This window comes from Cololabis saira, chromosome 18 (genome assembly GCF_033807715.1).
Source record: "Cololabis saira isolate AMF1-May2022 chromosome 18, fColSai1.1, whole genome shotgun sequence".
Lineage (NCBI taxonomy): Eukaryota > Metazoa > Chordata > Actinopteri > Beloniformes > Belonidae > Cololabis > Cololabis saira.
In genome coordinates this window covers 29,835,559-29,979,425 of record NC_084604.1, presented here as the reverse complement: position 1 = coordinate 29,979,425, position 143,867 = coordinate 29,835,559, and the positions used below count along the sequence as shown (strand labels likewise).

The 143,867-nt window shown below is 39.4% G+C and overlaps 7 protein-coding genes across 9 annotated transcripts; 1 reads left to right on the top strand and 6 right to left on the bottom strand.

The window, feature by feature from the left end:
* The first annotated feature begins 41,096 nt into the window (after positions 1-41,096).
* Positions 41,097-43,888, top strand: ccn2a (cellular communication network factor 2a). The gene is made up of 5 exons (XM_061747060.1): positions 41,097-41,358; positions 41,520-41,736; positions 41,856-42,107; positions 42,218-42,429; positions 42,543-43,888. The coding sequence occupies exons 1-5, from the start codon at positions 41,296-41,298 to the stop codon at positions 42,837-42,839; spliced, it is 1,041 nt and encodes a 346-aa protein (XP_061603044.1). The 5' UTR covers positions 41,097-41,295; the 3' UTR covers positions 42,840-43,888.
* Positions 43,889-47,279: 3,391 nt separating this feature from the next.
* Positions 47,280-54,213, bottom strand: chga (chromogranin A). Its single transcript, XM_061746751.1, has 8 exons — positions 53,983-54,213; positions 53,667-53,716; positions 52,639-52,732; positions 51,127-51,195; positions 50,928-51,014; positions 50,270-50,539; positions 49,162-49,589; positions 47,280-47,995 (listed from the first exon to the last, which is right to left on the bottom strand). Exons 1-8 carry the CDS (start codon positions 54,026-54,028, stop codon positions 47,912-47,914), a joined length of 1,128 nt encoding a protein of 375 aa, XP_061602735.1. The 5' UTR covers positions 54,029-54,213; the 3' UTR covers positions 47,280-47,911.
* Positions 54,214-59,901: 5,688 nt separating this feature from the next.
* Positions 59,902-70,691, bottom strand: si:dkey-177p2.18 (phospholipase B1, membrane-associated). 2 transcript variants are annotated; one of them, XM_061747051.1, is made up of 16 exons: positions 70,601-70,691; positions 70,229-70,293; positions 69,330-69,420; positions 69,170-69,228; positions 68,900-68,967; positions 68,713-68,756; positions 68,501-68,621; positions 68,289-68,340; positions 68,135-68,215; positions 67,979-68,044; positions 67,757-67,848; positions 67,559-67,640; positions 64,530-64,631; positions 64,197-64,292; positions 63,785-63,856; positions 59,902-60,590 (listed from the first exon to the last, which is right to left on the bottom strand). In XM_061747051.1, exons 1-16 carry the CDS (start codon positions 70,656-70,658, stop codon positions 60,453-60,455), a joined length of 1,287 nt encoding a protein of 428 aa, XP_061603035.1. In that variant the 5' UTR covers positions 70,659-70,691; the 3' UTR covers positions 59,902-60,452. The 2 variants fall into 2 exon arrangements, 1 of the variants encoding a protein (XP_061603035.1); XR_009784500.1 differs by lacking the exon at positions 59,902-60,590 and having other exon boundaries at positions 64,555-64,631.
* Positions 70,692-70,896: 205 nt separating this feature from the next.
* Positions 70,897-87,916, bottom strand: sel1l (SEL1L adaptor subunit of SYVN1 ubiquitin ligase). 2 transcript variants are annotated; one of them, XM_061746604.1, is made up of 21 exons: positions 87,428-87,916; positions 87,241-87,278; positions 83,859-84,045; positions 83,012-83,179; positions 82,700-82,805; positions 82,267-82,429; positions 82,099-82,152; positions 81,903-81,962; positions 81,732-81,813; positions 81,488-81,642; positions 80,997-81,053; positions 80,835-80,903; positions 80,395-80,472; positions 80,193-80,255; positions 79,959-80,046; positions 79,603-79,751; positions 76,128-76,293; positions 75,937-76,011; positions 75,125-75,297; positions 74,120-74,248; positions 70,897-73,119 (listed from the first exon to the last, which is right to left on the bottom strand). In XM_061746604.1, exons 1-21 carry the CDS (start codon positions 87,537-87,539, stop codon positions 72,817-72,819), a joined length of 2,475 nt encoding a protein of 824 aa, XP_061602588.1. In that variant the 5' UTR covers positions 87,540-87,916; the 3' UTR covers positions 70,897-72,816. The 2 variants fall into 2 exon arrangements, with proteins under 2 accessions (XP_061602588.1, XP_061602587.1); XM_061746603.1 differs by having other exon boundaries at positions 70,898-73,119; positions 75,937-76,014.
* Positions 87,917-89,220: 1,304 nt separating this feature from the next.
* On the bottom strand, positions 89,221-111,217 carry arhgap18 (Rho GTPase activating protein 18). Its single transcript, XM_061747088.1, has 18 exons — positions 110,918-111,217; positions 100,136-100,418; positions 98,709-98,835; positions 97,887-97,972; positions 97,608-97,760; positions 95,755-95,818; positions 95,160-95,278; positions 94,360-94,431; positions 94,178-94,271; positions 93,923-94,014; positions 93,644-93,721; positions 93,363-93,522; positions 93,183-93,265; positions 92,883-93,089; positions 92,596-92,730; positions 90,941-91,062; positions 90,762-90,817; positions 89,221-90,593 (listed from the first exon to the last, which is right to left on the bottom strand). Exons 1-18 carry the CDS (start codon positions 111,037-111,039, stop codon positions 90,502-90,504), a joined length of 2,145 nt encoding a protein of 714 aa, XP_061603072.1. The 5' UTR covers positions 111,040-111,217; the 3' UTR covers positions 89,221-90,501.
* Positions 111,218-123,908: 12,691 nt separating this feature from the next.
* Positions 123,909-129,856, bottom strand: fkbp6 (FKBP prolyl isomerase 6). The gene is made up of 8 exons (XM_061746992.1): positions 129,782-129,856; positions 126,138-126,255; positions 125,957-126,046; positions 125,661-125,863; positions 124,787-124,906; positions 124,481-124,678; positions 124,155-124,264; positions 123,909-123,978 (listed from the first exon to the last, which is right to left on the bottom strand). Exons 1-8 carry the CDS (start codon positions 129,854-129,856, stop codon positions 123,909-123,911), a joined length of 984 nt encoding a protein of 327 aa, XP_061602976.1.
* A 1,753-nt stretch (positions 129,857-131,609) lies between these two features.
* Positions 131,610-138,312, bottom strand: tmem244 (transmembrane protein 244). The gene is made up of 6 exons (XM_061747116.1): positions 138,180-138,312; positions 134,743-134,828; positions 134,551-134,627; positions 132,626-132,751; positions 132,354-132,398; positions 131,610-132,137 (listed from the first exon to the last, which is right to left on the bottom strand). Exons 1-6 carry the CDS (start codon positions 138,270-138,272, stop codon positions 132,040-132,042), a joined length of 525 nt encoding a protein of 174 aa, XP_061603100.1. The 5' UTR covers positions 138,273-138,312; the 3' UTR covers positions 131,610-132,039.
* Positions 138,313-143,867: the final 5,555 nt, after the last annotated feature.

Below are 143,867 nucleotides of genomic sequence, written 5' to 3'. Positions count from 1 at the left end.
CTCCCGGTGGGACATGCCTGGAACACCTCCCTAGGGAGGCGTCCAGGAGGATCCGGTACAGATGCCCAAGCCACCTCAGCTGACTCCTCTCAATGTGGAGGAGTAGCGGCTCGACTCCGAGCTCCTCCCGGGTGACTGAACTCCTCACCCTATCTCTAAGGGAGCGTCCAGCAACCCTGCGGAGGAAACTCATCTCGGCCGCTTGCATCCGCGATCTTGTCCTTTTGGTCACTACCCAAAGTTCATGGCCATAGGTGAGGGTAGGGGCGTAGATTGACCGGTAAATCGAGAGCTTCGCCTTTCGACTCAGCTCCTTCACCACGACGTTCGGTACATCGACCGCATAACTGCGGACGCTGCACCGATCCGTCTGTCAATCTCACGCTCCATCGTTCCCTCACTCGTGAACAAGACCCCGAGATACTTGAACTCCTCCACCTGAGGCAGGACTCCACCCACCCGGAGAAGTCACGCCACCCTTTCCCGGTGGAGAACCATGGCCTCGGTTTTGGAGGTGCTGATTCTCATCCCTGCCGCGACGCACTCGACCTCAAACCGCCTCAGCACATGCTGAAGGTCCCGGTCCAATGAAGCCAACAGGACAACATCATCTGCAAAAAGCAGTAATGAAATCCTGTGGTTCCCAAACCGGATCCCCTGGGCCCCTGGCTACGCCTAGAAATCCTGTCCATGAACAGGACCGGTGACAAAGGACAGCCCTGCCGGAGTCCAACATGCACCGGGAACAAGTCTGATCTACTGCCGGCAATGCGAACCAGACTCCTGCTCCGATCATACAGAGACCGGACAGCCCTTAGCAGAGGGCATTCACCAGATCCAAAAAGAGGGGTAACTAGTCTAAAAATTACAGCTGCTAATGTATGCTAATATTTACCTAAAAGCTACAATGTTAATTGTTGTACAACTGTATCACTGTGTACTTTTATGTTCGCGGTTGTGAAAACTGTATATTCCTACGAGGTTATGGAACGCTTCCACTTGGGGTTGACACATTACCTTTATCCGGTTATACTGCCCTCATATGGTCTGGAGTGGTATGATTACTTAGTGTACCTTTAATAAAAGTTATTTCAATAAGATGATGCTACTTTATCAGTGTCTTGGTAACCTAACTTGGACAAACATGTGCACAAGGATGGTGAATGCAGCACAGTTAAAGTCTGCTTGTGTCATTAATGACACCTGTAGAGCCAGTAGTTTCCTATAATAAAAAAATGTCTCTTTATACTACATATATGTATTAAAGGTATAACATTATAGCTCAGGGTGTGTTCCATTATAAACAGTACAATCCTTGCTTCAATCTTTGGTTTTCCTCAGTATCTTGTCATTTGTAATCCTTTTATTTTATTTAAATGATGACTTTAAACTTATTTGCCTCCTTAGTATGAGCTAACTTTAAATGGAGATTCCTGAATGCTGTCCAACTCGAAGACATCTCTGAGTTATTGAATTTGGAGGTGGAGCGGACAGTGCAGGGATTTATTCATTGGCAACAAAGGAAAAGGAGGCTGGGATCTGTCAAACTCCCTATCAAACTTTGTTTTACATCTTGTTTCAACAGCTGAAATACCATCCCGGTTTGCTCAGCTCTAATCATTCTACTATATATGCAGGAGACGTTAAGACAGGAGAATGCAACCAAAGCAAAAAAAGAAAAAAAGCGCTGGAAGACAAACTAACAGACGTCATAACCTGTTAAGCTGCCTCGACGGTAGAGGAAGGAACAGAAGAAAGCAGGGAGGTAATTGAGGAATGGATGTGTGTCTCCTAGGTGGCCATGTTGTTGTGTTGGAAGGATGTGGGCACTGGTCAGACCACACGCACATACACAACTTCACATAAACACAGTAGTAGAAGCAAGGCCATGCCAAACTGCAGTTTTTGTTTTTGTTATGCAGCGGTGAGACTTAGCTCCATGGTGAACGACCGGACGGAGGAATCAGAGTCTGGATCCGTACGCTTGTAGGTATTTGATTCTTGGTGTGTATAATGGTGGGTAATAAATTGAGGATGAATGTCTTGGTTGGACAGGAGGAATTTGGCTCCTGGTGATGAGTTCCTGTTGAACCACAGTTAGAGATTCCAGATGAAGCAGGAGAAACATACCAGGAGAGTATCCTGTGCAGTCCTCCATCTAAACTGTATGGCTTTAGACAGTAAGCGACACAAAATTGCATCATTTTCTATTTATCGTCTTTCCAGACTTCTCTAGCTACTGTATATGCATGCAAAACCAGATTATCTAAATTTGTTATTCAGACACTTTAATTTATAGAACATTAAAAGGACTTTAAACTTCCCAATGCAGTTGATGCACCAGGGGAGTCCTTTGTGAGCAGGAATGCACACCTATGATTTACAGATCCTTATTAAGAGGCCTGAGTGAATTATTCCTTTAATTTACTGCCTTGAACGGTGTTTGACGTCAGAGGTGGACAAAGCGGTCAGTACAAGAGGTGTGAAGAGTGTATGCGTGAGCATGTTTGAGAAAGCAGGCGGGGCTGTCAGGGCCAAAGGTTAAGAGGGGCTGGTGGGTGGAGCGCTGCTGGCGGTCGGTGGTCAGCAAACACAGCTTACCGTCTTAAACACACCAGTCATGTGAATAGCAACAGTGAGAGGTTAAGTGTTTGAGGGGGAGAGGGAAGGCGAGGGAAAGTAGATGGAGACCTTGAAGGAGGGAAGCCCTTGGTTTAGTCAGTGTTATGAAATGTTCATCATTTTTCCCACATTGTGGAAGTTCTCAGACTGTTAGTTTCCACTTTTGCTTAAGACATTTCCCCTCAGTTGTTACGATGCCTTTCTGACTGATTTTAAAAAAGCTGGTTTGAGACAAAAAAAAGGAGTGACATTAAGTAATTTTTTAAACAGTTTTTTGTAAATGTAATGAATAATTTCTGAAGAGAAATTATAAACCAGAAGATAAAAGAAAACTATAAAATGAGACCATGAGACCATGAGACCATGTACACACACACACACACACACACACACATACATACATACATACATATATATATATATATATATATATATATATATATATATATATATATATATATATATATATATATATATATATATATATATAAATAATTAATTACAGTGTTAATTACAGATTAATTACAGCGACAAAAAGAAACCTATATTTACAGTATGTTTAAAATCAGCTTTACTAAAGAAAAACACCGGAATACTAAACTCTATGACTTTATTTCTGTATGATCACAAATGATATGCAGTCAGATAATTACGTAGAAGTCATAAATACTTTGCTTTGTATTTATAGTGTGGAGTTCAGGTCCTGAATCGCTCTGTCCTGCTGTTTTAGATGTCGCCCTGCTCCAGGACAAACGTCTACATCACACATGACAGAGCGTCATGAGGACCTGGACTGAAGAAGGCTGATGTAAACTGTTAAATTACCTCAATATCAAACTTTGGAAATGTTTTACATCACTGTTAAAAAAAAGGATTATTTTCAGAAATGTTGTATTTTTCTCTAAATAAATTTACACTCAGGATTAATGCTGCAGCATCTGTAGCAGCAGACACTTATTTTAAGCCCAACTTCAAAGGTAATAATGTTATAATAATTTATGACATACTGCTGGTGCTAGAAGGGTAACCATAGTGGATCAATGGAATCATTTTATTAATTTATTTATCTGATTTTCAGATTCCCTTCCTGACACAATCCTGCCCAATTATCCAACTGGCTTGTGACCGGGCCAGAAGCTGATGTGGCGTCATTTTTACCCGCTACGCCGTGGCCAAACAAATATTTTAAGACATACTAATGTGTTAAACATGCCGAAAGTGTTTATGTGGATTGCTTTTTTTCTTTCTTTCTTTTTTTTATATATAAATTGGGTTAGAGAATATGACTTTTGTTAATATGAAAATAGAGAAAATTTAGGACAATCACGACAAATGAATAACTCTGGCGACTCTAATAATAATAGAAATATAACTTGTACTACTCATAATGAAGGCAACCCGTTTCTGTCCCTGGACAAAGAACTTGTGGTTATCAAGTGCTGGCCGTGTAAATACAAGGGGTGTTATTATATGTTTCTAATAGTTGGGGTTCTGGGTAGTTCAGGGGCCGGATTATTGAGCCCTGCCGGACCCCAATAGACCCGGCCCTGCCAGATTGTTGACACATGTCTCCATTATCAGGAACGGCCTTCAGGAACGTTTGTGGGGCAAAAAACATCTCTGAGATGTTCTCAGATCGGCCCAGAGGAACTACTCGGTGGGGGGTCTCTGCTGATTAAATATTCTACTGGCAGGAAACGACATATTAAGCCTTCTCACATGAACCTAAACCACATGAACAAAACTCATTTGAACCATTTGGACTAAAGGCATGTTGCGTGCTTTTGCTTTGAACAATTATCTGCTGAAATTCTTCTCTTTGCCGTTCAGCCCTCTGGAAATCATCTTCGAGTTCAGTTATTTTAATTCAAATTGCTGCTGCCATGGTGTATGCTGAAAAAGCAAACAAAAACAGAGGAAACATATTTTTCCATTCCATTAAAGTTGTTTTATCTTCTCTTTCTTCTTTTACTGCATTCTTGTTTTTCATCCAACATGGTAAGAGCCGGCTGATGCAGCACTGGGTGCAGGAGATGGAGCAGGTGTCAGATCCATGCTACCCTGGATGGGAATGGGATTTGTAGAGAAGCTTCTCCAAAAATTGTGTTGCACAAATTGTAACATTACCAGTCCACTCTTCCTCTGCCACTCCTGCTGTTGTGGTTGGTGGCGCACAGAAGTTCTTTCTATGGCTCTTCAATCTGTTAATGACCTAAGTTCTGTTTCTCACAAAGCCACAGTCTGTCATTTTTAGGGCTGAGGATCGATTCAAATGTCAAGAATCGATTTGATTCCGATTCTTAAGATTCAGAATCGATTATCAAGATTTGATTCGATCTGATTCGATTCGATTCCGATATTGATTTGGGTTAGTGTTATTAAAACTGTTTTTTGAGCTGTTGCATGAATTATATGACTGTAGTTATGCAAAATATTACTACTAGTATTATATTGAGATTAAACAGCAAGTATTGGCAGCTAATGATGCTGTAAGGTACGACAGAGTATTAGGGCCAAACTAAGACAAAAAAATTGGAAATTACGAGAATAAAGTCATAATATAATGAGAATAAAGTCGTAAAATTACGAGAATAAAGTCGTAATGTTGCGAGAATAAAGTCGTAATAGAATAAAGTCGTAATATTATGAGAATAAAGTCGTAATATTACGAGAATAAAGTCGTAATATTACGAGAATAAAGTCGTAACATTACGAGAATAAAGTCGTAATGTTGCGAGAATAAAGTCGTAATATTATGAGAATATAATGTGTATATGTGTTAAAATGAGGAATATTGAGCATCTTGTGAAGTTATATTTATATATTTATAATATATTACGACTTTTTTCTCGTAATATTATGACTTTATTCTCGTAATTTTACGACTTTATTCTCGTAATATTATGACTTTATTCTCGTAATTTTACGACTTTATTCTCGTAATATTATGACTTTATTCTCGTAATTTTACGACTTTATTCTCATTACATTATGACTTTATTCTCGTAATTTCCTTTTTTTGTTTTTTTTTGTTTGGCCCTAATACTCCGTCGTAGTAAGGACCAATGTAACCCCAAGACAGTATATAAAGTAATGAAATATAGACAATTTATGCAATTATAACCTAACTGTAGCAAGGTGGATGCTACGGGGGCCCGCCCGAAGGATGGAGAGACACGGAGTTTCGTGTAGAACCCTTCTTTATTTAAGTTTAAACCGCCACACACGTGCAGAAGCACCTTCACCCAGCTTCTCAGCCCCTTGCTGCTGGGCAGCCGTGCCTTATGAAGGCTGGCAGAGTGGAGAGGCTGATTGGGCCCACCTGTGCCCTAATCAGCCTGAGTGGCTGCAGCTCCTCCACCCTGCCACACACCCCCAACGCCAACCTCGAGCCGGGGTCCGTCCGGCCGAGCCTACTCCCCCCCCCCCCGCCCCCTCGGAGCGGGAGAGGAACCCTCCGGGCTTCCTGGTCGGGTGGTTGCCCCCGGCGTCGGCCTGAGCCGCAGAACGGTCGGGGTGGTCGCCCCCGGCGTCGGCCCGCCCGCCGTGGAGGATGCGCTCGGGGCCGGGCCCATGGTGGCCTCGGGCCACCCGGTGCGCGCACGACTGCCTCCTTCACCTCCGCGACGCAGCCCTGCGCGGGCTGCTGGTCCGCCTCCAGGACCGCCTCTTCCCCCACACTCTGCTCTGGCCGCAGGTCCGGCCCCGTCTCCGTGGGACCCGCCGTCGCTGGCGGCTGCGCCTCCGAAGCCGCCTTCCCCGCCTTCCCCGCCAACTCCGCCTCCGCCTCCGTCCCGGGAGCTGTCGCCTGGCGGCCTGCAGCCACTGCCTCACGGCCGGTCGGCTGCAGCGCCACCAGCGCTGCCGCGGCGAACCTCAGACGGGGTGCAGGGATGGGTCGCTCCGCGGGTCCCGCCGCCTCGGGAGCCGTCGCTTGGCGGCCCGCAGCTTCTGCCTCCCGGCCTCTCAGCTGCGGCGCCGCCAGCTCCTCCCGCGTTGCTGCGGCGGCCCTCAGACGGGGTGCAGGGGTGGGTCGCCCCGCGGCCACCAGGGCTTCTATGGCGGCCAGCTGCCGCTCACCCTGGTCCCGGAAGGCGGCCGCCATGCCCGCCATGGCCCGGGCGAGCGTGTCCAGGGCCCGCTCCGTGCCTCTCTCGTCCATTCTTCGGGCCCCACGTTGGGCGCCAGTGTAGCAAGGTGGATGCTACGGGGGCCCGCCCGAAGGATGGAGAGACACAGAGTTTCGTGTAGAACCCTTCTTTATTTAAGTTTAAACCGCCACACACGTGCAGAAGCACCTTCACCCAGCTTCTCAGCCCCTTGCTGCTGGGCAGCCGTGCCTTATGAAGGCTGGCAGAGTGGAGAGGCTGATTGGGCCCACCTGTGCCCTAATCAGCCTGAGTGGCTGCAGCTCCTCCACCCTGCCACACTAACACTTTAATGTTTTCATACCTTTAAACATATTTAAAGGCAAAAACATGGCACCAGTTATTCTCGTGTCCAACAAAACATTCCTTTTTTGGGGATAAACAAAAAAATAACTTTTTTAAAAGTTGTAATGTAATGATGAAAAAAAAAAAATACATAAATAAATAAAAGGAAAAAAAAATTCTATCTTTAGACATATGAATCGATTTTTAGGAATTAATATGAGAATCGATTTAGAATTGGGAAATCGATTTTTTCAACACAGGCCTAGTCATTTTAGTAGCCAATTGTATATTGGGGTTCCCGTAACATGCCAGTTTATGGCATCCGTGGCTCTGAGGATGAAGAGCTCCTCGTCTTGTTATCAGTAAATCCCACTCATGTCCCACCAGCCATGTCAACCTCTTTGCATCAGAGCAGATTGGTCGCAGTTTCTCCGTGGCTTGAAAAGGCACAACTAGCTAAAGAGGACGGGGATAGACTGAATTTACATCCGCCCCTCATGTTTCTGTTCGAGCCGATTCAGTCTGAAACCCAGCGGCACAAATCTGTCACCACATCAAACATTTGCTCCTTAGATCTCAGTATAGACTTTTGCTTTTTAGTTTAATTTATCTGGGGAATATTTGCCAAGAACACATGCTGTCGTTCATCAACACCCTACTTCACACAGACAAACACACAGGTCATCACTCATTCATGCCTGGCATCTGCCCAGCGCGACCACAGCCTTCTACTGTTGGCTCAGTGGGCAGCTCCACCAGAGCAGTTTGCATGTTCAAAAAAAAAAAAAAAAATTTGCTCAAGGGCATCTCTATGGTATTAGCTGACGGAGAGGGGGGGGCAAGTCACATTTACTTCCCTGAGCTACATTTTTCTTGGCAAATCTGGGTCTTAATCTTCTCATCGGCCCACTTGTCTAAACTTAAGGCCGGCACATATTCGAACTTGACCCCTCTTGTAATGACAGACATTAAGAAATAAAAACTGTAGTCAGTCAAATGATTTTTGGAAAGCTTTGGCAAAATATCATCAAGTACTTTTATTTGCAATATGCTGGATCCCCTATCGTTTTTACTGAAACATTAGTGATGGAATCAACAATGTTATTAAATGCATAATTTGTGACTTGAGTAACTGCACAAGATGGGATGACTGGGTTTCACAAAACAGCATGAAATGACTATAGTGTTGTTATTATTAACGGAATGCAATTTGTTGAATTAACATACCAGTACAGAATAACATCTGAAGTTAATGGGAAGCTTTATTGTGATGGGCAAAACATTTAGAGTGAGGTTGGATAATGAACGTCCACAAATGGAGGGGAAAAGGGATAAGTCCAAGAGACGACAGTTTGCGTCCAGTGTGGAAATATTTGTAGACAAGTTGCATTTCTTGAAGGCCATTAATTTGATTGATTTAGGATAAGTTCATGAAAAAATTGTAGTTCGAACAGCCTAACATAAGTAGAAAAAAATGAAAACATTAGCTAAACTCTGAATGAGGTCCATGTAAAATGTTTGAACTGGACGCAAAGATGATGGTGTTGTTCCTTGTCACCGGAGTAACCGAGAAGACCGAGGAGTACAGATAAATAAGTAGACTGTATAAAGAGAGCTGGACAAAGCCCCTGTGATGTCATCTGCAGGCTTCTGAAAAGTGGCTTTGAAGCCCAACTGTGAAAGCTCTGCCATCATTGCCCTGAAGGCAAACCCAAGAATGGGCTAGGTCATTTTTAACTTCAGATCTGGTGCGAGATAGCTAATAATAGATCTGAAGTTATATAGTGCCAAACTAAATGTCCATCTGTGTTCATCTGCAATCAGGACACAAAAGATGCTTCTTTTCTGTCAAAAAATGGTTTCACATAGACAGCTGCTATTGTAAAACTATAAATAACACAGATTGTCCAAGTCAGCAACAGTAACTAATGGGTGGTACTTTTATATAGGTCAGTTAATAGAAAAACAAGCCATATTAACTTAACAGCAAGAATGTTCTGTTAGGGCTTTATTAACAGCCAGAGGTGTCAAAAGTATTCACATTCATTACTCAGGTAGAAGTATAGATACTAGAGTTTAAAAATACTCCTGTACAAGTTGAAGTATCAACTCAAGTTTTTTACTTGAAAAGTACTGGTTTCAAAACAACTTAAAGTATAAAAGTAAAAGTAATGTAAGGGGGAAAAAGCCATTAAGGACAAAGGCCATTGAAAATGAATGCATCTAAGTATAATGCAAATATATTAAAGAACCATATATGTGTACTTTTGAGCATTAACATGTGTTTCAGAGAGCAGAAGATATGATGACTAGTTGCCTATAAGTATTGTAATGGTGCAAAAAGTCAAACTTCAGAGGCATGTTATCATTTATCCTAACCTTTATTGGAATGTACATCCAAGTTTAGTTGCAGGAATCTGAGAGCAACGGATGTAAGAACAAAACTGGACAAGAACATCTGAAACAACCACAACCAAATTCACTGTATCCGGATGGAACAATTTAACTGGATAGTTTTTTTTTAAAGGCTGCAATGAAATAGAGTAACGACGCTGTTTTTAAATTGTAAGGAGTAAAAAAGTACAGATAATTGCATGAAAATGTAAGGAGTAAAAGTAAAAAGTCGTCTGAAAAATAATTACTCCAGTGAAGTATAGATAACCAAAATTTCTACTTAAGTAAGGTAACGAAGTATTTGTACTTCGTTACTTGACACCTCTGTTAACAGCACACAATTCATGTTCCCCAAAACTTTTAATCATACTATAATTTAATCTACCAGGCTATGAATATGCTTACGTTTGCTGTAAAGTTGGAGATTTTATTTTATGGGTCAGTCGAAATAGACTCCCCTTTAGAGCCAGCCCCCCATTCAAGGAACTGGACTTTTCAAACTTCACAGTTGGCACCAAATTTAAAAACCAGAGGCTGCGCCTTGAATTACGGTTCGCAGTCATTTTTGACATATTTCAGTAATATCGGGATAACACTGGCACTCAGTAAGTTGTTGTAACAGTCTGGATCAAACCTTGAACTAGGCTGACACAGACATCCGTAAAAACCACTCTGGCCATTCCCCAAACAGGTGACAGCAATCAGTCTACAGTATGTAATTTCATTCTGTAGATCGGAGTGATAGTAGTTTTTCCTTCAGACTGGAAATTATAAGAGTATATTATGCAATTATTACAAAATTGAGTGGCAGATACATGGATGGTAACGGTGACCAGCGGAACAACAAGGTGTGCCCCTTTTTCATGAGAGTTTACCCTTCATGTGGCAACGTGTTGCTCTGCTCAGACCAGTCTGAACTGCCCCTCACTAGGACACGACCGCTTCAGCATCAAATGATATTTTTAATCAAGTGGTCAAAAGCTATTGCACAAACATTCTAAAGTAGCTTAGGTCAACAGCGTCCTAGAGCCTGTTCAGTTAGCTGGAATGCTCCTGTATGCTGCAAACAGGCCTCTCTTTGTGTTGCAGGCCAGCAGCCTCACGCCACACCGCACTGCTCTGGAATCCTGTTTGTTTTCTTTCAAATTTCTCAACCTAGTTCACTCCAATGTAGAAGCGCAGTGTACTGTGTGTGTATGTGCTCACTGTGTTTCAAGGTGTGCGTCAAGTGTGCATCTGTGTTTGTATCAGCGCAGCAACAGTATGGCTCATTGAGCGTGTGCTCATTTTAAGCCGATGCCAAAGTTCACAAGCTTTAAAGTGGAACATACAGGAGGGTGAAAATATCATAAACCTTGATACTGTGTACAGCCATCCCCCACTGTATGTTCTTAATGTGAAGAGTAACAGATAGATGCCTATTGGACTAAAACCTTGTGTTTTGTGGCCAAAGGTCTTGGTTTTTAATTTGCATTTTAGCCTTTGAAGGTTTTTTTTGTTGTTTTATTTTTCCAGCAAATAAAATTGCGATGGTTAATCTTAAGTGTGTGAAAGAAATTGATTGCGTTGAAGACAAAAAAAATGAACAAATTAAATCCTTTCCATGCTTGTATTTCTGTATTCCAGCACGTTTATTTCCAGTCAATCCACTTATCTAACTATTAATCTGCAATGATCCACAGTAGTATTCTCGTTAACCCTCTATGTTGACTAAATGAATGCTTAAGTCGTCCCCTTTCCTTCTCTGATAGCCTGCCTAGACCTGGTATTATCAGGCACCCTTTGGGATCTGATCAATAAAAAGAACATCAATAGATCAGATGGTTTTTTGTGGGAGTTTTTTCTGCAAAATCCCACGTACTTTTCTCACCCTAAACGGCATTACTGTTAAAATATGGAATCTCTTAAACATGAAGAATCTTTTAGATATGTCTTTTTTTATTTATATCTATTTATTAAAAACATATTTCAACATGCTCAGTTATTTAATAGATGGAAAGAGGCGCAAGGAATATATTTTCAAAAAATGAGGGAAGGATCTTGCATAGTCAGCACAGCTCTGTTGAGTGTGGCGTTTACATGTTCCCCCCCCAAGTGCCTTAGTGGTATTTACTCCAGCTTCTTCCCACGGTTCAAAAACATGCATGTTGCGTGAATTTGTGATCATAAGCTGTTAGTGTGAGCTTGCACAGCTATTTCTGTCTGTGATGGACTGTTGACCTGCCAAGGGTACACTCTGTCCATTTCCAAATGACAGAGTGTACCTGTCATGTAAAATATACAAAATATACGAATCAGCATGTCAAAACGCACCAATATTGGTCCAATGAAGACAAGAGCATAAAGCAGCAGAAAAGAATTACACCTTGTTCCCACTTCTTCTCCATCAATCTGTAAGAAACGCAGAACGGGCCCTTTGGTGTTTAACCACAGGAAGTGCAGTTCTTAACAATTGGGCGGTTCAATGCTAATTAGGATTGCCACCCCTCCCTTGAAATACGGAATTGTTACGTAATTGGGAATTAAAAGTTGTGTTCCGTATTGAACCAAACGGACATACATTATGCTCTTATTTATTAATGTCATAATATACAGGTGAAGGTCGGAAAATGTAAATATATTGCAAAACTTTATTCATAGTAAATTCAAATTAAGGTGAAACAAATGTATTATTTCCCACTACATACAAAGTGAGATATTTCAAGCCTTTATTTGTTATAGTTTTGGTGATTATGGCTCACAGTTTATGAAATAAAATAAAAATAAAAAATCCAAATAAAAAATCTCAAAGAATTAGAATATTTTATGAAATCAATGAACAATTCAATCATCAAAATTATAACAAATAAAGGTTTAACATATATTGCTTTGCATGTAATGAGACTATGTAATATATTAGTTTCACCTTTTCAGTTGGAGTATTGAAACAAATTAACTTTTACACTATATACACCATATATTACCATACTTTTACACAAACATAGCATAGGAGGCTATTTCAGTTGCTAGTATGGTTGGCCGTCTGTACAGTCATGCAAGTTCAATGTTATTGAAGCACTTTAAACTTGAAATCAAAGCATTTTGGTTTTTTCGCATAAAATATATATATTTCTATGCAGTTTAGAAGTTTTGGGGATGTCCCTTTTTTTGGCGTCTGTGCTGCTGAAATCGGGCCGTCCCTTATTTCTATTTCTGAAAGGTGGCAACCCTAATGCTAATGCTAATGATACTAACTATAAACTACTCTAATAACAGCATACACTCAAAGCCTATATCATTTCTCTACATAGTCAAACTAGTTGGTTTTTCAAAAGCCTGCTAGTTATCTGCGCTGTGCTAGCCGACACTGTAGAACAGTGTAGATGTTCTCTCTGAAACCGATAGCATGAAGGTCAGGAAAAGACCAGAAGGAGGACTTTTGTAACTACGTCAGAGCCTACCGAGGTTCCCATCGGAGTGAAAGGACTTCCAGATGTGCTATGAGTTCACAAAAGCGAGTGGAAATGAGGCGTTAGGCCTTTCAGGCAAATCATTAAGCTCCCTGCCATTTGTTAACTATAAATATAAACAAAAAGACAAGGAACTGAACTTTTTTATTGATTTTAGTATGGATCTGATTTCTTTATGTCATAGTGATGCTGTGCTTTATTCTTTTTACATTTTTTAAGGTCAGAATGATGCTAAAATGTCCTTGAATAATTGGATCCTTGTGTATAATAATCTTTCAGTCCTGGGATCAATAAAGTACATCTTTATCTTAATACATCTTGTGACTTTGGATTCTGTTTCTTTTTTTCCTTCCTTTTCTTCTGAAATTGGAAGACCAGAAAAACATCCTTGTGAGCATCCTGCTGCCCGTGTGCAGTTAGGGCAGTGGTTCCCAAACTTTTTCTGGTGGGCCCCTCTGTGGTTTATAGGAACATTTTTGCGGCTTTTGGCAGTTAGGTTTAACTGGACACAGCTTTGATTTGATAGCTGTAGAATGAGTTTTGTTTAAGATAGCTATTTTATTTTCATCCTGCTCGCTGAGTAAATACGTTGATTGCAGGTGTCTTTACTGTGTGTATTTAACATTAGCAGAACAGACTGCGTTGCTCTGAGCTTAACTAGCTTATGTATTATCTGCATCACTTACCACTTTCTTGATGCTTTTTTTTGCTCCTCCTGCTTTTTTCTTTCGTTTCTCATTGCCAGATGGATAGCTTCTCTTCATTTTGATAGAACAGCTCTCATCCAGTTTGTTTACATAAGACGCAGTAAGAGAGAGGTAGAGGCGGGGCCCCTTTTCGGGCGTTCTCCGCGGCTGAAGACTGTCGTTGCAAATTATCCTCATTTTGACTGCTTTGTTGCAAAGTTGGTCGGCCCTCGGGGGCCGGCTCGGGGCCCCAAGCATTTGCCTAGTACGCCTGTTGGCAAGCAGCGCCTCTGATTATGCTAGCAGTGTCCAAGCATTCATTTTTCATTCATTCATACCAAAACCCCCTGCAATGGCTTTACGCCCACTCTAAGGGGCACACCCCCCACTTTGGGAACCACTGAGTTAAGATCAGTAGGCTGTCCTTTAACGTGACGGGACATATGAGTTCACACACTCAAAATGTAGTCACAAGCATCCTTGGGTGGGGTGGGTGCTTACACCCGTATTTACAGTGGTCCTACCTGCTATCCAGTTTCTAACCAGGGCTCAAGTCCACTTCCTTCTCCATGCTAGTTTGTATTGATGGCTGACCAAACCACAGGAATTCATTATCCTCAAAATTTTACTAAATATTGTGAGCCAAGCAGGCGCTTCCTGACAATGAAACCATAGCAAACAAGTAGCCTGTTATTTCTTGGTCTGATGACCACTGTTGTCTGAGTTATATGAACTGTAACCTCGTTAATCAGGAAGCCCATAATTATCTTGGTCAACTTGGATATGCTCGCAAAAATGTTTCCTGATTATTTTTCATTCTTCCTGTATGGGAACAAAAACATGAATGTATTTCATCAAAATTTAAAACAAAGTTTGATCTCAATCTAAGCAACAAGGAAATTCACCTGGGATTACGACCTTCCCCGATCACTTTGGACTGCGGTACCACCAGAAGGTCAATAGTCTTTTACACCTTTACATCCAGACAATTTAAAGGTGACGGTTCGATTACCGTATTTTCCGCTCTTAAAATCCTTAATTTCTCAAAAATAGTCAGTGCGCCCTATAATTAGATACACCTTATGTATGAATTGTTGTTGTGCTCACTGACCTCAAATCAATTTTTTTTTTTTTTTTAAATATTTTTATTTTTATTTATTTTTTTCCCATTATATCACCCAGTGCTCTTACCTACTGTAAGTGACAGTCCTGGGCATTGCCGTCTCTACCAACCCCGGGAGGTCCTGCACTGAGCTCAGGTCTCCTCCTAAACCTGAGGAGTGAGCAGGCCGCTTCTTTTCACCAGACAGGGTGGGGTTTTTATGTGGTACACTGCACTCAAAAATCTGTCAAAATGTTTTAGTGCAACTTTGGTAAGTGACGAAGTCGCTCCACTTAATTGATTGTCGGGCCATTCAGCTGACACAGGGACGTTGTATTAAAGTCAGTCCTTGGTTGGATACGTGTTGCAATGTCAGACAACGTTAGATAACTAATTATGTAGCTGGCAAGCAACCATTATCCAACATCTAGTCAATGTTAACTTACTATAATTAGACGTCAAGCCAACTATAGGTCTTTTTTTTTTTTAAAGATTTTTTTGGGCTCTAGCGGCCCTTTATTCAAGTTGCAGACAGGAAGGGGGTAGAGAGAGAGAACGGGGATGACATGCAGGATTTGAACCTGTGACCACTGCAGGAGGACTGTAGCCTCAGTATATGAGCCGCTTGCTTAACCCACTGCGCCACTGAGCGGCCCAACTATGGGTTTTTAGCGCAAACCCAATTTTCAAATCTATATCATAATCCAATTAAAATCAAATGTTGGAATACAACATTTTTTCCAACCTCACACTAACTTCAGTTGTCCACTATCGCTGGCAACGACGAACCAATCAGAGAACAGGATGTTGTACGTTGTTTACCTCCTCCACTTTTTATTTGTCGATTTGTGGAAGACATTTAAGATATTTAAAATATCTATTTTTCTGTATTAGTTACAACTGAACGATATTTTGTGAAAAAGTTGAATAAAGTTTGAATTACCAGTCAGTTTTGTTTCACTTTCTATATGTGTTATCATGCGCCTTATAACCCGGAGCACCTACAGTATGTATGAACATAGACCCGTTCATTGATTTTGCACCTTATAATGCGGTCCACCTAATGGGCCTCAAAAGTAACCTTTAGTATGAAAAAGGTTGATAAATTAAAACAAAATTATGGATATGTTTACATATGACAATATCTATCACAAAATGAGATAATTATATGCTTAATATGGACATCTCGTACAGAAAGTCAAAGAAACAAAGAAAATCAACACTGCCAAGAAGAATCAGATTTCAAGTGCATTTTCTTTTTCTTAGGACCAGATAAACCTTTTGGAATTTCCCTTTCTGGTCAAAATTATTTTTTTTAAGGTGTAAAGGTGCAGTTTATTAACAATGCATTTTGATTGCATCTGAATCGGATTGCAGCTTCTTTATATAATTTTTGTGATATAAGCAGAAAAGCTTCAGAATTGTTGTAGAAGTGGCACAGGGCATCTCACTGCATCATCTCATTGATTTAAACCACAGATAATAAGACATCCCCCCACCTAAAAATATATGACACTTTATTACATCACTGATGATTTTTATAATAAAAATCAACACAAGAGAGAACAAATCATGAAATCAGTTGAAATAATTTGGGGAAAGCTATTTGATTTTAGAGAAATATCTTATTTTTACCTGACCGGGACCTGAACAAAAACAATGTGACAAACCTCTATGACGTGAGGCATAGCTTTTATGATGAGTTAGCTTGAAGCCTGGTTGTCAGGCCTGCCATACCAGCAGGAGCTGACCTAAACCTTAATCTGAAAATGAGCAAAACGGTGGAACAGACTCATGGGAACCAAGTTCCAGGTCACTGACTCAGACTTATCTGACTAAACTCACATTTTCAGCTTGACTAAATTCACGCCAAGCCAACTATCCATCCATCCATCCGTTTTCCGCCGCTTGTTAGTTGGCCATGATGTCAACTAATGTTTCCTTAAATTAATTCTGACCGAAACATCTGAAAAGGGAATTGCAAGATCTGAAGCTATGCCGGTAGGCTCCTAATCAAGCTCCACTGGTACCCTTGACTAGCCAACGCTCAGTTGACAGATCTCGGCTCAGGGGCAAAGTCAGTAATCTGAAAGGGCCCACGCCAACCAGGGTGGCTCAGGGTGGCTCAGCTTGAGGAAACGGCCGTCCGATGGCTGCCAGAGCAAACAGTCGAAGAGCTAGGAGCTATCCTCTGGTAAATATGTTTATTTTCTCTGTAAATTTGGATATTTTATCATGGGGGTCAATGGAGATTGACTTGCTTTTGGAACCTTAACCCTACTGGTCATTCAAGGAACTGCATGTATATCAACTTTGCAGTAAGCGGGATGTAGCCCCTTGTTCCTTCCTGAATGTGACCTGCACAGTTGCACAGTCAGTTTATCTTTGAAACATAAAGAGACAGAGTGAAATTACATCAAGATAATCATTTGGTGAAATCCAGAGGCTAAACACACAAAGTTAGACCAATGAGCTGTCCAGGAACATTCACACTGGAAGGGTAGTTTCTTTGTCTGCAATTCAAAGAGCTAAGTCATGTTGGTGATTCATGATATTTACAAAGATGAAGATGAGATTTCAGAATATTTTGGAGATCTTTATAAGATGTTGTTGATTATGCTGTTATGTCACTTTGCATGGCTGAACATTCATCTTTCGCCTGCCATTAAAAAATTTCACACTTTGATGTGTTTGACTCTGGTTCAAACCCTAAACTACTCAGTTTCCAGTAACGCGAGGAAATGCCTTTCCTGGGCTGTCCCAGTAAATGCCACTTATAGACGGCTCCTTCTAATACTGCAGGGTAAGCTGCTTTGAAAAGCACCTCTAAAACTCTTCAGGGCGGTGTGCACTGAATGTCCCACACCTGCACAAACACATCGAGCCAGGAGAGCGGCCCGTCGCCCTGCCAGGCACGTTAAACCACATGTCCAACAGGCAAGGAGAATAACATATCTGGGAACAGTTACCATGAGAAGCAAAGGTAACACAGAATACGGTTTACCACAAAAGGTTGAGCTCAAAAGGCACGGTAGAGGTACGATGTCTAGTGTATACATGCTTAATGAAAATCACTTGTCCAAGTTAAGTACAGACAAAGTATCCCCGGTACAGAAGATTTAATATGCGTGACATACAACAGAGATCTTTGGTAAAATGAAAAAGAAACAAAAAGCCGGATGGGTGGAGGACAAAAAGAGAAGGGGAAAAATGTTAAAACTGAAATCAGATTGGGTGAGAAAAACCACTTGGAAACTTCATGGACAATTAAATTAAAAAAAAAAAAAAGAAAAGTGTTTGGACCAGTGCACATGAGAAACACGCTCTTGAGAGAGGCTATGGACTGACCCACTACGACAAGAACACCTACCTGTCAAATTTGCCCCGTAAAGACTCTTCTCACCAGGACAAGGCTTCACATTCACACGGCATTGCATGTAACCTTGTGGTTACATAACTGTCTCACTGTTCAGTCATTGTACTGGAAGTGAGACCTCACAAGGGGCCAATGCTTCAAATCGGGATACCTCAGTTTTCCGCCAGTAGGCCTTTGAGTACTCCCTTAATTATAGGAAATGTCTCCGATAAGTGTTTAGACTCAGATGAGTTAGATAATCCTAGTATCAGCCTCTCAACGGGGTAAAAGACAGCTGCTCAATGATGCTAATCTAAGCTGCACCTCCTATCCAGATCCTTTTGTAGTGGTCAGATAGAGACTGAACCGCCTAACACGCCATATTATCTTTAGAATAAGAATGATTACACTCAGGTCTTTATTCACAGCTCAGAAATCAAGCTCACTGAAAGTGCAAAGTCGCTACAGTGACAGCTAGCCATCTAACAGCTGCCTGTTTGGCTCCTGAGGGCTTTACCGATCAGCGGTCTTCATGGACCCATCAGTACCAACCCAGACTTGGTTATGGCAGTCCTTCAGTACAATTAAAAGTGTAAAGAGCTGTATTAACTTAAAATAAAAGTGGTAATGCTCGCATAGCACTTGATTCCCAGGTCATATGTGACTAGTGTTGCCACCCGTCCCGTAAAATACAGAATTGTCCTTTATTTGAGAAAAAAATGTTGCGTCCCGTATTGAACTAATACGGGACGCGATTTGTCATGTCCCCATACACACGTCTGTCACACACACATCAACACTAAATTTAACAATAATGAACAAAATAAAACACAGGAAACATTAAGGCCAGCAAAATCTTTGTGGTGGGACAACAGGACCTGCTGCGTCTGTGCACATATCTTTCTATGTTATTTTATATAACCAATACGGACATATATTATGCTCTTATTTATTAATGTCATAATATACAGGTGAAGGTCGGAAAATTTTAATATATTGCAAAATGTCATTCGTAGCAAATTTAACTAAAGGGGAAACAAATATATTATTTCCCCACTACATTCAAAGTGAGATATTTCAAGCCTTTATTTATTATGATTTTGGTGGTTATGGCTCACAGTTTATGAAAACCCCAAATAAAAAATAAATTGGGGAATATTTTATGAAATCAATAAACAATTCCATCATCAAAATTATAACAAATAAAGATTTAACATATCTTGCTTTGCATTTAATAAGACTACGTAATATTTTAGTTTCACCTTTTAAGTTGAATTATTGAAATACATTAACTTTTACACCATATTCTAGTTGAATTATTGAAATAAATTAACTTTTACACCATATTCTAGTTGAATTATTGAAATAAATTAACTTTTACACCATATTCTAGTTGAATTATTGAAATAAATTAACTTTTACACCATATTCTAGTTGAATTATGGAAATAAGTTAACTTTTACACCATATTTTAGTTGAATTATTGAAATAAATTAACTTTTACACCATATTCTAGTTGAATTATTGAAATAAATTAACTTTTACACCATATTCTTAGGCTATATTATACATCTGGGCTGATGTGGACATACGTAGCATAGGAGGCTATTTCAGTTGCTATATGGTTGGCTGTCTGTACAGTCATGCAAGTTCAATGCTATTAAAGCACTTTAAACTTTAAATCAAAGCATTTAGTTTTTTCATATAAAATAAACACATTTCTATGCAGTTTACAAGTTTTGGGGCTTTTTTTTTGGCTCCTGCACTGCTGAAATCAGGGCGTCCCTTATTTCTATTTCTGAAAGGTGGCAACCCTATATGTGACATTAATGCTAAATACTAAGTCACTAAAGTGACGACAGCTAGCAGTCAACACTGTTAACACTGTAGACTGCAATGCAGCTGTCACTCAAAAATAATGCTGCTAATTATGTATAAATGTGTGGCTTTATGTACATTTACAGGATTAGTAACATTCAAATTTAGGTCCCTCCCACCATACCATTCTATTTTATGTGATATCTAGACGGAAATCTGTTATCTCAGCTCTAAAGTTGTCTAAATGTTAAGGCAGGTGTCAAAGTAGTAACCGTGCGAGTGTGTGAGCGTTTCCCAGCAGACTGAGTTGTAATGAGATGTTACTCATTTCACCTGCATTGGTTTTTACAGAATAAAAACACAAAACAGATGTATTCTCATTTGAATTTTACAGCAGCAATATATTTAAAAAATATTTAGCCAGAAGTATGTTAAACATTCTTGCCTCTGTTAACAAATGTAAAAGTTGCCCCACTTTTTGCTAAATCCAATGCCTGAATTTCCTTTGTCTCATGTTTCGATTCATAATGCAGGAAATGTTTTCAGTGTATTTTCAGCAGGAGTCAGGTCTGGACTGCGGGTAAGCCATTTTCACACCTGTGTCGTTTTACCGCTTATCCATGCTGTTGTAACATATGCAGACTGTGGTTTGGCAATGGTGAAAGAAGCAGGTCCTTCCATCGACGGTAGCACATGTTGCCCCAAAGTAGACACCTCCAGGGCTGACAAATAAAACCAAAGTGTCAAAAGCTGCCATGGAGCCTGATTCCAAAAAGTCAATACCCAAAGAGCTTCATGATGGAATATGCAATATGCAGAAATAAATGTGCAATCTCAGATTGGAAGTAACCAAGATAAGGCAGAAGTGTTTCTGGATGGTGCTTTGTTGTTGTTTTGTTTCTAATTGCATCATTAGCCCAGTCTCTCAGCAGACCAACAGATACTTATATCTCCATGATGAAATAATGCCACATGTTATGACTGAAAATAGTAAGATGACAGTGATAGTGGCGATGTGTCAATAGGAAAGAATGTAAACCCCAATCCTTCATGTGTTTCTACCCCAACAAGGTGTTTTTAACTCATGACCCTAAACTGAGAGAGTAGAAGAGTGATTGTGAGTGGACAGTTGCCTCCTCCAAATCTCCTCCTCCGTGGATGTGAACATAATCCCACGGTTACACGTCGAGTCATCGTCGATCATTGTACAGCCAGGCTGCAACCTTTTTGCCGGGGTCATTTTTGGTTTGGCACTCTCTGGAGTCTATTTCAACGCTCATCAAGAGGAAAGCAAGACAGTTCACGCTGGACAGGTTGTCAGTTCATCACAGGGAACAAATATTAAAAAATTGGTCCTTTGTTTGATGAAATGGACTCAAGATGAGTGTAGCTGCCTGAATTTGGCCACATATCGATCCAATGTGGCTCAGTTCTCCATTTTCATCGGCCCTGTGGTTCACGTTTGGGCCTGAAAATACCTGCTGCATCCCCTGTCAAAACTTGTTTATGAAATTTGAGCCACAACACATGCCAGAACCTAAGTTTGGCCCAGTTTATGAATTTTGGAATGTGTCTGGCCCACATACCACTTACCACTTAGTCAGCATTTATATGTGGACCCTATTTGTCTGCAGGTTCCATGGTGGACCATGTTTTCCCATATAGAATGATTTCACTGAAACCATATAGGACCCACATAATATATATATATATATAGGACTGTCTCAGAAAATTAGAATATTGTGATGGAGTTCTTTATTTTCTGTAATACAATTAAAAAAACAAAAATGTCATACATTCTGGATTCATTACAAATCAACTGAAATATTGCAAGCCTTTTATTATTTTAATATTGCTGATTATGGCTTACAGTTTAAGATTAAGATTCCCAGAATATTCAAATTTTTTGAGATAGGATTTTTGAGTTTTCTTAAGCTGTGAGCCATGATCAGCAATATTAAAATAATAAAAGGCTTGCAATATTTCAGTTTATTTGTAATGAATCCAGAATGTATGACATTTTTGTTTCAAATCACAATATTCTAATTTTCTGAGACAGTCCTGTATCTGTATATGTATATATATATATATATATATATATATATATATATATATATATATATATATATATATATATATATATATATATATATATATATATATATTTACAGGCTTTCCATTTGGACTCAGACTTCTTTATTGACATTTGACCCATTTAAAGGATAAACGAAAGGCAGATTCTTAGGTCTTGGTGTAGCTTGTAAAAATTAAAGTGGAAAAAATAGTCATAATTACTCAAATAAAATAACATAATAAAATATTAAAGTAAAGTAAAATAAGTAATAAACAAACAGACACCACCAAAACGCTTTATATCTATTCATCTATTATACGTGTGTGTGTGTGTGTGTGTGTGTGTGTGTGTGTGTGTGTGTGTGTGTGTGTGTGTGTGTGTGTGTGTGTGTGTGTGTGTGTGTATATATACGTGCAGGGCACAGGTCCAGCAGCAGCAATATTTTAAAGTGTACAGTGACATTAGAATGGATGTTTGCAGGCTTCAGTTCAAAGTGCAATGATGGATGTGGAGCTGTTCAACAGTCTGCTAGCATCCGGGTAGAGGCTGTTTTTCAGTCTGGGGCCTATAATGCTGAAACCATAAGTGATACATGCCTTTCTTCATCCCAAGGCCAAGGCCACTCTGTACCCAAGTAGCCCACTTTTAATCGCCATAACTGAGCCGCAAGTAGCTCAGGTTAGGCCCGAATGTGTCTACTGTCTGGGACTGTTACCAAATTGTTGAACCATTTTCCTTCACAGTCTTTTAAATAGGGTTATTTGCAAAATTCCAGTTTTCAATTTACATCCATGCAACATTTTCCAGACATTTTTGGAGACAAAGTTGCATTTTTGAGCCCTGGGAGTTCCGTCTTCGTAATTTGGCTGCTCACCATCCCTTTTGCATCGATGCCCTGATTCATTTGCAGAAGGAGTGGAAACATGTTTCTTGCTGTCTGGACTTGAGGTAGGAGAAGCATGTGAAACTTGTGCTGTCTGCTGCCGTTCTGACAGCGAGCTGAATGATAGCTCCCACCTGCGTCATCACTTCCTCCTCACTTCGCTGAGGAATTCCGCTTCCACGGTTCCAGCCGTGGAATAAACCATGTTGTTGTGAAGAGGAAGAGGATGGTGGGAGAGTAATATTTTCCGTTCCGTACGCAGCGGATTGGCATGCTGCGAGGCAAAGAGCGCTCAGTCAGCTTAAGGCACAGATGGATTTTTTTCCTTGTTTACTATATCTGGGTTGTCATACTGTCCTTTTTGTTTCGTGCACTAACGTGGCAGCTGAACTTCTCTCCTACTTTTTTTTTTAGCCTGTGGGAAAACTTAACCTGCGGAAAAGCTTAATTCAGCGACCTTCCCATTATATAGATAAGGGGTGGGTTTGGCTCAGGAGTTATTCAGATGTGGTTTGATCTTTGATCTCCAGTCCACATATGGAGATAATGGGGAATCCCCCTTTACCTATGTGGTAGAGAAAAACCCTGTATGACAATTAGACTAAGAAGATATGTGGGAATTGTGGGAATGCGGTTTGTAGGAATCAACAACAGTGCTATATAAATAATGCATTTGCCATTCACAATAACAAAGGATCCGATAGCAGCAGACTGACACACGGACAGACAGACTTGGGGCGAGGGTGTAGGCTGCAGCCTGACCTTGCAGCTCGCAGACAGATGAGGAGAGGCCTTTCGTTCCAGAGGTACAGACAGACAGGGAGGGGTCCTGTTAGCGACTCTGTAGAAAACTGCATATCTGGAAACAATTAGCTCAGATGGGAAGCCTCGCCAAAGCATTTTCTATAAGGCACAGCACAATTCTTTCAAGAGTGCACTGGGAAAAGGTTTGCTGCCCTTTTGTTTACCAAAACCACAAGTCGCACAGGGGTGATTTTAATCAGTACAACATCATTTCTCACAGCTAGTGTTTTTTTTTTATAATCCTTAATTTCATTAAGCATACATTTCTGTTCATGCTGACAGTTTATTCAAAGGGAGAGACCTTGCAAAGCAATATTTTCACAGCCGTTTATGAAATACAAGCAGTCCTTGATCTTTCACCTTTTGTCCACTCACTGTAGTCATCTGAAAACTGTGTTCCCTTCTGCAGGGCACAGCAGTAACAAGTCTATCTATTGTTGACTTTCCTTTACTCCAGACACGGAACAGATGCTGTGTTTTTTTCATTAATGCCAGAAGGTCTGACCAGGTTTCCCTGGAAAAGCCTAAAGCGCAGCAGCAAAGAGGGACTTATCGCACAGTTCCCTAAAAAAAAAAAAAAAATTCTGGCTTGAACCTCGTTCTTTCAGTCTGAGGATTTTTTTTTCTTTGTGCTGGTGCCAGAATAGGAAGCTAAATGTGTGCGCGCTGATTTTATATCTTGGCCGCACTCAAAATACCTTGAAGTTTAAAGTTTATGAAGTCGAGTCATTAGTTATACAATTGCTCAAGTCACAAAGTGTTGGTGCTTTTTTTTTTGTATTACATAATTGCACTAATTGTGTGCACAGGAACAAGACAAATTGTGCATAGGCATGGATCTGTAATTTGACACACTCCCATTGAGCACAACCTCAACGTTGCAACATCATTTTAAAGCGCAGTCGGCTGATTTCACACGTGAAGGTCAGTTTTCCTGGAGACGGCCATCCAGGCTCAACTCATTAGTCAGTACTGTTCACCCCGTGTTTATTATGTCTCCTTCAGCTCTGGAGAAGCTTTGTTAAGTCTTACAGAATAATCCCAGTGATGATGTCAGGGTTTTCTCAGCTACAGTTCTGTAACAGAAAGCTTGACATGGCTGCTGACCAAGCGGGGAGGGTCTAATGAAAATATATGAACTGCTCTTTGGGGAATGTAGCATTCAGCATTGTTTGTGGTTGACCAAGGAAGTTGATGAGAAATCACTTTTTAACATTTTTTAAGCTCTCGCTTATGCCACATGATTAACAACAGAGTTCCCATGGAAATGGTAATTATTTACTACTATATGAGGACTCTTGGAGGGTGTATTGTCTGGCAAGAGAGTCGATTTCTACACCAAAGTTAAATATGCTCTGCCTAGGGCTGCGTGCAAAGTCTCCGCCAAATTTCAAGAACTTTGGCACACATGTATTCGTATAATTTCTCCAACAAATAGACAAACACACACAAACAGAGGCAGGGAGGACAGCCTGTCTGTGAATTTTTAAAGGGGACCTATTATAGTATTTAATGTCTATTTTAAACAGGCCTTGAATGTCTTAAAAATAAGCTTTTGATTGTTTTTTCTATATAAATTAGAAATTCAGCCTCTGGGCCATGTCTTTATTTTTACCGTTTCTAACCTCCTTTTCTATTAGGGATTCTGAGGGGAGGGGAGGTTATGATAATGAGGCTCTGTGCTGATTGGCTGCCTGAATGACGTGAAGCAGGGGAGGGAACAAAGCCTCGCTCTGGGGAGAAGAGCAGCGGCTCCGTACACTATTAAACCGTGTCCCATGCGATGCTAGCGAGCGTCAGCGACAAAACCAATTCCATTGCTTTATTTTCTATTGGACTGTTCTAACTGGCCGCGAGTTTAACGGTTTCAGTGTGGACAGAGAGCGTCCGATGTCACACAGCTCTACGCGATAGTCGGACGCTCGCATTCAGTTACACCGTGTAAACGGATCTTAAAGTCTAAATTACAGTTCTGCGTTAAATCAACGCGTACCCTACGCCGTAGGCTCTGCGTCGGTGTAACGCGGAACCATAAATCAGCCTTTAGTTACCTGAAAAGGGGACCGGGTCACATCGTCTTCACACTAATTCACACAGGAAGATTTAATTGAATTCTAAACAGGTACACCACAGTTCTTTACTCCGATTCCTCATCATTTCATTTCTTATGTTACAAGACAAATGAATCATGTTATTGTAAATAAATCACAACACTGAATGTTCACAAATGGCAACTTTATTGTTAAAAAAAAACAAAAAAAACATTTGTACACATTATATACACCATATACACTACTTATATACACCATACACTGTTTATATACACCAAGTTGTATATAAATAACATTTATGCACTATTGCTGGCTCAAGGAAGGACCGTGCATCTTCTGAAGGTGTCGTTGAACAGCTTCAGGTGCATTGCTTGGAAGATCTGAAACCATAAACAGAAAAAAATGTATTACTAATAGAGCTCCGGTGTTACCTAAAGAGTGAGTGGCTCCCTTAGGGAACACTGGAGCCACCGGAGCTGCTCGTCGGAGCTCCGGTGTTACCCGTAGACAAATATAAATAACATAAAAAATTAACGTCACTTACTGATGACTCATGTGTAGTTGCTGGGTCCGTACTGTTGGTACTGATCCTTTTATGAGGGTAAGTGTCGATGCAAAACCAAATTTTTACTGTCCCTCGTTGTTGAAACAGCCCGAGGTAAAGTGGTTAGCACACACGATACCCCGCTTCGAAACAATGGCGGAGTTCTTGTTCTGGCGGAGTTAGTTGTGGGCGTGGTTTCAGCAGCGGAGGCGACCTGTGGAAATCACTCCTGTCGTGACTCACGACGGGAGCAGATTCTGAACGGCTCGTAAAAGTCACATGACACTGGAAGGATCATCCGGGCGGCTGTACAGACGCTGCAGAATTTGGTTGATTTCCTCCTTCTCTGAGTTGGCAAGGGGAGGGGAGACCACTTTATAAATGTTAAAGCAAGAGAAAACCTGTTTTTCATAATAGGTCCCCTTTAATTTAGTCCTGAATTTGACGGAAAGCCAAGGGAAATTAAGATGTGAGAAATATGATACCTCCACTGCTAATCTTCATCAGAACTCTTGCTGCAGCATCTTGGATAAGATGAAGGCTCCTAAGAGTCATTATAGGACATCTTACAAATAAGTATTTGCAATAGTTCAATCTCTAAGTGACAAATGAATGGACGAGTCGTTTTGTATCACTCTCGGATAGAAATTGTCTCGAGCTTATAATATTGAAAAGGTGAGGGAAAGCAGTATTAGAAGCATATTTTGTGTGTGATTTACAGTAAAGGCCAAATCCTGGTGGAGAATAGCTCCTCTCACTAGTACCAGAGTTAATAAGTGATCAGAAAGTCTATTGGTCAGGTCCAAAAACAACAACTTCAGTCTTATTTGAGTTTAGTAGCAGGACATCAGCAGCCATCCCGGTCTTGATGGCGGGTAAACAGCTTTAAAAAACATGTGTTTCTGAAAGGCATCTAATGGGGAATAATCGGAAACAAGTCAACAACAAGTTGCAGGTGAACTCACTTAACAGTAAACCAAAAGCGGTTTATATAAATCTGCAGGAGAGCGCAGCTCTTAGCCAGTAAAACTGATACGAGTTTGGCATCTCAGACACATTCAGTGCGATTAAAAAACTTAAATGAAAGCCTGTAAAGGCCAAACGTAAGAAAAATACTCTGATGAATGTCAACGTAGCATCTTGATCTGGATCTCTGTACATCGTGGAGTGAAACACCTGCATGAGAAACAGAAACCCGCATAGCAAAATGTTGTTTTTTTCTTCTTCTTTTTATTTCCTCTCTGCTCAAATGAACATTTACCTTGGCAGGCAATGAGACAAAACAGCAATGTGTGATTAAAGCCAATGTTTTTATTCCAGGCTTTTACAGGAAGCTAATTAGCTGAGGTATGCAGTCGTGTGCCAAGCTAATAGGGGGGGAAACTGCCATTCCAGCAAAGGAGCGATGGCCTCAAAAAGCTGCAAGAGTATGTATGTACATTCACAGCCGCCTCTGAACGAGCCTCAAGATGGTTAATTCAAACTATTAAGAACATGGACTGAAACGCTGGAAAAGTTAAGGTGTGATCCAAGCACACTCAACTGCTATTCTGGTTGTTTTCCATCTCTTTTTCTGTCTTTTGTCTCTCTGTGTTCTTTCGCGTGTCTTCGTCGGCTCTCGTGTAAAGAAAGTACGGAGGATTTACCAAACAAGAACTAAAAAGAGAGAGAATAAGAACCCCTCTGATTCCTAACTAATGTGGGTTCAGAAGCCATAATGCAAAACACTCTGGCTGAACACACTTAATTCCAACTGTCAAGCATGATAATAGGGTGATAGGTGATTTGAGTTATTTATTTATTTTTGGCAAGACCTGGGCACTCTGCAGTTATTAAGCTGATCATGAACCACTCTTCATACCCAAGTATTCAGTCATCTGTTTGACAGCTAAAGCTTGGACAAAAGTAGGAAACAGGACAAACACAAAACACAAAAAGAAATCTTGCAATGATCCAATCAAAGTCACCCTCAACCTGACTGAAATGCACGAGCAGGACGTTAAGCAAGCTGTGCAAAATCAAATCCCTCCACAGCTCAGTGACCTGAACACAACCGTGACAGTGACTGATAACGTCACACAGAAGGTAATTACTTGAAGCTCTATCTGCAAAATGTGCTTCTACAAAGGAAATGAATCATGGGATGTACTTCAGTCTTTACACCTTACTTTTGGCTTGGTTGTTGTTCAATAAATAATGACACAGTGTACGTGTCATGTGCTGTTTTTCATCTGAATTTATCTACTTTCACCTAACTGTCGGTTTTCCTGAGACTTATGTCTCTTCTGCATTTTCCTTTGGTTGTTTTGTGTTTCTTTTTGTGAGACATATAATATACAGTATAATTTAGAGATTAGACTTGGGCCCCCCCAAGAAATCTTATACCTCAAGGTCTGGAGTATTATTCTGTCTGCTGCAAATTCATCAGTAAAAAGAAAAGAAAAAACAAGGCAAGGCAAACCTCAATGGGCATTTTAGCAAAATTTCAGTAGCATAAAAACAAAAACAAAATAAAAAAACTAAGCATGCTGGAAGAGATGTCAGAGTTTGTGTGATTTCCTTTGAATTCTCAGTCAGTCACTTTTTCAGCTGCAGCTCACAGGCTTCTCAAGTTGACCATTAACTGTCGAAGTGGATCTTTGAGCCAGTTGTCCTACTTTAGCGTAGACTGAAAACCCAGATGGACAAGGAAACAGCTAGCCTGGCAGTCTTGATGTTAGGAGGGAAAAAAGTTCCTTTTGAAGACTTTAAAGGTGGAGGGAGCATGATGACTATGACATGAAAGGAGCTTTTAAAGAAAAAAAAAAGGCCTTGGTAACGATGGAACGTAATTTAATGTAAAACTGGGAATCCCAACTTATCGCATGTGGACACCTTGTCGGTTTGCAATGCCCAGAGTAGCCCTGAGGTGTGATAAAGTTGACCAGAAATATATATCTGTGTCTGAAATGGAAATGATTGAACTGTTGTCAACAACAGCTCATAAAATTGTGGAAAATTTTGTCGCAGTAGACTGAAGGGCATGATGCTGAACACAGTCTCCTTGGTGGAAGTCCTCAAATAAGAGGTTTTTTTTTTAAATCACAGGTTGTTCGGTTTTGTAAAGATATTCAATAGTCTAATTCAGGGGTCGGCAACCCAAAATGTTGAAAGAGCCATATTGGACCAAAAACACAAAAAACGAATATGTCTGGAGCCGCAAAAAATGAAAAGTCTTGTATAAACCTTAGAATGAAGACAAATGGTGAAAGGAAAAATGTCGAAAAAAAAGTCAATATGTGGAGAAAAAAGTCAAAATTTAGAGAAAAAAGTCAAAATGTTGAGATTAATGTTGAAGTACAATCTCGAGAAAAAAGTTCAAATGTTGAGAAAAAAGTCGAAATGTTGAGAAAAAAGTCGAAATGTCGAGAAAAAAGCCGAAATGTCGAGATTAAAAAGGAAAGGAAAAAGGAAGAAAAAAAGAGGCAAAAAAGGAAAGAAAGAAGAAAAAAAGAAAAAAAAACAAGAAAAGAAAGGAAAAAAGTAAAAAAAGATAAAAAAGAGAAAAAAAGAGAAAATAAAGACAAAGAAAGAGAAAAAAAGGAAGAAAAAAAGAAGAAAAAAGGGAAAAAAAGGAAAAAAAGAAGAAAAAGCAAAAAAAACAAGAAAAGAAAGAAAAAAAGGAAAAAAAAGAGAAAAAAAAGAGAAAAGAAAGAGAAAGAAAGAGAAAAAAAGGAAGAAAAAAAGAAGAAAAAAAAGAAGAAAAAGGGGAAAAAAAGGAAAAAAAGGTGAAACATTTTTGAAAAAGCTCCAGGAGCCACTAGGGCGGCGCTAAAGAGCCGCATGCGGCTCTAGAGCCGCGGGTTGCCGACCCCTGGTCTAATTGGTTTAAAAAATAAACTACTTCTTTAGTTATCTGTGTGGCCCTGACCTTTTCTATAATTAAAAGCCATCATCTGTGAAGTTCAAGTCTCTGAATATTCACAAACTAAACATTGGATTTGACTTGTGTTGGTGGCTTTGGGAGGATTTACAGCTTCCTCTGTGGGTGGGATTATTGAATCCCTTCTAGGTTTCCGTCTAACCATCATAGTTCACCGTGAGGTCCAGAGGATGGAAGTGAAGACCGAGTACACTTGGTCATGTTGTCCAAAATTAGAAACTCCTCTCCAGCTGAGAGGTCACCGAAACACAACAGCGGCTCTCCTGGACTCACATGTAGCCGTGTTTAGGTAAAGACCACCTGACTTCCATAACCACATGTGTGGGATTAAACCTACAGCTGACACAAGTTTCTGTTGTTTGTTGAAAGAGTCACAGCACCAAATTCTCATCGGTGTGTCTAGTCTAAACAGTTTCCAGCACACAGGATTTAAACAAGCAGTTTCCACTCACTTTCTCGGCTTTTGACAATTCGGTCACCCACCCTCTCGTTATATCCGCACAGATGTTCCCAGGCATTTAGTCCGTATATAGTTTCCACCTGTGAGCTTCTTTTACAACCAGCCAAAAATGCTTTGTCCAAAGGTGATGAAATTTACATCCCTCCGACTTCCCCCATGAGAAAATCTGACTAGGAAATGTAAACCCCCTTCCAGCACTTCCCCACTTACTTCAAAGTATAAGGCCGTGTGAAAATGTTTAGGTTTACATATCACGAATGAATTACCAGATTACCAGATCTTGAAATTGGGTAAAGACCAGAGCCGTCTGGGAGATTTGCGAGGCTCTGTGCGAAATGGCTGGGGGGTCCATCGAAATTTTTGGGTTTTTCGGGTCGGATCGGGTGTCTATATGCGCAATTTTAACTCTCCAATTAGCAAAATACTGGATACCTTCCCCTGCCTCATCATCATCTCGGCTTGCCTCGACGCGGGGCCCCGCGGCTGCTTGAGACCCGGTCGGATCGGTGATTTTTGTAACAAATTTATCAAACAAGCCTTTCAGAGAGGCATTAAACTCTTCCATTTTCTTTAGTTTTTTTCTTTTTTCATCCCCTGATGGAAATTTCCTGAATCTGTCTCGTTCTCTCGACATTGTGTGACAGTTTGTTCCACACTCCACCTGTCTGGATCAGAGCAGCTCGTGTCTGCGCTTGGTCTGATCAGTTGTATCGAACAACAGACACGCGCATCATTGCACATATATTTATTGATATGCACAGACTAGTACACATTTAGGTCTGTAATGGAACGTGACTGTTGATATTTATAAGGGAAAAAATGAAAAAAAAAAACGAAAAAGAAAATTGAAAAGAAATTTTTTTTTGAAAAAAAAAAAAAAAAAACGTCCCATAGCACGAGGCCCCCTGGGGCGCGAGGCCCCGTGCGGTCGCACGGTTCGCACACCCCTTGCGGCGGCCCTGGTAAAGACAACTACATAAAACACAATACATCAGCACAAACACCTCATACCAGCAGCAAAGCATGAGGGTGGAGGGGTGATGGTTTGGGCTCAGCCATCTTGAAGTCATTGAGTTGAGCCTGAAATCTGAAGAAAAATTGGCTGAAATTGGTGTCGGAACTGGACGGTGATCCCAAGCGGCCCAGCAAATCCATAACAGCTGAAGAAGGGAAGAATCAAAGTGTTGCAAAGGCCCAGTTATAATCCAGGCGTCAACCACACTGAAACGTTGTCGTGGTAACTAAGTAGAGCCGTGCATAGTCAAACATCCACAAAACTCAATGAACTGAAGAATGCTGTACAGCAGAGTGGGCCAAAAGTCCTCCACAATGATGTGAAAGACTGATAACAGAAAACAAAAAAGGTTTAGTCTCTCTATTAAATGTTTCAAGCCAACAAATCGTGGTTGTGCTTATATTTTTCAGAAACGGTTTCTGCATTTTGGCTAATAATTAACCTATTTTTGCTTTTATTACAACCAATACACTAAACCTTAGACCTTCATAAACCCTTTTGACAGGGGGAGTAGTCTCTTTTTCACATGAGTTGTTTTGTACCTCAGTCCAATACCCCAAGTAATCTTAAACCCAACTATTTTGTGCAGGCTGCGCTTGAAAAAGATCGGGTCTCATACATGTTTCCAGGCTGAACATTTTCCACCACTGTGGGCTTTAAATAGACACACTTTCCATCTTGACAGTTCATCTGCCCACCAACGCCATTGTTAAATCTCAACAGATCACCCCAGGCTCCAAATCCATTATTAGTTTCCACTGCTTGTCTCTTCATAGATGGGGCCTATGAAAGTTTCCATCAGCTTCCAATCCTTTCATCTGTCAGTAACTGGCCCGTCCCTCGTTCATTGTTAAATGTCCACAGATCATCGTCCAAAACGTTTTAAAAAAATTTTCCCCCCACAAGTGCTTTTGCAGACTCCCTCCAAACTGTAAAAAAAAAAGAAGAAAAAAAAGCAGCAGCTCGCTTTCCCAGTATGTCTTTATTATCCTGTTTTTGCTTTGCTGCTCAAACACAAATATTGCAGAAATGTCGGGAACTAATTTTACCATCTTGGCACAGCTCTTCTCTCGCTCCGTGCTCTCAAAGAGCAGCTTTTGCAGAGACGATACACAAATAAATGCAAAAAGAGTTAACAAAGTTCTCTGCTGTTTGCAGCTACGTTGTTTTCAACTTTTCCTCTCTTACTGTCTCCCAGCAGGCATCCAAATAGTTCAAAGGAGCTGAAGTATGCAGGCAGGAAAATCATTTTGAGATCTTGGTTTCATGTTCAGTTTGCACAGTGGTATATAGATGGTTTGTTTGAAGCCTAAAGCCAGGGAACATTCTTCCAATAGCCTGCCAGCTACCGCTAATGGAATTCAGTTTAATTCATCTGAATGTAGGCAACACAGGCTTCAAATGTGGAGCCAGCTTTGGGGAAAACACATTAGCTTTGCGTGTCTGTGTCATGTACTTTGTATATATAACCTATATATGCCTTTACGTTCATATATGTACAGAACTGGATAGGTGAGATTTTTGCAGAACTGCTGAAGTAGACCTTATTAGTTTTTAACTTGGTACATTTAAACTTGCCAAAGTATGCACTTTGCAAGGCTTGGGAAAATTCCCCAACTAAACCTCACTCTCATTTATCAAATTGCATGAAATAGATATTACATAAATGCTAATTAAAGGCAGTGTACCGCAGAGAAGCTGAAAATGTTCATGGAGAAATGTTGTAGTTGTATCCGACCCACTGTGGAACAAAAACACAACCTCAGAACTCAATGTTCGGTGCGGCTTTTTCATTTCCCCGTTTGTCCTACCGCTACGCTCTGAACGGTCCGGGAAGGTATGACTGCAGCTCTGCTGAATGCAGGCAGTGTGTGGAAACCATGGAAACAGTGACAAGATGCCCTGCATGGATACAGAGGACTGTTCTATAACGTCAGCATAAAGTATGACATCATCATCAACGGAGTGATGAGACGCACACACACACGCAAGCAAGCACACAACAACAACAAGTGTTTGAGAAAACTGAGAGTCATTTCCACTCTCTGAGTCTGATGGAGAGACTGAATGAGGAGAGTGTTACCAGAACCTGACGTGGGCATACGAAAATGTAACCACCTCAGACACAGTCTGTCTTCTTCTAAAGTTGGAAAACTCCCGGCGGACACGCTTCTGTGGGCTTGTGATGTCATACAAAAACTATGAAAGGAGCAAAGTGATGCAGCTATAACCAGCAGGTAGTAACTCGTGTAAATCAGGATCGAGAGGGCCGGCAGGTCCTGACCTGCAAATACAGTTTAAGTCACATGACCACAGATGTCATTATGACCCTACAAGCTTAATTAGAATATCAGTCTTTGTTAAAGCAGCACTATGTAACTTTTCCACCTTAATATAATATTTCCAGAGTCATTGTGATGGTACATCAACTTCCAACAGGTTTAATGAACCTCTGTCATGGTCTGAGGGGTCTGTATCACCTTCACTGGCACTATGTAACTTTGAGGAGCATGGTAGGAACCCTGCCATACTAAAAAACTACACATTTTTACGGCTTTGACTGCTTTACGGCATACGTCACTTCCCCCTCCTTTCCGATTCGTAGTCGAGACCAAAGCTGGGCGCAGAGCTCAGCAGAAGCTGGTATAATGGCTGAAGCAGCGGAAAAAACGAAGAAAATAAAAGTTTTATCGGAGGAGGCGAAAAAAGAAAGCGGGAGAGTAACAAGCTAAATGCCCGGACAAAAATAAGCATTGGCTCGGCGTTCACTCGCTGGCGTGGTTTTGGTAATTCTAAAATGACTGACAATATGAACAACAGACACATAGAATAATAATAGTGATCATAAAATTGTGTAATTCGCAATGAGGAAGCTTTATAAAATAATAATCCAATTGAATAGAATTACAGTACTAGAGAAAAGAATGCAATGCTAAGAAAATGTATAGAACATTTCTAGTTTTTCTAGTAAAATTGAGCAGGGCTGATCTGCAAAATATAAGGAATGGGCATTCAGTTATTCACAGGTTATAAAGTATTTTCTTATTTTGTCAGTAAGTATGTTGGACTAGCGTTTGAGTTTGTAGTTTGGGGCGCATTATCTGGCTGAAACAGGACAGGGGGGCGGGGGTGACTTCACTAATAAAACCAAGTTGAACTTAGTGATTTTCAACATCGTCATATTATATTGTTTAGCCAAAAATAGATACATTACCTCTTCGCTATCCATCCTGCAAAAACAGAAAAGTGGTTTTGAAAGTCCGTCCCGTCTTCTCTCATTCAATATCAAAACAAATGCAGCGACGGGGACAGGAGTTTTCCGGCAGTACGTGCTGGTGCTCATGGGAAATGTAGTGTTCTCTCTGGTAAAGCACTACCGCTTTTGTGCAAAGGAGCCGCCAAACTCAACAAAAACTGAAAGTTACATTGTGCTGCTTTAAAGAGTAAAATAATTCAAACAGTTAAGCAGATCACTAACTTTAACTGTCAGCTACTGTGACTTATATTCTGTCAAGACAAAATTTGGCTCGACCGATTAATGGTGTGACAGTTTCTGACTGGGCAATACCATGACTCGGTTCACTTTGATAAGGCGTATATATATACCGTATTATAGGCGTATTATAATACCACTTTATCTAATACTTGGTATTTGCGTACTTGGTACTGTATTTGTGTTCTTGGTATTTGAAACTGCAGTTGCCTCTTTCTGCTACTGACTCTCAAACATTCAAAAGACTTTCAAAAGAGAAAAAAACATAATTTCTATACCATGTTTTTTTGAATGGCTTTAAGCGTTTGTTTTAAATTCTCTGACATTTAATGACATTTCACAAGTGCACAAGAAAACAGGTTTTGAAAAACGACTATGAACTTTCTCGTGATATGTTGCCAACCTTGTGGGGAGAAGTGCTTATGCTATGTAGAGTGGCTTTAAATTCAGACCTCCTGCTGTTATCATCACTACTTTGGTTTGGTCTCATCAGTCCTGCCAATACTCTCCTAAAACAAATGCATTGTTTTGTGAGCCCTATATATTAGACAAAGTTGGCAACCCAACGGGAAACATCTTGTATGTATCATGTAGTGGCTACTTGCCATAGATCAGATAGCAAAACAAAGTTAAACAACAACACTGGAGGACTAAACTGGAAAGCTGTTTCCAAATAAGATCATTTCTATTTAATAAAGGAGTTCATCTGTAACTAATTCAAATAAAGTCTATTGTCTCTGTCCCATTTGGTGGAAGTACTAGATAGGGCTAACTTTGTTATGGTTTTATTTGTGTTTTCATTAACTGAAGATTTCAGCCCCATCTGCTTGAACACGCACACTAATGATCAACCACTTTTTTGAAGCAGATGTAATCAAATGCTACTAAAGAAGTAAAGCCTTTAGCACATTACTGTAATAGCTGCCATTTTCTAGTTTTTAACTTCTGACTGTAACGAAAACTGCATGAACTGAGAACAATGGACAACACATTTGCCCATGTGTTAAATGTAGTTTGCAGTATGAAAAGGTCAGACAGTTAGCTCCCACATGTGTTTAATACCACCGATGCCAACAAGTACAATGCTGAGCAGACTCCGCTGACATTGTTACACCACCACCACCGCTCCATTACTGACTTCACCCAGCAGCAAGTCTCTTAGACAAATATCTCTGTCTATACTTAGCCTTGATATATCCGAGCCTACCACACACAGAGCCATATATTTCCTTTGGCCGCCACAGCCATCCCATCCACACATCCAGATCTGCAAAACAGTGAGTATGCAGCCAGCCCGCTGATATTCAGCACAGGAAACCATGACTGTCACGGGGAGAGCTTAGTCATTCGGTCTGAAAGTCGAACAGCCAGTCCTCAGAACAACACTATCAAGAGTCACGTTATCAGAATAAGTCATCTTTAGTCTATGTCAGGGATATTCAACTAGATTTGGCCGGGGGCCACATCTGCAAAAGGACTCGATGGAGAGGGCCGCACAATTTGAAAATGTGGGGGTTTTCAAAATGTATTTTGCACTCAAAGACGAAGACTTATGTAAATATAATACATTTGTATTATACATTTGAATATATCTAGTTTACATATGAATTATGTATTAATTGTCTCCAGATTTAGTAATTGTGAATGTTAAATAAAATATTCAGATAAAGAAATATTATTTTGAATGCAAGTTCATTTTGAAACCATGCATTGTGCAAACTTAATGAAATTGATATTGACCTACTTTTAATAAAACACGCCATAATGACAAAGCACCACTTTCCACCAAGATTTCCTTATTTGAATATTATATTAAGCATTCAGCACAACCATTTTAGTCCATAGTAGCCAGTTATAAAAATATTATTAAAAAAAAAAAGAAAAAAAAGATTTTTTTTTTTTTTTTTTCCAACAAACACCCCCTTTTTTTAAATATGACTAGGGGCCACATAAAAGCTCCTGGCGGGGCGCATGTGGCCCGCGGGCCGCCAATTGAATATCCCTGGTCTATGTTATCAGTCAGATGCAGAAGTATCAATAATCTACTACAATTATTCCACAAGTCTTGAAAAGTATCAAAATGTACAACGGCACTGAACACAACAAAACCAAAAATGTAACTTTTTGGCTCTCTGTTGTCTTGTTTAATTAGGTTTTGTGTTTTTGTCTTTTAAGTACTGTGTAGGTCACCTTAAGGCTGCTAAAAACAAAAACAGAAAAACCCCCTGAAACAATAGGATTTCACTTTATCCTCAGATGACGTTCACTAAAAACCTCCCGGAGATTTCCTGTGATAAAAAAAAAAAAAAAGGAATCGACTTAACAAACAAGCCTGACAAAAACTAGTGTGGATTACTCTGCATGCGAGATAACAATGCCGGCGTTGTCTGAGCAGGCTTTTGCAGTGTGGCGGGAGCACGTTCTTCCATCAAGCTGTTTCCGTTAGATATACTGGAGCTCAGTTTTGGGTCCTGAGGCTGTAGTGACGGGCAAGCGTGCACGGTTTTCTCTCGTCAGTCTTGAGAGACCCAGGACTCCACACAAACCGCACTTTCACTCACAACGGTGGTCAGGTGGTCAAGCAGGAGTTCCTACAGTTCTGGGCCAGAAAAGAGAAAGAACATATCCTTATTAGGAAAAGAGCAGACGCCCTTATATGGGGACACTTCCTATGTAGTAACAGCCCAGTCTGTTGGCTTCTCACTCACATTCCTTCAGCTCCAGGTTGCTCTGGGAGTCTTTCATTTCCGATTTGCTGGCAGGAGAAGGAGCAGGGCCGCCTTTCATAAGCCTATCCTGGTGTGTGATCCCCCCACCCCCCAATTTTTTTTGTGCATATACTATATATACATACACGAGCCTCCGTCTAGCCTCTTTCCTGCAAGCTCATTTTGAGCTTAATGTAGTAAAAATAAGTCTGGCCAGCAACACGGCACACCTGGCCTTTCAAGTCCATCACAGACTAAACCTCATTAGGCAGGTGAGAAGTTAAAAAGCGTGCAGTCAGTGTTTGTTCTCATCCTATCTTCCCTGCATGCTTTCACGGGGCCGCGCTGTTCTTTCTCTGAAGTCGACTCAGGTTTTTGAACCATCATTTATCCTGACCAAGTCTTAAGAAAGTCAAGATGTTCTGTTAGAACAGAAGAAGAAAAAAAAAACTCTCCAGTTCTGCTTTCAGAAGATTCCTGTTATTAATGTTGCTGATTATACAAGTAAGACAAGCAGACCCATGTTCAAAAAAAAGAGAAAGGCAAGTATTCGTTTGGAAAATCAGCCTGTCTTCAGTTTATAAACTCAGCACAATAAGTTGGACAGGTACGCTGGAAAATACTTGCCCTTGCAGCTTGGCTGAGGTTCTAAGTCATTTTTAGCAATTCATGAAACTCTCCATCACAATTCTCATGTTTTATCCAACATATCAATAACAGAAATACACAGTTTCCCATAAACTTGGAATAATTATGATTTCAGGAACATTCCTCTTATCATGCACAACCATTTCATGAGAGAAGGTTATGAAATATTTTTTCATTCCCATTTAATTATTCAAATTCTACATAAACAAAATGTTCTATTAAACAATCTTTTTTTGGGGGGGATTTTTGTTGGCATTCTTTACAAAAATAATATTTTTCAAGCATAATATTGTTTGTACTTGCGAGAGAACACTCTCCATTTCGTTGTCATGTGGGGAGAGTTTAACCGGAAGGCTGCCGGCAGCCCTGTTGTGTGCTGAAGTGACCCTGGGCAAGTTACTGGACCTCATGTCCACCTCATTACCTTAATCACTCTAACTGCCGGCCCCGAGCACAGATATCTGGGGAGGGTTGTGTCAGCAAAGGCATCCAATGTTAAAATAAATACATGAAATCGCATGTGCTCAATCAATATGTGGAAAATGATGATGTGTGGTGATAGTATTCATAATGGATATGAAACATTATAGATACTATCATTGTGCAGTATATCAATACATCAGGCATAAAGGAGCATTTTCCAACAGAACAGGTTAAGTTTCGCTGATTATGTTTGGTGTTTAAAATCCAAAGTCTAATCTTTTACATGCCATCCACTGCTTTTACTTTGAGGAAACAACACTGTCACTTTCTTTGTGGCCGCTGACATGTAAAACATGTTAATCAGTAACCTGTTCGGATCTTTCAGTGCAAAAACCCCGATCAGAATTAAATGATCCCGCCTCTCCAATGTTTAGATCTTTAACACAAAGTGTTATAGATACTTCCATAACCCAATTTGTGGAAGAGACGGGGTCCGAGTTGAGTGGATCTTCCGACTCCACTGCTCAAAAGTGGCTGCTATGAGGAGAACTGTTGAGTCTTGGTTGAAAATGGAGCGTTTGTAATCTATTCTTGGGGTATTTTGACCAAACCCTGTCACAGACATGTCATCAAGACCTCTAGAAACTGTAGCCCCTTTCACACAGCCAGTTCGAGGCGGGAACGTTGCGCCTTTAAGCCGCCTCGCTGTTCTGTGTGAAAGTCACGGAGGCGGAATGGGGGGGCCAAGTGGCCCCACCAATAAGCCGGCAGCGGAGGTAGTCACAGAGCCGAAACGGGGTCTGTGTGAATGACACAGCCGGCATGCCGGCATGCCACTAGACGCTGACGCTGTCGTCACGCCTCTGATTGCGGAACGCCGGCATGCTGTGTGAATTTACAGACGGGAGCGGCGTTATGCCGGCGTTGTATGGTTCTGTGTGAACCAACATAGGCGGCGTATTGGCAGGACTTCTTTACACCAATATTGCGGAATCTCTGTGTGAAAGGGGCTTGTGTTAACCTGTGAACACTGACGTAATATCTATGCCTCTTTCAATAGGCACTGTGGAGGATTTGGAGACATCTAGTGGTGAAGTTGTAGATTGCAACGAACTGAATCATGCCTTCCCCTTCAATCCAAGCATGTCAGAGAATTAAACACAATAATTCACTCCATGGATACCATATCAAAACAAAGACCGTGATGGAAGAAGACCATTTTGCATACATCTCTTGTTTGTTGTTGTTGTTGTGGTCCAACAATTATCCTGTACTAATGCAAACACAGGGCTTCTTTTTTTTTGCCCAATAGACAACGTTTAATTTTGCACATTGGAGCTATAAGTAAATAGTCGAATGCATCAAGACTAAATAATGTGTACAACACAAGCATTCAGGCTAAAAACAGGCTTTACTTATGTTAAAGACATCATAATGTGTTTAAATGAAGAAAACTCAAGAGCACAAAAATGCAACTGCAGCTTCCCAGACGTGATCACACGAGAACACAAGACAAAGTTACAAGACGGTAGCTGCCAAGTCTCCGTACTGGAATGAGCACCTTGATAGATAACCAGCTCAAGTTAATGACTCAAATGATTTCCTTTCCCCCACCGCCCTCTGTTAATTTACCAAAGTACATACTGTCTGTGTGCCTTTGAAGCCAAGGTTTGTGGAATGCTGTTGCGGACTTAAAGTCTTAACCACCTGTTACACATCAATCCGTTTATTTTATGATCGTACACTCATGCATTTTAATGAGCTACCGCTTGTTTTTTCACCGTTCCCTCTTTCATGTAAAGTTATTTGTGGATTCATTCTTGAACTATTCTGTCTTTTCCCTTTTCTTCCCCTTCTCTTTTTTTTTTTTTTTTTTCAAATTTAATATTTATAGGTACTGACTGTCTGTTTGTGAAGTCAGTGTTCAGGAATTCCCAGTGTGGGGTCCCATGCCTCTAACCAGACTTAACCTCCCATTCCAGATGAAAGCCGCTCTGAGAGAGATGGTGTTGTTTGGCTGAGCAGCAGAGCCTTGCCTTCAGACAGCAGGAATGTGGGATGTCTGGAGTGGGGGTCAGGAAGCGAGGAAAGAATGCCAAGTATGTCCATGTTTGTCCAGGGCTGGCTCTCCATTCAGCACCCAGTGACGTGCCGCGAGGGCCAGCGAGTATAAATGGAGCCCGACTCAGCAGTCAGAACTCAGATCAACTCCTCTACCGAAGCTAAACTCTAGCTTTCCACCGAGAAGGAAAAGAGCGACTGTGACTGGAGCAGCTGATTGAAACTCTAAGATAAACAAGACAAGAGATCAACTTGATCGGAAGAGTTTCTCAAGCTCAGACTACAAGAAGACTTCCTCCACAAAGATTTTTGGAAGATTTTTTTTCATTTTTTACTAAAACTCAGAAAAGATGTCTGCTGGACTGAAGAATGTTTTCTTGCTGCCTTTGCTGTGCATCGTGTTCTCCAACATGGTAAGAAATACTTTTTTGACTTATGCTGTAGGCAAACCTTAATTCTACCAGCAGCTTGTTTAAGCTTTTACAACATAATCTCTAAATCTGAACAGCCTTGTCTTGTTGAGGTGTGAGTAGTGCTCCATCGGTCTTACCTGAGCATGTGTCTCTGTTCTCAGGCTGCGAGTCAGGAGTGCAGTGGCAAGTGTTCGTGCCCGGCCACCCCTCCTCAGTGCCTCCCTGGGGTGAGCCTCGTGCTGGACGGCTGCGACTGCTGCAGGGTGTGTGCCAAGCAGATGGGGGAGCTCTGCACGGAGAAAGATGTGTGCGACCCACACAAAGGCCTCTACTGTGACTTCGGAGCCCCATACAACAGACGCATAGGAGTGTGCACAGGTGAGCTTCGTGACACGTCCTCAGCTGTTGCTGTAAATCACAAATACAGGCCTTCAAAGTTTTTTTTCTTTAATGAATGAGCCATATGTTGACCATGTCTTGTCATCTGTGCCCCACAGCTCGAGAGGGAGCCACCTGTGTGTTTGCCGGCCAGGTGTACAAAAGCGGAGAGACGTTCCAGAGCAGCTGCAAGTACCAGTGCACCTGTCTGGATGGAGCTGTGGGCTGTGTCCCGCTTTGCTCCATGGACATCAGGCTGCCCAGCCCCGACTGCCCCATGCCAAGACGCGTTAAAGTGCCCGGGAAGTGCTGCGAGGAGTGGGTGTGTGATTCCCTCCACAAGAACTCCTTCGTGGGGTCTGCTTTGGCTGGTAAGCAAGTCTCCTTTGTCAGCAAATAGTTTCTTTCTTGATCTTTATGCGGAAATGACACCTAATCAGGATTGTGCCTCTAATCCGATGTTTTCTCCGGTGTTTTGCAGCATACAGAGAGGAGGAGACTTATGGCCCTGATCCTAATATGATGAGGGAAAACTGCCTGGTTCAGACTACTGAGTGGAGTGCCTGTTCTAAGACCTGTGGCCTTGGAATTTCTACCAGAGTCACCAACGACAACCGTGAATGCCGACTGGAAAAACAGACCCGGCTGTGCATGGTGAGACCATGTGAGTCACAGCTGGAGCAGAGCATTAAGGTGAGTTTCTTTTCCAAACAGCATTGCTCATAACCTGCAGAGATACAATATCAGCACATGATTACCAAAGAATCCCAACTAAAGTGTATTTTTCCTTCATTGTCTTCCTCCAGAAAGGGAAAAAGTGCATTCGCACTCCTAGAGTGTCCAAACCGATGAAGTTTGAGATCTCCGGCTGCACCACCACCAAATCCTACAGGCCAAAGTTCTGCGGCGTCTGCCTGGACGGCCGCTGCTGCACCCCCCACAGGACCACCACCCTGCCCATGGAGTTCAAATGCCCCGACGGGCAGGTCATGAAGAAGCACATGATGTTCATCAAGTCCTGCGCCTGCCACCACAACTGCCCCGGGGAGAACGACATCTTCGAGTCCATGTATTACAAGAAGATGCTGGGGGACATGGCGTGAAGCCACCCGAAGAGCAACCAGGGCTTATGACTTGAAAACTAACAGAACTCCATCTCAATTTGCAGCTCAGTATATATGTTTTTTAATGTTTTATTTTTGTGATTTAAAAAAAAAAAATTGTTAAAGTAGCCCAGACACTTGTCGTAGTGTCTGTGAGTTGTGTACGGCTGGTGCATGTCAGCCAAATAGACTCAGACAGAGGGTTGCCTAGCAGCCCCGAGAGATTCCTGCACTATAACTTCTTTTTTTTTTTTTTCTGACAAACCTACCGTCAGGTTTCTGCCCATTTCTTGTTGTACAAACCCATCCATTTTTACTGTATGCATTTTTGTACCATATCCAAATGTTGACATCCTCTCTAATTGAGGCAACTAATTAGTCCTCCCCTCCCCACCCTGAGTCCAAGACCAGACCTGTAAACTATTAGCAGCTGTAAAGGGAGCGTGCAGACCACAGCAAGCCAGTGTTTTACTGTCCAAACAGGTCTGAATGTGTTCTTGTGTGTGTGTGTGTGTATGTGTGTGTGTGTGTGTGTGTGAGAGAGAGAGAGTGCAGGCCTGAATGCCAGCCTTGTCTGTGTGTACACTGTTCACTCTGCTTCCAGAGCGGAGGAAAGGTCAGAGTTTCCGCCCAACACGAGGATGAGAAAGCAAGCAGCAAGCTGAGTTCAGGGTTAGAAAACGGAGCACAGTGGGCTTTGTCATGGCACTGAGAAAAGAAGAAAAACCATGTGCTGACTGTAACCGATTCAGGTCAGAAAGAAATCAAGCGTCTTTTGGAACTAAAAACGTCTATTTTGTAGAGAAAAGAAAAATGAAGAACAGACTGGAAGAATTTTAATTCTCATTCCTATTTTAATGTTGATATGTAAATTGTGTATATATTTGTACAGCTTAAGTTAATTTAAAAAGCCAAATTTGTTCTATGCTTTAAAATGTACCAATAGTGCTTTTTTGTTCTTTTTTTTTTACTATTCTATTGAGAAGTGTGACAAAATGTTACATGTTTCACTTTGTAGCTGGAAATAAAATCTTATATTTTTATACAAATCAAGTGGATTCTTCAGTTTTGTTTCATGCACACAATAAGTTACAGATTTAGAGCCACACTTATATTAAAGACTACTCTACTAGTTTTACATGTATTGATTATTCTACATGAGTAAAAGAGCTCAGATGTTAGATACATGCATTATTTGATCATGTTTAACTCTTGACATCTCAGCGACTGTAAGTAATAATCAACCATGGACAAATAAATAAATCACTCTTCCATAGGAAATCAGCCATATGTTGTCACTAATCTCTGCAGCTGGAGAGAAAAAGTGTTCAAAACAGGTCCTTCATAAAGTACACATCCTTTTATTCAAGCTACTTGAAATACACTAAGAATGCATAATCCATCCTCCTCATCAATCTGTTTTATGACCATGTTTTATAACCAACACATGAGTAATACACAGTAAAAAACTGCTTCACAAGAGGATGTTCAGTATGACATTTGTGCTCAGGCTTTGTGGGACATAATTGACTCCAAGATATGAGGAAAACTGTGAACTTCTAACCAGCACACAGCTGATTTACTAAGTGGCTTGTGGCCTTGCTGTAGATTGACATGGGTGGCTACTGTTTTAGAAGATTCTTGTTGTTTTTTTTTATTTTAAAATAAGAGATTATTGAAAAAACGTCATCTTAGTTACAAAGAACAAAAAGTTCTAAAAGGACTGTGATACTCGGTGGTACTTAAAAAAAAAAACACGATTAAGATGCTCAAATGTCGCCATCTAGTGGTTCTTCAATTTCATCGACATGAATATTTTACTGCAGTATTAATTCCCTTTTTGCCTGGCTTGCACATCATATCACTTTTCCTCTTTGATACAAAGAATGGGTCTGTTTCGTTGGGATTTGACTGTGATTTCCACGGTACCAACGGAGCAGAAAAGGAAGAAAATGTCTCTGGATGCTGTTGGATCTCATTCAAGGTATTCAAGCAATCAAACAAAAAAAAGCCCCATATGACATCCCTCCGATTTTGAAGCCTCATTGTTCCTTTCACTGCATGATGCTATGTTTCAAATGGACAGAACCAGCAGACCCGGAAGCAGGCTGGAACCTTATTTCAGTTACCTGCATTCTCTCCTAGTTGTCTTACCTTATGCCAACCTATAATCAGTACTCGAGTTGTAAAATATCATATGGGGACAGATAATTTGTGCTGATTACAAATAATATAATATATTACAAATAATAGCACTGACCAAAACACCTGCAGAAATACTGCAGGCATGACATAGCAGCAGTTAAATGCAGCCTTCTGTAAGCTTTAAATATCCACTGGGCTTACATCAAATACATCAAAACACAACAATAAAAAACAGTTTTCTGAACTTATCAATATGACTGTGTCCTTCACAGGATAAGTAAAATGGATCACTGCAAAAACTCAAAATCTTAACAAGAATATTTGTCTTATTTCTAGAGAAAATGTCTCATTTTAATAAAAAAATCTCATTACACTTAAAACAAGACTCATCACTGGAAAAAACAACAATTTTCACCTGTTTCAAGTATATTTTCACTTACAATAAGTAGAAAAATCTGCATGTGGAACAAGATTTTTTTGCTTGTAATAAGAAGATAAATCTTGTCCCACTGGCAGATTTTCCTACTTATTTCAAGTGAAAATTTACTTGAAACAGGTGAAAATGGTCAAATAAGTCATTTTTCTGGTGTTATTTTTCTGGTGATGACTCTAAATGTTGAAATAGCAGTAAAACCACATTCATTGATGAAATGACATAAGGGATGGAAAGGGGGGATGGCAGTTTTACAGGGGGGATGATTTGGACCGTTTTTATTTCAGGGGGGATGCCATCCCCCCTCATCCCCCCTCAACTCCAGTACTGCCTTTAATGCTAATGAATTATTACTTTACAATAATTCTGATTTAAATCTGTCCAAACATCTTCCTTTCAAATCTTGCTACCAGCATAGCTCTGTGGGTCGAGTCGCTGTCCCCCCCCAGTGAACCTCCACTAGATCTCATTTCAGCTCTGGCAGCTCTTGTTTCCGATGTTGCTGACTAGATGACACATTAATTGAGATGCAAGGCTACTGAAATGATCTGGGGTGAAACGTGGCTGCTGCAAGACGTAGAAGCCAATGAGGTAGAGACAGTCCTGCTGGTTCCTCTGGTCATATCTGAACAGCAGGCAAAGGGGAGTGAAGTCAGCTGTTTCAGGCTGCTTTGTTAAGTGGTCTGGTACAATTAACATAATAAGCCATAATTTATTTAGGATACAGGTGACTATTATCTGTTAGGTCTTTATTCACAGCTTAGAAGTCAAATCCCAACAGTGCTGAGTAGGTAAAGTGGTGACAGACGGCCATTGGCTACGACAACCTGAACAACTACTGTTAATATTTAAACTTGTTCACGACTATGATTTCATTTGATGTGGCGCATTACGTTGTCATGAATTTTAAAAGTATCTATTGTATTTTTTTTAACAAGGCTGTAAATATGTTTTTCCTGTTGTAAAGTTGGACATTTTAAGATGAGTCAGCAGAGATGGACTTGCTTTCAAAGCCACCTAGCGGTAATTTACAGAACTGTAACTACAGTAAACCCTCTTTTTTCTTTTTCTTCAGGTACTTCATGCTAAATGTTTAAAATAACGGAAGGGGTAGAAATACAGCCTTACAAGCACATCTTATTTATAGTTGTAATGGCTTGTTGAAGTTTTCCATTAGTCCATCCATCAATCTATCCATCCTTTATCTTTGATTTTGCTCAATAACTCTTTCAAATGTAATGCTGCTCTCAAATTTGTATGATTAATGTGCAATGCAAATACCTTGTAAAGCATTTTAAACAGCATTTTTATCTGCACTTGAATTTTCCTGGATATTAGATATGTAAATACAGACTTCTTTCAAATCAGGCTGAACTTTTGCTCCACAGGTTCTGCTCTGCGCACATTGCACAAGAGCAGAAGCTCTGAGCACACCTGAGCAGCACAAGAACTGCCAAAACTACACCTCGTGATTTAAATCTATGTGGGCCCTTTTCTCCTAAGACCTACCACTAGAGTTTTAATGCAGATGCTGAAGCGGAGGACTGAAATGTGTTTTGGAGCTGAAGAGATCATGTCATCAGTATGACACACATACTGATGATTCATACTGTTCGCTTCCACACCCACGAAGAAACAAGTGCAGACTGTATCTACACTTGCAAGTGTTTTATTTTTTTGGTTGTTGTTGTGACACACCTTTTTCACATTATAATACATGTATATACCCTATTAAAATACTTTATTTTACCTGATTACAATGAAAGAAAACATGTAAACGGATCCTGTTAAAGGGTCCAAGTTGAATTTTGACAAGCATGAACTTGATTTTTAAAGACATTAAAAAGAATTTGCCAAAAGAGTTTTTTCCAGATTCAACATGTTTATTTTATTACATAAATTCGGTACAGTTTTAGATTACAATCGAGTCAATTATCTTCTAAAAATGGTCACTTATTGCCTTTTCTTTGATTAGTCTTCTTATAGATTGGATTTTTACGTGTAGGAGGATTCCAGAAAGAACTTTGTACATGTATACATGCCGTTACTGTACAACTTCAACTTTTCACACTAATCAATGTTCCGTGTTAAACGAATCTGAAAAGCAAACAGGTTACATGTGCAAAAACAAAGAGATGATTGTCAGAGAACAAATATTTTTCCTAAGTCATTCACCTGTGAGTTTGCAGTGTTCTGTGCACATGTGAATGCACAGCAACTTGTGTATTTACATTACTCATGTTAGTATGTTCATCTAACTGCAATCTACTGTATGCTACTCTATGTGAAGGACAGAATGTCACTAGAGAGGCTGCAGCAGTGTGACCACCTCCGAGAAAAATAGCAAGGGATTCAAAAAAACTAAGAAAAACAACAACCTTGTCACACATTCACACAATCTATTTGTGGAGACTGGGCATCTGGTGAAGCAGAGAAGGGACGAGGAGGCAAGAAGACTGACGTGTCAAACTTGTGTCGGCGAATCTTTTCTCTCTCAGCCTCGCCGCAGCTCGTGGAGTTTCTGGGCGACATTTTCCAGCTCCGACTCAATGGCCGCGAGGCTTTCAATCTCAGGCTCCTGCAAGTATCATGAAAGGACAGCTTTTGAGGATAAAGACACCAGCAGCACAAGCAATTCTACGTCGCTCACATTAGGGCTGGGCCTAATGAGATTTTAATATATATCGATATATTTTCAAACGCGATATGGTACGAGACAATATCGTCTATATCGATTTAAACATTTTTATTTTTAATTATTTTTTTATGATTTTGATATAGCTTATTTTGTGACAAATTGACTTGAATGTTTTATTTGAGATTTGCACAAATGTTTTGTTATTTGAACAACTTTCAACCTCAGTGGAAAAGTCTGCCTGTTACTGTCTACATTGTATTAATTGCCCAGTGTATTTTAATTTAATTGTTATGCAGAGGGGGGTTATTTGTTTTATTTTATTCAAGAAGCATTTTTATTTTATATATGCAGGCAGTTTATTTTTATTTCATTTGTTTTATACATTTTGATATTGTGCAGATCTCTGTTAATAAAGGAACCTGTGTGACATTTGGCGCGAGGCTTTGTATTAAAACTGACTGTTTTTTTAAGGGTTTGCCTCAGAAAAAAATGAAGCTAACAGAGATGCTATGCTATAATGCTTTGGGGGAAACCCCAATTATGGCACAGAAAAAATATCGATATATATCGAGTATCGCCATTCAGCTAGAAAATATCAAGATATGACTTTTGGTCCATATCGCCCAGCCCTAGCTCACGTGCTGATAACGAGCCTTTGCAAGAGCTCCTAACCCTATACGACAAATGCTTGCAAACTGGACGTAAATCCTTAACGTTCAACCATTTTTCTATTTTAGCTCCCTTTTCCTGTTTTGCAGTAAGGTAGGAAGCAACAGGGGTCTCTTTACACAGGATAGAAAGCAAACTTAAGGTCAGTCTGTTTTAGCACCTCTGAAACTCACAGAATAGATATAATATAAGAAAAGCTACCTGCTTCCACACAGTAGCATAAAGATTCTGTGGTAAACTAGTTCATGCAATTAGTCTTGCTTTGAACAATCCTTAAAAACATCTATAATGACACCAAACAATAATTTATTATCATTAGATGAATTACAAAAATTGTTCTGGAGCACAAAACTGTGAAAGATGTAAATACATCCCTTCAAAGTTATGGGCTGCTTTTAAAAATGATAACAAATGTTAAGAAAGAGTGAAAGGCACACCTCTGACTTTCTGCTGGCACTCCCTTCTTCCTCCATCCCCCTCGTCACTTCTGGTGACCTACGAGCAATCATCTGCAGCTCCTTCTCCTCAGGACTCCTCTGAGGGTCTCTTTTCTTCTTTTCCTCCTCATCTTCCTCCAAGAGCTCTTTCGAATGATGAGGCACCTCCTTCTGGCCGCTGTGCAGCTGCGACGCATCTTCGACCATTTTCTTCTTCACCTGCAGAGGCTTGGCCCTCTTGGTCCAGCGCTTTATGGTCCCACCGCTCCCTCTTTTCGCCCCGTCCTTCTCCTCTACCGCTTTTTCGCTGCTGTGTTCTTGTGAGAAAAGAGTTGACCTTTTATCCTTTTCCTCTTTGTCTTCTTCCTCAAACTTTCTCCCTTTTGGTCTGCCTCTGGAAGCGTCTCTCTTTTCGTCCGAACCATCACCTGGAAAATTAAAAAGTAAAGAATGAGGTCAGACCGGGGGAAGACAAACACTCTCCACCATCAGCAAGATTACACTTCTTGTAATGAACTATTTTATGCCAGCTGGCAGAACGTGGTCCCAGCAGCGCTAGCTGATCTTTATGGGAGATAACAGCATAAGAGGAGCAATAAGTAACTTGGCTGAGGCTACTTTTTGCAGAAAACACGTATGTCAGTGTTCTCAGGAGATAGGTGCTAAATCTTGACTGCAGCCTTGTCCTAAGAAGGATTTCCAGCGGTAACCATGTGCAACAGCTCGTTTAAATTCGAAGACACAGTAATACTAAATCAATTCTGGTGGTGGGCTGTCAGTATGCCAGCCATTCACTTCCCCTGTGGGGGGATGAAATTCATCATGTAGATGAAAGTACTTCCATCAATCAGCCATTTGTGTGGTGGCAGCCAGTTCCATTTACAATGCAGTTTTTATGCACTCTCCTCATCTAAAGATTAAGCCATCCGCTTTTAGTTAATGTAATATCTTTTAATGCTGCGTTGTGCTTTATTTCTTGGCTGAAAATACATTTGACTTGCTGGAGAGGTCTAAATCTGAGCATGCATGTTTCCTGTCACCTCCGGTTTTTTGTCATTTGGATATCGAGCTGATACATTTCAAACGAAAGACAAAAATATCTGCTTGCCTTTCTTATCTTTGGTCTCGTTCTCCCGCTCCGACTTCTCCTCCGAGCTTCCTCGTTTCTCATTGTATTCCTCTCTTTCTGCCTCCCCCTCGCTTTTTTCCACTTGGCCCCGGCTCTTGTACTTTCCCCTCTTCACTTGCACGTCTTCTGCTCTGCTGTCACCTGCGCTCTCATCATCCTCTTCTCTTCCATCTGCTTTTCCTGTCCTCTTCCTCTGGGAAAGGATGGATCTTTCACCGGGGCCTCCCAAAGCATCCAACATGGATCGATCTGAAATCAGAGAGGGGCTGGAATTTAATTTACTCCAAGAAATCAATTTTTCAGTGACATTAAAAGTCGGTGCTTATACAAGAGCCATATCATTCACTGCACAGGTCATTTTTGTTTGTAAAGCTCAGATTTCTTAGCTGCTCATTGGTTGGTTCACACTTTTCAGTTTTTCTCTTTAAAATTGAAATGAATGGACTGTCTGATTTACAGGAAGACTAGCAGTGACTGAAAAAGCCAGGGGTCCTGTCGTGTGGAAGAGGCACACAAGTGTCCTCATTCTGTCCACCAAAAAAACATCAGCAGCCTTTAAAATTCACCTCAGCACTTCCTTTACTGGTAACATTGCACCATTTCTTCCTGATGAATTCAAGCAATCAAAGATACTCACCAGCGACATCCGCTGCAGTGTGAAGAACCTGTGTTGCCGGGGTTGGTGCATCGGCATCTCTCTGCAGCTGAGCTCCTTCTCGACCACCTTTGATTAAAAATAAGTTGCTAAAGCTTTCGGCTTGCTCCGTTTTCTTCATCTATAATCATGCAGGTTCAGCACACGAGCAAACATAAGCTCTGAGTAATCTGTGACTCACCTTGGAGTGCGATCTCCTGCAGCTCCTTCAGAAAGTTATGATGACGAAGGATGGTAACGAGCCTGTCATCTGCACGGGGATACATGGTAAAATGCAAGATGAAAAACAGATAAAGCAATCCTGCGCACGGTTAAACACAGGTGTGCCTTTTCCCCTTTGTATTTAAAGGACTCTGCAATTTCCTTTTTGTGAATTCATCAGAGTTAATTGCCCTGAAATGTGCCGCTTTCGGAGAAAGAATGCAATTAATCATTTGGCTCATAGAGGTTCCCCCAAGTGAATTAAAGCAGCAGTGAGCACTGGACTTTCTGCTGACCTACAAACGGCATTTCTTCCTGTAGGCAGCAGTAAAAGACAGCTACTGTACTCTACTCTGCTTTGGTCCCGTTCTGTAATCTTTCTTTGCATGTTCCTCTCGACTCCCTCTCTCTTTTCTTTCCAACCATCTGGTGGTGTAATGTTTCTGTTTCTAACAGCTCCTACACAGAAACAAACTCTCACAGTACAGCCCTGATTGATTTTTTTATTCTTTTTAAAGCAAGGACAGCATCAAGGTAAAACAATGGCCGTGTAACTGAATAGTCTTTGCTAAGTGCTGGTGACACTCCTGCATATATCACCTTGCACCAGGTCTAATGCAGCCATCAGTGTGCCAATCCATTATCCTTATGATGTCCGCATTGTCCACTCCGGATCAAACGAGAGCCGGCAGAGCTTCTCTTTTAGAAATGTGGGATGGATTCCAGTTTCTATTTGAGTCTGACTACAATGACACCAGTTCTAACAAAATCAAGCATTCAACATTAGAGTGCTTTGTTCAAAGCACTCTGAGCATGGATTAAATTGTCATAACATTTTCATTTTGTAGACAACATGATACAAAAATTAAATGAATTTTTAATAAAAAGCCTCTAATTAATTAGATGATTTTTTTTTTATCGAGTCCCACCACAAATTTTATTGAATGTCAAGGCACTAATGTGGGAAGATGCTTAATGTGTTATAAAAAGAAATCCAACAATTATCCCTTGAAGTAACACTTCCAGTGAAATATATGATGTTTGGTATTGGGTGCCTCTTCTAAAGTGGCTCATGCTGAACGTACCAGCAACATTTCAAACTATTAAACGATAACAAAATTGGTTTGAATTTTTGAAAGTCACTTTTTCCACATTTACAACAATATTTGTTGACTAAGAAGTATATTAAATAGTTCAATCAAAATGTCAAATAGCTTTTCTCTTTTCTTTTGTGTGCATTTTCTTGTTGAGTTTTCAGCATCTGGCTCAAAAATGGGTTTTGTAATTCTGCGTTAGCTACATGTCGCTGTAATAATAAACATTAAGTTACTGTGAATCAGATGTTTCATAACATGTGTCATTATGACCATATCTCTATTCCATTAACACAATACCAAACAGGTCTACCATATGTTATACTTCACATCTCATAATCACCATGATGGCACTTTTTTAAAATCAATGGACCTTGCAAGTCCTGTCTGCAAGTTACCTGTCTTCAAAGTGACCAAACACTCCTGAGTGACAGGCACATGGTGTGGTCTCGAAAGCACATCAGCCAAGGCCTCCACAATGCATTTCATCACCTGGGCACACAGAAAATGGAAAGCAAATCTTAACAGGACTGACTGAATTTTTCCATGAATGCCCCCTAAATGATGAAAAAAAAAAGATTAAATAATCGAATTATTTTAATATTAAAGTCAAATGTAATAAAATTAGAATATGATATGCGGACACAGACATTTGCCCAAAAACCAGATCAGTTGGTTTCAGTTCTTTCACAGCCAGCCACATCTTTAATAGATGTTGTGATATCTGCTTGCCATACCTCTGAATTAAGCATGTATCTGTCTTGAATGCATCATAGATATCTCTCCTTTTGATTCTTGCTTCACTATTCTGAAAAATAGTCTACCCCTCTCTGTCTTTATATGCAAAATGGACCCCACTATACCAAATACTGGAGGTAAAGGTTATCCATGTCCTCTCAAGATGGAATTAATTGTTATTAAGCCAGTTAAATTCCTATGTTAAGTCTTACCTTTACTGGAAATAATGTGCAATATCACTCTCTGCAACGTGCAATTATGTAAATATCCATCTGTTATTTTTGTATATACTAGTATTTCTTATTATTTATTTTTCTTATTATTATTATTATTATTATTATTATTATTATTGTACATACCAGTTAACTATCTATAGTGTGTTATTATTACTGTATTTGTTATTACTATTTCTATTAATGCCTCTTGTTTTTTGCACTATTCCCCTTTGCTGCTGTGAACTGCAAATGTCCACTCTGTGGGACTATTAAAGGATTATCTTATCTTATCTTATCTCATCTTTATGATGAGTGTAAAAAAAATGCGTTTTGTTAGAAAATTGAATTTGCCAAGTTTAGAAAACGTCCATCAGATGTAGATTTTAGAAGACTCACATCCAATAAAATCAGATTTGCATTAAGGAGGCTACACCACTGTTTTTGCCGAACAAACAAGAAAAAACTAATCTTACCTCTACGTCCTCATTCTCCAGCTGACTTGAAGTCATTGGCAATGACAGAACTGCAAAAGAAGCAGAAAGGGAAGAAAAAACACGACTCTTCATTTGTTCTGGTGTTTTATAATCCCCCCCAGCTGTGTTACTAGAAACAGTGTTAGTAGCGGGTATAAACGAGCCGAAGGTGCAGGTGAATTCACTCCGCGTTTCAACTACAGATGCGCCTGGCGCTGTCCTTGGTCCTGAACCTTCGCAGTCACATCTAATGCAGATCTCTCTCAGCGCGCAGTCAACCCCTTAAACTTGGACAAGGTTTTTGGCGTTTTCTTACCGCAGTTGGACAAAACAGTCAGAACGAAAAGTCCTCTGGCGATCATGTTGGAAACCAAGCGTATTAAGCTCTCCAGGAATAAAACAAAAATAGCTAAGCTTATATCAGAAGGTTGGATTTCTTCACTAATGGTGGTTTACGCACGCATTCTGAACAAAACTTAGCCGCCTTTCGGTATTTCTGGAGAGCTGTATTTTCTGCAGCATCTGTGAGATGGCAGCCTCGCTCCTCCCGGTCTCTCCACGGAGATCTCACTGCAACAGCGGGCTTTATATAGGCGAGGCGGGGGGAGGAAATGACATCATCCTGGGACAAATCGTTACTGATGTACCTGCTCGCACCCCGACGGGTGTCCGGGCGTGTACAGGTGCGCACTAACTCAGGTGAGCAAATATACTTTTTTTGGTTTGTTTTTTTATTCATATTTTATGTCTGTTGGGGTTTTAGTATATGCATATACACAGTACTCGAGTTGAGGGGGGATGAGGGGGGATGGCATTCCCCCTGAAATAAAAACAGTCCAAATCATCCCCCCTGTAAAACTGCCATCCCCCCTTTCCATCCCTTATGTCATTTCATCAATGAATGTGGTTTTACTGCTATTTCAACATTTAGAGTCATCACCAGAAAAATGTGACAATTTTCACCTGTTTCAGGTAAATTTTCACTTGAAATAAGTAGGAAAATCTGCCAGTGGAACAAGATTTATCTTCTCATTACAAGCAAAAAAATCTTGTTCCACTGGCTGATTTTTCTAGTTATTTCAAGTGAAAATCTACTTGAAACAGGTGAAAATTGTTGTTTTTTCCAGTGATGAGTCTTGTTTTAAGTGTAATGAGATTTATTTTACTAAAATGAGACATTTTAACTAGAAATAAGACAAATATTCTTGTTAAGATTTTGAGTTTTTTGCAGTGATCCATTTTACTTATCCTGTGAAGGCCAGAGTCATATTGATATGTTCAGAAAACAGTTTTTTATTGTTGTGTTTTGATGTATTTGATGTAAGCCCAGTGGATATTTAAAGCTTACAGAAGGCTGCATTTAACTGCTGCTATGTCATTCCTGCAGTATTTCTGCAGCTGTTTTGGTCAGTGCTATTATTTGTAATATATTATATTATTTGTTATCAGCACAAATTATCTGTCCCTACATGATAACATCCACCATCCCCCCTGATTTTTTTTTTACAACTCGAGTACTGCATATACACACGACTTCTAAAAGACTTCCAAAGCTCCAATGTTCAGCAACATGGCTTAAGAAGCATAAAGATACATGTTAAACCAGAAACAGCAGCACAAACGTTACCCATAGAACAAACCATTGAAACAGTTAAACAATTAAGGCAACTACAAATGCATGGAGTGCTGCTGGGTGTAAAAAAGAGTATACTTCTGGTGCTCTTCGGCATGGGGATCCAAAAGATACAAAAACAAGAAAAAGCCGAGGCACTCAAGAAGTTAGAAAAATTAAAAGGCCTTTATTAAATCATGGCTTAGAAAAAGTTAAAATGCCTAGAAAAAGTTAAAATGCAGTTAATACAATTGTTTAAACAGAGCTTTTTAAAAAGGTGGCACATTAAAATAAATTATATTTTCAATTTACATTTTACATTTTGGACTTTAAATCAAATTAGACCATGAACCAACGATAAGAACCTTCTTTGAGTAAAATTAATTATATCTGATCTGCAAAGGAGTGGATCAAATAAGAAGTGGAGGAATATAGGAAGGACAAGTGAGAGCCTGCATTTGAATTTCAGAGAAATGTTGTGGGAGGATGTAAACAGACATATTACCTGCAAGTTAAGCATGAAATTTCATGCAAAATGCCTTGACTAAGTAATTTATGTTCACTTCAGATGCAAGCGAAGTTCTGTGAACAAAGATGGGGATTCTTGTCTGTGAATAAGCCCATAGACTGCATCTTTGTCTCCTTCATGCCGTGCCCTCATGTTGGACAAAGCTGAATCATTATACTATCCTGTATTTACTGATCATATCTGATGTCTGCCCGAGTGTGTTGCTAGGCGACAACTATTAAAAAGTCATCTTGTCATTGTCATACCCTTGTCATTCTGATCATGTGCATCAGTTGCCTGATAAATAACAATAAATAAAGCATTATTAGTGATAATACTGGTACAAGCCTTTGACTGTGAATGAAATGAAAACTAGATATAATAACGGTTGAAAAATCATATGGATCAGCAGAAATTACCATATTTTAATAGGCCTTATTGATGCTTTGCTTCAGGATAGTTTATGTTAGGACCATGTTCAGATGTTATGAGTCCAAATCCTTCAAGTATATCATGACATACATTAAGGATTTGTCATATATTACGTGCCAGTCTATGATAATAAATTGCCACCTTTTTCTAACCCTAAAAAGATAAATAATGCTACTTCACACTGATTAATGTGCCACAAAATGGCATGGGTAGCAGCTGTGAAAAAAGGTTGTATTTGTTCACTCGTGCTCTCTGGGAGCCGACCAGAACTTTGAGGAAACTGACAAAATATTTGCCTTCATTCATATTCATGTTTCTTGATAAGCTCTTCTGACATTTGTAAACCTCTAAATTTTTTATGCGATCCGTAGTACAGCAGCAGCAGCACGAGGTCACGCTTTTCTCTCAATTTGTTAGTTTTAACTTGACACGATTGATTGGCCCAAAATTTGTTAGTTTTTCTTTTTCATGTCATGATCAAAATGATGGATTGCTTTACATTTGTTATCAAATTGCTGCCCAGTATGAAATATACCGATCTTTGTGAGGATTCGTTTTCATTATCATTACTAAACTCATGCTAAATTTACAGAATTTAATGAACCATTACTATTACATAAATGTCTCTTTGTTTGCATAAGGTGAAATGTTCAGGCTATTGTACCTTCACAAGCGCTGACTCGCAGGTGTACCATGAGGCAATTCTTTCTTTTGTTCACAACACATTCATTAAAATAAATAACAAAGTGGTTTCCCAAGGTGGGGGTTGGATTGTTTGCTGCTCCGTGTTCCGCCCTGCATCATCCATAGAGATCCCAATGATCCATTTATGCTTTCAGAAAGGGAATAAAGACCTGTCTGCGTCAGAGACGGATCCATATTGTCCTGCTCGAACTGGCAATGGCATTATTCAAACATGAAGAGGATCTTCTTTGAATTCACTAATATGACTGTAAAATCTCACAGCAACAAGGACTCATTGAAATTCATCCCACTGAAACGTCCAAGAGTGATAGAAGAACATTTTACATAAAGGGGACTGTCCCATTGAAAGTCAGTTTCCCTAATGTATGATGGTATAGTGTAAGACATGCTAACCATGGAGGAATAGCATGCCATTCTCTTCTTTACGATTCCGCTTTGCCACACTGAGTGCATAATATAGGCTTTTGTTATACATTTTAGAGGTTAATGTACAATTTCTGAGGTAAACCATGTAACCTGAGATGAGCTTATAGTTTCTACCTGCCTTTGTAGTTAAACAAAGTAAATATTCTCTGCACTGTGTCCTCCATTTAACCACAAGCACAGGGACATCTACTGTATACAAGGCTATAAAAGGTGATATAATGTGAGTTCAGATGACTAGGACTTAAACATTCAATATATATAAGCATTTACAGTATTTAGACTGATTGCTTTCATAGTGAATATCATAATGCAAGTTCTGGAGGACAGAAGTGAAATTGGGCCAGCAGCAGCCTGGAGATCTGAGGAAAAGACGCGCGACTAAATCACATCCTACTTGAAAAGTCAGAGCCGTCGGGGGAGATCTATGCCGGATAAAAAGAAGTAATTTGCATATTTAAGTATTTTCTCTGACCTGATTAAGGCTCTCGACCACGACCTGTCTGTGTGACTGCACATGAAAACTTTGTTTTGAGGTACATGAGAAGATGCTGCTGATCAGACATCCACAGTTTAAACATCCACAGTTTAAGAGACATCAACTTAGCTTATGAGCAAGGTCCATCCATTCATCCATTATCTATACCCGCCTTATCCTTTGCAGGGTCACAGGGGTCTGCTGGAGCCGACGCCCGTCGACAGGGGGGGACAAACGGGTCTGTTGTCCCGGGCCCAGGGTAGGGGGGGGGGCCCAAAACTGAATTTTTTTTTATTTTTTATTTTTTTATTCTCATTAAAAGGAGCATGAGGCTCCTTTTAAGAAATGAGACTCTCTAGCGCCACCCTTCGCCACGACGGCCATCGGGGGTACTGCAGCCAACAGCGAAGCCGGCAGAACGGGGAGAACGCGCATGCAGCGTCATGTGATGTCACATCCGCCGCCCAGCGCAGGAAATTCGGAGTCCGAATTGCAGCACATTTTGCAGCACACAGCCTCTTTAAGGCAACGGAGAGAAACACTAGAGGGCTCATTCTTTTTGGTTTGGAACGCTTCATCTGACATTATTACTAGAAAACTTAAAACGTATACGAATGTTTTTCATAAATCCTGCCTCAATCCTGCCTCATGCTCCTTTAAATTATGGAACCATTTTTCAAAATGTTTCTAAATATGCCTATTTGTGGAAAAAATATGTAGTATTTGAGCTACCTAAAAGCTTATTTGTTTTCTTCCTAATTGTCCTTGTGGTCAAGAACCCCCAACACAAAAATGGTTTGGCCGCTGATCAAAATTTGATGTTATCATTTGAAGTGAGAAAAAATAAATTTTGTGTCCTGAAGATGCCCTGGGTTCCCAAAACACAGCTTTAGTTTTAGTAAGCCGCGCACCTGCTGTTTATCATAGCAAATGCCTGTTTTTCTGTGAGAAAAGGCCTGGTTCGCACGGGATTTTGGGTCCCGTGGGAGCCGAAACTTGTTTTGAGAGCTTGCGGACAGGATAGGTCCTTCCCCCCCCCTCCGCAAGGTGCTGAGGGAAAGGTATAAAAGACAGGGAACCCGGAAGTCTAGTCAGAGTCGGCCGTGGGGTCTTGCAAAACGCCCGGCGCAGGGTTTTTCCTTGGCTTATTCAAAACCGGACTGCCGGGCTCTCCAGTCTGTGTCGAGGTAAGAAGGCCTTTCACCTGTGTGTGATGATTGCAACTGTGATGATTGCTGCTGTTTTGCGGGGGATAGCTTGTCGCGTCATCCTAGCAAACGAGTGATATTGTGTGTACTGCCGAGTTGTGGGGGGTAATTCGACACATATCCTAGCAAACGGGTAGTTTTGTGGATGTCTTCTATGTAATGCTTGCTTCTTGCTAATAAATGTATTCATATTTCATAGCAAAGAAGAGGTGTGTGTGTGTGATTCATTTTGGTACAGCCGACCACTCCTAGAACCTAGATTTCTCCCAAAACATCATTTAATTCAACCATTAGAATGGTCAAAATGTCCGGTCAGCACAAGTCCGGTGCTCAGAAAAGAAGAGAAAAGAGAAAAAGAGAAGAAGAAAATAGAGGCCTCAGAGATTCTCTACACAAATATTTTAAAAAGGGGGTGACGGTGAAGCTGGAATTAATAAAGTCAGCGTAGAACAAGGTAAGAAACAGCACAGCCAACGTTTACCAACCTTGTAACTTAACCTAACTGGCTAGCTCTAATGTTAACGTCCATTAGCTTGTATAAAAATCTGAAGAGCAGAGGGAGAGGAGAGGAAGAGGGAGAAGGAGAGATCTGGGCACAGGGGGGCCCATCTTAGATTATTTTGTCGGGGCCCCAGCAAGACTGTCATCTGGCCTGCTGGAGCCTATCCCAGCTATTTTCAGGCGAGAGGCAGGAGTTCACCCTGGACAGATCGCCAGTCCATCACAGGGCCACATATACAGACAAACAACCAGACATACTCACACTCACAACTACGGGCAATTCAGAATCACCAATTAACCTAACATGCATGTTTTTGGACTGTGGGAGGAAACAGGAGTACCCGGAGGAAACCCACAGCAAGGTCCAAATAGTTTATTGTTTTATGTATGAATGTATAAATGTCACATTAACAGTTCAGAATTATTACTTTATGTTCCACTAAAACAACATCTGAAATGTCTGTAAAGCAATAAAATATCATTTAAGCTGCTCCAGGCTGTAAAAATACAAATACAGTATACTAGTCCCTGGATCCCATGTTGTAAGAGTGAGAGAAAAAAAAAAAAAAAAAGTCATGACAAGAATGTATTCTAATTAATACACCATGTTCGAGAAGGGGTGATTCATTAAACCTAATGTAATACTTTCTGCTAAAGATAAACGATCATCTTATCACCAACAACAACTAAAATTCTCCATCACCTCCATCTCCAAGAACTGCTGATAATCTAATATTTAGATTGCAGTTCTTTGTGATATCATTTAAAGGAGTCTACATCTTAAAACTGCAGGTGTTTATGGCTGAAAGAGTAGCTTAACCGTGGCCATTTATCAACTGTTTCAGGTAAAAACCAGTTAATCCAACATTGTAAAAAAAAAAAAGAAAAAAAAAAAAGAAACTGAAAACAAAAACAAAAACTAAATAAATCCAGAATATGCTAAATTCATATGGAAGAAGGTCAACAGGAAGAAGACAGCCAGTGATGGAGCTTCGGAGTGACGGGGAAGATGGCCTGACTTGGCTGCAAGCGGGCGGGTGAAGATGTACGGATGTTCCTGCAGATGTGACACAGAATGTTAACTGTCATACAGGATAATAATTGATGTCAAATTTCAATTCACATGAGATGTACAATACTGCAGAACATTTTCCAAAGCATAACACTGTGGTTTCCTCTCTTACTGACAGTTTGGAGCCTGTTTCAGTGTAAGAAATAAGCATGAAAACAGAAATACTGCACCTATCTTACACAATCAAAATATCTCTCAGACATCTCAGAAAGATTAAGGTGAGACATGCTAGTGCAGGGATCGGCAAACCAAAAGAGCCATATTTGACCAAAAACACAAAAAACTAATATGTCTGGAGCCGCAAAAAATGAAAAGTCTTGTATCAGCCTTAGAATGTAGGCAACACATGCTGCATGTTTCTATATTAGTTAGAACTGGGGGAAGATTTTTTTTTTCATTATACACTTCGAGAAAAAAGTCGAAATGTCGAGAAAAAAGTCGAAATGTCGAGAAAAAAGTTGAAATTTCGAGAAAAAAGTCGAAATGTCGAGATTAATGTTGAAGTACAATCTTGAGAAAAAAGTCGAAATGTCGAGAAAAAAGTCGAAATGTCGAGATTAATGTTGAAGTACAATCTTGAGAAAAAAGTCGAAATGTCAAGAAAAAGTCGAAATGTTGAGAAAAAAGTCGAAATGTCGAGATTAATGTTGAAGTACAATCTTGAGAAAAAAGTCGAAATGTCGAGAAAAAAGTCAAAATGTCGAGAAAAGTCAAAATGTCGAGAAAAAAGTCGAAATGTCGAGATTAATGTTGAAGTACAATCTTGAGAAAAAAGTCGAAATGTCGAAAAAAAGTCAAAATGTCGAGAAAAGTCAAAATGTCGAGAAAAAAGTCGAAATGTCAAGAAAAAAGTCAAAATGTCGAGAAAAGTCAAAATGTCGAGAAAAAAGTCGAAATGTCGAGATTAATGTTGAAGTACAATCTTGAGAAAAAAGTCGAAATGTCAAGAAAAAAGTCGAAATGTCGAGAAAAAAGTCAAAATGTCGAGATTAATGTTGAAGTACAACCTTGAGAAACAAGTCGAAATGTCGAGAAAAAAGTCGAAATGTCGAGAAAAAAGTCAAAATGTCGAGAAAAAAGTCAAAATGACGAGAAAAAAGTCGAAATGTCGAGAAAAAAAGAAAAATGAAGGAAAAAAAAGAAAAAAAGAGAAAAAAAGGTAAAAAAAAGAAAGAAAAAAAAGAAGAAAGGAAAAAAAAGGTCAAACATTTTAGAAAAAGCTCCAGGAGCCACTAGGGCGGCGCTAAAGAGCTGCATACGGCTCTAGAGCCGCGGGTCGCTGATCCCTGTGCTAGTGTCTCCGTTGCACCCTATGAAGGACCTGACAAAATGCACATGTCCAAGTACAGAATATTTTTACACGTCTATTGCAAATATAACTTACATAAATTTAAGGCAAGTTCATCTTTTGAGTACAATTCATACCCACAGGCAGTTCTAAAAGCTGTAATTCAGCTTCACGGAGTCACAAGTCAGTGCCTCTTTGAGCCGGTCCCAAGCCTGGATAAATACAGAGGGTTGTGGCAGGAAGGCAATCTGACGGGGTGAAGAGTGTCAGAGTGATGAGTCTGAAGCTAGAAATGGAATGTGTGCTGTTCAGTCTTTTTAGTGGGTATCCTCCACAGGTGGGGAGTGAGTTCATAAAGAAGGAGGAAATCTTGAGTGAGGTTGATGAATTGATGGAGAGTTTCCCCAGAGATACAAGAGTGGTGATTGGTGCAGAAGTCAGTGGACATGAGGTGATGAGGACATGATGGGCAGGTTTGGTATCCGAGATAGGAATGAAGAAGGATGGATGGTGATAAACTTTGCAGAAAGGATGGAAATGGGAAGTAAGGATTTTAAGTATTTAGTATTTAGAACAATGGAGAGGGTGGAAAAGAGGTGAAAGAGTTTGTGCAAGCAGGTCAAACAGGTGGAGAAAAGTGTCAAGGGTAATGGGTGATATAACAGCATCAGCAATAATGAAAGGAAAGGTGTACAAGATGGCGGTGAGACGCACAACGGTGTATTGTTAAGAGACTGTGGCAGTGAAGATAGGAAGCAGAGTTGGAGTTGGAGCAGAGTTAAACTGTTGAGGTTCTCTTTGGGAGTGATGAAGATGGACAGGATCAGGAATGAGTACAACAGAGGGACAGTGTATGTTGGAGGTTTTGGAGAGAAGGTCTGACTGAGATGGTTTGGACATGTACCAAGGAGGGAGAGATAATGTATCGGTAGAAGGACGATTAAGTGAAAACTGCCAAGATCAGAGAGGAAATGTATGGATGTAGTGAAAGAGGACATGAGTTTGTTGGTGTGAGAGAAGGGGATGCAGAGGATAGGGTTAGATGGAGACGGATGATTCGCTGTTGCAACCCCTAAAGGGAACAGCTAAAAGGAAAAGGAAAAGGAGAAGAAGGCCGTTCTAAGGGCTTTACAAAAAATGCAAAGTTTAGAAAGGAAACGCAAATTAGATATCCCTTAGTTGCAGATTTTCATTTTGCCACTAAATCTCTTCAACTTAATTTTGAAACAGCTGTGGAAGATCATCCTGGCCATCCATGCACATTCACTTTGCAAAACTTTTCTCTGCTGAAATCTGCTGCAAGAGAACGCACCAAACTAATCACAGTTGATCGGAGGCGGGCTTTATGCTTTATGTCTTATACATGTGCTCAATCTGCTTTTGTCACATAAATAATTTCCCTAATGAGTTGGATGTCTGTCCAATGAAGTCGAGAGACATTTACTGTTGGCACTGCCTCCTGGAAATCAAAGTGAATCTAGAAGAACCAGACTAATTCTTGGTATCCAATTGGAAAATAATGCCAATGGCTGACAAGATGGTAGCAGATACTTTTCTCTCATAATTTTGTTCCCAGTATTTTTTTTTTAGAGCACTTCAAGCTTCTACCAATATCAGTCAGAACTTTAGTAATTTCTATAAACCCAACAAGGAAAAAAAACTATTGAATTAAGCATAACTGATCAGTTTCTCAACCAGAGAAATTAATTCTTAGAGGTCGAAAAAGAACATTAAATTAAAAGCTGTTATTCACTTATGAGGAAAAAGCATCAGAAAACATCTGTCTTAAAGCACCTACTTTATTTAATTCACATCCTGAAACATTAAGAGACATTAAGAGACCACAATCAGCTCTGGTAGAACAACACAACAGTGCAACAGTGAGACTTACTATCGGTGGACAGACGAGGCTGATGGGATCAGAGAAACTGCTCACAACCATCTTTCCCCCCTCAGGTTGAAACTTTGAGCAAGGCACAGAGAAACATAAGTCAGTTTGTTGCATCATTCAGTGTTTTCACCGATATTTGAGAGAATATTTACTGTAGCTTTGATACACTGTGTTTGGGTTTGAAAAAACTGTCTACTTCTAAAACCGTGCATGAATAAAATATGCAGCACTTTAACTCATACTTCTACAGTATGCCTACACTCTGCAAATAATTATACAATCTCTTTCATTCTTTTGTGAGCATTAAAGTTAAATTCCCTTTCTATCCACAGTAAGCTCTTCTGAGCGGCTTGTTGACCTGTAATCTACTGGACTGTTAAGTCCAACCCAGTACGTGTAAATCAGCGTTCACCATGTTGTTCCACAGTCCCTTGGCCAGCTCCTCGTGTCCCTTTATGGTGAAGTGGAAGCAGTCGTGAGTGAAGAAAGTCATATCGATCTTCCCGTTCTGCTCAGAGGAACAAAACGAGCACGTTGTGGGTTACACTGATGGAGCGGGTTGTTGGTGACACGTGACTTCTCTGCCTCTCATCCTCAGCGGAGCCAAAGGCTACAGCTGTCACGCTGGGGATGCTAATGACTCAATTCTCACTGTGCAAACTTTGACACTGACTCATCTCATCAAAGCAGACACTCGTACTGCACTGACACAACAGTGCTTGACCTTTTAAGTGAAATGAATTACCGGGAGGCGGGGAGGGTCTGCGTACTTCAAGAAGGGCTGGAGAACGACGGCGAAGTTTTTCTTGAAGAAGCGATCGCTGTACAGCAGCTCCTCAAGCCTTTTCTGCACATGGAAGTTACATTTAAATAAGTTAAACTCATATCATTTTCCTAATTTGGACTAAGAGCAGATACAGAGAGAGCCCTGACCATGAAACAGACTTGTGATATTGTGGATTCATGCTCCCAGTGTTATTTTGTGTGAAAGGTGCTACTCACAATTATTGTGCATAATTCCGAAAGCTGTTTAAAGGGGACCTATTATGAAAAACACGTTTTTTCTTGCTTTAACATATATAAAGTGGGCTCCCCTCAGCCTGCCAACTCAGAGAAGGAGGAAAGCAACCAAATTCTGCAGTGTCTGATGAGCCGTCCAGTGTGATGTGGATCTACGAGCCAATAAGATTCTGCTCCTTTTCGTTACGTAACAAAATGCGATTTACATCGGTTGGCCTCCGATGCATGAAACCACGCACAACAAACTCTGCCAGCTGGAGCTTCTGACATTTTTTCATAGCGGTGTATCACGTCATTCAGGCAGCCAATCAGCACAGAGCCTCATTATCATAGCCCCGCCCACTCAGAATCCCTCATAGATAATGAGGTTAGAGAATGGGAAGATAAAGACATGGCTCAGAGGCTAAATTTCTAATTTATTTTGCAAAAACAATCAAAAGCTTGTTTTTAAGACATTCAAGGCCTGTTTAAAGGAGCCGTCTGTAAGAAATGTCCAAAACTGGTACTGCAGTCACTTTCAAAATATTGTTGAGCGGCGTGTACCCTCCCCCTCCTCCCCCCGACCAGAGGTTGCCAGGTAGGCTGCAGAATGCAGCAGGAACGTAGGCTGCCATGGCTGCGATAATTAGAGCCGAGCTGGCAACCCGGATGCCGAAACAATACTGACTTGGTGATTGGGAGATAGGTGGAGGGTGGAGCTTCAGAAACAATACTGACTTGGTGATTGGGAGATAGGTGGAGGGTGGAGCTTCAGAAACAATACTGACTTGGTGATTGGGAGATAGGTGGAGGGTGGAGCTTCAGAAACAATACTGACTTGGTGATTGGGAGATAGGTGGAGGGTGGAGCTTCAGGCCAAAACAAAAAATGACAACATAAACATCAGTTGAGGGCTGCAACTCCTCTTTTTAAACGGGAATATCCTGGCTTGAGTGTTGTTGTCAGTGACATAAGTATTTGAAATGAACATGATTTTTAAATGTCTGTTGACATATCGTGGTCATTTTATGATTCGTTTTATTATTGCTCTTACATACAGCTCCTTTAAAATAGGTATTAGATGCCATAATAGCCCTTTAAGATAAATGCATTTTTTGCCCTGATTTTGTCAAGGTGCAAAATTGAAAATGAAGACAATTATTTACCCCTTGCTTAATCACTGGTTGTAAAACCTCTATAGATCTTCTAAAAGGTTCCTCTTAATCTAGAGTCTGCTTGCCCCTGTCCACAGGTCATTTCAGCCACCCTTCATTTCAGCGAGTTCACATTTTAATTATATCAAAGTCCCTTCTGCAATGGCAAATTAAAGTTCTTTCTTAAAGTTGTCAGCTGGGGTTTGATCAGGTTTCATCATCTTTGTAACACTGAAATAAATGTTTTTTTGATTAAAGCATTTCAAATTGAGTGGGCTCAGGCATGTGGTTATAGGAAGCCCCCTGGATGCCTCCATGGGGGGTTGTTGAGGGCACATCCAACCGGAGGGAGGCCCTGGGGTACAACCCATGCTGGGCTGATTATATCTCACATGCTATGGCATGGAATATTCATTGGATATTCATTGTTTATGTAATAATTGCTCGGGGGTCATGTTCTGGGTCTCTGGAAAGCGCCTAGAGACAACATTTGTTGTATTAGACGCTATACAAATAAAATGGAATTGAATAGGGAAAATTTAATTGGAATATTAAAGGAGCATGAGGCTCCTTTTAAGAAATGAGACTCTCTAGCGCCACCCTTAACCACGACGGCCGTCGGGGGTACTGCAGCCAACAGCGAAGCCGGCACGGGAGAACGGGGAGAACGCACATGCAGCGTCATGTGACGTCACATCCGCAGGACAGCGCGGGAAATTCGGCCCCAGCACTGCAGCACATTTTGCAGCACACAGCCTGTTCAAGGCAACGGAGAGATACATTAGAGGGCTCATTCTTTTTGGTTTGGAACGCTTCATCTGACATTATTACTAGAAAACTTAAAACGTTTATGAATTTTTTTCATAAATCTTGCCTCAATCCTGCCTCAAGCTCCTTTAAAGATGTGCAGTGGAAAACAGGGTTGTTGCAGCCTTTGTGATATAATTTTAGCTTTCTAACTTTGTTGTTATTGTACTTAAAAAGATGAACATTTGATGTGAATTTTGTGTAATTTGTGAAATGGATAGACTGATGGAGATCTTTGTTTTTGCTCCAAAGACACACCCAATTTCTATTTAATATAGGAAGATCAGTGTAAGAAGTAGAATAATCAAGAGGTGTCACAAAATACATATGGGAAATACGTATTTTTAACACATGTTTTTAGCTAATAGATAGATGAACGTCATGCAAATGAATTCATTTGTCATCATTACATGTAATTAATAGGATATCTTTAAAATGATGCATTCGTCTGCTGTCATCTATTATGCTCTCCACGGTGACTTATAACAGCTGCCGAGTCGCACTCAGATTTGTATCCCAACGCCCAACCTCCAAATGCCTTTATTTTAAGGAATTACTTCAAATTTATCAAAATGATGTTCATAATTGTGGCCAATGTGAATCTTATGTTTGTATTCTTTATTTCTCTTCATGAATAGCATAGCCATAGTCTACACTATAAATAACTTGGAATCCAACTTGGAATCCAAAGTTGGCAATAATTGACCAGAACTTAGTTTAGAGTGAGTAAATCTTATTGTGTAACAGATATGAATGGAATAATGTAAAGAGCTAAACACAAGACTTTTATAAAGTGAAAGAAAATCTCTGGCACCTGAAACTCCAGGTTGACCTCCACCAGCTCCAGCAGTTCAGGCGATTTGGCAACTGGTTCTATCAGGCACGAGCAGAAAGACCTACAACAGACAAACCAGCACATTTGAATACCCTCTCTGCATACGTAACACCCTGCACACTGAACATAGTAAAAAACAGTAACATTAAAGGATCATTGTGAGTAAGACAGGCTCACCGCTGGAGGAGGCACCCCGGGGTGGGCTTTTGCACCTCCCTCAAAGTGTGCATGGGGAGGATCTGAACCACGTTAACGATCATACGGGGCACCTAAAGCACAGCACAGACACCCCACACAGAGGTGAAATCCATCATCATGCTGAACCTTCACCATCTGCAAAACAACTCATCCACATACAGAATGTCTCAGTTTTTCTTTAAAAAAAAAAAAAAGTTTTACCTCGTTCATTAGCATTTCCAGAGAGACGGTAATATAGTGAATGAAGTTATCCACTGAAAAAAGACCCTATGAGAAACACAGAGATTCAACTCAAAGCCAGAAGAGTGAAAGGTTTTATTAAACTAAACTGATAATCCACAGATGAAGAAAATGCACCTTATCTTTGCAGTAATCGCAGATATCATTCATGCCCATGAGAATAGTCAAAAGCTTCCAGTCCTCTTCAAAGTTCAGACCCTAAATCAAAAGAAAACACAGGGTTCAACGAATCGGCAAAAAAATACAGCCAGAAATTGAACCACTGCTTTACCTCATAAGTTCTCAGTGTATCAATCAAATGTCTCGTCTGGCTGGGGAGGTTGCTAGGAAACAAAAAAGAGCATCTTTCAAAAATATCAGTTGTGAATAAAACAAAGTACTATTTTATTTAAAACAGACAAACAAAAAAAACATTAGCTCAAAGCCAAACAAAACTTGTAAAGCATCATTTCATAACACTCAAGTTATCTCTCGAGGTCTTACAACGTGTTGTGTCCTGTCACGGCCAGATTGAAGCCGGTTTCACTGATATGACCCTGCATGCCATGAACCGTCTTTCCAGGAGCAGCACCAAGAAGATTGGGATTGAATAGCTTGATGATATCTAAAACATGCAATGGGGGGAAAAAAAGAGTAAAGATAATGCACTGGATTTTGTATGGAGTGATAACATTAAGAAATAGTTGACATCTTACTTGCCAAAGTTATGACATCTTGAAATGTCCCATAGCCTCCAATACTTCAAGTGGGGAAGCAAAATAACATCAAAACCAAAAAAATACTCATTTTGTATTATCATAAAAAAAAATCAATCTTCAAGCATCTGATGAACAACGGAAATATTATATGCTGTTGAAGGTTTTTAATGACAAGTTCTCGCACCTCCAAGACACGTGGCGAAATTCTATGGGGATCCCAAGCACAGTGGTGGCATTAGCCCCTATAGCTGTCTGAAAATAAAGCACATACCATTTGATTATTTTAAGTGACTTAAAAACATTACTGATATTCATATTCAAACATAAAAGTATTCAAACATGTCAATATGTCAATAATTAAAAAAAAAAAAGCACAAATAATGTGATATCTCTAGGCAAATTCACCAGTTTTGCATTGCAGCAAATAAAAAATACATCAAAAACAAACACCTACTGTCAGAGAGTCCCCCAAGGCAGCGATGACTTTGATATCTGCCGCCTTCACAAATTCAACTAAACAAAATTGGGTTAAATGAGACAGAGAAAAGAAATCTGTTTAATCCAGTTTATCTCCAGTTTTAATTTTGAGGTGGTTGTGTGTGACCCAGACAGACCTGAAGAGGGGATGGAGGGAGAGGGGCTCATGTCTGGGCAATGGAAAACAGGATGTTTGAAGCTCACAGGCCGAGTTTTCTCTGGAAACTCCTTAACAAACAAGAGGCAAGCCACGCTGTCATAACACAAACCATTCAAATCCTCTTTTGCTTTCCAAATCTTTGCCTTACAGGAGTGACAGGAGTCTATGATGTGTTCGCCGTGCTTGTTGTGCACATGCTCCACATTGTTAGACCGTGTTTTACCTGCATTTCATTCTTAAAATCGAGCCAACTGTTGACCATTCAAATTGTATTTTCAAGAAATATGCCAATCAAATCCAGTTTAAACAATAAAGTAGTCAGATACCGTATTTTCTGGACTATAAGCCGCTACTTTTTTCATAGGTTTTCAACCATGCAGCTTATACAAAGGTGCAGCTATTCTGTGGATTTTTCTTCCACCGCTAGGGGGCGCTTTAACCGGAATTAGAATAAAAACTAAGACAAAATAAATGCAAAAGAATGCACTACTTCTTCTTTAGCAGATAGAAGTAGGTAGAAGCAGATTTCAAACAGATAAATAAATACCAGTTATTTTCTCTTGGTTCTGTCCCGTTTTAATCAGCAAAGTTGCTGCCGTGTTAAAAGACACTGTTATGAAAGGATCTATTTAGGTACAAACATGTACATCATTTACAGTTTAAAATCCTTCTGCACATGTAGTAAATATCTAATCTAACAATATAAATATCTGCGACTTGCACATCTTTTTTTTTTTAAATAGAGCGGATGCGGCTTATATACAGGTGCGGCTTATAGTCCAGAAAATACGGTAATTAAAATGTCATTAAAATCTTCTCTTTGGTAGGACAATAATTGACTTTTATTGTCTAATAATAAAACCAGATGTAAAATACCTTATTGAGGGCCTCCTGGCTGTAGTGTCGTATCCCCTGCTCATACTTCCACCACCAGTCTTCACCTTTAACGGAAAGATTTTCTCAGTGTCCTACTGCGACTAGAAGGCCTCACAAACCACATTAAAACCTTGACCTCTAATAATATTACACCGATTTCAATCCAGTACACAGAAGTCTTTTAATCAAGCTTTCCTCTTATCCTATACTAAACACATCATTCTTTATAAATGCTAATACTGCTCATCAACTCATACTGTAGCAAAATGAAAGATACTTTAAAAGAGGCCCAGTTTCAGAGTCTATTGCAACAGCAAAAATGTGCTCACTACCCCACGTGTGATCCGCCCTCCTGCTTGTTCCAGCACTTACCTTTGACAGAGCAGGACGGGAGCACACATGTTGCCACGGCGATCCAAAGCCACTCCATAGTAGTGCGTATGGATCAGTCAATAGGTCACCCCTACAGACCGCACAATGCCATGCTTAGTTTTTTACAGCCCTGTCACTTTGTTTCAACCCCCCATTTAAAACGGGAGTGACGACCTGCAGGACCAATGGGAGCCATCCTTAACGTCAGTGCGTATACCATAATATTATTCTTTATCAGTTTTAAAAGTTAAGTGACCTGCGATCATCTATTCTATTGATAGTCTGCGCTCGATTTTAAATCCTCTGAATTTCAAGCTTTATTTCCAATCAATGTTTGACACAAACATCAAAGGATTTAAAACAACAGTTAAATATCCATATTTATTTATTTATTCCTTATAAATCTGTATTTGTGATGCAAAAAAAATGCAGTTTTGTCAACCCTGACCAGTGTTTCATCTTCGATGAACTGAGTTTGAATGCAGGAACTGGTCCAACTATTTATTCTTTTTCCTGCGGTTTTTCAGTTCATACACTTCATGCGGGTGTACGGCGGTTACATTCTCAACTTTCACAACAAGCACAAAGTGTGGTACCGAACAAATGGATTTTAGAAAATAAATGAACTACTTGTGGAAACAAGTTGAAATTCTTTTACAAGGTCAACGCTGGATGGCTGTATCATGGCTTCACTTTCTTTTATCTATTTTTTAAACCCTGCTATATTATCCATCTGAGCTGGAAAGTGTGGGCAGACCTCAAATTCAGACTTTAGGTGAGGAGGTGTAAACTTTCACAGCAGCTGAAATTGTGTGCGCTCTCCAAAGACGCACCAACACACCCAACTCAGTCCTTTTAAGACTGCTCAAATTTAACCTCCAGGTAAAGCTAGGGTAAGTAATTTCCAGGTGATATAAATTAATATTTAATTCAAAACATCAACCCCCCCCGAACACAAACACTTCCCTGGCTATAGTAATTATTATGCTTTGTGGGTAGGCTGCCCTCACTTTATTTTGAAGTTTAAGAACTATAGCTCTGTGTGAAGACTTATTTATGCCACGTAGGTCGGGCAGCTAGCAGATAATGAGGAGGAATTCACTGTTAAACAGTGTTCTGAGTTATAAATCACAAATTGCTTAACCTACCCTTGAAATGGATGGGTTTAGGGGTGACTCCACCCTTCCTGATGGGAGAAGTGTAAAATCAAGAATGTTCAAGGGTGTCACTGTATCCTTTATGCAGATTAATGCTCAATAGCTCTTTATAATTTGAGTTTTTGAAAGTCTTCATTCTGTTTAATTTGCTTCTATTTGAATTTTCCAAAACAGCATTTTGATTTTTGACCAACTTGAAACTTCTGTTAGGGACCATAAGCATCAACACACTGCTTATAATTAAACTGCTCTATTTAAATTAAACCTCCCAACACACTTGACGTTCCTCTTCCGAGGTCAGCAAATGGCTTTAGTGTGTTAGAGCTGTTACTGAATGAATTTCACTAGGGCAAAAGTAGTGACCTGGCAACATATCGGCTAAAAACTAAAATTAAATAAATGAAAAATTGCTGAGCAAAAAATGACATTTAGAATGAAGTCACTCAGTTGAAAATGTGCCTAAACTGCAAATGATAAGAGAAAACATGCAAAAATCATGACCGTCTTTGCCAACAAGGTGATCACTAAATAATAAAGTTACTTTAAGTCTCGCCTTTTTTTCCTCCCTCTAAATATTTCAGAAAATTAGGACTAAAGCAGGTTAACTTTGTAATTATCCAGAAAACACAAAAAGGTGGAAGAAACAAACAAATATACAAATCAAATTACATCCTTCTTCTCAGTTGAGTCTAAAACGCCTTTTATCTGGCAACCGCAAGACTATATTCATGGAGACAGTAGGTGCGCGTCGGGCAGAGTCCCAAGTCACAGACGAACCAGTTCCACGTCTGTCGTTTCCTTTGAACACTCCTGTTGTTCAGTGTCTTTAAATCAACCACGCTGTGTTGGTTTCCCCTTATTTTAAAATGGAGAAAAGGACTTGTGAGACTGCACAGTTCAGCTGACGAGTATTTTTAACACGTGGAAGAGAACAGCAAGAGTGTGTCAAGTCTTTAAAGTAGCAGGTTTTCAGCTAAATGAGCATCAGCTGCATCGCACTGTGGGCCTGGCAGAGCTTCCCGTCTGTCGTTTACTGCTCTCCCTCCCTCTGGTTTGCCCTCACTGCTGCTCGTCCTCTTCCTCCTCCTCCTCATCGTCGTCTTCGTCCTCGTGAGCTGGGCCCTGGGCAGGTGTCTCTTCCTGAGCCGGGGGTTCGGCCTGGGCTTGAGGCTCCTCCTGAGCTGGTCTGGGAGGGGGTGCAGGGGCAGGGGCAGGTGGGCGAGGCGGTACTATGATCTGGTGTTGGCGCTGTCGGTAGGCGATGACCGTTCCCAGCAGCAGGGCGATGACGGTCATGAGGTAGAGGTCCCACTCCGGCCCCAGCAGCTGGTCCAAGTCCACCTGAGTAACAATCTCTTTCAACTGACAGAAGAAGAGGATGAAAGATAAAAACAAAATATTATTAACACATCTTTTTTTCATAAAAAGTAGCTTTGAAGTCTACATTAAGTTAATACTTAAAATCTAAACCAGGGGTGTCAAATACGCGGCCCGAGAGAGATTTTCATGCGGCCCGCGAGAAGTTTCCAACACAAAAAAACGAAATGTTAATTTACTAAAAAGGAAGGCATAAATAATTGCCATGAATCGCAGCAAATCCGATAATATATTTCTTCTACAAATCCATCGTTATTCCACAAAGAGAGCAGTTTGACATTTTTTTAGTTTTCTAGAATGCATTTGCCGATTTTATTTCTTTTTAGACGGTTGTTTATTTTATTGAGTGACTACTATTATATATTTTCGCAGGAAAAATATCACTGCTAAAAAAGATGATAGAAGATATTTATTCTGAGAATTTCAGTTTTGAATACGAGGATAGTGTCAAAGTAAAACAGTTAAAAGAGAATTGCTGACTTTTTCCGCACACTGGCGTAAATATCCGCACCAATTTTTAAAAATAAATACTCTTAATTGTACTGGAAAAATCTCTAAATCACAAAGAAACACTCTCGGATTTAATAAGAAAGATTTAGCTTTTAATTAAATTTCCTTATAAAAAAGCGAAATATAAAAAAAACATACTTGTTTCTGTTTATCTTTGTAGAATGATATTAAAAGTATCTTACATAATTTGAAAAAACGAGAAATTTCAAGAAAAGATCCTGAAGAAATATATTTTACATAATTAGAGTGTAAACAAAGTGCATATTTCCTTTAAAATTAACTAAACTGATATTGGATTAGATAATAGTAAAATAAAAAATTAGAAAAAAAAAATGTTCGCACCGTTTTTGTTATTTTGAGCGTGCGGCCCGCAAGAAAAAAGTTGGTCAAATCCGGCCCGCCAAACAAAATGAGTTTGACACCCCTGATCTAAACTGTCAGTACCTAGCTTAAGACTTCTGGAGGGAACACTTACATTAAAGTCCTGCATGTACTGTACGCTGTAAATCAGGCCCAGCTTGCACAGAGCCAGGAAAACTGGGACCTGAGCATCAGGACTGGCTTCAGCAGCCATGTCATAGAAACGCTTGGCTAAATGGATGTCCTGCAGAGAAAAGGTGTAACAATTGAAAAATACAAATCACTTGTACAGCCTCTATTTTATAAAAAAAAAATGTTACTAAATGGTACTGATGTGCTGCAGACAAATATGCAGTTTTGCAACTGTAGAGATCTTGATAGACAATTTTCAAAACAAGCTTCGGGATTGTTGCTATCCTTGTTGTCTTTTAGAATTTATTAAAGGATAGCCCCTTGAGATGTAACATCTCATTTTCAAGGGGGTCCCATAAAACATACAATTACAATATATCACATTACAGTACAGACATACATGACATAAAACAAACACGGACATCTTGCTACCACACACAACCCCTACACACATAAGTGTAGTTACAAAGTAGGCTAATTGAATAAGCGAAACAATGAGATAAATATAACATAACAGAGAGAAAAGAAAAAAAATAAATAAATAGAAAAAAGGACACAAAAAAATACATAAATAAATTAAAAACATAGGCAATTTGTTTTAAGATGCGAATATAATGCCAACTTAAAACAATGAAAAGAGGTAATAGAACGCAAAAAGAGGGGAAGATTATTCCAATCTGATGGAGCTTTAAAATAAAATGATCTTTTCCCAACCTCTTTTAAAATTCTAGGAACAAAGAAAAAAGGAAAATTCATATGCCTTTTCTCCCCTAACTGGAAGAAAGCACTATTAAAGTTCACATGCTCAGCCTGAGATGTTACAGGTATTTAGGCTGAACACGATCAGACTCAGAGGGACCCAAAGGACTCTGATGGCAAAACTCATGCCACACACGCCTTGTGCATGAGCAGATGTAGAAGACATGAATGGCTTTTACCATGACTCCTTCACGAATTAAGTTGCAAGAAAGTGAAAGTTCATGCTCACCTGTTTGATACCCAGGCCTTTCTCATGCATGTAACCCAAGTTAAACATGGCCTGGGCGCCGTTCTGCTGCTCTGACGCCAGTCTGTAGTGAATGACAGCTGTCTCATAATCCACATCTGTTCCATAGCCGTAGAAGTGATAGTCTCCGAGTTTTATCCGTGCCACAGTGTAACCTTAGGAGGACAAAGTACGTGTGAGGTTTTCAATGAGGGAAAGTGGAAATTTGTGTTCCCCAAGAAGCGTTCCTCCTCATCCTTCCTCTGCTTCTCCACACAGCAGTAGGGCTGGGTGGTTACGTGAAATAATGTTTTGTAATACATGGTACATCAGCTGAGACCGTAGTCACGACTATATCCATCGTCATCACTGTTTCCCTGAAGTCGTGTAGAGTCACAAGCTCGTCATATGCAACGCGACATAGGGAACGTCTCTTGGCAAATGTTAACAGGATCAGTAAATGTTGTGCAATGCATAACTGAACATATTCACTGCATCACAAATTCAACTAAAAAAGGAGCTGCAGCTGTACTCACTGCCAGCAGCTAAAAACTGTTGCAGCTCAGCCTGATAAAAGCATCAGTGTTACATCATCTGCCTTTATGCAGTATTCCAAGTTGTTATGACTGTATTAAACCAGTAAACTAACTGCTCATTTGGATTATGGGGAAAATATTAAAAGTAAGGCTCGATATAAATGTATATTTTTTATTAAATGTCACAATTAAACTACCTTGCTTGACTGCAATATGTTTAAATAATGATTCTAGGTCCACTTTGTATACTGTAGATGCTTGAGTGCTCTTAAGAGTCACCTTGTGCTGCAGCTCTTGTCCAGTGCAGTAAAGCGCGAGGGTACGTCTCATTGTCACTGAAGATCCTCGCTCCGTCTGCTTTTGTAACACAGACACAAAATGTATTTGAAACGACTGAAAATGTTAGTTATGAACTCATTTGTAGAAGATGTACAAGTTTCTCCTTTTCTGTGTATAACGGCTGGTCTTACTTTGGTCCAGAATGAAGCCCACATTGCTTTGAGCCACCTCGTAGCCCTGCTCGGCCAGCAGCAGATACTGCACCACAGCAGCGTCTGTGTCGCCCTCCTTAAAGCTGCCGTACGCCGTCATCAGGCGCTCCGACCAGCGACCGCGCTCGCACACGTTCTTAAAAAGCTGCAGACAAGACAAAGACATGCATTGTGCTAGGGCTGTGCGATTAATCAATTTTAAATCTAAATCGGATTTATTAATCAAGACGATGTTAAAAAAAGGAAAATCGATTTTCCTCTCTCTTTTTCATACAGAGCTTGTCTAGTCATCTTTGTTTGGTCAAGAAAATTGTAAATGTTGTCACTTTACTAAACTCAAGGAGGATTTACAGCATCTTTCAATTGCACTTCATTCCCAATAGGGACATTTTTTTGTTATTTTTCCTTAAAATTAAAGATAAAATATTTGAAACAATTTATTTAATTGTCTTTTGTAGTTTTATCAAAAAAAAAAAAAAAAAAAATCGGGATTTTATTTTTGACCAAAATCGCCCAGCCCTACATTGTACTACTACTGTCATTGTGACATACATACACATACAGTGGCTATATAAAGTCTACACACCCCTGTTCAAATGCCAGGTTTTCGTGATGTAAAGAAATTACAGCAAAACAAAACTTCACAACTTTTTCCACCTTGAATGTGACTTATAACCTGTACAACGCAATTGAAAAACAGAAATATTTCAGGGAGGTAAAGTAAAAATAAACAACTGAGATAATGTGGTTGCATAAGTGTGCACACCCTTTTATAACTGGGGATGTGGCTGTGTTCAAATTTAACCAATTACATTCAAACTCATGTTAAATTGGAGTCGGTGCACACCTGTCACCAAATAAAGTGTTTCTGATCAACCCCAAACAAAGTTCAGCTGTTCTAAGAGGCTTTTCCTGACATTTTTGTATCTTCCAACACCAGCCATGGTCCGCAGAGAGCTTCCAGAGCATCAGAGGGATCTCATTATTTAAAGATATCAGTCAGGTGAAGCCTACAAAAGAATTTCCCAGGAATTAAATATACCATGGAACACAGTGAAGACTGTCATTGTCAAGTGAAGAAAATAAGGCACAACAGTGACATTACCAAGAACAGGACGTCCTTCCAAAATTGATGATAAGAAAACTGGTCAGGGAGGCTGCCAAGAGGCCGACGGCAACACTGAAGGAGCTGCAGGAATTTCTGGCAAGTACTGGCTGTGTAGTACATGTTATAGTACATATGAAGAAGACAGGAGATTGTTGTCACATGTCTGGGCTATGGGGTAGGGTGGCAAGACGGAAGCCTTATCTTAGTAAGAAAACCATCAAAGCCTGGCTTAATTTTGCAAAAAGACATCTGAAATCTCCCAAATGCATGTGGGAAAAGGTGTTATGGTTTGATGAGACCAAGATTTAACTTTTTGGACATAATTCCAAAATGTATATTTGGTGCAAAAACAACACTGCTCATCACCAAAAGAACACCATACCTACAGTGAAGTATGGTGGTGGCAGCATCATGCTTTGGGGCTGTTTTTCTTCAGCTGGAACTGGGGCCTTAGTCAGGGGGCGGCGGTACTCCCACGGCCCGGGGCCCAATGGGGCAGCAGGCCGCGCCCGCAAGATTTTTTTTATTTTTTTTGTGGCACCACTTGGTTCATATTAGGTATAAAGCTTTGTATAATATGTTGTGCTGAGATTTTCACACTCACAGTTAATCGCAAGTGAATCTCCAAATGTATTTTGAGTATAATCGTTAAAAACAGTCGTCTATCAACGTTATCATCAATCACTCGTCAACAGAGCACAGTAATCCTACAGCCTAAACATGAGCGGGAATTAAACACAAAAGTGGAGCAATACAACGCAAAGAAAAAGAAAAAAGGGAGGAATAAAAAGCCGAATTGCCCAAGCTAGATAGCTAGATATTTTGTTCGCCTTAATCCTCCTCCTGTGAAAGATGAACCTGACGTTGTTAGCAGCGATTCTTCCCTGGGCCCGGGCCCGCCAAAATATGCATCATGGTCAGGGAGCAGGTTTACAGGTAGCTACAGGTATAACAATCACAGACACACACTGTCAGCAAGAAAATGTGAGTTTGTGGTAAATTGTTGATATAGTCGCCCGGCATGAGACGAGAGGCTCCAGGCTGTGAAGGGCCCAGTCTAGGGCTGTGCGATTAATCGATTTTAAATCTAAAATTGGATTTATTAATCAAGACGATGTTAAAAAAAGGAAAATCGATTTTCCTTTTTTGCAGCTGGCTGCATTACAGACAGAGCTCGTCTAGTCATCTTTGTTTGGTCAAGAAAATTGTAAATGTTGTCACTTTACTAAACTCAAGGAGGATTTACAGTATCTTTCAATTGCACTTCATTCCCAATAGGGAAATTTGTTTGCTATTTTTCTTTAAAAATAAAATATTTGAAACAATTTATTCCATTGTCTTTTGTAGTTTTACCAAAAAAAAAATCAAAATCGAAAATCGAGTTTTCAGAGAAGAAAGAGAGAGAGAAAAAAAAAAAAAAAAAAAAAAAAAAATCGGGATTTTATTTTTCCCAAATTGCACAGCCCTAGCCTGGCCATATGCCCCGCCCCCCGGCCCGGCTCCGATATATCCCGCTACTGGGCGGAGGGAATTATGAACAGTTCCAAATACCAGTCAGTGTTGGCACAAAACTTTTGGCCTTCTGTTAGAAAGCTGAAGATGAAGAGGAACTTCATCTTTCAGCACGACAATGACCCAAATCTAAATCAACCACAGAATGGCTTCACCAGAATAAGATTGAGGCTTTGTAATGGCCCAGCCAGACCTGAATCCCATCGAACATCTGTGGGCTGATCTGAAGAGGGCTGTGCACAGGAGGAGATGCCCTCGAAATCTGTCAGATTTGGAGCGGTTTTGCAAAGAGTGGGCAAATATTGCCACATCAAGATGTGCCACGCTGATAGGCTCTTACCTAAAAAGACTGAGTGCTGTAATAAAAGCCAAAGGTGCTGCAACAAAGTATTAGTTTAAGAGTGTGCATATTTAGGCAACCATGTTCTTTATGTTATATTATTCCCCTTTAAAGGTTTCAGTTTGTTTTTCCAATTGCATTGTACAGGTTATAAGTCACATTAAAGGTGGAAAAAGTTGTGAAATTATTTGTCTTTGTGTCATTTTTATACATCATGAAAACCTGGCATTTTAACAGTGGTGTGCAGACTTTTTATATCCACTGAATATAAAAAAACATTTTTTTTTTTTTTAAAACCCTGACAGAAATAACTCAAATTGTATAGCTCTCATAACAAGATGGGGCCACTAGTATTAGACTAGAGTGAATAATAACGTCACAAGTGAAGCGTGACATAATTTGAAGCATTTGAGCTTTCATGGATGGATGATCTCTGAACAGCAGCAGAGACACTTCACTACAGAGAAAAGAGCAGCAGTCCCAGAGCATCTCACCTCCACGGCAGTATGGCAGGAACGCATCACACCAGTACCAGTAGCATGCATCTGGGCCAAGTTGTAGAAAGCCAGGATGTGGCCAGCCTGAGAGGCCAGGTTGAAGAATTTAAGGGCCTGTTTGTAATCACGTTTCACACCAATGCCATCTAGGAAACAAGTTGGGGAAAGGAAAAAAAAAATTAATGAAAAAAAAAAAAAAAACGTGATTATGAAAAGAGACAGGAAGTGTACGCCAATGAAGAACAGACAACCAAAACAGAAAAAAAGCAGTGAAACGTTGGCTATGAAACAGAGTTAGAAAAAGCACACGTCATGTCACAGGTGTTCATATTCACCCGGTCTGCAACACTCACTGTAATACATGGTGCCAAGCTGGAGCTGTCCGTCCACCCAGCCCTGCTCCGCCGCCTTCTGGAAGTATTTCAGTGCCAGCTCATAGTTCTGAAAACCGCAAAAAAAAATGCAAATAACTGCTCTGATCTCAGCATAACTGTTTAGCATGATTTGCATGGTTTGTAAGAGAAAAATATATCTTTTTTTTCCTGTTCAAATACTTCAAAAGTGGCAAATAGCTTAAGAAAATTTACCACTGGGACACCCCGTCCATATAGATAAGCCATGCCAAGGCCGCTCTGCCCCACTGGATTACCCTGGAGAAAGAAAAAAAGAGGAATTAATAAAATCAATTATCTTTCCATTAATTCAATGGTCAAAAAGGGTTAAGGTATTACATCTGTAACACCTCAGAGGTTCTGTTTATAATAATGGAAATGCCTTTTTCATTTTTACCAGATCTGCAGCCTTCTTGAAGTACTCCAGAGCTGTTTTGTTGTCCTGAGGAATAAACTCACTGCCCTCTGAATACATCTGAGCAGAGGAAAGTCACAAAAAGACAAATAAATAAATCAATAAAGTTTCCATGAAGAAAATACATTCTTGCAGATCATTGCCTTTATGATACGTCTCGCAGTGTAGTGCAATGATCTCATATCTCTGAAAACAAGATATTTGTAATGTTTAAACCAGAAAAATGAAAATGAAGGAAATAAAAAGAAGAGCAGCAGCAGAATCCAACCTTGGAGGAAATATTAGCAGGAGATCATTTTAAAGCCAGTTGCTCAGCAGAAAATGTTAAAGGAAAAAAAAAAAAAATTGATAAAAGAAAATCTGTATTCAGCATAGATTAAAATCAGCTGATAAGCCAAATGAATGAATCTTAGTGTCCCTACCTTGCCAAGAAAAGCCATAGCGTGCGTGTTCCCTGCGTTTGCAGCCTGGGTGAAGTAGTCATACGCCCTCTGTTGGACAGGAGGTGGAAGAAACACATCAAGCAGAATAAATAAAACATTTCAGAAAAGTATCAATACAAAAAATATCTGAGAAGATACTACCTGATGATTCTGCTCCACTCCACGCCCTCCATGCAAGTGAAGCTGGCCGAGACCCACCTATCAACAGAAACACAGCAATTTATTACATTTTCCATCAGTGATCAGCAATCATCTCCACGATAGCCTGAAACTATGCAGTGGCACGACTCAAAATATGAGTCTGCAATCAAAAAATGTCCAAAATGTTTTGTCATGTGATCAAGCTTCTTCCTGTTCTAAATAAGACAAGATGGCGAATTTAGGTAACAGAAACATGAGGCACAACTTTGTATACAGAGTAGATGCGCAGCTAGGTCCATTTGATGTTACCACACTGTTAGATACAATTTAAGTAAATAGCAAACATTTGTTCCTGTAGAAGATACAATATATGAATCCATCTTTCTGATTCAGACACATCTGAGAGAAAGAGACGTCGACTCCTGATATCAGTGCTGAAGGAGGTCATTGAAGTAAGAATTAAAACAAAAGGGCACAGAGAATCATTTTACCTGAGCTTGGACATCACCCTTTTCAGCCAGAAACTGGTAGTACTGGATGAGGTCCTCTTCCAGCATCCCGCTGGTCGAGCCTGGATTTTCCACCTCGTCCTGCAGTCTGATCCTCTGCACCGCTGAGCCTCCTGTCAGAGAAACATCACTGGCCACTGCAGATAAAGAGCAGAATGTGGAAAAAAAATAAATAGCAGAACAAAAATACAGTATAAAAATATATAAAATTGCAGTAAACACTTACCATGATTTGCTACAAGTCTATAATGTGTCAGTGCTGATTCACAACTCTGGGGAACGCCCACACCTCCCCAGTATCTGTATCCCTGGTGAAAATATAGTCATAAAATACATTTTTATTTTCAGTAAATATTGTGCTTAGCAGAGGAGTAGTTATATGTACAAATACACTTACCAGAATCATGTGAGCTACCACATTTCCACCCAGCGCACCAAAGGTGTAATAAACTAAAGCCTGAAACGCAGAACATGGCATTACGTGAATGATCGTTGGGAAGACAGACCTGCTAAAGATTATAATTAACTTAGAAATTATTGCTTTGGCTCCAAAACATGACTGCAAAGTGGGTAAAAAAAAAAAAGAAAAGTACCTTCGCCTGACTTGAGTTTACTCCAAGTCCTGCCGCATAAAGAAAGCCAAGAGCCTAAAGAAAAGTAAACAATGTTCACTCTTGCATAACTCATTCTACACACACAACCCGCATATTATCAGATCAAAACAGCTTCCAACTTATTAAAATTTCAAGGTAGATGTTTACCATCTGAGCTTTAGGTGAGCCCTCCATTGCAAGCTTCTCAAACATTTCTTTGGCCTTAGTGACATTTTGGTTCACGTAGTCTCCAAACAACATGGCGTACGCCACCTTCTCGGTAGCTTTCTGGTGGCCCTTCTCTGCTACTTCCATGAGCTTTTCATATAATCTGTGAGAGGTGTCAGATAAGTCGACAAAGCACTGATGAACGTGAATTTACAGAAGCATAATGAATATAATGTGTACAGTGACATCAATGCAAATAAGGATGTGCAAAGCAGAAGCCACACGAGAAATGACGGGCAATAAACCGGATATGAAATAAGCAGTAAAACTACAGCCACACAATTATATCAAATATGTGCAAAAACTGAAGTTGATTCTTCCATATTATATAAATAAAAAGAGAATTAAAACAAATAGCAAGTAAGAAACTCACTCTCTTTTCTGGGTTTTCCTGCTGGTTGCATTGAGCATGCGCAGGACCGTCTGATACTGCTCCTCAGCTTCTTCAGCCTGTAGTCTCTGCTGGGCCTGCTCCTCCGCTGAGGGGAAGAGGAGAAGCCAGAAAAACATTTAGAAAGGAATAATAAAAGTTACAGTTAAAGAAGAAATGTTTAAGAGAAAACGGGGATCATATATAGTGTTTATTGTGAATTTTACACAAAATATAAAAACTACATAACTGTTTTGACACAGTTTTCTTGGACAATTATTTAATTAAACATAAGATACTGAGCTGCAGACTTACTCTCACAGAAACCCCACTTCTTGTCATTTTCATAGTCAAAGGTTGTGGCACACCACAGCCGTCCATCCCCCCGTCCGTCAGTGGTACAGTCTGAGTATTCGTGCCCCAGGAAGAGGAAAGGAAAGATACAAGGCTGTCCATGGGCCGTGCCTCCATTCACTATAGGAACTAGATTAAAAAAAAAAAAGGATCAAATGAGAACATTATAAACAACCCCCCTGAGTTAAATGATGCAACTGACTGCAAGAGGAGCCACAGGTGCAAGTCACTGTTCATTTCCCATGGGGTTTAACTATTTACACTTGGCACTGTTCTGAAACTACAAGTCTTTTCTCAGTGTCGGCAAAAAAAGAAAGACAGAAAGCAAGTTGATGTGTCAAGAAGAGAAAATTATTCTCCAGCTGAAGTTATAACCAGAGGACTGATGAGTCGGTAATGCACATGAGAGTGCTTGTGGTAATTGTAGTTTATCGTAAAACACATCTCAAAGTTATAATGTACTTTGTACATAATAATGTTAGTGTCACAACATCAACTTTATTTCAAATGCATTTAATTTTTACAAGATGATAATGAGAGACCCAGTAGATCATTAAGCTTTCATTTACACAGGTGTAAATCAGCCATTAAGCATCATGACATTAAGGAGCTTCACGCTGGGTTTTAATTTGCAACTCCTTATCATAATACACTAATGCAGAATAGGATTCCTGTGGAGTTTGCTGCTTCAACTTTTACCCATGAGACACATTTTTCTCAATCATACTGTTTATCATGTTAAATATCTTCAAACAGCAGGCAATTCATTTTCTTGGCAACATTGCATAAAATTAAAAATCTTAGTTACCCTCTTTAGGTTTCTCCTCAACAGGAGGAGGTTGCTCAGGTAGATCTTCCTTCACTTCTCCTTCTAAAGGGGACTCCCTCCCGTCTTCCGGCTCGGAGTCTTCATGACGAGGAGTCAGAGATGCACTTGCTAAAATTTCCGCTCTTATACGGACGTCATCTTCCTCAGAGTCTGGATCATGGTAGGACTGGGAACAGCAATAGATTATAATGAATAAAAAAAAAGATTAAAAACCCAAAGTATAAATTAAAAAGCTGTGTAACACATTAAGGGGATAAAAGTAATTAGCTGATTATAGTTAAACTGAACATAATTTGAGGTAATCTTTTATTGACCTAAAACAACACTCATGGGATGTGAACATGATGACAGTCAAATATCTCAAAAGAGAGGTGCACGGGTTTATTCACACACGAGAACGTATTTGTTACCAATTAACAATTCTTCCTCAGCTAAGGTTCCTCTGAGTTTACCAGGCACAACAGCTTGGATCTCTGACATTTTCAGCTGAAAAATAAATTATTCAAGGTACATTGAATTCACATCCAAATTAGTTATAAGCAGGGTTACCCAAACTATTTCAAAATGGTTTGCTTCATTTTTCACTCTAGGTTTTCAGGAACCAGCTATTTTAATTATGACTTGGAAAAGTATTTAGAAAAATAGTTTAGAAACCACTGCTGAAATAGAAAATAGTCGCTTATAAAAAGGGACATTACACAATTATCCGTGTCATCCATCTTTAAAACTTAGATCTAAAATGCATATTTTAATCTGAACTATTTAGTTTTCTTACTAACACACAGATGAAGAGCCAGCGGCATCATGATTACAACCTGGAGAAAGTGGATCAGGTTTTCAGGCTGATTCGATTTTACAGTAAATATGGTTAAAATTTCTCCTACAAAAGAATCAAAGTTAACATGGAATTTGAAATGATTAAGTTATTGAGACAAAAAATAATAGCTTTCCTTGCTTGAGAGCATATATTTATCTCTGAAGTCACTACAAACTCTGAAATAAAACAACGATGACACTTTGTTCAAGGACACTTTTTGAAACATGTTTGTAGGTGAACTGCTCATTTTTGCAGGGGATTGGTACAAAAACCAATTGAGCTCAGAGTAGACTTTACCAGCTTCCCCATCTTTATGACCACATATGTCCTCCATTCACAAATCACACTGCCTGTGTTGTTCCATGGAACTTTTATTGTTGCATTATTATTTTATGAACACCAAATTCTCATCGGCAGTTACACAGTTCATTTAACTTAAATAAATAATGATCCATCAGCACATGTTCCAATGCTCCATCCTCTAAATGGCTTGGTTTTAATGTCAGAGTTGAAGCTTCCCCTTAGAAATAATCTTAACATCAGTGAAAAGTACCTCATAAATAATAATACTAATGTTGGGCTCTAAATTCTGCAGCAAGGCTGCTGACTTGCTCTAATAGAAGGGCTCACACCACCCTCATTTTAAAAACTCTTCACTGGCTCACCATCTCTTTTCGTTTTACCTTTAAACTCTTGGTGCTGACATTCAGAGCTCTGCATGGTCAGGCCCCCTCCAACATCAAGGACCTACTAGGCCCCTACACTCCATCTCGGAGGCTGAGATCTTTTGACCAGAGTTTGCTCATGGTCCCTCGGACCTGCTTTAAGACGTGAGGAGATCGCTCCTTCCAGGCCGTCGCACCGAGGCTCTGGAACGATCTCCCGTCGTCTCTACGTTCTCACGACTCCATTGACGCTTTAAGAGCGAACTTAAAACCCACCCGTTTCTCCAAACTTTTAAACATCAGTAGTGAGAGGGTTGTTTTATCTCCATCATGTTGGTTTTATGTACTTTTATTCTAGGATCTGTATCATCTGGTTTTTATTTTATTTGTACTTTTATTGTATTGTTTTATTCATGTTATTGTTTTTTTTTTTTTTTGTGAAGCACCTTGTGACATTCTGTTGTCTGTGAAAGGTGCTATATAAATAAACTTTAATTACCAAGTAAATACTAAGTCAAATTTGAAAAAAAAAAGAAAGAAAAAGGACTAAGAGTGACAACCAGGGTTTAGCAAGCCAGTATAGTACAGAAGAGGTTTTGATAATCTACCCTCACAATCAGCTGCTGGTTTACTTCAGCATTTCTATTTGTTGTGTGAACCTAAAATGTATGCATTTTTGCCATAAAATGCACAACATTCAAAACTCACACAAATGGGTACTCAACTCAATGATGCTACACCTTTTTTGCTTTTTGGTACAAACGGATAACAGGAGCTGGCCAATGAAACCTGCAAAATACATGTACGACAGGACAGGACTTACTCTGACCTTAAGGGTTTTTGGACACATTGTTTTTATTGCATTTACAAAACATGAAGTTGAGTAGTGCAAACTTTGAGAGCTGGTAGCAGTAAGAAATGCAAGGTGTATGGGAATATTCCACCAACTGAAAGTATGACAATTACTAGAAACCGGTACTCTGTTTGCAGTGTTGTCTAATGGCTTATTTGATAATCTTGAATTGTTACACAAAGCTGCTGACAGTTGCAAAACTTCCAGGGAAAATATATTACGACATGCTCTATTATTATTTTTGTGGATTTTTAAAAGATGACATGAATAGTGCCTTGCTTAAACTAAATCATTTTCACACATGAATTAAGCCTTATTCAGATACGTTTCTCCAATTTATACTTTTTTCTGAAAAATGAAACCCACCAACATCAGATTTGACTACTACTGTGACCGCGGTTGAATTGGTTTGATATTGGATATTATGAATTCAACACCCATAAAACTTGTGATACATACCACTGATTTTGGTCAAACCACTTGTGATGTGTTCATGGTCATCTAGATTATATATCACAAAATAGTAATTATTAAAAAATCATATATATGGGCTGATTCAAAAAATAATATACTGTATATGGGCTGATTTAATGTGGTTTAATGAATTCAACACCCATAAAACTTGTGATACATAACACCGATTGTTTTCATTAAACCTCATTAAATCAGGCCATAATATGATTTTATAATAATTACTCTCTTGTGATATATAGTCTAGATGACCATGAACACATCACAAGTGGTTTGACCAAAATCAGTGGTATGTATCACAAGTTTTATGGGTGTTGAATTCATAATATCCAATATCAAACCAATTCAACCGCGGTACTACTGTCTTGTGCACACCAGCTGTGTACATAGTACATGGATAAATTAACTCTAAAAAAAAAGGACAGGATAAAAATAGTCTCCAAATAAGTTTGAATACTACACTGCACAGTAAAGACAGCACATTCACAAATGTAAAAAGAATCTTCACGTGTTTCAAGTTCTGCTTTGATGATAATCAAATAACTCATGACGCACCTTCAACTCCGGTCCGTCGTTCCCGTGTTGCTCTTCCTCTGAAAAATGGTTTTGTTTAGTTTTTAAATCACACATACAAATATTAAAACATGTTAAGATCAGTGAAGCTTCTCCCCAAGAAAAGGCAGCTGCAACAGTTCAACAACCTGCTCCAAATGCAGGTACAAGCCAATGATTTCACACTTACCAGCTGATAATCCTTTGAAGGAGAATATTAGGAGAATTGCAAGGAAATAACCAGTTCTCCAGGACCTTAAAGCTTTCCTACAGCTCATTGTTATGGTTGAAAAGCTAACCATCTGTTAGCTCCAACTGCTCCAGTTTCTGTCACCCAACATTCAGATGGGAGTCATAATACGAAGGCTTGAATTAAAAAAAATTACAAAACTTGATCTAACTTTCGAAAATGTATTTGTCAAACAAGCTACAAAAAATAGAAATAAATGCTAAGCTATGTTAGCAGATACAGCTGAAATGACGTAAAGCTAACAAGCACTTAAAAGACAAAAAGTCAGCGCCTCATCTGCCCTAGACGTAACTCATCGGTTTTAACAGCAATAACCGAATACTGGGAAGTATTTCAGTGAAAAACTGCACACTGGGGGGTCCAGGGTTTGACTTAAATCCCCCTCACACTACTTAACGCAGCTACTCATGTCAACCTCTTGCGACCTGAGCGACGCTTCCGGTATTCGCCATTCGACCAATCAGAGGGCGCTCTGTGTGACAGCAGCCAATCAGAGTAGAGAGAAGATCTGCCAGCCAATCAGGTGCATACACAGTATTAGTTCCAGGCCACGACATCAACACATGTAAGAGGCAAAAATGGATCAGGGAGGTAGTGGTGATCGCTTTTGACATAGCCTAACTGTACAAATGTGAGTAAAATCATAATGTGGATGTTAAACCAACGAATTAAGCAATAAAGGCTTGACACGATCCATTTACGGTTTCTTTTTTCATTCACTTCCTTCTCCCAATGTACAAAGTAATCATATTCATCATAGCAATACTACTTCATTTAAACGGGCAAGCCACTACCAGAAGAACACCTATAGCCTAAAAGACATACAGCATAAATAAATAGTAAAATATTAACATTACTTTAGCAATACTAGCATGGAGAGATGCAAGACTAACCAAATTAAAAATACCGCAGTTGAATTGGTTTGATATTGGATATTGGATATTATGAATTCAACACCCATAAAACTTGTGATACATAGGCTACCACTGATTTTGGTCATATTGCTTGTGATGTGTTCATGGTCATCTAGACTATATATCACAAAACAGTAATTATTAAAAAAAAATCATATATATGGGCTGATTTAAAAATCATATGGGCATATGGGCTGATTTAATGTGGTTTAATGAAAAAAATCAACACCCATAAAACTTCTGATACATAACACCGATTGTTTTCATTAAACCTCATTAAATCAGCCCATAATATGATTTTATAATAATTACTCTCTTGTGATATATAGTCTAGATGACCATGAACACATCACAAGCAATATGACCAAAATCAGTGGCATGTATCACAAGTTTTATGGGTGTTGAATTCATAAAACCACATTAAATCAGCCCACATATATGATTTTTAAATCAGCCCATATATATGATTTTTTATATATGATTTTTTTTAATAATTACTGTTTTGGGATATATAGTCTAGATGACCATGAACACATCACAAGTGGTTTGACCAAAATCAGTGGTATGTATCACAAGTTAAATGGATGTCTTTGAATGTCAAATATCCAATATCCAATATCAAACCAATTCAACCGCGGTTATAAACGGGCACTACCAGAAGAACACCTATAAAAGACATACAGCATAAATAAATAGTAAAATATTAACATTACTTTAGCAATACTAGCATGGAGAGATGCAAGATTAACCAAATTAAAAATTAATTCAAGAGTGTATCCAATGTATCCAGTCAACTGCATAAGCACCAGTGCAAGAAGATGTGATAATAACGGTGTTTATTTACAGTAGGTTTTAGTGGTCATTTAAGAGGCAGCAAGACAAATGTCATTTTTTGAAAAAGAAAATAAAATAATCAGTATACAACATTATAGAAGACAGGATATTGAGAGTGTGAGAAACACAATCCTTTTACACCTATTGTTGAAAGCACAAATAAGCAGCAAAAACATATAGCCTACGATTAATTTTTCATAGCTGACTAAAAGCATTTTCCACATGTTTTGTATCCACTATGCATTGATAGCCATTTTTTAAATCTGCAGTTTAGGACTTCAAAATGGGCACTTTGCTCTATCATGATCAAGTCTTTGGTGTAAAACTTGTTTATTTGATATTAACTTTCACAAATAATACCACCATACTGTATGCTTTATGTGTATAAATGTATAAATTGGTGGTTTTTAACATATATACAGGTTTTTTTTTTAGTAGTTTAAAACATAATAACACATAAAACAGACTCAATCATCTGCAGCTTCAAAATATATTGTGTACAAAATATGAATATACCTTAAAAACAGTGACGTCATTATAGCAGGCCTTGAATAGTTAGCGACAGCCTGTGTTTTATGATCACATAAAAAAAATAAAAAAACTTCTTTAAAAAAAAAAAACTGCTTTATCTCAGATCTGATCATAGCAGGATTCTGTTATGTGGCCATATATTAACCCTTTACGGCTTCTAACAAAAACACAGGTTGATATATTTATCTCTCTGCTTTGTGATTTAAGCTTTGTAATTTATTGCACGACATCATATACTTAAATTAATTACTGAAAACATCTTAAAGTGATTAGATGCAAGAAATCACAGTATAGAAACTGGGACAGTTTTCCTTATGTGCACAGAGTTGACAAAAGTCTTTGGAGAAGTGGTTCAGTTTCACCTGGACAACCATACTGTGCTTTAGGATAATGATACTTAAAAAACTTCAACTCTCCTTATACACCATAAGGCAATTTGGGTACAATGTTGAGGTTGGTTTTTGCATATATCCTCTAATTCTTATCTTGTATCACCTAGGAATCATGATAATGTAATGCAATAGGCTGAAAAATATTATCTCCCATTTTCAGTTTTAATGACTTCTTCTGCCTTTGGATTCGCTGCATGTTCTGACTAACAGTTTTATTTGCTACACATAAAAAAAGGTTGAAATGGATCCAAATCCAGTGGAAACCACAAAGAAGCTGCTGACGTGTGATGTCAGCAGGACACAGTGTTGTTAGAACTCGGCGCAGGACGTGATGACATGGACTTTATCTCTGCACGGCTCTGATGATCCACTCTGCTGTAGGGTTCACCTGGAAGAGATCTTTCATGTACGTTTCCCCATCTAGGCACCTTTCCCCTAAGATGGCAGGAGGGCAGGGAGAAGAGCAGACAGAAAGAGGCATTTAAAAGATGCTCATGAGCTGCTGTTACCATGGCAACCATGGATATGTGACAGATTTCTTTTCCCTTTAACTAGCAGGCAATACAAGTCTGAACAATGTAATCGATAGGAGCAAGGACTTACTGATATTTCCACCAATCTCGTAGAGACACAACTCCTCTTTTTTCACTGCCAAGGAACTGGGAGGATGATGAGAGAAAAAGAAAGGAACAAAGTCCATAAGAGAACCAGTTACATGAGACATGGCTACCAAACATGTTTTAAAATAGAAAAAAAGTTTTGCGTATCCATGCATAAATTACCTGTCTTGGCTGAGGAATCGTGTTAATATGTCATCGGCTTGCAGCTCTTCAGTCAGCTGAACTGCCATGGAAACTTTACGTAACTGGGGCGCTTGGACTCGAATAAATCCCTGAGAATTCTCCTGGTTATAAACACAGAGTGGTTGGTCGCACTCCCATAAACATTTCACTGAAACGAGATCCTAAACACTGCAGTCATCATCACACACATACACATCCAACTATGACATAGGACAACTAAAGAATGAATAAATTACTCTTCTAATGTTTAATAAATTCAAGTCACTGTCTGCACTCACAGCTCTGGGGTCAAGTGGGACTGCACTTACTCACTCACTAATCACTTTTCAAGAGGAACAGACCTGTTACAAGATGCTGTCTTAGCTCTCATTAAAGAGCGAAGGTTTCTGACTCTTCTGAATATTTTACACATACAAGTTGAAATCACTACATACGTTTATACAGAATATGCATATAAAAGAGGCTATAACTGAGGCATGTTTACCACTGTGAACAGCTGCGTTCAGAATGTTGATGTAGCCCCTTGTTGCATTTTGAAGGTCTGATGTTTTCCCAAACTTTTTAGAAATAAGATTTCAGTTGCTCAACAGACCAGGGCCTCTTTTGTTGTATTGCATGCTTTTTTCAGTTTAGTTTTTTTAAGATTTTGTGTAGGCCTGTGTTGAAAAAATCGATTCTCCGATTTTAGATCGATTCTCATATTAATTCCTAAAAAATCGATTCATATGTCTAAAGATCGATTTAAAAAAAAAAAAAAAAAAACTTTTTGTTTATGCCCAAAAAAGGAATATTTTGTTGGACACGAGAATAACTGGTGCCATGTTTTTGCCTTTAAATATGTTTAAAGGTATGAAAACATTAAAGTTTTCAGTTATAATTGCATACATTGTCTATATTTCTTTGCTTTTTATACTGTCTTGGGGTTACATTTGCATAAATGTTACAAACCAAATTCTCATAAATGGGGAAAAAATAAAAGAGACTTCTTTCGTCCTCTGTTTCCTCCCTGGATCTGTTTGATAATTCTGACCCACACGATGTTTCTGAAAGCAGTTCTATCAGCATTCTGGGAGCTGATTGGTCCTTACAGCATCATTAGTTGCCGATACTTGCTGTTGAATCTCAATATAATACTAGTATTAATATGTTGCAGAACTACAGTCATATAATTCATGCAACAGCTGAAAAAACAGTTTTATTAACAGTAACCCAAATCAATATCGGATCGAGATAATCGATTCTGAATCTTAAGAATCGGAATCGAATCGATTCTTGATATTTGAATCGATCCCCAGCCCTAATTTTGTGGCTTGAGAGGCCTTAGGGGAAGGGAAGGGGAAGACATGCAGCAAAGAGTCACCAGACATTTTATCAATAGGATTCATTTGCTACCAAGTCACTTGGTTGTAATATATGCAAAGTGTGGCTAGGCATCGTTTCTCAGAAATAAACAAAACCTTCTCTCTCTCAAAAAAAAAGAAAACACCGAACTGCACGTGTATGCACTGTGTGATTTATTATTAGCACCACAGATGTGAAACGTTTTTAAAGAATGGATTGTTGCATTATTAATGAGGATTTCCCCAAATAGGTGTCTAACCACAAAATAATTGGAAGATGAAAACTCCTCCTACCTCAGGGATAGTTTTATCAGGTGGTTTATCAGTGGTGATCTTCTTCAGCAGCTTTCTTACAGCTCTCTCTTTGTTCTGTTTCCGCTGACTTTCCATGTTTTGTTGTCTAACCTGGGTCAAAATGAACTTGGGGATCTAGATAGATGATGATGCAGACACAAGAGACACCCTTACTGTAAACTTCAGCATCCACCATGCTCCCAGAGTAACAAAGAAATAAAATTGCAAATGCACAGATATTTTTTATAATGTTTGAATAGCTAATATTTCCATGGCATATATCTTACTGTCCACAGGAGATTTTGATATCTTATCAGGAACCGGACAATGCTGGCGGTGCTGGTTGCCATGGAAAACTCCTGCTGCCCTGTAACCTTGGACCGAAAGCCTTTGAACATGAAGATGTTGGGCGCCATGACAACAGACACATTGTTCAGGGTCATTTTATTCTGGGTCTGATGGTCAATTACCCGCTTGAAAAACTCCACCAATGCCTGAAAAATGAAAGTAAATGCTCAATGGGGCTACAAGGTAGTGATTTACTTGCATTTGAAGGGTGATACTTTTCAAAGAAAATCCACAGCTACCTTCAAAGTATCTCGATTAGATTCGGGTAACAAAAGGACCAGTAGATTCAAGGCCTGGAGCTGCTGCTTCTTTGTGGGCAACTCTGTAATTACACAGTCAGAGAAAAGCACAGTCTCATAACACGCCTGCAAAGCTCTTGTGATTTCACAGAATAACCCACAGAAAGATCATATACGTACTACTGACGGCAATAAAAGCATTGAGGTATTCAACAGTCAGCAGTGGGTGGGGTAATTCCCTGATGAACAGCTTCAAAAGGCTAGCAGCATCGTGCTGTTTCAACTGTTGCCACGGAAACGTCCCATCATAGAAAGAGGACTCGAGCTCCTGGCAGAGGGACTGGATGTCGGGCAGATAAACAGAGGCAGGCATGCTACATGAGTTAAGTCACTAACTAGTGACCGTGCTGTTGTAAACAAGACAGTTTTCCATTTTTCATAATTTCCTCCGGGAGAAGTACCTTGACTCTAGTGGCCACTCCAGGGATCCGTAGCAACCCCTCCGTGTCTAATCCTTCTTCCTCAATATGACTGATGAGCTGATGATAAAAGGAGGCAGGATTAAGGTTAGACAAAGCTCATTACAAGGGAAGTGATGAGTATATTAGGTTGGACACAGTCATACTAGCTGTCCGCATCTTGGTTGTACAGTCAATACAACAAGATTTACTCTCATCAATGCTGTGATTTTGAATTTGTTCCTGTCTCAAATGGACACCGTAAAAGGCTGCGGTGCTCACCCTCTGCAGTATGACTGGCACTTTGGCCCCAGGAACCCGTCTCTGGTCTTGATCCAATAAAGTGGTGAGAGGAACACCAAACAGGCCACTTTCTGCACACACAGACAAATACTGAGTAAAGCAGGACTATCATCCTACAGTTCATTAAATCCATAAATAAACCATTCTACATCTTTAAAATAACTACTTTGATCTTTTTTTGTCACCATTTCCACAGGACACTGGATTTCTTAGCGCCGTTAATGTTTTGTTTACCTTTAGTCTTAACTTTGACAGCTTTGTGCGCCTTAAGGTCAATCCCAGCTGTGTCAAACAGAGCGGTCACCTCCACAAGCACCAGCCTGCGCACCTGAAAGATCATTCAAAGCAGATATGAACTTAAAAAATAAATTCTTTCTTATACTGTAGGCTTTTTATTGACATATGCAGCCTTTTACCTTGAACATGTCCAGAGGAGACAGATCTCCTATTCTGGTCTGACCCGTTTTGTCGCGAAGCAGCTTAAAGTTCTTGAGAAGAAAAATAAAACAAGTGAGGAACAGAAGGGTTTTTTGTGACTATGTGAGATTACAGAAAACACTAAATAAAAAAAATGCCACATTAGTTTCTGTATACACCTAAATATGCTTTATACTGGGGATGAATTGCATTTAATCAGACGATAGTTAAATTCATCTGCTATACCAATTTTGACCACCAGATGTCACCAGAGGTCGTCACTGCATGACTCATACGCGCATGCCTGATCTCTGCAACTGAGTCAAATGGTACGTTACTGAACTTTAATTTGCATCATTTAATCAGTTTAAAATTGGGTCAGAATCATCTTTACTGTAATTATATTTGAAGAAAAATTGAACAATCAAGTGCATTTTAACCAAACTGCAGTAGTCAACATCTGAAGTGGTTAAAACATTTCATCAAAGACAATAATGGATATTGTTCAAAATTTTTGCATAACATGCAAATGTGTTTTTGTTCCACTTCAAATGCTGACTTATGTAAAACACTAGGCAATATATACACACAACAAACATGTTCTAAAAAATGATAATGTAAACCTTCTAGACACTAATAACACAGAATCCCATGGAGGACGATATTGTATCCATCTTTCTGATACCACCGTTCATCAATATCCTAAAACAATCAACAACAGAGCTACTGAAAATAGTTTCGATGCTCTTGGATGACAGTTTGTGAAATCAGTTTTTAGTGTATCCAACATGTGACTCACTGGGAGTTTGTCATCTGGCGAGTTAAGGCTGGGGGTGGCCTTTAACCGTTGATGGTTATCCCTGTAAGAAAGCGCCTGCTCTGAAAAAGCCACCTCAACGTTCACTTCTGTTTCTATCTCTGTGGAGACACGGGCAGAGAAAAAAAACAGTCATGCAGATGGTTTAGTTCAAATGTGGATTTGCTGGTAAATAAAACAATAAAATATGCGTTTCACTGTTGCTTAATCCCACAATGCATTCATTATGTCAGCAGAAGAGTACTTGAGAGATCTGTTCCCAAGTCTTAATAAATCAGATGTTATGAATCATTCCCAACTATCAGAATAGTTGTAACAAGCATTTCCGCTTAAGCTTTGGTTTAATAGCAGCCAAAAATACAACTTCCTCTAAAATCCTGTAGAAATCCCTGTTTCTGGGTTGTATTATTTCTTTCCATGGGGTATTTTTATTCAACTATAATGCAAGCATAATATTTCCAGTTCAATAATTTTCAATTTGAGTTGCTAAGCAGAAGTTTATTTGGCTCTAGTTTGCCATCCTCTCTGCTGACTCATGCTGTATGCATGTTCATTTCTAGGATTATGTTGCACATACCGCCTGTGGACGCATCTTTTTGACCGTTCTCACTTCTCCTTTTTAGTTCGTGAAGCTCTTCATCCTGTAATAAACACAGCACAGCACTGAAGCCTGACTGCAGAACACAGACTGTTGAAATAAGTCACAAATTTACAGAATACCCTGTTATACATTATTTTCTCTGTTAATTAGTGGAAAAAAAAGTCTAAGTAAGTGTTCATGTAGTTTTGCCTTAGAATAATAACTTTAAATATGAAAAAATATAAATATAAATGTAAAAAACGAGTTATGATTTTGCACAAATGATATGGAATTGGAGCGGCAACGCGACATGACAGATTTTTACTGAAGTGAATCCAAAACTGTGGCCACTTCTTTTAAGGTTCTTTAAATGTCAGCATTAATGCTCTTTACATTTTAAGTTGCACAACACAACTGATACCACTGAATGTAGATTAGCTTAGAATAACAGCTAAGCTACAGTGCTGTGAAAAAGTATTTGCACCCTTTACAGATTTCCTCTGTTTTTGCCTTTTTGTCAAACCCTTGGCAGCAACAACTGCAATCCAGTGTTTTTGTTAACTGTCAATGAGTGTTTCACATCGTTGCGGAAGATTATTGGTCCACTCTTCTTTGCATAATTGTAATAATTCAGCAACATTGGAGAGACTTGGCGCATGAATGGCCTGTTTAAGGTCATGTCACAGTTACTTACATCAGTTACAAAAAAAATCCTCCAGGTCCAGAAGCAGCAAAGCAGCCTCAGACCATCACAGCACCACAATCATGTTTGACTGTTGGCATGAAGTTCATTTTCTGAAATGCTGTGTTGGTTTTATACCAGATGTAACTGGACGCATATCTTCCAAAATGTTTCACTTTTGTCTCATTAGTCCCCGGTATATTTTCCAAAAGGTCTTGGGGGATCATCAGAATTTCTTTTGGCAAATATAAGATGGGCTTTTGGGTTTTTTTTTCGGTCGGCAGTTGTTCTCGCCTTTGAACTTTCAAACGGACATGAACAGCTGACATTAATGGATGTAAGTGACGCCTCCTGGGCTTCAAATGTTGTTCTTTTGTGACCTCCTGCATGAGGTCACAAAAGAACAGAAGAAATCTTTAAAAGGGGCAAATACTTTTTCACGGCACTACCCATCAGGAAACAGCTAGCCTTCTCTTAACTCCCAAAAAGATTTCCACATATCCACATACAAATTCTGTGAGACAATTTGGGTGCCACTTGGATGTAATGCTAAAACATAAGGTGATCATTACAACCTGTTTAAAACAACAGCATTCCCATTTCTGGATATGTAGGAACCAGTTCCTGGACTTGACATATGTTTTCAGAACATGAACTAAATATAATAACACAAATCTGTGCACAAGTCAGTTCACTTACGATATTTCGTCTCAACTGGGTAGTACACATGCATGGGGGAGACTTTTGAACTATTCTGCATACATTCATTGTTCATCAACTTAAATAAACCATAAATTATGTAAAAATTACTGCTGGTTCTTAAAATAGACCCAAGGATGCTGTAAGTTGCAAAAGCAAAGCTTCCCAACACATTTTCAACACATTTCAAATTTAAAATCAGCAAAAGAATTTAAAAAAAATTCTCAAATATGGCTTCAAAGTACCAAAATGTCAAAAGTTATCAGGTATGTTAGTTGGGTAGACTTTAATAATGATGAAATTCAGTTGTGTGGATGTTCAGAAATTTCAGCTCAATCAAACTCAAGGAAAAATCAGCCACTGGTGATAGGAAAATACTCAAATATATGTTGTAATTTAGTTCAGGGGGTCGAAACAGATTGAGCAGATTGTTGATAAACGTTAATATACCATGTGTTCCTCTCCTTACCTTTTCAGGAGGTCTGAATATGTCCCGAACATCAGGAAAGTGTTGCCGGTTGCGTCGCCGTAGCAACGTCTGTTGCAGTGATGTGACGCGGCGCTCCACAGCTGCTGCCTGAGTTCTCGTGAGGGTGGACAGGAAGGCTGCACTGTCTTCTTCCTGTCAATCAGTCAGGATTGGATATATGACAATATTGTATCAATCACTATATTCATGGAAATCAATACGTGTTTTTCTGACTGAACTTTATCTTTCCTCATTACAAAAGAAATAAATGATTAAAACCTGGTCCTGATCATTAGCTGCCAACGAATCATCGAACAGCCGTGCAAGCCCCGCCTCTGTAAGCCACGCCTCTTCCTGCTCTCCATCTGAAAGAAACAAGGACACATGGAAGACAAGAGAAGATGATGGATTGTAGTTTTATAGTCGTTTGCTTTAGTTTGCTAATTTGGGAAATTAAAAAAAATCAAATTAGAAGAAAATACGAATAAGAATCTATGTAAAAACTGGAATTTGAACCTCTACAGGTGCAGCAAAGGGGAAAAGAGCAGAAGTGGACACAAATATTATACAGGAAGAGCATGTTTATACACAAATAGACCAAATATAACGAGGGGGGGGTGGGAATTGATTCCAGATATGTAGAGCCACCGAGGCACTAGCCTGAACTGGAGGTAATGTTTCACTAACAGTTTGTATTAGCAGTCACATTTTTCCACACTAAAACATGCATCATCAAATGTTCAAAAGAACAGGACAAGCATTCACAGTAAATCGTGGAAGACCCACAAAAATCAGGACAAACCCTCGGCTTTGTTAACCTTATTGTTCATAGGAGGGAAAAATGTTTTTAACAATGCCCATGTTTTATGTCAGTTCATGACTACACACAAGCACAAGTAACCCCCCCCCCCCCCACACACACACACACAGATACACACACACACAGACAAGCTTACTCTTCAACTCTGCTACTGCAGACACGTTTCAAAGCACAAAGCTCTAAATCAAGAAGATACACGACAGTGTACTCAAGCACATGCAAGAAAAAGGGGGGTAAGCCATGTCCCCTCCACATCCGTCCACAGCTGCAATGTTTCCCACCTTCAGGAATTTTCTGCTGCTCCTCCTCTTGAGTGTTTCCGTCTCCCCTCCCTGCTCCTCCTCCTGAGCTGGTGATATTCTCAACCTCCTTCCAGTAGTCATCCATTTCCAGCTCATCCAGGGAGTCCTACAAGACGTAAGGGCATAAAACGTTGGGGATCTATTTATTTTCAGGTTTAAGTCCGTACAGTATGCGTGTGTCTGTCCTGACCTGCAGTTTGTGTTCAGGATATGACGCACTCGCAGCCTGTCAAGTCAGAACTAGTCTCCCAGGTAGCTATGATTGGCTGCACAGTTTCTGTCAGATAATATCTTCATAAACTCTTTTTTGCTTAAATTCCTATGAAATGTAAATAAACCCATTAAGTTTTTTTCTCTTTTTCCTCCCTTCCATCCAAAATAACAGTTCACAGGCCATTTATTTAAAATATTTGAAGAATATTGATTTTTATTTGACTCTTCACTTTATTTTATACAGTAGCTACTTGTTGAAAATAAAAAAAACGTCTTAATATAGGACAGTACAAATAAGTAGGCGTGAAAACCCCTAGAAAAAATTTGAAATATGAATGGAAAAGCAGTTTTAAGTGAAGTGGAGAGAGAAGGGCAGTACTCGAGTTGTGGGGGGATGAGGGGGGATGGCATCCCCCCTAAAATAAAAACGGTCAAAATCATCCCCCCTGTAAAACTGCCAACCCCCTTTCCATCCCTTATGTCATTTCATCAATGAATGTGGTTTTACTGCTATTTCAACATTTAGAGTCATCACCAGAAAAATAACTTATTTGACAATTTTTACCTGTTTCAAGTAAATTTTCACTTGAAATAAGTAGGAAAATCTGCCAGTGGGACAAGATTTATCTTCTCATTACAAGCAAAGAAAATCTTGTTCCACTGGCAGATTTTTCTACTTATTTCAAGTGAAAATCACCTTGAAACAGGTGAAAATTGTTTTTCCAGTGATTGTCCAGTGAGTCTTGTTTTAAGTGTAATGAGATTTTTTTTACTAAAATTAGACATTTTAACTAGAAATAAGATAAATATTCTTGTTAAGATTTTGAGTTTTTGCAGTGATCCATTTTACTTATCCTGTGAAGGACAGAGTCATATTGATAAGTTCAGAAAAGTGTTTTTTATTGTCGTGTTTTGATGTATTTGATGTAAGCCCAGTGGATATTTAAAGCTTACAGAAGGCTGCATTTAACTGCTGCTATGTCATTCCTGCAGTATTTCTGCAGGTGTTTTGGTCAGTGCTATTATTTGTAATATATTATATTATTTGTAATCAGCACAAATGATCTGCCCCCATATGATAAAATCCACCATCCCCCCTGATATTTTTTTACAACTCGAGTACTGGAGAAGGGTTTGTGTAAAAACTGGATCACAGGTGAGGTCCTGTCATTTTCATTGTGATCTGAGCCTACCTGAGAGAAGCTGCGCAGACACGCGGCCTGTGGTCTGGACCTGGAGTTGTGACTGTGTTTGGGGCTGACGCCTGGTTTAGGGCTTGAACCTGGTTTAGGGCTGGAGCCTGGTTTAGGGCTGGAGCCTGGCTTAGGGCTGGAGGAAGACTGGGACCTGGGGCGAGCCAGCAACGACGGGTCAGTGGCGCTGGTTTTTGCACTGCTGGTAGCCGAGGGATGTTCATTTTTGTCTCCGTCTTGTGTGTTCTGGTTCTGCTGGAGAGTGTATTGGCCTGTTCTTCGGCTACGGAGGAAACACATACAAACATGTACATCAGAGAAGCCAGCATGGTCAAATATGACAGGTTCCAGCTAAAATGATCCCGTGAGCGACACCGGCCTCCAGTTTCGCTTTTAGTTGCACATTTTGCATCATGTATGACGTGGTGATTGACACCCACACGTGCAAGCAATGTTACAAACACTCCCAGTCCATAAATGTTGCCTTGTCTGAGAACTGTTTGTACTCCAGTTATGCTTTCTTTACCTTCAATGACAGAACAAGTGAGCGATACCCTCTGACACAAATCTATAAGTGAGTCAAACAGACACACGTCAGCCAGCGAGCAACTAAAGACAAGCCAACATGTTGAATTTCCAACCCAACTAATGAGGCTAACGTATGCCAGGACTAAGAATAGCACCTGTTGTGCACCTTGAACTTCAACGTGCTTGATAAAACCATTGAACACAGTTTATGACTGTATGTAAGTGCTGCTTAGCATAGACTAGCTGAAACAGCGTAAACAGTTATTCAAAGCTGAAAATAACATTGCTCAACAAGTGTAACCATTCAAGAACATATTCTTCTAAACACATGGTTGCAAAAAAATCAATTGAATGGTTTCTGACACCATATTTTACAGCTAAAACAGTAGATTAAAAATGATTTTAACTTTTTGCTTCCGTACAAAGTTAAAACATCCATCAAAGGAGGGGAGGTTACTGCCAAATCAAAGCCAATTCTCGCATCTTTTATGTAATGTTTTCTGGTACTTTCATTGGTTTAATGTCAACGAATGACACAAGCTTTAATAACATTGCATGAGTAATCTTTAACTTGTTCCTACTGCATGTATTCACAATCATGAACACAAAAAGAGACACGATCATATGGCTCTTAAGTGTAATGAGGGACACTACTGATGCAGATGCTGCAATTGATGAACCGTTATATAACTGACAAGTGCAATGATGAGTAATGGGGATCAGCTGGACACCATTGCCATGGAAACGGAATTTTATTCCATCTAAAACATGGATTCAAGTAGTGAACTGATGCAGACGCAGAACCCCCAGGCTGCCAAATTATGGATTTTGTATAAAGTCCATGAGAGTTGAAGGTGAACATATAAACCGCTTTCGCTTCCATCATCTTTCTTCGCATTTTGAGGCTATATGTCACCAGAATTTAATTGGCTGCTGGGAAAAATCTACAATCAATTGCCAATTTTTGCTGTCAGTTTTGGCTTGATCTAAATAAAATCATTCAACTTTAAAAAAAAACACGTTCCAATTTGACGAAGTAGCTGTTTTTGAAACTGCATACAAGCAGTACTGTATGTAGTATCTACTGTATCTACTGTATACTGCATTTGTGTTTTGTCAGGTTTAATGATGTCAGACATCATTGAGCCTAAAGAGAGGCTGAAATTCAGCATAAAAATATTGTCTCAGATATAGGTGTCACGAGACAAAAAAAAAAAAAATAGGGAATTGGAAATAATGGAGCTGTTTATGTGTGAGACTATATTTTAAACCAACTAAAACACATATACTGCATTAATTAATATGGACTTATCGGTAGAGAGCATTAACCTGAAGGTTCACGCTGAGCGAGACTACATACCACAGTAGACACACACACACACACACACACACACACTCTCTTTAACTTTTCCTGTCTGTTTATTACTATATTCTCATACCATCTACTTATTTGGGTTATTCCTTCCTCTTAGCTAGATTCTCTACTTTATATGACAGCACTGACGACTTTCTGTCTGCATCTGATTCAACAGGAAACGTTTTACTTGTGTGCTATGCAAGAAGTGTTCCTTTTTTTACTTATTTACTTCAGATTTTGTTTAAACCTGGCAGACGCTCAACTGCGTGTTAATAATTTACTTTAACCATCAACTTGAGTGAAAAGAACGGCTTAACTAAACCATAAATCACATACTACCAAACAAACACAAGTCAGCACGTAGAAGTTTGTCAGTATAGATGTCTGACCAACCTCAAAAAAGGTCCCAGTCTAATAATTTGTTGGGTTCACAGTTTTTTTCTCTCTGCATTTTCTTTTTTCAAGTTCTTTGGAACTTTTTTTTTATGATTGTTATATGGGGGCACTTAAAAAAAGAAGTACAAATCATTTTCAAATATGTTTAACCCAACACACAACCTCCTGGTTTAGCTATATGAAGCCAATGTCAAGAGGCAGGCATCAAAATGAGCCTAGATTTCACACTCATGACAATTGATGGTGCCATGTGGGAATTTTTATGTTCCAAGTAAATGTATATAATGACACGAATTCATGCACATCTAAAGCTATAATTACTTAATAATTAATTTATACATCAAAAAAAAGCGTTACTGTGGCGATGATAGACGCCAAAAAGCGCGCCCCCCCTTCATCTGATTGGTCCATATTTGATAGTCCCTACTTTCTGCAATAACTTTCTAATGGTTTGACATCTGGGTCCTTCTGAGGACGCGGTCTTCGTAGGCCACGCCTTCGAAGACCGCGAAGGCCATACCGAAGGCTGGACGGATGCTAGTGAAATGAGACGGTCTAGCCTGTGGGGGATTTCCTGGTTGCGTCACCAGCTGTTCCCGCCCTTGTCCTATGTCACTAAACAAAGTAGAAAGAAAAGATAGACAGACAGCAAGATAGACAGAAAGAAAGAAAACACGATAGAAAAGAAAGAAAGAACCAAAAAAAAAAAGAAATGGAGCCAGAAGTTTTGTTTTTTTTGTTTTTCATTTTATTGGAGGAGGAAGAGAGGCGTGTCCGCCGGCGCCGGCGGAAATAATATATTTTTCTGAAAAAATTTGAATCTGAAAATATTTTTCTGGAAATAAATATTTTTCTGACTGTGCGCAATGAATCTTGGGATATGGTGGGCCGTGGAGGATACAACCGATGGATCCTTCAAACAGCGGGAAAAGAAGGCTGCATTTGTGGGCTGCATTTGAAGGAGCCTTCGAAATGGGACAGCCTTCGGCGTGCCGCTGTGACATAATCGGCCTTCAAATCCAGTCCTCGAAGGACGCAGCCCCTGAATTGGGACACAGCTAAAGACTCGTGGGTGGCGTCATCAGACTCGGTTTTGAGTACTTGACCTTCATTGGCATGAATTATCCCCGCCCCTTCTTCTGATTGGTCGATATGTGATAGTTCCTATTTTCTGCAATAACTTTTTAATGGTTTAACATAAAGACTCGTGGGTGGTGTCATCGGACATGGTTTTGAGTCCTTGACTTTTATTGGTGAAAATTGCATGCGCGAGGGCCCGTTCATCGCTGCTTGCAGCTTTAATTTTTAAATTCAAAAACGCTCTTTTTAAAGACGGAAATGTGTCAATAAATGTGTGCGTCCACATGAATGTACTCAATAGGCCTGAAAATGTTGTAAAACACATGCCAGGCCTGTTAGTGGTGCTGCGATACCGTGACGGAAACAAGCGAAAACAGGCGGGAAAACATTGGGCATGCGCACTTGCACAGAAATCTGTTAACAGAGAAGTACGAATAATGTGTATGACGCAGGCGGAGAGGCCTTAACAACGTAGATATGTAAACAGCGTCTTCACACCGCTCCACTCTTGAACCTGGTTTCAAAAATGATCTTTTACAGAACCCCAAAATGCCGGCTTCATATGGATGAAAAACTGGTTTTATAGAATACTTGTGCATTTAGGCCTGAGCTTGTCTTCGTGTGGATGGAGCCTAGGGACGTAGTTTATTGAGTGATGGAATTAATGGCTATTTATTATCAGCAAATGAAACTTAGTATTTTTAGAATGAGTTAGGGTCTGAGAGCAAGCATGATCACTCTTGTTTTAAAGATGACAGGGCTGTCAGTTCCTGGCAATATGAGGTCTAAAAAACAGGCTTGAAACAGACGCCTTGTCCAGTACTTTCTTTGAGGTTTATTAAAGCAGTTTGAATAAACTATTACTTAGTAAACATTATAAAGATGATTTTTCCCCCCTTTTGCTCCGTCATTATTTTGTTCAGACATTTTATCAGCTTTATCAGAATAGCAGATGAAGAGTATTGAGTGTGTATTTGATTTTAGGAATTTGCAACTTGCAGCGCCTTTCTTCCTTTTTCTTTCCCCTCACACCGTACAGGAGTGGATTATATCACCTTGCACTTTTCAGCTTATCCTGAATCAGTTTGTTATGCTTACACTGCTTTAACACCCAGCCACCACTGGACCTAAGACCCTGAACTATTAAACTGAATAGACACTCCTGTTTTGTCATGCATGTCCCAACAGTCCTGTGGTGTAGGAAAATATATTTACAACCTTGTTAAAAATTAAGCTTTTTTTTGTCAACTACTCTGAGAAACTTGAAAGGCTCTGAGAATTGCTGAAGTAGTTCAGGCATGTAAAGGAGCACTAATGCCAGTATATAAGTATATATACTCCAAATAAGAAAATCAGTTTAAAAACATTTAAAGTTCAACATGATTACAGTGTGACTTTGCTTCCTCAGGCAGACTCAGGCCCTATTTACATGACGATGCTGAAAGAGTAAAACGCGTTCTGGCCTCTCAATTACAGGGTAACAAAGTTTTGGTTGGGAAAAAAAAGCAAACATTTTTCGACAGCCTCCAGAGTGAAATGTTCTTGCAACACAAGGTGAGTCCTGTCAGTGTAAACCGTAGACTGAATTAAACAATGGATCAAGAATTCGGTCATGTGACCTATTGGTTCCTGAAGACGGGTTTTGAAGCCCATTTTTCTTTGTGAGGGATGCAGGTTCCACCATCAAAGTTAGCTTTGCTCCCAGCTAGGGCTGCACGATTCTGGACAAAATGAGAATCACGATTTTTTTTTGCTTAGAATTGAGATCACGATTCTCTCATGATTTTTTTCCAATATAAAATTTATTGCACTTATTACTTTAACTTTGCAACAGCTGAACAAAAATATAATAACAATAAACATCTCTTGTCTTCTTTACACAAACCTTTGAATAATTTAAACAATAATAACAATTTTGAACAATATTTGTTCCTCCCTGAGTTGAACACCCTTTCAGAAAGGGGACTTGTAACAGATCCTGTAGTTCTGAGGCAACAAATTATTCCTCTGGCTGGGATGAACCCCCCATTGCCTTTTGCTGCTATTAAGAAGCTGCCGATACAAAAGGTAAACGTTGCAAAAAATATGATGGTGCCTGATAAAAGACTGGCATCAACTTTGTAACAGCTGACATTGAACATAAAAACAATAAACATCCAAAAAAAAAAAAAAAAAAAATTAAATCGTCGTCTTTTGGAAATGAGATTGCGTTCAAGCATGAATCGAGATTGCGATTTTTTAACGATTAATCGTGCAGCCCTACTCCCAGCTCCTTTAGCCAAACCCAGATGAAATATCTGCAGAGCTGCCTTCAGACGTTTACACCGGGATATAGTGTTTAACATATTGATTTTTACAGGTGCATTTACCCAAGGCACTAGGTATTGTGGCTTCACTAAGGCTGGTAGCATGACGATTAAGGATGAGGAAAGGATAGCAGCTAACCATGGTTGAGCCGACTGTCAATCAAATTATATTAAAAATAAATTGAAAGCTTTATATAAACTCTCCTGTCTTGGTACAAAAAAATCCAGCCCCCCCTCAGAGTTGTTGTGGATGTGAAATCAAACGATTGAGGCCAAAATGTTTTAACATGGTAACATGCACCAGATAATCAGTGCGCCTCTGCACAAGCAGAGGGTTACTCAGAGGTTATATGTGCTGGCCTTGTGAGTAAAACAGAGCTTTTCATCCGCACACCTTTCAGCAGCCGCTCAGAGCTGCTGAAAGAGACAGACACAGGGTGAGAGATTATGTGTGCGCCAACAGAAAAAGGCATGACAAAGTGAATTCCTTACTGCAGGAGCAAGCAGGAATAGAGGGAAACGGGATCAGCCAGCAAAGAGCAAGTTCAGCACAGAGAACAGATGAGCTGAATATGAGTCAGAATCTGAGGAAGTGAACCTTGGCTGCTATTTGAGTCCCTGAGTGTGTGAGTGTGCATGCGCGTGTTTATAGAGTATTACTTGAGCACCAAAGACACACTTTTGATGGTACTAAGCTCAAATTAAAGAGCATATTTACATTACAACGAAATGCTTAAAATGCTGATAATTCTTTTAAGCTTTGCTTAAAATCCATTCTCATTATATACAAGGCACAATCATTTCATGCATTCAGTTCTTTCAAAGCTTTTTTTAACCTTATTATTATTCAATTAAACTCAAAATGTGGAACTTGTGCCTCCAGTACCCTTGCAGCTCTGAAAAAGGCTGAGGAGAGGATAGAAAATGGATGGATGGATGGATGGAGGCTTTGTTGCTGAGGGCTAGGTGAAAAGTGAGGTTAGAGACAAATAAGATTTATTTTTGTGCTTTAGCAACTGAAAATACTGAACAATGGGCCAGCCAAGGAAATGTAAGACGAGCATAAGAAGGGGGAAGGAGATGGGAAGTTTTTGTATGCATGTCTGAGTGTGTGTGTGTCTTTGTATGTGTGGTATTTCCATTCAGACCAGCAGATGCCAGCTGGCCTCTGTGAAGACAGGAGGTCAGTGTTTCCTCTCTGTTACTGTTTTCAGTGACCTACTGGTTGAATACGTCCTCTACAGTAGTTGTGATGATTCTACAACATGTTCTCAACCACTTCCTTCTGTTATTCTCATATATTTTCTCTTGAGTGAATCATTTCACCGGCTTTTTTGTTTTCCCAAACAAGTCAGAGGGTATATAGTAGTGTATACTTTGGTAAATATTAACGAACTACAATGAACAACATAATCGCAGAGCTGAACCAACAACGTCCTAGGGCTGGGCGATATGGACCAAAAGTCATATCTCGATATTTTCTAGCTGAATGGCGATACTCGATATATATCGATATTTTTTCTGTGCCATAATTGGGGTTTCCCCCAAAGCTTTATAGCATAGCATCTCTGTTAGCTTCATTTTTTCTGAGGCAAACCCTTAAAAAACAGTCAGTTTTAACACAAAGCCACGTGCCAAATGTCACACAGGTTCTTTTATTAACAGAGATCTGCACAATATCAAAATGTATAAAACAAATGAAATAAAAATAAACTGCCTGCATAGAATAAAAATGAATAAAATAAAACAAATATCCTTTTCCTGCATAACAATTAAATTGAAATACACTGTGCATTTAATACAATGTAGACAGTAACAGGCAGACTTTTCCACTGAGGTTGACAGTTGTGCAAATAACAAAACATTTGTGCAAATCTCAAATAAAACATTTGGGTCAATTTGTCACAAAAAGCTATATCAAAATCCTAAATTTTTTTTTTAAATAATCGATATAAACGATATTGTCTCGTACCATATCGCGTTTGAAAATATATCGATATATATTAAAATCTCGATATATCGCCCATCCCTACAACATCCTTAATCTGAAACTGAAAGACACCAACGTGCGAGACTCCCAGCGGACACGAGACCCAAGTCTTCTTCAGGCGGAAGTCCATTTCAGTGACCACGGCCTCTTTGTATACAGTACACCTCTCACTTCCTGCTATGCGAAACAATGACCATCAAACTTTGCTTATACAAGTCAACCTAGACACGACACACACACTCGGCTGTGGGAGATGAGACAAAGGGGGGTGGTAATGTGATGCTATTTTTTTCCCTTCCAGGACTAGCCATCTGGAACACACACACACACACACACACACGCACGCACACGCACACACACACGCACACCCTCTATTAAAGACGCTAATAGTACTTCATAGCACACACACACACACACACGCGCACACACACGCACACACACACACACACACACACACACACACACACCAGGTGAACAGGGCTGTTTACCTTTCGCCGCAGTTGTTTGCCAATGCTCAGGCTTCACAGCCATCTTGGCACCGGACGAATACACAAATTTGCTGTGTTATAAATAAGAGAGTGTGACTGTACAGTTGTTTCCACTTGAGCCAAGTTCCTGTTCGCTGCTGTACTTGTGACGGTTCTCTTTAAAAACAAGTCTTGGTCTCAATGAAAGCTCAATGAAAAACAAGTCCCAAACAAACCCGGGGCTGATGAGTTTGTCCTTTAACCTTAGCCATGAAGCCCAGGTAAAGCACATTTCTGCATGTTAGTGAATAAAGAGTAATGATTGTGTGAGATCATCCATCGGTTTCTAAGGAGTGGTTTTGAAGTCCGTTTGTTGGGCCTACAGCTGATAAATCCGGAAACGTGAATATAGGCACTAAAAATAAAAAGGGTGGAGGTTAAAAGGAACAGACCTACCTCCTCTCATTCACCAATAGCTGTTAGTTATTAGAGGTGGGTGCAATTCATCGATGTGTCGATGCATCGCGATGCGTCACGTGACGATTTGGAATCGATTAATTAAAAAAAAAAAAAAAATATGGCAGATATGTTTACACTAAATAAATTTGATGGAAGTTCATATCTTGTTTACTTGAATTAATGAACTCATTAAATCCAGGGCTTGACCGTTTTCAGTGTTTTCCGCCAATATCATGCAAGTGCAGCTTTCCCTGGTCAAAGTTAAGTAAGTCAAAGAGCAAATGTTTACATAGTCATAAAATAAATTATTTTGTGTCTTTGAAAAATACATGTCAAATGTTCAAAAAACCTTGTTATTTCATAATGAATGTTGTTAGAGGAACTGAGTTAATTGATTGGCTATTTATTTACAAATGTAGCCACAGATGAAGACAAAATCAATCTTGTATGGAAAAAAGCATTAAAAAAAAATCACAATAATCGAAGAATTGTGGCACCAATAATCGCATCGAATCGACAATCGTTATAATCGAAGAATCGAAGCTCCAATAATCGAAATTGAATCGAATCATGAGGTACCCTTGTTTGCACACCCCTATTAGTTATTAGTTAGCTTTTTTCAGTTAACTATTTTAAGATCATGCTAACCTAATGTTATCTTACATTCATTCCTACAAAGAACTGCTGAAGGGCCAGCTGAGCTCCGCCGGAGTTAACCCTGCCATCGCCAGGCGGATGGCCAAAGACTAGCCGGTGTCTGCCGCCGTGGCTGGACTGGAGCGGCTGGTCACTGCAGTGGGGCTGTAACTGCAGACTAGACCCTTCCAGACAAACATGGAAGAGAGTAGGGGCAAAAGCAGAAGGGCAGAGGCATCCGACTCCTGCAGACGTCTGGCCGCTCGGTAATTACCAGCACGGCAATCCATAATCTTTAAAACAAGAGTTGTCTTCACTCTTCATTCATGGCTCAGATCGTCAAGTTTACTCAATATACAAAGTACTGAATAGATAGAAGGTAAACATTAACACCACTTTAATGTAGCCGTTACTCAAGAAACTATGCCCCTAATTATGCTTAAATATATGGCTTTATATAATTTTACCTAATGACGTACATAAAGGTTTCATCCCCACCTCCCCATGCAGTACTTTACTTTAACGGGGGTCTCACTGGAGACTCCGGTGGATATTTCAGGAACTGCACACTTTTCTACATCAGCAATGTCGACAGTGAAGCACTCCGGATGTGGCCCATTGGTTGTGACATATTAAAGGAAGTACACTAAATAGATTAACGTGGAAACTTCACCATTATAGCTAATAACAATTACCACATCCCAAACTAATCAAATATTATAATCCCAAATGAGGGAAGCTGTTTTATTTTTGTGACTGGAGAGAATCTGTCCTGGAAATATGGGACTACACATGAAAGCATCTTAAAGCACATTAAAGCATGCATTGCACTCAACAAACAACACAAAAAGTAATCTCCCTGGTGATGCACCTTTGCATCACACCAACTGATAAATACCAGGTGACCCTGCTATGCTTCACTGATGATTCACCTACTCATAAATTCATGTTCAGCACAGTTTCGGGTCTCTTATCAATTTATCAGCCAGCCAGGAAATAATAAGCGCAAAGTCCAAAATCCCCACACGTGTATGAAACAACCAAAACTAAAAATAGTGGTTACTTCATAAATCTGCCAGTGAACATCAGTAGAACATCATCAGAGTAGAGTTTATTTAAAAACAGCAAGAAAGAAAAAATAAAGATGATGGGCCTGCTGATAGCTCCGGAGGACTGGGGGAGTTGTATATAAGACAGCTCTGCAAAAAAATGGGATGCCGTGACAAAGTCAAGGTTAATGTGCTGATTAGGAAAAGCCAAGGGCGGAGCTGATGGTGTTGAATTAAAATAAAGCCAACCTGTGGAGCAGACCAGCTTACTCCTACTATTCAGGATGCACTTCACAATCTGAACAGTTGGTTCATCCCACATTTCAAAACTGTGTTTTATTCAAAGTTGCAGCACATTCATACAAATCATAGGCAGAAGTGAGAGGGGAAGAAAAAAAACAACACTGTGACCTTTGCCCACTTGGTCATAAACACATGCAGCTCTTCCATACGTCACCTTCCACCATTCAAAGTGGCCTTAAAAGTGGGATTAGGAGCAGATAGAGCCTCCCACCTGTATGAGCTGGACTCCGGGGCTGCAGGACTGCTGGACTCTGGTAGTGCAGTTTGCGGCAACAGTTCCGCGTTGCTGTGGTAACCCGTCAAAACCACTCCCTGAGACTGCGGCCGACTCATGTTTCTCCTCCTTTTATTCCTTCGTCTCTCTCATCCACGACTAGGCCTCCGATCCGGGATTGATAAAGCCCATGTACGTGTCTTATCTGTGCGCCCTTTCCAGAGCTGAACAATGACTGTGTTGCCGACTCATGCTGACATCAAACTGCCCTGCTGCTCTCGTCCTGCTCCTCTTGACTCTGAGCCGCACAGCGCAGCGGGATGGGGGCGGGGCTACGGGAGGGGGCGGGGTTACAGGCTGAATGCGGCGCACGGATTGGCTGAAACCGCAGGTCAAAGTTTCATGGGCGACAGCGCCCCTAGCGACGGTAAAATGATACTTCAAAGAGGACTCATCCACATAGTTATATTATATTTATATCATAGTTGTATTATATTTATGATAGAGCTTACATTTGGTATTAAACAGGTTATTTTTGTAAAAATTATATATATTTATACAAATGAGTGCATAGTATAAAAAGGAAATACAGACATATAATATATGTTTAGTTGTGGAAAGAATCAGAAGAATCAGAAAGAATCAGAAAGGGGGTTTATTGCCAAGTTTGTTAACACACACAAGGAATTTGTTGTGGTGATTGGTGCAATACAGTAAGAATAAAAATAAAAATAAAAAATAAAAATATAAAAGCAAACAAATATATGGAGATAAACTAAGAGATAGAATAAAGTAAAATGTATAAACAGAAATAAACAGAAATGAACAATGTGAGGATTAAAAAGTGCTGGATATGAATCTTTACAAAAGTGACGTAGGATGACAGATGACAGATAAAACAGAAATGAACAGTATAGACAGAAATGTACAATATGGGGTTTTTAAAGTGTCGGATGTGAGTCTGTACAAATGTTACGGGGTTGGAATATTTATGTTAATGTAATGTAGAGTGGGGGGGGGAGGGGGGATTGGGGCCTTGTTGACGAGGACAGCTGCAGACGGGAAAAAACTGTTCTTGTGGCGTGAGGTTTTGGTCCTGATGGACCGCAGCCTCCTGCCAGAGGGAAGAGTCTGAAACAGTTTGTGTCCGGGGTGGGAGGGATCTGCTGCAATCTTTCCTGCACGCTTCAGGGTCCTGGAGGTGTGCAGGTCCTGGAGAGATGGAAGATTGCAGCCAATCACCTTCTCTGCAGAGCGGATGATACGCTGCAGCCTGCTCCTGTCCTTCACAGTCGCAGCAGCGTACCAGACGGTGATGGAGGAGGTGAGGATGGACTCAATGATGGCCGTGTAAAACTGCACCATCATTGTCTTTGGCAGGTTGAATTTCTTCAGCTGCCGCAGGAAGTACATCCTCTGCTGGGCGTTTTTGGTGAGGGAGGTGATGTTCAGCTCCCACTTGAAGTCCTGGGTGATGATGGTCCCCAGGAAGCGGTAAGACTCCACCGTGTCTGCTGGGGAGTCACACAGGGTGAGGGGTACCGGTGGGGCTGCGTTCCTCCTGTAGTCCACTATCATCTCCACTGTCTTTAGAGCGTTGAGCTCTAGATTGTTCTGACCGCACCAGGTCACCAGCTGGTCCACCTCCCACCTGTAGGTGGACTCATCACCATCAGAGATGAGTCCAATTAGGGCTGGGCGATATATCGAGATTTTAATATATATCGATATATTTTCAAACACGATATGGTACGAGACAATATCGTTTATATCGATTTAAAAAAAAAAAAAAAAAAACATTTTTTTTTTTACATTTTTTTTTTAATGATTTTGATATAGCTTATTTTCTGACAAATTGACTTGAATGTTTTATTTGAGATTTGCACACATTTTTTGTTATTTGCACAACTGTCAACCTCAATGGAAAGGTCTGCCTGTTACTGTCTACATTGTATTAATTGCACAGTGTATTTTAATTTAATTGTTATGCAGGAAAGGGATATTTGTTTTATTTTATTCAAGAAGCATTTTTATTCTATATATGCAGGCAGTTTATTTTTATTTCATTTGTTTTATACATTTTGATATTGTGCAGACCTCTGTTAATAAAGGAACCTGTGTGACATTTGGCACGAGGCTTTGTATTAAAACTGACTGTTTTTTTAAGGGTTTGCCTCAGAAAAAAAATGAAGCTAACAGAGATGCTATGCTATAATGCTTTGGGGGAAACCCCAATTAAGGCACAGAAAAAATATCGAGATATATATCGAGTATCGCCATTTAGCTAGAAAATATCGAGATATGACTTTTGGTCCATATCGCCCAGCCCTAAGTCCAATGAGGGTGGTGTCGTCCGCAAACTTCAAACTCCAGCTGTCTCGAGGTCATCGCACATAGTCGTTGCCTATCAAGGGCAAACAGAATCCTGGCGGATTCCACCCATCCGGACCATGGAAAGTTCACCCTCCTGCCCTCAGGCAGAAGTTTTCTGAGCGACAGGTGCAGAATAGCCAAGCTCCATGACAGTTTTTTCCCCCACTCCATAAGACCTTTAAATAAACAGAACCCGTTCCCTTTCTACCCTCGACAATGACTGTCTACAGTACTGCACGCAGTGTTTTAGTTTTTAGCCTAGTGTCCTTATCTTTTAGTGTTTAGAGTTTTTAGTGTTTTAATTGTTTTTATTGCTTGCTTTGAGCCAGTGGCAACGAAATTTCGTTCCACTTGTATTTTGACTTTCGGAATGACAATAAAGTGAACCTTGAACCTTGATCTGTCCAAAGGATATTCTCACAGAAGATTTGTTGCTTGTCAATAAAGATTTTGACAAATTCCAGTCTGATTTTCTGTTAGTGGAGTTCTCCTTACGGGTTCACTTTGGCTCAAACTCTGACAGATGGTGAACACTGATTTCCTTGACCTTGGAATTCACCTTGAATTCTTTGGGAGTAGTTCTGTGCTCTTTGATTGCCATTCATGTTGTCCGTCTCTGCAACTCGTCATCAATTGTTTAATTGCCGCCACGTCCTAAGATGAACATTTTATGACAGGTGCAGTCACCAGTCTGCTCATTATACTGTAGGTAAAGTGCCAGATTATGCTTTAAATCAATAATAAATAAATCCTAGTCATCCTTTTGCCAATTTTCCACTTCCTTCAGTGCATTCTAAATTTATAGATTCGCAAAGTTACAAGGATTCAAGTCCACACAGATAATTGTTCTCTCTCTCTCTGCTATTGAGGTTTTTTTCCTTAACATCATCCTGAAGTATATTTAAAAAAAACTGACCATTGTAATTCAATATTGGTCCAGAGAAGATGGTGGCGTTGCTGGATCATGTTCACATACGGCTCCTTCTTTGCATGATGGCACTGTATGCTGCATTTGTGATAGCACCATGTTCCCTCCTGAGTCCATGCAGTGATTTTCAGCAGAGAAGCATGTCCGTTTGTTAATGCAGAGAGCCTGAAGAACACAAGCGTCCAGTTTTCTCCTTCAGCCTGGTCCTTGCTGAATCCTTTAATACACTGTAGACGGTGGGCTACAGGTTTTTGTCAGATGGTAAAATCCTGCCCTTCTTTACATCTGAAATTCTCCTTTTATACCCAGTTACCTGACCAATTAACCTAATTAGTCAAATGCACCTCCAGTTTTTGATTTGTGCCATTTACATTTCCCATCTTTTTGTTGCCCCGACGTCAAAATGATTTAATATTGACCACAAAATTCCAACATGCCTCACGTGGATCAGAGAACCCAGATATTAGCAGAGAGAGACGTACTAAGACGCACACACTTAAGATTTACCATAGTTCACGTTTTACTCGCATAGTTTCTTACCTGAGATTAAGGTACTCTGCGATTCTTAAGAGCATGGTATCTGCCAGTCTTTGTATCCAGACTGTTTCTCATATCATGACTTACTTGCCATGTGCTAGTAAACGATAGTAAAACACTGAGTGTCGAGTCGATTAGCCAGCGACGTCAATCAGATTGTGTTTTTCTGCTTCTCCCCACCCTTCTTTCTCACTACTATGTCCTTTTGTACTCATCGAAAAGCTTGCGTTCCACACACTTCAGATTAACTGTATCAAACATGGCCTGCTTATGAAACGCCTTTATCTTTCAGTCAGTTATGCCTTACTCAGAATTCACACTGTACTTGTACAAGTTTTATTGTATGTGGTACATAAGAGGCTATTTGTTCATAAATCCAAACATCAATTATAAATGGAGGCATGAGGCCTCTTAGTTTTGCAACAACATATATTCTATAAATGAGGTTCCCTTCCCCAAAGTGCTTCATTATAATCTAATCAGGTCTGAGAGAAACTTACACATTATACTTGATGTAGAACAACCCCCGCCCCCAATCAAAAAACAGTTACAACAATTCTAAGATTAAATCCCATATTTTAAGCTTCCTTCCGTAACATCTGGCGTTTGCATCGATCAAAAGGTTTTTTTTTTGTTTTTTTTATAACTTAAATTTTTATTATTTTTTCACAAGTAAACAAACAAAACAATACTGCAAACAAGTTACAGATTAGAATAACAATAATAATAACATTAACAAAGACAAACTGTCTGGAGATGATCCTCTATTCAGTCCACTGTTCCATTCGGCATTTGTTCAGTTGGTGTCACGTCTCATGTAAGTATTCAATTTTTCCCATTTCTTTTCAAATACATCCTCTTTGATCATTAAAAGATATGTCCATTTTTCCATAACACAAATTTCTTGGACAATTTCCAACCACTGTTCCTGTTTCGACTTTAGTCAAGTACAGATCTTCTCTCGTTACAACCTTTCCAATATTCCCAAGATACATTACTGGGCAAGTATTTGGGATTTCATATCCCAGAACATTTTTTACTACTAAATTTACATTTTGCCAGTATATTTAAATTTTTTGTACAGTCCCAGAAGATGTGTGCATGGTTTGCCACAGTCTCCAGCAGTTTTGTTGTGTGGCGAGTTGCCTAGATTTTATTTTTGGTGTTATAAAATATCGAGTTAGATTTTTCCAGCAGAACTCCCTCCATATTAATGAGTTTGTGGACGTACATTGTGTCTCGCACATGTGGTACCATTCCTCCTCTTGTATTTGGATCTTTAGTTCTGCTTCCCATTTTGCTTTTATGTGGAGGGTTGAGTCCCCTCTGCTCTCCCCCATAGCTTGGTAAAAAGCAGAGATGGGCCGAGACCCCTTCTGTTTGTATGAATCCACAATGACTCCAATCACCTTGTTCATAGTTGCAACTGGCCTTATTTCTTTTGTGAAATAATCTCTTAACTGCATATATCTATATAAGTCTTTGTTTTCGGGGCCGTACTTTGTCTTTAGCTCTGGAAAGCTTAGAAATTCCCCACCTTCTGAAACCGTACACATTGCTGTCATTCCTTTTTGTGTCCATTCTTTGAATACTGGATCGAGCGCCCCTGGTATGAATTTTGGATCGTATGTGAACCACCTAAGAGTGCATATGTTCCTCTTGAGTTTGTATTTTCTTATTACAACCCTCCATATTTCTAGTGTGAATGCGACTATTGGGTTCATAGTATGTCTCATTGCACCCATCAGGTGTTTATCCCCCACCAATATCTGGGTCTGATAACCCTGTGTTTCCCTTTCAATTTCCTGCCATTTAGACTCATAGTCAGGCCTACACCAACAGGCCAGAGGCCTGAGTTGAGCAGCATAAAAATATTCTTTAAGGTTAGGCAAGGCCATTCCACCTTCACTTTTAGGTAGTTGGAGGGTTGTGAATTTTATTCTCGTTTTTTTTCTATTCCAAATGAATCTAGAGATCATTTTGTCCCAGTGTTAAATTTGTTTTGAGGGATCTTAATTGGCAGTGCTTGAAATAAATATAACAATTTAGGTAGTATATTCATTTTGACCGTTTGTATTCTAGCACTGAAGTCCAACGGAAGGGTAGACCACCTTTCAATGTCCCTTTGTATGTTTTCTTCAGTTTCACTATAGTTGTTTTCCAACATGTCGTTAAGTGTTTTAGTCAAAGTTACACCAAGATGCTTAATTGTTTTAGAATTCCATTTCAAATTATATGCATCTCTTATTTCTCGGGATGGGGAATAATTCAACGAGATAATTTGAGTTTTTGATATATTCAGTTTATATCCTGAGTAGTATTCATACGTTTCCAGTAGAGACATTAGGTGTGGGAAACATCTGTACGGCTGTTCAAGGAAAATAATGACATCATCGGCAAAAAGGTCAATGGTGTGTTCTGTCCCCCTACAGTGACACCCTGCAGTTCCTCACTCTGCCTTATTGCCTGCGCTAAAGGCTCAACATATAAACCGAAGAGGGTAGGTGACAGACAGCAACCTTGTCTTGTCCCCTTCTCCAACTGAATCGTATTTGACAGGCTTCCGTTTACTCTGATCCTAGCTCTGGTCTCTTGATAAATAGTTTTAATATATTTGATTACGTTTTCATTGAAGCCAAATCTCTTTAGAACCTCATACAAGAATGACCAACTAACACTATCAAATGCCTTTTCGGCACCCAAACTAACCAGAACTGTACTTGCACCACTTTTTTAGGCATTGTCTAAGATATGGAGGGTTCTTCTAATATTATCATGCGTTTGGCGTCCTTTAATAAACCCGGTTTGGTCTTCATCAATCAAGTCCGGTACGAGGGTCTCAAATCTTTTGCAAATAATTGATGTAAATAGTTTGTAGTCTACATTTAAAAGTGAAATTGGCCTATAGTTTTTGCATTCGTCTTTATCTTTGCCTTCTTTAGGTAGAACGGTGATAATTGCTTCTTTCCACGATGGGGGGGGGGGCCCTGCCCTCTTTAAGAGTGAAGTTACAGCAGGACAGGAGCAAGGGTGTTAGCTCCTTCCGAAAGGCCTTATTCCATTCCGATGGAAACCCATCGCTGTCTGGTGATTTACTAGCTTTTAACCTACTAATTGCAGCTTCCAGCTCCTTAACTGTAAGTTGTGACATAATAGTGTCATTCTGTGTCTCACCAATAGATGGCAAGTCAAGTGAGTCAAGGAAGCTTCTAATTGTTTTTTCATCGGCTGTTAATGGTTTAGAATAAAGTTTCTTGTAATATTCTTCAAATATTCTTTCTATGTCCTCTGGTTCATGTGTTCATTGGTTGGTTTGAGGGTTCCTTATTTTATGAATTGTGTTAATGGCCTGCTGTTTCCGCAGGCGTCTAGCTAAAAGTCTTGTTGCTTTTGGGCCTGATTCATAGTAGGTCTGCTTTACAAACCTTGCCCTCTTTTCTATATCTGTTCTGAGTATCTCATTTATCTCTTCTCTTGCGTTCTTTATTTGTTGTAGTACAGACTGATTTTCTGTATTTTTATGTTTCTTCTCCAATTCTTGTAGTTTTTCTACTTTATGTTTATATATAACTAACCGAGCCTTCTTTTGTGATGTTGTCAAAGTGATTCGTTTTCCACGAATAACTGCCTTCATACCGTCCCACAGTATTGCAGGGTCTACCTCTCCATTATCGTTCTCTTCCATATACCTTTTTATTTCTTCTCTTATCTGTTCCACATTTGCCTTATTATTCAGGATGCCCACATTTAGCCTCCATACAGTCTTTACTTTTCTTTTATTCAAGTTTATTGTCAAGCTGATCCCAATGTGATCTGATATATCCTCCACCCCGATTTTACACTCCGTGACCCTGTGGCTTTCACTCGTATTAATTAAAAAAAGTAGTCGATTCTGGAGTAGACAGAATGTGGTACTGAATAGTGTGTATAATCCCTTTCTAGTGGGTGGAGTTCTCTCCACACGTCAATTAGTCCCATTTGATCAAAACGTTTTTATGTCTAATTATAATAAAACTGGCACTATAGAAGCTAAAGCCACCAATTGAACTGCATAATCTAATATTGACCTCTGAAACAAGTTTAATTTATGAATACAACTTTAGAATTTGATCAACATATGAATGCACACCATGACTCCACTTATCATAACACAAATACAAACAGCAAATGTGACAATGGAGCTCACCACAGAATATTTTAAAGGAGCATGAGGCTCCTTTTAAGGAATGAGACTCATTAGCGCCACCCTTCGCCACGACGGCCGTCGGGGGTACTGCAGCCAACAGCGAAGCCGGCACGGGAGAACGGGGAGAACGCGCATGCAGCGTCATGTGACGTCACATCCGCAGGGCAGCGCGGGAAAAGCGGCCCCAGCCTTGCAGCACATTTTGCAGCACACAGCCTGTTCAAGGCAACGGACAGATATATACTAGAGGGCTCACTCCGTTTGGTTTGGAACGCTTCATCCGACATTATTACTAGAAAAATTAAAACGTATACAATTTTTTTTTCATAAATCCAGCCTCAAGCTCCTTTAATATGAATGGAAATTACAAACAGTGAAAAAAATAACTTTTTTTTGGAACATGGAAATAGTGGAGCCAAAAAACTGTTGATCTTGAAACCTGCAAAACACAATGCTGCATTATTGTTTCAGTCTGTCATCTTTGCATGCTTAAGTGAGATAAAATAAGATTCTGTCAATATTCTACATTAAAATACATATCTATAAATACATACACATTATTGTATATTATAATATTTGTATATATGTTTGGAGTTCCTCATTATTCTGTCCAATAAAGATTTAATAAACATTTTAAGAACTTATGGATATGACTTCTACAATAAAGTTGCTAGAAAAAGTTTGCAAACCTTTAGAAATTAATGATTTATACTTTCATCATACAGTACATCTCCCCTTTATGCACATGATTATTATTGTTCTCTTCTAACCTATCTCAAAAGTATTGTCATGTACTGGGAGTATGTGTAAAGACACAACTTTAAGTGTTAATTTTAAAAGTACCATTAAGAATTTAAACCCGAGTTAAACTAATAAAAGGGTTTTGCTCTGTCAACACCACCTCCTGGTGGCTTTATAGTCCACAACATCCCACTGTTGCCATTGGTGTCAAAATATGTATTGAAAATGATGTATTCCCATTTAGAAAGTTCACTATTTCCCACAATGCAGTATGAAAAGTAGCGCATAACCAATGGCCACTAGTCAAGCATCTGTTGGGTCATGCACTGCGTTTAAGCCAAAAAACAAACAAACATACAGACAGACGAAGATGAGCGATAAATAACCTATAGAAGCAAGTACTAATTTGCTTTAACTTTTAATTGTATGTTGAATGATTTCATATTTTATTATACTTGAAATGCTTAATGTTTGTTAGTAATACTGATATTCAACAGCAGTATGATGGTTACAGTTATTAATAAATTGTAAATTAAGGGACATAATCAATGTTTCTTTATTTTCTTTTGGAAACAAATCATTACTGTAATTGTTTAATATAATAGTTTCCCGTGTATTTCTATTACAACAGCAGCCCGTCTCAGTCAACGGCCTCGTAATCTATGATCGTAATTTGTCTCCTTTTAGTCAAAGTCATCTGAATATTTGACAGAATAAAAATGAAAAGGTGCGTGTGTACTGTATATATGTTACGATTAATGTAGAAAAACGGCTATTTTGCAAAATAGCTGGCTAATGTGCAAAATAACCGTCAGGGCGGCTAATGTAGAAAAACGGCAGTAGCCGGTTAATGCTGTGGATAAAGTGTCAGACCCGCCACTTTTTCGGGGAGTGTAACTTTAGGCTTCTTCAACATCCATAAATAGCCTTGTCAACAACAAGCATGTGCAGCATATGGGCTTCCTCCATTGGCTGCTACGCACCAATTGCACTTATTGGCGACTGTAAGTCACTGGTTTGAAGCGCAAATTTCATCCATTCACCTGAACTGTAGGCTATTTTGTAGTGTAGTAACTGGACTCTATCTACCAAATTAATTACGTTTGCGTAGTTTGTTTTGGTTTCATCAATTTGTGCAAATGGAGGAGGAGGAGAGACCTCATCTCATCATGCGCGCGCTTCGGGTTTGCGCGATTCGGGTTTAGGAGCGCACCTTCCATGAGAGAGACGCAACAACTGTTTGTCTGTTTTGGAGGTGCAAAGAGAAGGTGGGAATAGATCTTTCCTCACAAAGACTGTCACACTGGATATTTGCGAGTACATTTCCCAGACCTATAAGGCTGGTAGAGGTGATGTGCCCAAATTCAGAGCGCACTCTACTGCGCTTTGCCACCTCGGTGGCCTCTATTCTGGGGTGCCAATGACGTGATCTGTAGTTTGCATTATTCGTTTTGGAATACTCAATGTAGGAATATACTGCATGGGATTTGGACTCAGAATAATTGCTATAATTTCCACGGTCAGCTCGAGCTGACCGGAGCATCGAGACTGGAAAGATGATTAAAAATGTGATGTCCGCGCACCATGAGCTTAAGAATGTATGTACTTTGCAAAATAGTCATTTTCCTACATTAGCCGCCCTGACGGTTATTTTGCACATTAGCCGGCTAATTTACACATTCACCGTTTGTATAAAATATTGACAACTGAGGAGTCAAGTTCAACATTATTAAACAAAAGTCCAGAATGCTACCAGTGGTACCCACCGAAAAAACTAGGGATGCACCGAAATGAAAATTTGAGGCCGAAATTGAAGCCGAATAAAATTTAAAGACTTGGCTGAATACAGAGTGCCGAATAGCCTACCGAATGCGGATGTTCACAGTTTTTCATTTATTTTGCCATTTTTTTTCCACAATTGCATAGATTAAATTGCAATGACATTATTAACAACAAAAATATTATAAAAATATTATTTTTTTTCTTTTCTGGCCTGGCGGGGGCTCTCATTGGCCTGGTGTCCTGCCATGCCTGTACAATTGTAGGAAACACTGTATTCGTCTAATACCCCTTTTACACCAAGCTGGTTCCAGGGCTGGTTCTGGGCTAGAGCCAGACTTAGCACCAGTTCTTTGGTTTTACACAGCCTAAGCACCGGCTCCTGGCTCTCAAAACTGGTGCTACTGTAGCACCAGTTTTGAGCTGGGCCAGGTCTAGAACCGCTTTACGTTGGGGGCTGGGGGCGGGACTGGGGACGGTGTTACTGAACAACCAAAGCAGAATAAACACGGAATAGCGCCGTTTTTAAACAACGGAGCGTGGAAGACGGCGGTTAAGTTAGCAGACTCTTTTATTATTACATCCATTTATTTAATAATGGATGTGAAACAGAAGCAGCAGTGGTCTACGGTACAATTCATCAACAGTAACGTCGGCGGGCTCCGTGCCCGCCGATGGAGCGGCAGCCTCGTCCGAGCCTGCGGGGAGCGTTCCAGCCCTGGGACGCTTGGACGCGAGGCTGCCGCTCGATCGGCGGGTTCCCGGCCCGCGGGGGCGGGTCCCAGCCCGCTCCCAGCCCGCGGTTCTGGTTCCGCGTTACACCAACGCAGAGCCTACTACGGCGTAGGTTACGTAACCTACGCCGTAGGCTCTGCATCGATGTACGCGGCGACGCGCGCCGTAATTTCTTAACAGGCGTAGCTACAACTGATAAATTTAATCTATTAAACCAATATTTATCTTCCTAAATGATTTATTTCATCCAGCAAAATTCTCAGAGCTACAGGTTTCTCCCCCGGGAAGGCGGCGCAGGTTGAGCCGGCTGAGGAGCTGCTGTTCCCCCGGGGGCTGCCGGCTCTCGAGTCAAATTTCTTAACAGGCGTTATTTGGATAAACTGAGCCCAGGTAGGGGATCTTAAAGGTTACTTTTAAGCCTGAAAAAATATTAAAACTTAATAAAGTGCCATATTAACAGTGCTACAGCTGAAATTAAAACAGCTTTTGGCTCTCAGCTTCCTGATCAGGGTGAAAACGAGGGGGAGTGGTGGTGACGTATACAGTAACGTGATGACGTGGCTCTCTGGCCAGCTGCTGGCCAGCACCAGCTTGTATAAAAGCAAACGGTTCTTACTTAGAACCAACCGCTAACCGGCTCTAGCACCAGCACTAGCACCAGCCCTGGAACCAGCTTGGTGTAAAAGGGGTATAAGTGTACCTGCGTAATAGGCAGGCTATATTCATTTCTCATACATTTGCTCTATTATTATTATTATTATTATTATTATCACCATCAATATCTACTCTATATATTATTATCATATCATTATTATTACAACAACAACATATTGAATCTTCTTTTATTCATTAGTGTAACTAATGAAGTGTATGAAAATACACTTTCACGTGTTGCAGGTAGTGCTAATTGAACGCTTGAAGAGAAGACTGGATTACCGCTAGAACGTTTCGATGCGATTAGGCTTTCTTTTGGCGTCTCTCTTTTTAATACGAACTGATTAAACTGATGAAATTTTGCAGTGGATAGCCTGAGTAAGTAAGGACGAACTGTTTTTATGGTAACAAAAGAAGCAAGGAAGCAAAGAAGCCGGCTGGACTTAATTGTGTAGTCGGCTATATGGCCGGCAGCCGGCGCTTGTGGAAAGCCCTGCTTAAATCACACGCAACACCAGCATTTTGCTGTTGCCACGTGTAGTTCAGGTTTTATGTGACCAATGTCATTCTCTGCTTGTGAGGTGTGGATTTAGTAGCATGGTATTGAAATTGTTGTTCGATTAAATGCAAATGGTTTTTAATAGGATTTAAGTTTAGGGTTTTCCTCATTTGTTTGGTGTGCTACATGGGTATATTTTGTCATGCTTTGCAATAAAAAAAAAGACTTGATTATAAGCATGTCTATTTTTGAAAGGCTGAAGACATACCCGATAAAAGCAACATCTTTGACAATTTTATATTGGTTTTGCTTGAAAAGTTTAAAGGTAAATCGACTGAAGCCCTGCAGCCAGGTAATTCCAAAGGATTCAAACTTTTCCTTGCAACAGTAAAATACACGTTATCCTCCTGTACACCAGTAATTAGTTGTGTAAGTTTATATAGTCATGACTGAAACTCACCTGATGTTATTTTAATAACAATGTTTACTTTCCCTGAAAGAGAGATCAAGAGTTAATGGGCAGGTTTTCTTACCGAGATCAGACGTGACTCACATTTCAGTCATTCAGCTTGCTGAACATTTTGGAGTAGAAGCTTTTCTCTTTGTCCAAGTTGTCTTTGTAGCATCTGGAACATGACAGTGACGTGTATGAATAGCCTTTACATCAACATGTCCTTGACAAAAAACTTGGCTTTACTTTTAGACTAATGTATTTTCCAGGTTATCGTCTATGTGTTGGCCATAGGGGGAAAAAAAACACAACTGGATTAAATTCTAATCAAAACACTTTGAATCATCTTACATTGCCACTTTTCTCAGGAGGTTGTTGATGTCCCTGTCAAACGGGCACAATAGTTGAGCATATGTGAGGCACTTCTGAGCGTTTTCATAGTCGAGCAGCTCCAGGTAAGCCTAAATGAGAATATTCAAGTCTGAATAATAGTAAAGTGTATAAGAGGGCATTATGAACCTCTGTGGAGGTCAGTTAACTAAAGCTGCATTTAAACCAATAGATCAAATTCTTCCTCTACTCGTCATTCCTGTTCTTAAACTCATGCAAAAGCAAATTAATAACGTGTCACTTTTTTTTTAAATCTGAAACCTTACAAAACAATGGCCACAGCTGACCTGTCCACAGCGGAAAAGAGCTTTTGTGTTGGAAGAGTCCATCTCCAAAGCTTTTTGGCCATGTTTCAAGGCTTTGGCCGGACTTTCCAGGCGGAGCTCAGTGACAGAGAGGTTCAGATAAAGAGGAAACAGGGCCATCTTTATACTTGATCTTTCTGCACTGCTCTGTGCTTTCCTTTTTCCCAGCAGCCTCACTGCCTGAAAAGCAGAAAACCCATCACAAAACATACTTTTTTAATTCCTGCCGCACATGTGAACACAGGCCTTATGCCTTGTTAGTTTGTGAAGTGAATGGTAAAGATGTACCTGTTTGTAGTGATCTTTGGCATTGTCAAATCTCTTCTGGTCGAAGCAACGGTTTCCAAATCTGCGCATTGTAGTGATGACTTCAAGGAATCCAGGCAGAGGAACGGTGCTCTGCTCCTCCTGGAAAGAAGTAGTCAGGCAGGGGGTAGCCAAATGCATAAAGAAAACCAGATAATGTATGATCCAATTTATTTTGACAATTAAAAGTGTATCACAATAAAGAAATGTTTGAATGTCTTTTCCTGAACAGCAGGTTTCCTTGTTTTTTTATTCAATCACATAAATGAACAAAAGGATGATGATGTGCAAATCATACTTATGTTGTTTTTCATCCCTAGCATGCATTTCTTAAGCTTGAGTTATGGTTCTGCGTCAAAACGACGCCGTGCCTACGGTGTGTGGTACGCGTCCAAGCAGACCACACGCCGTCACTGACGTGCAACTCCCGAAAATTGTAACTACGTGTCGAGGCGACGCAGACCACAGGCAGACGGAGAGGGCTGTGATTGGCTCGCTTGGTAGCAACGCATTTCCGGTTTCCGGTTTGAAGCAGTCGTGAACTTTCAGCGCTCTTTTCTTCGCGTATGTGTGATTTTTTTTGTTTTGTTTTTTTGCACAATAGTTGTCCTTACTCTTTGATTCACTGTGACCGGAAAAAGTCGGATAAACCATTCAGGGAAAGATCGTAAATTAGCGGTCAGGGGGGGTACTGCACCGCGACGAAATGGAGTGACGGAGAAGTCCGAAGGGTTCACGACGGCGTCGGCGTATGCTCTGCGTTGGTTTGACACAGAACCATAATTCAGGCTTTACTGTCAAATGGGAAAACCAAGTCTGATACTTCGTATTGCTCTCAGCTCTACAGCCTTCCTACCAGACTCATCGCAGTAAACGCATCCATTTGTCCCGAGTCAAGGAAGTCGAGGACCCGAACCTCAAACAGGACCGAGGCAGCAGCTGGGATGGACGGAGGACAACCCATGGCTCCGTAGGCATACTGGGGCTGGAAGAGAAAACGACAATGCTCGCCTTTCGTCATGGTCAAGAGACCCAATTCCAGTCCAGCCATTGTCACATCTGTTTGGAGGGAAATTAAAAAAAAAAAAAAAAAAAATCTTCAGTCACAGAGAAGAGTAACGCTATACGTGCATTCTTAGAAAATGATCCTACCTCTCCCCAACTTCAACATCTTGGGGTGTTTGAAGTTTACGGTAGTTACAAAAGGTTTGTTAGCATATTCCAGATAACCAGAGTATTCGACTGTGAAAGGGGGAAAAAAAACTTCACTGAACACTATTTGAAAAAATTATAAATGCCAGAAAAGGTTTTAGGAAAGTGCTCTGATAGATACGCAATACTGAAGCATTTCGAGGCACAGGTGGACCCTCTCCTTTCAGGAAGATCTCTTTCAGGATCCCTCCATCGCCCAACACATCTTCCATCCCTTGACATATCTGCTGAAAAGGAGTCTGGTAAAAAAGAATAATAATCATCGTCATTACACATTATGCTATATACCAGTCTGTTTTACTATGCAGTGTGCCATCGTAAAAGCACCCATGGTACAGCAGAAACAAAAGTCAGTCATGTGACTCCAATTGGCTTCTGCTGTAGTGTGTCAGACAAAAAGAATAATAAATTACACAAGTCATAGCAAACCATCTTTGTACATCTCAGCGACTGCATATCATCTACATTTTGGATAAAATTTGTATGTATTTGCAGAAGGTGATTTTGAAATGGTTGTAGTCATAGACATATATACAAAGACGCCTCATCGACCGCTGGGGCGCAAAAAAATACGGCCGCCATCTTGGACCGGTCATCCTACCCATACGACAGCATAGGGCTGGGCGATATGGACCAAAAGTCAGATCTCGATATTTCCTAGCTGAATGGCGATACTCGATATATATTGATATTTTTTCTGTGCCATAATTGGGGTTTCCCCCAAAGCATTATAGCATAGCATCTCTGTTAGCTTCATTTTTTTCCGAGGAAAATCCTTAAAAAAACAGTCAGTTTTAATACAATGTCGTGCCAAATGTCACACAGGTACATTTATTAACAGAGGTCTGCGAAATATCAAAATGTATAAAACAAATGAAATAAAAATAAACTGCCTGCATATATAGAATAAAAATGCTTCTTGAATAAAATAAAACAAATATCCCTTTCCTGCATAACAATTAAATTAAAATACACTGTGCAATTAATACAATGTAGACAGTAACAGGTAGACTTTTCCACTGAGGTTGATAGTTGTGCAAATAACAAAACATTTGTGCAAATCTCAAATAAAACATTCAAGTCAATTTGTCACAAAATAAGCTATATCAAAATCATTAAAAAAAAAAAAAAAAAAAATTAAATCGATATAAACGATATTGTCTCGTACCATATCGCGTTTGAAAATATATCGATATATATTAAAATCTCGATAAATTGCCCAGCCCTACGACGGCATGAGACAGAACAGTAGTGAAGATGCCAGACCACTGGGCCGCGTATTCCTGTACAAATCGGCGAACAATTGCGACCAGGGATCGGGGGATTACTTTTCACAAGTAAGATGCTACATTATTATTGGTTGTATTTTGTGAATAGAATATTATCTTACTGTATTTATGTCCGCCAGCGAAATTGTAGCCAGCGAACATTAAGCTAAGCTATGTTTATAGCCGGTGTTCACCTGGCTATTAGGACAATTGAGACTTTATAAATCATTCCAGAATACAGGCTTAGATTACAACTGTCATAAGAATGCTATTGTAGAAATAATGCAAATACTGCTGGTATAACATGGGAGATGCTGTACCATCTTCATTTGATGAAAGCTACCACCTTCTGGCCCAGAAAAATAACTGTGGCCTAGGGATTCCATCACAAGACACAGTGACACAGGATGTTTTCCAGCTTGGAGAACACATTGAGGAGACAGTTTGGCATCGACAACCTTTTTTCCAACTTGTTGTCATTGGTTGTGTCAGTGTTTCTAAAAATAAGGCTACACCACATTGCCAAACTCACCTCTCTTGACCTGCAGAAAGGGAGCATGAGAAAGAAGCTCTGCAGTCCTCTTTCAGGGCTTTTAGCATATGTGTAAATATGGTTACACACACACACACACACGTTATGGCATGCCGTTAAGGAAATTAATCTTTCTTTCAATTAATCTTGTCGTTTCATTCCATATATTCAAAGATTCATTTCCTGAACGGCATGCCATAGTGTGTGTGTGTGTGTGTGTGTGTGTGTGTGTGTGTGTGTGTGTGTGGGGATATACAGGACTGTCTCAGAAAATTTTAATATTGTGATAAAGGTTCTTTATTTTCTGTAATGCAATTAAAAAAACTAAAATGTCATACATTCTGGATTCATTACAAATCAACTGAAATATTGCAAGCCTTTTATTATTTTAATATTGCTGATTATGGCTTACAGTTTAAGTTTAAGATTCCCAGAATATTCAAATTTTTTGAGATGATATTTGAGTTTTCTTAAGCTGTAAGCCATGCTACTATGAATATTAAAATACGCCGAATCATGTGTCCGGTATCATGCCTAGATGAATGACGTTTGCAGAACCCCCCCCCCCCCTGAAAATCAGTTTTGTATTCTGCGAGTTATGACTGATTAAATGCGCTGACACTTAACTGCGCCAGCCAGACAGATGACACTGAGTGGAGCGGGTGCCCGCTCCAAGATGGCGGCCCCACTGAGTGAGTTATTCAAAGTATGACTAGTCAAATCCAAATTCTTACACACACAAAAAAAAAAACTATTTTTTTACTTTTCATTGTGAACTCAATCAGTATCTGGACTCTATTAAGTTTTCTACTAATTCAAAAGTAATCAAAACCATAAATGTATGTAAATGTTTTGGCTTTCTGTTATAATTTCCTCCCCCCTGGCTGGTTATAATGTGTTTTGCTTTATGTTTTGTTTTTTATTTGAGTTATACTCTTCATATGTTATAATTCAACTTGAAATTGCATAATGTGACGATTTGTAATCATTGTACTTTTTGCAAATGTTAAATAAAAAAAAAAAGAAGTATGACTAGCCTGCAGATGTGGGTAGAGGAGCCAAAAATTGTACTCAAGTAAAAGTACTGTTACTTCAGAATAATATGACTCAAGTAAAAGTAAAAAGTAGTCATCCAAATAATGACTTGAGTAAAAGTAAAAAAGTACTTGGAGAAAAAACTACTCAAGTACTGAGTAACTGTTGAGTAACGTCTGATTTATTTTTTTAACACAACCATTCAAACAGACATAAGTACAAAATAATCATCTTCAGGTAAATTAAATTAATAAAATAATAAAATAAATTAAAATTAATAAAAAATAATTTAAAATAAGCTTAAAGTAAATTCAAGTACTTTAATAAATAATAAAATAACAGAACAAAAAAATTAATTAAGCACAAGTAGCACAAAATTTCAAGCCTTTGTACTTTTCTTTTTTAACCAGTCAGAACTAGAACAAGCCCATGAACTCATAGAAACTCTGTGTGTGTTTGAGTCTGTAAATGTGACAAAACATGCAAAAACAAACATTTTTTCCAAAGAATCACCCAGCGATGTCATGAGATTGACGAGTACGCGGATAAAAGGGATAAAAGAAAAGTAACAGCTCAACTCAGTCTAATGTAGCGGAGGAAGAGGAACAGTTTCTTCTTCACAAATCTACTCAAGTAAAAGTAAAAAGTACAGTTATTCAAAACTACTCCTAAAAGTACAAAATTTCCCAAAACTTACTCAAGTAAATGTAATGGAGTAAATGTAACTCGTTACTACCCAACTCTGCTAGCCTGTGGGATTAATTCACGTAAAAAAAAAACCTTTGCGGACGAATTCAAAATTAACATAAACTCTATTTACAGACGCTTCCCTTCCCCGGAATAAGTTTAACACATTGAAGTAATTTCTCCAGCTCCTTTGAAGCGTGTTCATTCATAGACCAGTCCCCTCGCAGCCACATGGCCACCTACCAGCGTGTTCCGCACCACGACCCCGTCTTGGTTTATGCTCCGCAGGAACGTCACTGTTAACTCGTTTGCGTGCATTTAGTCGACGGGAAATATCTTACTGCTAAATATGAAGACTTTAGCTTTGCGGTTGTAGCAGATAAATTGCGTTAAAATGTGGCTCCAACTTTGTTCCTGCGATTAGTTTTATGCCGAGCGGCCGAGCGACCGAGCGACCAATCAACGCGGGCGCAGGTTTTCTGTCCAGGCTTTGTTCACTTTCTGTCTTTTTCATATCGCGAGATGATAAGAAAGTCAGAGACTAATAACTAAAGTTTCCATCGTTCCTAATGAGGCTCTTTTAATCATGGTGATAGTCAGTACTCGAGTTGTAAAAAGAAATCAGGGGGGATGGTGGATTTTATCATATGGGGACAGATAATTTGTGCTGATTACAAATAATATAATATATTACAAATAATAGCACTGACCAAAACAGCTGCAGAAATACTGCAGGAATGACATAGCAGCAGTTAAATGCAGCCTTCTGTAAGCTTTAAATATCCACTGGGCTTACATCAAATACATCAAAACACAACAATAAAAAACAGTTTTCTGAACTTATCAATATGACTCTGTCCTTCACAGGATAAGTAAAATGGATCACTGCAAAAACTCAAAATCTTAACAAGAATATTTGTCTTATTTCTAGTTAAAATGTCTGATTTTAGTAAAAAAAATCTCATTACACTTAAAACAAGACTCATCTCTGGAAAAAACAACAATTTTCACCTGTTTCAAGTAGATTTTCACTTAAAATAAGTAGAAAAATCTGCCAGTGGAACAAGATTTTTTTGCTTGTAATAAGAAGATAAATCTTGTCCCACTGGCAGATTTTCCTACTTATTTCAAGTGAAAATTTACTTGAAACAGGTGAGAATTGTCAAATAAGTTATTTTTCTGGTGTTATTTTTCTGGTGATGACTCTAAATGTTGAAATAGCAGTAAAACCACATTCATTGATGAAATGACCTATAAGGGATGAAAAGGGGGGATGGCAGTTTTACAGGGGGGATGATTTGGACCATTTTTATTTCAGGGGGGATGCCATCCCCCTTCATCCGCCCTCAACTCCAGTACTGGTGATAGTAATGTTCAGAGTTTCAAATTAAAATCTGAAATAAAATTAATTGATACGACTGGGAGAAATTTAATAATTCAATGTTCAATTGTTTATGTAATAATTGCTCGGGGTCATGTTCTGGGTCTCTGGAAAGCGCTTAGAAACAACGTTTGTTGTAATAGATGCTATATAAATATAATTGAACTGAAAAATTGAATTGAATTCAATCAACATCATAACCACCATGGTAACACCATTACCTTATTTACTGTAGAGTGAGCGAAAATAACAGAATCAAATTCCATGTCTTGTCTGACTTGACCTGGACAAATAAACCTGATTCTGATTCTGATTCTGATAACAGTCAGTGTGTTTAGATGATGGTTTGATTAGCCAAACTGAATCTGATTACAATGTTTGTTTATTCTTTTCAGCTCTGGATCTATTACCTCATCCTTGGGATTTTATGAACCAAAAATAAACTCTTTTGACCTACATAAAATATCCAAACCTGCTTGATTGTATGGTACCAAAGAAGCATATTGCAAACTCTTCATCTTTAGGCTATATTGCCTTACCACAGGCACCCTAAACACAGAATAGGTTGCTATTTATCCCAATACGTTATGATAGAAGTTTAGATTTTTATTTAAAGCAATTCAGAATAAAGGAAAATTAAAAGAAATATTGTGAAACTAAGAAAAATTCGGAGTGATTGTTGCAAGCACACCACGAATAAATAGTTTTATTTCATCTCCAAACATATACAAAGATTTCACACTTTATATAGATCTGTCACATAACACATTCTACATGTTTTACTGATTTAACAGAAAAAGTATCAATGTTCCTTTTCACTCCACAAATAGTCAGTGTGCTACTATATTTACTTAAAAATCTTTCCATTTGTATCATTGTTAGTTTATAGACTTAAGCGTGAATGAATACAAAACATTTACAGTAACCTGTACAGAATGAGTTAAAAAAAGGAAAAGAAAAAATAAAATAGACAAAATAAGGACATTTGTACAATTTAAGACTCATATTAGCTATTGAACCAAGCTATCAAGTTAAGAAATACATTTTTTTTTTTACACACAAGTATATAATTGTATATATTTTTTTTCTTTTTGCCCCCATTTTTTTTTTTTTTGTTTAATTAGAAGTTCTGCAGTTCATCTGGATAGACAAAGTTGTTCCTGAAGAGTTTGTAGGCCAGAAGCTGTCCTCCAAATATCATCATCACCAAGCCTGAACCTGCGGAGACGGATTAAATAAATGAGAGAAGGGGATCAGTTACTTAGGATCTTAATCCGGAGGTGTGTTGGATGCCAGTCTCATTAGTGTACAGACAGGAAACTGTATCCAGCTCAGACATAGAGAGAGCTGGAGAAAGAGATTGACATGTGTTGTCTTGTGCAAACCAAAATAGAGTCACAGATAGAAAGATGAACAAGGAAGTATGAATCTTACCTAGAGCAATCCACCAATGCTCAGCTGAAGGGAAGTCTGACATTACTGCAAGAACATATTAAAATATTGATTTTTACATGTGAACCCATTAGATTGCTTCAGTTAAAAATGAAAACAATATATTGTAATATAAGTATTCAGCAACTTAATAGTGCCTGTTTAATTGTCAGAATGACAACACAGGCCACGATAAACAGTTATGTAACCAAGTGAGTGATCCTATCAGCTGTTCCGCTCCATTGATCCACTTGTGTATGCATGTGTGTATTTACCTGCCACCGTCATCGCAATGTGCAGCAGTGTGACAGTTATGGCATAATCCCAAACCCACTCCTCCACAATCCAGGCGAACAGCAGCCCTCCCAAAACATAAGTCACTTCTGTGGATATGACTCCAACTGCAGATGGGAGGAAATATGAATTAAAGTTAAAGCTACTCTTTGCTTAAATTCTTCAACACTTCATACTGTTTTCAATACCCACATTATTCTGGGATATTTTAAATCACTTGCTGACAATACTTAGTTCAAGTTAGTTGTAGTAGTTAGTGCAATATTTTATTGACATTCTATGTTCTTTAATATTTGGTATATGAAATATATCTATTTTTTCGCATACTAAAACATTTTGTTCCACTGTGTGAATAAAATCACCATTCAAATACACTGAAAACAATCAGATGAACTTTAATGAAGTATCTCATATCTTTTCAATCTAGAAATCCTTTTGTAAAGGTTTCTTCATCCTGTGATAAAAGCCACATGCTGATTGACAACATAATAATTTATCCATTGATATGTAAACCATTTTACATAGAGGACTACAAGACTAATTAGTGTTCAAAAGAGATTTTTCTGGCGCTCCACGTTTTAGCACATGGCTTTAATAATTGATTGGTCAAATATAATGATGTGCTTGACAACTGGTATTTGATTGAGACATGCCAAACAAAGCGCTTGAGAAACAAGATGTAAACATGCATGTTTGATAAAGAAGCCTGTCAGAAGAAAAACACGTACATCAAACAAGATCTTTCAGGCATTCCAAAAACAGCATCTCCTTTGGGAAAAAAGTCACCCAACATAGCTATTAAACACTGTAAAATAATGTAAAATTAGAAGACAGATGTCATCAGTGGGCCACTAATTTCACTGTGACTAATAAAGAGCGTCCTAGTTGTGTACAGCCTAAAATCATACATCATATTGTTACTAAAGGATTAGTTTAAGCTACAATTTACAGTTGGCCAATGAAACATTTTTATTTCACACACACAAACACACACACACACTCATCAGGATTCGCCTTTGATTTACTGGTGGCAATACCAACAGATGCAGAAGAAACTGCCAATGGATGACATTGGATAGGGATTCCACCAGTAAGAGAAAGAAAGCATGTGATGTAGGCAGAACAACCAACAAAGTGGTGTCAACCAAAATATGTATTCTGCGAGTTATGACTGATTAAATGCGCTGACACTTTCTATAATTTCATCCCCCCTGGTTGGTTATAATGTGTTGTGCTTTTTGTTTTGTTTTTTATTTGAGTTATACTCTTTATATGTTATAATTCAACTTGAAATTGCATAATGTGACGATTTGTAATCATTGTACTTTTTGCAAATGTTAAATAAAAAAATAAAAAAAGTATGACTAGCCTGTGGGATTAATTCACGTAAAAAAAAACCCTTTATGGACGAATTCAAAATTAACATTTTATTAATTTCTAATAATAACTCTATTTACAGACGCTTCCCTTCACCGGAATAAGTTTAACATATTGAAGTCATTGTCAACCAAAATACATCCAAAAATGCAGTGGAGTAGGAACCAATAAATTACTTTTTGAATTTGCAGTCAAAACTTGTTGATCCAATGTGTGGCTGACAATTCTGTTGCCATCTTGGTTATTTTCAATAGAGACTCCTCAATGTTCCTGGATGAGTTATCCCATAAAGCCCTCCCCTGCTCCATTGTGATTAGTTTGGTACATGCTGTACCAGGGGAAATGACTGTGAGTGGGAGAGGTACCAGACCAAAATCACCAGAGAATGAAGTGAAGTGAATGTGTATATCTGGCTTGGCTACTGTAAAGCACCACAAAAGTAAAGAACATAAAAGTAATACATTTTGATATCTCAAATACTAGTACTTTAATCAAATGTGCTTAGATAAAATCCACCGCTGCAACTCACCCAAGTATTTGGGACTCTGCCATGATGGTTGTGTTGTGTAGTCAAAGGGAGCCAACAAGCTGTTGATCTCGTAAACTCTAAAGACACAAGCAATTAACAATCAGGTGTAACCATCCAGCTTTGCCAGTTCTAACTGAACCTGCATAAGGGACTTCGTTTGAAATGTGTCATTACTTGAGTGCCTGAGTGTACCTGAACACTCCAATGCAGAGACTGACTGTAAGGTAGTAGAGAGAGTAGAAGCACACCATGCACATCAGCAAATTCTGCAGAACGACCTGAGGAGAGAAAAATGACTACGCTGATGAAACCTTGTAGCTGACAGATATAAGTCTGTTTTTATTAGCAGCAACTAATAGAAATTCCCCACTCCTCCATGACCCAGAAAACAAATTCTCCTGGCAGCAGACAGTCAAACACCCCCCCCCATGCCTGGTAAGGCCCCCTTTCATAGATGACTGCCTGCAGCCTTTACAGGAAATGAGTTGCACAACTCTCCAGGAGGAGAGATAAAAGACTTTTTCCTCACAACTGACATTTCAGCTCTTCAAACACAGGTGTAGCTAATTACTTTAATAATGAGCTCTATTCCAGCAAGGTGAGCCACTGCCAGGGCTCACTGGCTTTCTGGCACAACTTAATGAAATGGGGGTCATTGTTAATCTCATTAGGTTGACTTGTGATTTCCCGCTAGGACAAGTCAAATGTCTGCCGTGACACAACACGTATAAAAAACAGTTTCGTTGTTAGAATGATCATATTTATCCATAGACTGTATAAAATATTGATCATTGGCTGATGAGTAAACTTTAGAATTTAAACTGTCAGAAAATATGAATCTCACCATCCAGAGCTCATGTTGATTTAATAATCAATTTACTGTAAATGACAATACAATCATATGATTACTTAATGCAACTTGGCAAATTGGCAAGTAAACTAAACTGTACTGGATTCTACATATGGCTGAATGCTAAACTGAGGCCGACGAGATATACGCAGAAATATCTCCACAGCCGCTGGCAGATATTTACAGCAGAATATTTCGTTTCACATGTTAATTCAATTACAAAATCAATGATTACTAGTGAGTTTAGCCAATGCGGGGTTAGTATGAACTGTTGATTGCTTTGCTAAGCCCGGTATGACGATTACGAATGAAGTAGTGACACTGGCTTGCCATTGGCTGAGCCGACTGTCAATCAACCATATTAGAACTACATTTATTGCTTTATATAAACTCTCCTGATGTGGTACAAAAAAATGAACCCCCTTCAGCGCTGTCAGGGATATGAAAAATTATTTAGACCAAATCAGGTTTTTAACTATAAATATGTTTATTTCTGCTGTAAAGTTGGGCACTATCATGGGAGTCAATGGAGGTTTCTCACTTTTTGGCTATTGTCAGCCTCCTGCAGCCAGTCGAGGAACTGCAACAAATCTTACTTCCACATGAGACTTAACGCGGGAGATGGTTGGCGCTTTGTTGATCTACATTGACTCTCATGCTAACATACGACGGAGTATTAGGGCCAAACTAAGAAAAAAAAAGAAGGAAATTACGAAAATAAAGTCATAATAATATGAGAATAAAGTCGTAATATTACGAGAATAAAATCGTAATATTAAATTTATTATAAATATATAAATATAACTTCCCAAGATGCTCAATATTCAACATTTTAATACACTCTTCCTGTTAGAGTTCTCATAAATTAACACTTTATTCTTGTAATATTACGACTTTATTCTCATAAATTGCGACTTTATTCTCGTAATATGACGACTTTATTCTCGTAATATTACGACTTTATTCTCGTAATATTACGACTTTATTCTCATAATATTACGACTTTATTCTCATACTATTACAACTTTATTCTCATACTATTACAACTTTATTCTCGTAATATTACGACTTTATTCTCATAATATTACGACTTTATTCTCGTAATATGACGACTTTATTCTCATAATATGACGACTTTATTCTCGTAATATTACGACTTTATTCTCATAATATGACGACTTTATTCTCATATTACTTTATTCTCGTAATGTTACAAGTTTATTCTCGTAATATTCCGACTTTATTCTCATAAATTACGACTTTATTCTCGTAATGTTATGACTTTATCCTCGTAATATTACGACTTTATTCTCATAAATTACGACTTTATTCTCGTAATGTTACGATTTTATCCTTGTAATATTACGGCTTTATTCTATTACGACTTTATTCTCGCAACATTATGACTTTATTCTCGTAATGTCCTTTTTTTTGTCTAAGTTTGGCCCTAATACTCCGTCGTACTAACATGTCCAACTTTACAGCAGAAATAAACACACAGATAGCCTTGTACAGCCTGGTCTCCATAACTAGAGTTCACATTAAAGAGAGGAAGGGAATTTTTCTCATGCGAGGGGGAGGCGCCCCTTTCACCCCCTAAACCCCCCTCAAAAACAAACAAACAAACAAAAAATAGATGACTTATTTCTTTCATGGATTAGATCTCTTTAATTGGCAGTCAGTTTAGCCAATCGCTTGCCATTATCACTTCTTCATCTTCATTTTCATGCTTCATAGCTGAGCAAAGCAATCAGCCGTTTGTGCTAACCCGGCATCTTTATTAATACAGCAGACATTTCCAATTTCGCCATCTAAACATGTGAAACGGGATATTCCACAGTAAATGTAACCCCTGAAGCTCCACCGAGGTGGTTCAGCTGAAGGAGCTGGTAGCCACAACTAACTTTGGTTGACATAAGGTGGGCATGTTCCAGCTGGCTTGCTGGGCACCATGCAGGACAAGGAAAAAGAGGCTTCAAAACCGCTCTTCAGAAAATCTATGCGACATGTCTCAGATGGGCTGTCCAGATTTTTCTACAGTCGATATGGTACTCACTCACATATGGGATGCTTTGGCTAAGCTGAGTGCTCATTTCTGATTTTTTTCTGGTTTTTCTCCAGTAACTTAAGAGTCGATGGTTTTTCTTTGTTCATGTTGCCCCTAAAGGTGTTGGTGCATGTGAAACTAGGACAGTAGTTCAGCTTATGCTAATGCTAATACCTACAGAGACTGCTAAACACGTTTTACTCAGGTTAGGTGGTCATCTCCAGACTAGACGTGCTCGGATTTAGAAATTTGACCTGGAAACCTGATTTAAGACTCTAAATGTAGTCGTCAAACTGTGTAAAATGTTAAGACATTTTCTCAAAACCTTTTGTTCAAAATTGATTATTTCAAAGACATTTCATCATAAGCAAGGCCTACCTCTACACATTATGTGTTTATGTTTAATAATGACAGATGAAGAAAATTTGTGCACCAGTCAAACTAATGTTTAAAGAATAATGAGTTTGTATGGTAGTTTCAATCAAACTAACTAATACAACATGTTACTAAAATGACTAGATGTGATATTTTTGCTGTTTTCTTTCCTGTATCAACATCAAAAGCTTAAAATGAACTCTAATTCATGAAGAAAAATGTTTCTCTAGATTATGAGCACCGAGCAGCTTCTGCTGACACATTTTTGCCCTCAGATTCTTATCGCAGAGCTTTGTCTTCCTTCTTTGGTGTCTGTCTCAATTCTGGTATCTAATGGTAGTATTTTAGTGAGCTTACCCAGGTATCACTGGGTGCAGACTTGAGCGAGAAAGGTCCATGGCGTTTTATGAGAGTGAATCCACAGCAACGACAGCAGTAGTCCAACAACATGAATGGTTGCTGGTCTTAATCGGAGAAAGTAGCCTACATGTGTGTCGCAGAGTGTGTGAGAGCATGTTGCAGGGAAGTAAAGAGGGTGGGATTAGAAGAAATGGGATTACTACTAAGAAGTTGAAGTAAATCCGAAAAGGGATAAAGGCAAACTCGCTGTAGTTTGGATGAGCACTTATAAACATAACCCATAAAAAAAGATAGTTGTGTTTGAGAAATTTGCAGAGGCCTGTTTTTTTTTTGGAAGGTTACTTCCTCTTTTTGTCTTAGTCTCTTTTAATTAAAAGGGAGGAAAAAAGCATCAGGTTTAGCGTCATCTCCAGATTGTTAAGAACTGATTCATCTCGCAGTGCATATGATGAAAACAGCTGATTAATGAAAATGTGCAACAGCTATGACTTCATATACTTTGGGTGAATCTCACAAATTAATCTCCGGAGCCCACATTTGAAAATCTCATTATCCAAAGAACAAAAATACACACAATTCCAGATTTGTCAGGCAGCTTCTAATATGAACACTAGGTGGTAGCATAACCTCAACCCTGCAGAGCTCTTACCCCACCAGAGGAATAGAAAGAGAAAAGACCCAAATCTCAGTATTGACAGCGACATGGAAGATTCTGACCATTCGTACATATACACAAATCATTAATTTCAAGTTGATTGAGTCACATAGAAGATACAGAGAAGGAAAGAGAGAGGTAGCAGCTTATGTGATCATCTATTCATGAAAAGAGAATAACTAATAATAATATTCAAAACTATGTAGAGATGATAAAAAGGATCGAGCTATATGGAGAAAATGACAGTAGCTACTCTTGCACCCCCGTCTCCTCCAGAAATAGCTTACAGAATTGAACTCTTAGACGTCACTACATGCGTAAGTCTTTGTCGGCGGTAAAACACGTCCACGTGCACCTTTGTGTAAGTGTGGAGTTGACTTGGCTGCCACGGTAACCTGCATCACTGTATCCATGGTGATGGAGAGCAGGGGAGTAGGATGGGGGTTCAATGAAGAGTAGGGTAGCTAAGCATAATGTGCATGCTCATCTGCCTGTTCTGGCACAATTTATTAATCTGAAGCTCACAGAAAACTAATCATGCTGATCCGTTTTTATCCCTCTGCATGATGCTTTCCGGAACTTGTTGAGCAAACAGACAAACACACAAACGCAGCCAAAATTCTTCATCTAGAAAATAAGTGTGTCTAAAAGTAATATGCAAAAAATGAATACATGTTTTTTGTTGCTAGTAGAGAGACGGCTGCTTAAGCAGTCAACTTTAAGTGGGTGACTAAGTGGGGCTAAATGGTCTATTAACAGTTTTAACACAAATTATTATAATTTTTTCCCCAAGCCAGATGAATTTGACCACTTGAAGCCAAATAAACAGAACACTGGATTGTGTTCTTGCATTAGCTAACATTGGAAAGCCTTTTTTGGTCTAGTAATTCTCACAAGTTTTAGGTGTGTTCATTTAGGTCAGTTTGTACTCGGACGGAATCCCTGCCACATATGCTGAACAGAAGTTGAGAAGGACATAAACCCGACTCTGCAGTCTCTCGGGCAGACTCTGCAGTCTCATTAAAGCTACACTTGGGCTGAGTTATTTCTCCAGGTGAACTCGATTTATGGTTCTATAGAGCCAAACCGTTTCAGCTCCCTGGAAGGCAGTTCATGTGTCTGGAAAGCAAAAACATGTGTCACTATTATGACTAAAAGTTGGTCTTTGAAGTAAATAAATCCACAAAACCGAACCATTGAACTAAATCTGAAAATTTCAGAAACTCATTATCCAGCAGAAAGGTAAATCCTAGTTTAGGCTGAAACAGAAAAAAAAGGTGCAAAAGCTTTGAATCTCATGACAGGCACTTGTCAATTAAGCTGTAACAAAAATGTCCAAACGGCAAACAGCAGGAATTCTTTTCTGCAGGAAGAACAGTGAAAATAAACCCGCTGTCTCATTTAGTCGTAACAAATGAGACAACTGAGGTATTTACTGTTAAATATAAATATGCAGCAAGCTTCTGGTTCTGAACTTGATATGGAAACCTATAAACACAGCAGGAGAGATTCATTTATAGCCATAGTATCTGCGAGAAGTGTTTACAACATGAGTGTGTTTAAAAAATGTGAGTTACATCTACTGAGGCAGGAAAAATGAATCTAGTGTACCTCTGCTGTTGGCTTGATCTGGTTTTAAATTCTTGAAAACACAAATACTTCAGAACACAATGAGGGTGAGAGGTTCTCCTGAGAACGCTGAGGCTTATTGACCCACATGTTAACGGGGGCAGGTTGTGGGAGTAGAGAGCCTGTAATTACCACCTTGTGTGTGTGGGTATTGGATGTCTCACAAACACAGCATGATGATGGAGGCATCGCAAGTAGGAGAAAGGAGTCCAAAAGAAAAAAACGAATAATTAGTTAATAATGAGAACAATCATTAAATGCAGCCCTAAGCCATTTGCCTGGATGTTTCCTTCTCCTATTGCCAATTTTCCAGTGACTATGTTTAAAACTGCCCCTTGGCTTTAAACATTCTGAATGGTCATCAAATCATAGATACTTGCATGCCAGGTGGCATCTAAATACTTTGTCCAAATAAATATTTCCTTCTTTTATCATCTTCGTCTGCATCTCCCAATTTTGACTTTTCCCCTCTTTCTCCATGTCTCCTCCCCACACAAATACATTTTTCAACTTTAATCATTTAGCTGCAGATTCAGATCCACAGCTGCTAGCAATAAGCGCAACTCAAAATGTCAACACATTTTGCAAATCCCATAATCCCACCCGGACCTGTAAAAAAGAATTACAACATTTAACAATGTAAGGCTTTGTTTTTTTCTCTCCTTTTTCTCTCATACTCCCTCAATTTCTTCCCCTTTTTCTCCATGCCTCTTTAGTATGTTTTCATTACAATCCTTTGTGGAATGTAAACACAGCGGCAGGCTGACCACAGCAACGGATTTGCGGCTTCTGCGAGGATCTCGACTTGTCTTTGTGAGATGAGATGAGAAACTTCAGCATTTTCTGGGGCTCCACGAGTTTATACAAAATCAAATAAATGTGCAAAGTAGTATTTAAGGACCCCAATAAGCTATTTTGTAAATGTTACGAGTATGTGTGTGCAATTCAGGCGGAAGTATAGTGTTATAACTAAAGTTAATAAGGCCTAAGGTCACGTAAACATGTCACAGTCCCATTTAAAGTCATGTTTTTACAGACCTGTAACAACCAGCTGATGACTGTGACCAAAAATACATTTACTGAGCATCTCTGTGAGTTCAGCTGCCCCTCTTGGATAGTAGACATGCAGGGGCTATCCATGGCACTTGTGGTTCAGTTATACGCTGACTAGTGTCACATAGCCTCGTGTGGCCTGAAGTCCCCAAATTAAATCTCCATTTGGATGAAATGTAAAAGAATATTTTGGAGTTAAAACAACTTTAGGAGTATTATTAGATGGTTAGCTATGTAAACTTTCATACCTGCATAGGCAATGAACTATTGTCTATTGATAGTAGTTTGTGAGACATCAGCAGTTGACTTGTATGAAAAAGATTGCTACACCTTTTTATACGACTTTTATATTCATACAAAGGTAAAACTTCCTCAGTAGGGACCCTATCTTGACTATGATGTCAGTGGAAAGACTTATCAGAGGTTTATAATACAAATGTATTTTGATGTAGCTCTGTTTGTCCTTGTTCTAACATTAGCTGCCATTTTGCTGCAAACACAGATTCTGCTTTAACTCCAAATTGCTTCAATTCAGCTCGTTTGTGTCTCTAATGAAGGTTTACATCCTTACGATCAAATAATAGACCAAAGGTTTACTTTAACTCTGGAATGAGTCTTCACACTCACCCTGGGTCAACATTTGGTCTTGAATAATGCTGCTAACTCAAAAAAGAAAGGAAAAAAGAAAATATGAAAAAAACTGTGCATATGTGGCCCATGTTTGTGCCAAATATTCTTTTCTATCTTGGGCTTTTCCGCTCCAGACAAATCTAATCTCAGCCATCTGAACAACTAATGGCCTTTCTCTGCCTTTCGTTCTCACCACACACTTACAGTTTATTGTTCAAAATACGTTCCCAAAATGTCTGTTATTTTTCCTCCTCACCTCGACTGAGCTGACGGAATCACTTCCAGCATGTAAACACAGGAAATGACACGCATGCCAACATCTGCAACGTTTTTGCTGCCACCTCTTTCTAGAGTAGAGAGCAAAAGAAAGAAAGAAAGAAAAAGTTGAACACAATGCAGAGCTCTGTGCGAACCTCTGGACATCTGACATGTAGATGAATTCACAACAAGTTGTGCAATATTACAACCAGGTCTTATTCTCGTGCTGCATTTGCTGTTGCAGGATTTGGAATATCCTCAACTTTGCATCCTCCTGCTTTTTCGCTTCCACGGATCAATTTCTTTAACTGCTGTGCGTAAAGACGCTTTCATCTGCCTTTCCTCAAAGCCACTTCCAGTGGTGGAGAGTAACGGAGTAAATTTACTTGAGTACTGTACTTAAGTACATATCCAGAGGATTTGTACTTTACTTGAGTATTAGATTTCTTTGGTACTTATTACTCTTACTTGAATACATTTCCAAGACAAATATTTGTACTTTTACTCGAGTAAATTTCTAGGAAGGCTGAAAAGTACTCGTTACTTTCAGGTTTGCTCTTTTTTCTTCTTCCCTAAAATCCTATTGGACACAAGCTGTTTTTGTCAAAGGAGGAGACCTATCACAGTGCACGCTCTCCACTGGGATGTACGTGAAGCGGAAATACGTCAAGCCTCTGAATGGCTGAATGGGGAGACAGTTTGTTATGCTCTATATTGCTATATTGTACTGTTACATGTCCTTCCTGTAACAGAGTGACTTCAACATTGAGTTATTGAAAGCAGAGATGTAGTTTTCTGTAAAGCAATGGTCTTTGAGGGGGATCCAGACTTAGTTGGATGGTGCAGGTTCATTTGGTTTCAGTTCATGATCGTTAATAAACTCTGCATCATCTGCTGTCCTCTTATGATCCCATTCATTTGATTTGTTTTTGGTGTTTCTGCAGGTTTTATATAACATTGTGGTTCTAAAAGCAGCACATCAGTGCAGCTGGTTTCAAAGAGTTAATTCTCAGAAACAAGAGTTAAAAGATCCTTAAATTAATTTAGAAAAAATATAGTAATTTACTGATGTGGAAAATAAGAAATTTACTCTTACTCTTACTTTTACTTAAAGTAAATTTAAAAGCATTTACTTTTGGATACTTAAGTACCTTTAAAAGCAAGTACTTTTCTACTCGAGTAATATTTTGACTGAGCTACTTTTACTTGTAGTAAATTTTGACCAGTAGTATTTGTACTCTTACTCAAGTACTGGGGTCGAATACTCTGTCCACCTCTGATGAATACACAACAAGTTGTGCAATATTACAACCAGGTCTTATTCTCGTGCTGCATTTGCTGTTGCAGGATTTGGAATATCCTCAACTTTGCATCCTCCTGCTTTTTCGCTTCCACGGATCAATTTCTTTAACTGCTGTGCGTAAAGACGCTTTCATCTGCCTTTCCTCAAAGCCACTTCA

What these genes read in the sequence shown, in the direction of transcription:
- ccn2a (XM_061747060.1), top strand. Translation starts at nt 41,296, where the DNA reads ATGTCTGCTGGACTGAAGAATGTTTTCTTGCTGCCTTTGCTGTGCATC. An exon ending in ACGCATAGGAGTGTGCACAG is followed by an intron (nt 41,737 to 41,855) that starts GTGAGCTTCGTG and finishes TGTGCCCCACAG; the next exon opens with CTCGAGAGGGAGCCACCTGT. An exon ending in CGTGGGGTCTGCTTTGGCTG is followed by an intron (nt 42,108 to 42,217) that starts GTAAGCAAGTCT and finishes GGTGTTTTGCAG; the next exon opens with CATACAGAGAGGAGGAGACT.
- chga (XM_061746751.1), bottom strand. Translation starts at nt 54,028, where the DNA reads ATGATCGCCAGAGGACTTTTCGTTCTGACTGTTTTGTCCAACTGCG. An exon ending in TTTGGTCACTTTGAAGACAG is followed by an intron (nt 51,196 to 52,638) that starts GTAACTTGCAGA and finishes ATCCCCGTGCAG; the next exon opens with ATGACAGGCTCGTTACCATC. An exon ending in CACTGCAGCGGATGTCGCTG is followed by an intron (nt 50,540 to 50,927) that starts GTGAGTATCTTT and finishes CTCTGATTTCAG; the next exon opens with ATCGATCCATGTTGGATGCT.
- si:dkey-177p2.18 (XM_061747051.1), bottom strand. Translation starts at nt 70,658, where the DNA reads ATGGAGTGGCTTTGGATCGCCGTGGCAACATGTGTGCTCCCGTCCTGC. An exon ending in GTGACAGGACACAACACGTT is followed by an intron (nt 68,341 to 68,500) that starts GTAAGACCTCGA and finishes TTTGTTTCCTAG; the next exon opens with CAACCTCCCCAGCCAGACGA. An exon ending in CAGACCCTCCCCGCCTCCCG is followed by an intron (nt 64,293 to 64,529) that starts GTAATTCATTTC and finishes TCCTCTGAGCAG; the next exon opens with AACGGGAAGATCGATATGAC.
- sel1l (XM_061746603.1), bottom strand. Translation starts at nt 87,539, where the DNA reads ATGGTTAGCTTTTCAACCATAACAATGAGCTGTAGGAAAGCTTTAAGG. An exon ending in CTTCAAAGGATTATCAGCTG is followed by an intron (nt 87,279 to 87,427) that starts GTAAGTGTGAAA and finishes ACCATTTTTCAG; the next exon opens with AGGAAGAGCAACACGGGAAC. An exon ending in ACGACGGACCGGAGTTGAAG is followed by an intron (nt 84,046 to 87,240) that starts GTGCGTCATGAG and finishes TGCTGTTCCCAG; the next exon opens with TCCTACCATGATCCAGACTC.
- arhgap18 (XM_061747088.1), bottom strand. Translation starts at nt 111,039, where the DNA reads ATGAGTCGGCCGCAGTCTCAGGGAGTGGTTTTGACGGGTTACCACAGC. An exon ending in CGATTCCTCAGCCAAGACAG is followed by an intron (nt 90,818 to 90,940) that starts GTAATTTATGCA and finishes TCATCCTCCCAG; the next exon opens with TTCCTTGGCAGTGAAAAAAG. An exon ending in CGAGATTGGTGGAAATATCA is followed by an intron (nt 90,594 to 90,761) that starts GTAAGTCCTTGC and finishes CTGCCATCTTAG; the next exon opens with GGGAAAGGTGCCTAGATGGG.
- fkbp6 (XM_061746992.1), bottom strand. Translation starts at nt 129,856, where the DNA reads ATGCACGCAAACGAGTTAACAGTGACGTTCCTGCGGAGCATAAACCAA. An exon ending in TCGAAATGCTTCAGTATTGC is followed by an intron (nt 126,047 to 126,137) that starts GTATCTATCAGA and finishes CCCCTTTCACAG; the next exon opens with TCGAATACTCTGGTTATCTG. An exon ending in CGTTTACTGCGATGAGTCTG is followed by an intron (nt 124,907 to 125,660) that starts GTAGGAAGGCTG and finishes ACTTCTTTCCAG; the next exon opens with GAGGAGCAGAGCACCGTTCC.
- tmem244 (XM_061747116.1), bottom strand. Translation starts at nt 138,272, where the DNA reads ATGTTGTTGGACTACTGCTGTCGTTGCTGTGGATTCACTCTCATAAAA. An exon ending in CTCTGCATTGGAGTGTTCAG is followed by an intron (nt 134,628 to 134,742) that starts GTACACTCAGGC and finishes TTGTGTCTTTAG; the next exon opens with AGTTTACGAGATCAACAGCT. An exon ending in GCATTGGTGGATTGCTCTAG is followed by an intron (nt 132,138 to 132,353) that starts GTAAGATTCATA and finishes CCGTCTCCGCAG; the next exon opens with GTTCAGGCTTGGTGATGATG.